The 144179-nt window shown below is 41.8% G+C and overlaps 2 protein-coding genes and 1 pseudogene across 2 annotated transcripts; 2 read left to right on the top strand and 1 right to left on the bottom strand.

The window, feature by feature from the left end:
• The first annotated feature begins 8743 nt into the window (after positions 1 to 8743).
• Positions 8744 to 79919, top strand: TMEM8B (transmembrane protein 8B). The gene is made up of 13 exons (XM_020977117.2): positions 8744 to 9525; positions 32396 to 32585; positions 40344 to 40551; positions 46956 to 47089; positions 50684 to 50949; positions 51577 to 51902; positions 62922 to 63015; positions 63210 to 63333; positions 68720 to 68862; positions 69392 to 69570; positions 72064 to 72210; positions 73949 to 74065; positions 78599 to 79919. The coding sequence occupies exons 1-13, from the start codon at positions 9057 to 9059 to the stop codon at positions 78932 to 78934; spliced, it is 2733 nt and encodes a 910-aa protein (XP_020832776.1). The 5' UTR covers positions 8744 to 9056; the 3' UTR covers positions 78935 to 79919.
• A 3200-nt stretch (positions 79920 to 83119) lies between these two features.
• Positions 83120 to 87943, bottom strand: GGT6 (gamma-glutamyltransferase 6). The gene is made up of 4 exons (XM_020977086.2): positions 87491 to 87943; positions 86591 to 86823; positions 86358 to 86471; positions 83120 to 85214 (listed from the first exon to the last, which is right to left on the bottom strand). Exons 1-4 carry the CDS (start codon positions 87691 to 87693, stop codon positions 84100 to 84102), a joined length of 1665 nt encoding a protein of 554 aa, XP_020832745.1. The 5' UTR covers positions 87694 to 87943; the 3' UTR covers positions 83120 to 84099.
• Positions 87944 to 97306: 9363 nt separating this feature from the next.
• Positions 97307 to 97600, top strand: LOC110201426 (large ribosomal subunit protein eL37-like; annotated as a pseudogene).
• The last annotated feature ends 46579 nt before the right edge of the window (positions 97601 to 144179 follow it).

Genomic DNA, 144179 nt, shown 5'->3' on the forward strand with positions numbered 1-144179 from the left:
GAGTATCCAAGGATAAAGGCATTGCCCTAAGAGAGAAGGCTTAACAGTCATGAAAGGTAAGCTTTTCTTTGGGGGAAGGAAATGGTCTATTTAGGTGTTTGGAGGTTCATGTTATAGGGGAAGGATCAGGGTAATGAGAAGCTGAGCTATGGAAATGGGAAGGAAATAAAGGATGTGGGAGGGAATGTTTACTCTTTGGGGGAATTGCATTTATGTAGCTTTGTTGTATCATGTACTATAAACATAAAATTAAGACTAGCTGGATATAAAAGAAAATAAAAAGTTTAGAGTCTGGTCTAGCCTAGCAATCATTTGAGTCAAGGTGGCCTAGTGGACTGAAGGCAGGCCTTGGAATTAGGAAAAACCTTGGTTCAAATCCTGCTTCTGACACCTACTGGCTGTGTGATCATCAGTAAATTACTTAAACTCTCAGTGCCCCAGTGCAAGGTTGTGGCTTGCTCACGCAATCTGAAGATGAATTGCTCATCTACGTCGGCAAAGAAAGGTCTTACAACAATGAGATCACAGGTCTGGACACATACACATACACACACAAAAGAACCATATAAATGGAAAGAAGTGAAAGAAAAATAACAACAGAGGTAAAAAAAATCATAACATTATAATATTAAATGTGAATGGGATAACATCCTCTTTTAGACGGACTAGATTAAAAGAACAAAATCAAAACCCTATCCCCTGAGAGTGACACACTTAAAACCAAGAGATATAAGCATAACAAAAGTGAAAGAAGTGTTTCTTGGAGATATACAAAGAGGGGATACTTATAGGCTTGAAATATATTGACAGAATCCATAAATACAAGTCGGGGGAACCTGGGTCATGTTATAATTCTGGCAAGTTAGAGAAATTTTCAAGCAAATCAGAGAAAATGAAGCCCATTTTTGTACCCCCCCATCCCCATCTATAGCAAATACATTTTTGGAGTATATGAGGAATTTCTTCTTATCATAAGAAGTCTATAAAAGGTTTTTCTTCTTATAAGCCTAGTAATGAATCTCTGGGGCAAAAGGTATGGGTATTTTAGTCACTTTATCTGCACAGTTACAAAATGATTTCCAAAATGGTTGTACTGATTCATAGTTCCACCCCCGCCAATGCACCACTGTGTTTGTCTTCCCATAACAACCCATTTCCCCCTCTCCTCCACTCCTGCAAACATTGACTAGTTTTATTTTGATATCTCTGTCAATTTGCAAGGTATGAGGTGAAACCTCAGGGTTTATTTTAGTTTGCATCTCTTATTAGCAATGATTTGGAGAATTCTTCCACATGATTATTGATAGTTCGTAACTCTTCTTTTGAGAACTGTTCATAACCTTGACCACTTAATTATTAGGGAATGGCTTTTGATTCTATCTATCTATGTATCTATTAATTATTTATATATCTTGGATACCAAAACCCTTATCCTAGATATGTTTAATTTTGTTTGTGCAGAAGCTTTCCGTTTCACATAATCAAAATTATTGATTTTATATTTTGTAATTGCCTCTATCTCTTGTTTGGTTAAGAAAACATCTTCTACCCGTGGCTGTGAGAGGCGTGTGATCTGCTTCTGTTTTAATTTTTTTTTATAGTGTGATCTTTAATATTAAGGTCACATATCCATTTAGAATGCGTTGTGGAATAGAGTGTAATGGGCTGGGTCTAAGCCTAATTCTGCCAGACTGCTTTATAGTTTTCCTAGCAGTTTTTAATCAAATAGGGAATTCTTTTTTTTTTTTTATAAATTAGTGAGTTTTAAAAAAATATCAACCAGGGAGTTCTCTCCTAAGTAATTAATGTTTTCCAGTATATTGAACACCCAGACATTGAGTTCCACTTTTTATTATTCTCCCTTGACTAGTCTGTTTCTTTGACCTACTTCTCTATTTTTTAACCATTACCAGAAAGTTTTGATGGCTGCTGCTTTATAATACAGTTTGAGTATTATAAGAGTGCTATTCTCTCTTTGTCTATATCTCTTTTCATTATTTCCCTTGATATTTTAGAACTTTTATTTTTCCAAATGAACATTTTTTTTATCAAGTTCTATAAAGTATCCCTTTGACAATCTAACTGGATTGTATAACATTAGAAGTATACATTAACTTTGGTAATATTGTCATGGCACAGCCCAGTCATGAGCACTGAATATTTCTCCAGCTATTCAAGTTGTTCTTCCTTCCTTCCTTCCTTCTTCCTTCTTTCCTTCCTTCCTTCCTTCCTTCCTTCCTTCCTTCCTTCTCCTCCCTCCCTCCCTCCTCTCCTCTCCTCCCTCCCTCTCCTCCCTCCCTCTCCCTCCCTCCCCTCTTCTTTCTTTCTTTCTTTCTTTCTTTTTTCTTTCTTTTTCTTCTTCTTTCTTCTTTCTTTCTTTCTTTCTTTCTTTCTTTCTTTCTTTCTTTCTTTCTTTCTTTCTTTCTTTCTTTCTTTCTTTCTTTCTTTCTTTCGCAATGGGGTTAAGTGACTTGCCCAAGGTCACACAGATAGTAAGTGTCAAGTGTCTGATGCCAGATTTGAACTCAGGTCCTCCTGACTTCAGGGCCGGTGCTCTATCCAATGCTCCACCTAGCTGCCCCCTGGTTTTTTATTTCTTTAAGGACAACTTTGTAATTGGGTATTTTGGATATGTAATTTTGTGAGTGGCAGTGTGGCACTGTGAATGGAAGGATGGCTTTGGATAGAAACTGGTTTGGGTTCAAGTCCTGCCTCTTGAGCTAGCTGCTTAACCTCTCAGTGCCCCAGGCAACTTTGTAAGACTATATTTTAGAGAAGGTATGATATGTATTGCTAGAGGGAATTGCTATAAGTAGTTCCTTATAGGTCTGGTCCATTTAATTTCATATTTTAGAGAGAAAATATAGCTAACATTGATTTTTTAAAATAGAACTCCCATCACATAGCATGGAACAGTTTCAGAAATTCTGAGTTTGGGGATGAATGGCTCCAAAAGCTATCTTACTTGAATAAGTATAATAAATGTACGAGGGACCAGCCTGGAATTAGCTGCTGTGCCACCTAGTTGCCCTAGTAAAAGATAACAATTAAAAGCTAAGAGTACTAGACAATAAGCATTTTTACTAAGCACCTACTGGGCAGCTAGGTGGTACAGTGGATAGAGTGCCAGCGCCCGAAGTCAGGAAGACTCATCTTCGTGATTTCAAATCTGGCCTCAGACACTTACTAACTGTGTGACCTTGGGCAAGTCACTTAATTCTGTTTGCCCTCGTTTCTTCATCTGTTAAATGAGTTAGAGAAGGAAATGGCCAACCACTTCAGTATCTTTGGTAAGAAAACCCCACATGGGGTCACACATGACCAAAAACAACTGAACAACAACAACAAAGCACCTGCTAAATGCCAGGCACTGTGCCAAATGCTAGAGAGAAAAAGAAAGGCCAAAAACTAGTCCTTGCTCCTAAAGGAGTTCTCAGTCTAATGGAGGAGAAAACATGGAAACAAACATACGAAAACAAGCTATACTCAAGATAAATTGGAGAATATCAATAAAGGGAAGAAGACATTAGTGTTAAGGGGGATCAGGAAAGGCTTCTTATAAAAGATGGAGTTTTAGTTGGGATTTGAAGGAAGCTAGGGGATGGGGATGAGGGAGAGTATTCCAGGCATGGGGTCAGCCAAGGAAAATGCCCAGAATCTGGAGATGGAGTGTGTTGTGGGAGAAAAATCAAGGAGGCCATTGTTACTAGATCTCAGAATACAGGGCTGGGAGTAAAGCGTAAGAAAAACTAGAAAGGTAGGAGGAGCCAGGCTATGAAGGGCTTTGAATGCCAAACAAAAGATTTATTTTTTGATCCTGGAAGTAATAGGGAGCCACTGGAGTTTATTGAATAGGGAGTTGACATGGTTGTATCTGAACATTAGGGGGCATTAATTTGACAGCTGAGTGGAATGTGGAATGGGAGTGAGGAGAGACTTCAGGCAGGGGGGCCAATCAGCAGGCTATTGCAATAGTCTAGGTATACAATGATGAGGGCCTACACGAGGGTGGTATCAGTGTCAGAAGAGAGCAGGGGGTGTATTCAAGCAGTGTTATGAAGATGTAAAATCAACAGGGCCTGGCAACGAATTGGCTATGGGGGGTAAGAGTGAAGAGTTGAGGATGACCCCTAGGTTGTAAGCTTGGATGACTGAGAAGACGTGGTGCCCTTAACAGTAATTAGGAAAGTTCAGAAGGGGGTATTCATTCCAAACAAAATAGCAGCAAAATTAAAGAGGCAGACTGTTGTAGTGCAAAGAACACTGAATTTGGAGTTAGAGGACCTGGGGTCAAAATCTAATGCAGCCATTTCTTGTATGACCTTGATAAATCACTTAACCTTTCTGGGCCTCAGTTTCCTCATCTGTAAAATATTGGATGTTGGACTTGATTGGAGTAGGGGGGCACATGAACTTGGTCAAGAAAGGTGTCAGCAGTAGAATGTCAGAAATGGATGAGGTACATGGATATGAACAAATTTCTAGGTCTGAGCCTCTAGTTAGAAGCCCTTCTAGTCGACTAATTATAGTTGTTTCCTTCACCAGACCTAGGTATTCAGAATGGCTCAGACCTAGACTTCTCTGTGATACATATAAATCAGAGAGGGGTCTGCACTGGGTGTGAAGCTTTACATTCTACTTAGCAGGGTAGCAAAGGAAGCATGGGCTGTACCTTGAGGATGTTGTGGAGCTAAACCTTACAGGCCAAAGGAATGATGCTAATGATCCAAGGAAATGGTCATTTAGTCTTTTGGAGTTCTGGGTGTTTTTTTTTTAAATTACATAATTTTTCAATTAACAAGCATTTACTTCCTCTCTCACTCACTTCCTCCCCTTCCTCCATGGAAATAAACAACAACAAGACCTTTGTAACAAACATGCAGCATGGTCAAACAAAACAAATTCTCAAATTACCAGTGTCCAAAAAAATGAGTGTCTTATTCTGTACCCTGAATCTATTGCCTCTCTGTCAGGAAGGAGGTGAATAGCATGCTTCATTGTCAGTCTTCTGGAATCATAGTTGATCATTGCATTGATCAGAGTTTTTAAGTCTTTAAGGTTTTTTTTTGGTACAATGTTGTTATTATAGTATAAATTTTTCTCCTGGTTCTGCTGACTTCACTCTGCATCAGTTCATACAAATCTTCCCAGGTTTTTGTGAAACCATACCCTTTCTCATTTCTTACAGAATAATAGTGTGCTGGGTGCTTTTAAAATACCAGGTAGTCAATACTTGGCTCCCAACCAGCAACAGTTTTCCTTGGCTTTGTTGTTTATGTAATTTTGTGGTTGGCTGTAGGAGCACTTGAGTGTTGACTCAGTTGGCTTGGAACTCTGTTACAATGAGATTTATATCTTTTATAACCAGGATAGCAGTGAAGGGAATAAGTGTCAGGAAATAATGTGGGGAGAAACAATAGCTTGAATGAAAATGTGATTTGCATGGAGCAATACACAACTCTGAGCAGTGAGAGGGTAATAAGGCCGGATTTTCTTGGTAGGTGGCAAAACACTCGAGGTACTGTGATTGTGCATGGTTTGGTGTTTTGTTTGTAGAGAATATCTATACTTTGATCTTGAAGGTGGAGAAGAAGTTCTGCCCAAAGTATAAAATGAATTGAAGTCCATCTTCAGAAATTATTTGGCTGGGGAGCCCATAGAGTTGGGTTTTGGTGGTGAAACCATACATCAATGGAGTGTCTGGCTTCCAAGATCCAAATACAGGTTTGAGTTTCAGCAACGATTTCTCATAGGTAATATATTTTATATTTGTGTGGTGAAGTAGGTATATGGTTATAAATATGCTTTTCCCTTGTTAGACTGGGATAAGACCATACCTCTCATTATGTTGGAAGCATTAGTAAAAGGCCATTGTAGACCCAAGGTTGATGTTCTATTAGATTTTTACCTCAAGATAACAAAGATTTGATGGTCTTCAGAGGGACCATTAGAAAATATTATTCTTTTGCAGTAGGTTACTGAGGTGGAATGGTTAAGCAAAATCTACTTGTAATATGAAAAGACAAGTAGCACTCTGCAAATCTCAGGAAATATCAAATATCCTTGAAAGGTCACAAAATATATCCGTTTTGGGTTACATTGACCTTATATGGGTCCTTTTGGATACTGCTAAAAGATGATATACTCCAAGATATAATAATTCAATTCAATACAATGCACATATTAAGCAGCTACTGTGTGTTAAACCCTAGGTAAGATATAAGGTTTAAGTAAAACATAGTCCCTGCCCTCCTGGAGCTTATAGCTGGTAAGGTGGATAAGACCCTCATGCAAATAACTATAGTACAAATAAATGGATAAATACATCAGGAAGGTGCCAAGTGAGTTCCAAGTGGGAAGGTTATTACCAAAGGAGGGGGAGGGTGGAGAAGTGAAGCAGAAAAGACTTCTTGGAGGAGGTATCATTTGAATTTGGTTTAAAGGTTGGTAAGAATTTATCGGGGGCAGCTAGGTGGCATAGTGGATAGAGCACTGGCCCTGGAGTCAGGGGGACCTGAGTTCAAATCTGGCTTCAGACACTTGACACTAGCTGTGGGACACTGGGCAAGTCACTTAACCCCATTGCCTAGCCCCCCCTCAAAAGAAAAAAGAATTTATCAAATGGGAAGAGGGTTAAGGAAGAAAAGGGAGAGAGCATTCTAGGCATAGGGAACAGTGTGGGCAAAAACAGAGTCAGGAAAGCATAGGAAGTCTAAGAGAATAGTTCAGCAGTGCTACTTAGAAAGATATCATTCTCCTCTGTCTCCTTTTCTATGAATACTTTGTGTGTGTATGCTTGTATTTTTGTAACATCAAAAAATTTCCTATAGAAAGGAATTTTCTGGTAGACGACATGGGTTTTTTTGGGAGGGGGACTAGGAATTTCCCAAAATAATCAAGTTATATTTTAACCTTTTGCATTTGATATACACCTCTGTTTTCAAGGAGAAATCTCTGCATGTGCATATGTGATTTACTGGGTCTAATAAATGCTATTGTCATGATTGAAAGATCTTTGGGTTTCCACAGCAAAGAGTATTCTGGGAAGCAGAATCCATTTGAATCCTTTTTTTTTTTTTTGCTGGTCTGGGAGACAAATGAGCAGAAATGAATGAGGAACATGATAGACAAGGATGAAGGGAGGTCAGAAGGGCAGAAAAGGAGATGAATGTGTTGAAAATGGGGATATGAGAAAGGAGATGTAATTGGAAAGAATGGCAGGAGAATGAGGAAGTAATACATAAAGGGACAATGGGGGATATGAAGAGTGGAAGTGATGGGAGATATGTTAAGGGGTTATATGATGAGCAGGGAGGAGATAGAATCCTTGATCGAGTAAATAGTGGGGCAAAGATAGAGGGTGATGGAAAGAAAAGGAAGAACATAATTTGGGGAGGATGGGGGAGAAAGGAAGGCATTTTGGGGAGAACAACACATAATTTAGGACATGATGGAAGGATGAGGGATATAATACAGGGAGGAAGGGGAAGAGAAGAATGGAAGTTTTATACCTTTAGTTTACTTGTAACAGCTGGTCCTTAGATGCACTCCTGGAACTTTGGGAAGAGAAAACTTGGGTGATGATCATAAAAGGCAAGCTGGAGGCTGGGTAGTGAAAGGCAAGAGCCCTTAACAAAAAGTCTAGCATTTGGGGTGAGGGAATTAGGGAAAACTCTGGGAATAAGGGAAGATGATTCTAGGAGTAGATCTGGGATCTGGGGAAAGGTTTTTGTTGGAGAGGGGTAGGTCTAAGAGAGGAGAGAAAGGCCCAACTTGTGGGGCCAGCATTAAGGATAGAGGCACTCTAGAGGAGGTATAGGTAGAGAATGGGGGTAGGGAGTTGGGAAAGGGAAGACAGGTCTTTGGAAGTAAGTTGGGAGAGGAGAGGGACTAAAGATTTCCTATAAGATCAGAGGGGTAGGGGTTTATATAGAAGCTTCCAGACCAGTAATTGAGGGATTCATTCCCCTGGCAACTAGAACCCTTACTCCATAGCAACAACAATTCCAATTGTTAGGGGGCTGGTTTCTGAGGGGGTAGCAGGACCTGACAGAATGGGGATGCTGGGAAGTATACGGAAGGGGGTGCTACCAGTAAGGACAATGGTAGAACTGGCAGTGGAGGCCGGAGGCAGGGAGAGGGGTGGAGGCTAGAAGATGAGGTGTTAAGAGTGAGGACATTGAGAGGGGCTGGCAGAAGGCATATAGGAGGATGGGACTGTCAGTGGGGACTTTGAGGAGGCTAACAGAGAGGGTGTTGGAGGTGAGGTCTTGAGGGAGAGGGTCAGTAGAGAGGGTGGGGAAGGGCTAGCAGAGGGCTTGCAATGCTGGAAGAGGAGATCTAGAAATGCGAGCTGCGAGAGGGTAAGGTATGAAGTTAGGTTTTCCTTGAGGCGGGGAATATTTCTTCCCAGAGGGTTGTCATTACAAGGAGGGGAAGCAGTCTCATTGGTAGAGGTAGGGGTCAGATTCCATGGAACGCCCCTGGAACGTCCTTCCAGTGTGGGGGAGGCAAAGAGGGGCGGGCAAGGAGATGAGGTTCTGTCTCAGGAGCCGGAGGGCAGTACCTGTATGGGGCCAATGGGGCCAGTCAAACTGACCCTGAGTATGACCAATGGGATCGGACAAGGGGGTGGGTTTTATCCTACAAGGCCTATAGAGCCAGTGGAAGGCGGGGCGTCAGAATGACGTTGAGTGGAGGGCCGCTGCTTGGCCTGGTCTTGCAGCTCAGAGCCGCCCCCGCCCCCGCCGCCGCCCCTGGCGCGGCCCAGGGACCCCAGGCCCTGGAAGCCGCAGCCAAACGCGAGGGGGCCGCCACCTCCTTTCCATCCCCCCACCTCCCACCTCCTCATCCAGGGAGCCCAGTACCAGGCTCTAGACTCCTGTGCTTACCCACTCATTTCAGGACCCTCACCCCCGCCCCCCTCCCATTCCAGGACTACCTCTTTCTCCTCCCATCACTGGAGTCCCCTTTCCTCCGCCCCTTTCACTTCGCCTCATCTCCCCTCACATCCTGGAAACACGCCTAAATCCTTGCTCCATCTCATCTTTCTCATTATGGAGCAGAACAGCGGCCTTTTCCCACTTCAGCACCAAGAACAGCCCCTCTTCCTGCCTTTTTCTCATCAGCTCTCCCAGTCGCAGCCCCTCTACTTGTCTCTCTCCCAGCAGGACTCCCTTCCCCTTTCCCAGCCTCTCTCTCAGCCCCAGCCCCTTTCTCAGCCCCAGCCTCTTTCCTTGCCTATTCCCCAGCCTCTGTCGCTACCTTTGAACCAGCCCCTGTTTCTCTCTCAGCCTCTTTCACAGCCTTTGCCCCTCTCTCAGTCTTTGTCTGTTTCCAAGCCCTTATCCCTTTCCAAACCTCTACCCCTCTCCCAATTTCTGTCCCTTCCCCTCTCCCAGGCGCTGCCTCTCTCCCAGCCTCTGTCCCCGTCCCTCTCCCAGCCTTGGCTCTGGTCTGGGCTCCAACTGCCACCTTCACTGTTCTTGCTGCTGCTGCTGCTCTTTGTGCTGTGCCCAGGGGCTGGTGAGTGCAGAAGCAGAGAGACATTGGAGGCTAGAAGGGGGTTTGTCCTGGAAGAAGCAAAGCAAGGAGAAAGGGGAGGGAAGGAAGAGTGAGAGAGGAAGGGGAGGGATGAAGGAGGGAATGAGCTGGGTATGAAATGGGGAAATCAGATTGGGAAAGAGATATTGAAAAGACAGGAAACTCCTGGGGGCAGAGGGCTGTAAAAGTGGGGGCTACAGGGTGAGGGATGTGGGAGACAGTGCGAGGGGCAAAGGCTTTCTGTATATTGTGTTTTCCCCCATCCGTCATTCCTGTTGCTTGTTTTCTCAAATAGGAGTTATCATCACTGGGGATAGGGGTGAGAGGAGAAGATGCCATTAAGTAGTTACTCGATTTTGCCATTAAAGTCTGATGAGGGAAGCCATAGCCTTTGTCCTTGGGAAGCCTCCAGTCTGATGCTTGAGACAGGAAACACATAACATAGGTTTAAGAGAGTACCTTCCAAGAAACATGTTTTAAATGTAAAGAGACACAGGACAAATCCTATTATAATTGACTTTGAGGGAATGTTCAAATTCTTTATCTGTACTGTATCTTTTCTTTATAAAATAATATTGCTCAAAGTAAGTTGAATGTTTCAGATAATTGCAAAAAAATTTAGTATTTCCATCAGCTGAATGCATTTCTAATTTCCTTTAGAATCAGAAGATTTTGAAGTTGGAAGGAACCTTACAGATAATCTAGTTTAACACCCTTAATTTAGAGATCAGCTTGCTGAAGTCCTAGGTAGATTAAATGACTTGACTGAACACAAGTGAATTAGTGGAAGGGCTGGAACAAGAACACAGGTCTTCCAATTCCTAGTGCAGTGGTCTTTTATAAGTACACCATATTGTCTCCAACAGCGGTTCTCTGTCTGAGACACAGACTAAGGCAAAAGCAGTGAAAAGGGCCAATTTCTAACCATTAGACCACCAGGAATCATGTGCACACCATGTCTCTGCATGAGATGCTCCTTTGGAAAAAACATCCCTCTTGTGCCTTCTGCTTGTGCTCTGGGTCCAATCAGGTTGCAGTATAAGACTTATATGGAAGGTGACTGGACATGGTGAGGCAGGATAGGGTCTGGAGCTACAAGTCCCAGGTAAGAGATAAGAGATCTTATACTGTACTTGCTGGTACTGCTTCGATAGCTATCATAACCCTTCTCTGTTGGTGGGATATACTTAAAGAGTATCGAGAAATATTCAGGGAATTGGGGTAAGAAGTCTTCGTCAGGGAAGCCAGAAGAAATGCAAAAAATATACAATTCTACCCTTGTGACTCATCTAAAAGACAGGAAAGAACAATGGACCCAGAGAAAGACTCCTAGGACATGTTTGTTCTAGCACTATGGCTGTGGGAAAGAATAATAATAATACACTACTTTGAGGGAAAAAATATTGTAAACCTTGAAGTGTATATAAATGAGTTATTATTTTTGGAAATGAGAGTTACTATTTTTTGTCCTTAAAATTATAAAAGTGCACTTTCTTTTCTCCATTTATTTTCATTCATATTTTTACTATTATGATAAGTAGTGAAAAAATTCCACATCATTGAACTGAAGCATTGGAGGCCTTCCTGGGGGTGCCTGGGGTTACCTCAGCTGCTGCATTTACTCCAGCTTGGATTTATACATTAAGGTATAGGAAAGATGGATATAATTGGGGGAGGGGGAAAGAGTTTCACACACTAGTCTTATAGGATCAGAGGATTTAGAGCTTGAACAGATGTTAGGGTCCAATCCTTTCATTTTACAAAGATGGAAACTGAGGCTTAGAGGTTAAGTGACTTATCAAAGGTCAAACAGAATAAATAGAATTCAAACCCAGACTCTCTACACCCCTTCAAACTTCTATTGATGTTCAAGGACTTTAATTGGCAATAAATGCTCTATGGCAACACGTCACCTTTTCTCTCTCTTATTTTTCTTTTTTTGAAAACTCAAAAATTAATTTCATTCCTATACCAAATTTATCGAGCCACTGATTGAAGTATGATTAGAAGTACAGCATATTGTTTGAGGACAGGGAAGAATGTATTTAACCAGAAACTTGTTCACTTGATCAAGAGAATGTTAAATTAGAATAATAGGGGAGAGAGAAAAATGCCATATGAGGCTGTTAAATCAGAAACCTGGAGGATAGAAAAATAGTAATTGTGGAAGAAATGCACAATAATTTACAAGATAGCCAGAAATGGTGTTTGTAGTGCTACTCATGGACTCAGATGTCTATATAGAAAATAGTATGATTAGAAACAAAGGCAAAGCATAGCAGTAGATCATTTCATTGAGGATAAAAGGAGAGGGCTGCAAGTAGTGTTGTTGTTGAAATATACAACAGACTTCCAGACCAGATGAAGGATATGGATCATACCTTTACAAAATAGATCACAAAAACTGGTACAGAGGCAAGGTATGGAAGTGATGGAGAATTTCAAGTTTCCCAGTCTCTTTTGGGAGTTTTATTCAAATAGAAGTGGAGCATTTGATAAATTCTTTAATGATTTGCCAACAATTGATTTATCAGAAAGTAGAAGAAGTAACAAAGGATACTGCTTCTTTGGGCCTTATTCTGATTTGTGGAATTTGGTGACTTGAATCAGAAATCTGCTATTTTGTACCTGTGTGGCACTTAACATTTCTGAGTCTGTTTCCTCCTCTGTAAAACAAGGGAGTTGGTTTAGATGATTCAAGGTCCTTCCAGTGTTGCATCCTAGGATCCTATAATTTTCTTGTCTTATTTCTCCTCCTCCTCCTCCTCCTCCTCCTCCTCCTCCTCCTCCTCTCCTCCTCTCCTCCTTCTTCTTCTTCTTCTTCTTCTTCTTCTTCTTCTTCTTCTTCTTCTTCTTCTTCTTCTTCTTCTTCTTCTTCTTCTTCCTCTTCCTCCTCCTCCTCCTCTTCCAGCTGCTGTATCTGTAACAGTAAAATGTAAGCTTTTGGGGGACAAAGGCTATTTTACCTTCAACTTTGTATTCCTGTTGCCTAGAACAGTGCCTGTCACATAGTATCTGCTTAACAAAAGCTTGTCCAATTGAATTGAACTTTTAGTTAACTCCTTTGGATCATAAGTTCCAAAGGATTGGCTTAGAGTTATTACGGATCTTAGGAGTCGTCCAGTCTGACCCTTTTATTTTGCAATTGATAAAACTGAAGCCAGAGATGTGAACTGATTTGCTCAAGGTCACATAGGTCATAAAGTAGTAAAGCCAGGATTTGAATACAAATTTTCTGACTCCAAAACCATAGCTCTTTCCAGTATACCATACTTCCTGCAGCTTCTATTACTAAGTAGGAAATTCAGCTTTTTTTTTTCAGTATCTGTTATGACCAGATTCCACCCCCCCCCCCATTCTGCTTCTTTCCATCTCTGGATTATCTGACAATGGACTTAATGCATAGACAAAGCCCATCTTGGTCAGGGGCCCTGGCTGCTTTGATTGACTTCTAACCCTTGAATTTGTTTTTCCAGTGATGACACCCCTGTAGGATTCCTGTACAAAAACTTGCCTTCAAAGGAAGCAGTGATCATTAGGTTCTACTATATTTTCATGAAAAAGTTATGCCATATTAACCCACTTTGCTTTTTTGATAGAGTGATTGCATTGACATTTGAAGGAAAAGCTATAGAAATAGCATAGCTGTGTTTCAGTGAAACTATTGGCAAAGATACTTTTGAAAACAAGATGGAGAAATGTGGGTTGGATAATAATACAGTTAGGTGGATCTATCAATGATTGAATAGCCAGTTATACCCAATGAATGTTGATTAATAGATTGATGTCATTCGTGAAGGAGGTTTCTTTTGTGTGACTCAGAGATGTGACCTTGGCCTTATTCTCTTCAACATGTTTCTCAAAGACTTGAAGTGAGGACATGTAGAAGATATGCTTATCCAATTTGTGGATGGAATGAACCTGGGAGGGATAGCTATTACATTGTGGATGACAGAATCAGAATCCAAAACTATCTTGATAGATTAGAATAATTGATAAAGTCTAGCAAGATATTATTTAATAGGTGTAGGAGATTCATCAAGAGATTTCCTTGCTTAACCTGACGTATATACAGTGAGATGAGCTGTTTCAACTTTTGATTGTACCTTCCTATGGAGAGGTGCCTCTAGAAGAGGTCGGTCTCAGTGATTACAGATAAATTGGTTGGCTTGGCCTTTTGTGGAATAGATCATCATGGGAGGAGGCACTCCCTTTAACTGACTTATAAAAGAGAGTCTTTTAAGATGTTTTTTCTTTTAAAAATTACTTATGCTCTTTTTAAAGTATTGCCATCAGTTCTCCATGATACTCCCTCTATCTCCTTCTTGTATAAATCTTGCTGATTACAAAGTATAGTTGAGCAATATAAGTTAACATTTGCCTGTGCTTGACAATATATGCCTTATTCCACACCAATAGTATGCCATCTCTTGGATGAGAAGTGGGAGATATTCTTCACCATCATGTTTGGCTACTGTACTGATCACTGTTCTAAAGCTGCCTAAAAAGGGAATCTTTGAAGACTCTAGCCTCTTTTCTCCCTTTGGTCTTTCTCCCTTCTTTTTGGAAGACAGACCAGAGTGCAGCAAAGCTAAGAATGGACCTGTGTCCTGGGCATGGGGAACTTTCCCCCTTTAGTCAATAATGTCTGCCTTAGGCAGAGACACATGGCAGTTGCAGGTACTCTCATGCCCATATAACCCAAGAGTTGGACCCCATATTCCTTGACCCACTCTTAGAGAGTCAGTTGCATAACTTCTCAGCCTGAGAGAGCAGCTGTAAATAAGGGTGGGAATTCCTGAAACCTAGCCTCCTGGATAGAGGAGGGGAGAGAGTTGTTAGGCAGTGTGATCATGGAATTCACTCTTTTGGTGAGAGATGAGAGATTTCCTGGAACTCTTGAGAAGTTGCCTGCTAGCTACCCAAAGTTCAAGTAATAGGGCACCTAACCTTATATTGAGAGAGTGTGAATTCTTTGATAGTTTTAGCCTCTTGGAGAAAAAGAACCTACCCATGACCCTCAATCTTGGAGGAACAGGAGAGGTATCTATGCCATGATATGGGAAAGCAAAAGACCTGATTTGGAGTTATTTGAAGGGTGAAAGTCTGATGGGTAAAGAGACAGTCTCTTTAGCAATCCATAAATTTGTTTCCTCATGGGGGGAGTCTAAGTTTCTTTGGGTAGCACCACAAATCTTTGTGCTTCTATTGTTCTTAGACTGAAAACAGAACTCACCTGCCTAGGCACTTCAGGTATATTTTTCTTCTTGGGGAAGTCCATGCCGCAGGGTAGAATTTTAAGTCTCCATAGAGTTCTCATATGAAGCAGGGACTTCCTGAAATGTTAGGGGCTTGCCTCCTTAGTAAGTCCAAATATGCTTCCTTTCTGAAGAAAGTGCAGACCATAGGAAGTTGCTGTTAGTTGGGAAGGTTTTAGGACCATGAAGAAGGGTGAAATTCACTGGAAGAGAGAATAGCATTGATTGTTCATGAGTTATGTCAGTCTTTTATGTGGTTTTGAATTTTTAGTGTTGTAGAATAAAGGCTGTCTTGTGTTTTTACCCTGAATGCTTGTATAGAATCTGGAAAGCCTCTTATCCACATTTATGTAGATCTAGTCTCAAAGTACATTTGGGTTGCATTTTAACAATTGTACATAATGTATTTTTTTCCAATTACATGTAAAGACAGTTTTCAATATTTTTTTTATAAGATTTTGAGTTCCAAATTTTTCTTCTTCCCTCTCTCCTCTCCCTCCTCCCCAGGAGGGCAAGCAATATGATATAGGTTATACATGTACAGTCACGTTAAACGTATTTCCACATTAGTCATGTTGTGAAAGAAGAAACAGAACAAAACAGAAAAACCATGAAAAAAAAACAAAAAAACCCCAAATAAAGTAAAAATAGCATGTTTTGATCTGCATCCAGACTCCATAGTTCTTTCTCTGGATGTGGATAGCTTTCTCCATCATAAATTTTTTAGAATTGTCTTGTATACATTGTATACAGTGCTGAGAAGAGTTATGTCTATCATAGTTGATCATCACACAATGTTGCTCTTACTGTATACAATGTTTTTCTGGTTCTTCTTACATCATTCAGTGTCAGTTTATGTAAGTCTTTCCAGGTTTCTCTGAAATCCACTTGCTCATCTTTTTTCTTCTTTTTTTTTTTTGGCAATTGCGGTTAAGTGACTTGCTCAGGGTCACACAGCTGATAAGTGTCAAGTGCTTGGTCTGAGGCCACATTTGAACTCAGGTCCTCCTGACTTCAGGGCTGGTACTCTATCCACTGTGCCACCTAGCTGCCCCTCATCATTTCTCATAGCACAATATTCCATTACATTCATATACCACAACTTGGTCAGCCATTCCCCAACTGATGGGCATTTCCTCAATGTCCAGTTCTTTGCCATCACAAAAAGAGTTGCTATAAATATTTTTGTACCTATGGATCCTTTTCCCTTTTTATGGTTTCTTTGGGATATAGACCTAATAGTGGTATTGCTGAGTCAAAGGGTATGGACAGTTTGATTGCTTTTTTGGCATAGTTCATTTGGGTTACATTCTGAGATTTGCTAGAGGTAACTCTAGGTTAGGAGGGTAATGTAAGCCAACATTTTTGATATTGAGGATTGCCTTTGAGATTGAATCCAATCTATGTAAACCAGATTTTGGGGTGCTGGGCCATGGGTTACAGAGAGAATAAGGCACTTGGATTTAATGTTGGGCAAATAGATTTTTATAAATCCACTGCCCAGGTAAAGGATATAAGATGACTAGTTCAATAGCCATTCATGTAAAAAAGATGAGGATTTTAGTTGATTAAAAGCTCAGTAGGAGTTAATGTCATGCTATGACAGGTAGCAAAATTTTCCCATTATTGAAGGTCTACAAAGGCTGGATAACTCCTTGTTGGCAATGTTATAGAAGGGATTACTCTTCAGGTATAGGTTAGATTATATGGGCTCTGAGGTCCCTTCCAACACTGAAATTTTATGATTTTTGCAACATGTCTGATTCTGATTTATCCTATGTATGGCATGACATGGAAGTCAAAACAACTGATGAACTTTTAGGCTGTATAGATGGAAGTATAGTGTTCAGAACAAGGGAGATGACGGTTCTGCTGTTGTCTGTCTTGGTCAGATCAAACCTGGAAGAGCATGTACTGTTCTGGCAACTGAATTTTAAGAATGTGACATGCATTCTGAGTTAGCTCCATCTTGTCCCTAGATTGGAAGGCATGAACCCAGAAGAATAATGACAAATTGGACGATGCTTGGAAGAGAGCTGCCAGAAGGGGACTCAAGACTGTGTTTGACTAGGAATGGTTGCGAGAATTAGGAATGGTTAGCCTGGGGAACTTATGACTTAGGGAGAATGTAGTGTCCTTAACCTGGATATTATAGGCCATATACATGCACTTATATGCCTCTGTGTGCATATGTGACATGTGATTATAAATTAGGAGAAGGAATCTCATTTTAGTGGCATTGATACTGATGAGAATTTTTATAACACATGAAGACAAGTATGCTCATTTTAGTAATCTAATTAGAGTAATGGAATATGTCATGCAAAACGAAGGTCATGTATGTGAAAATAAGCTTTGTAATGACTTCAGTGTCATAATGAAATTTCCTATTAGATAATTCAGACCACAAGAAGTAGCAGGTATAAATGAATAGAACACCAGACTTGACCTGAAGGAGACTTGGGTTCAAATCCCAGCCCTCCCCCTCCACTTACTATCTATGTGATCATATTTGAATCACTTTGCTTCCTGTGCCTCAGGCAACTGTCCAAGTCATGGAAGTTGTAGAAGGGTTGCAACTTGGCTATGGAATCCCTTTGTGGATGAAATCACATGTCCTTGACATTTTGACCCAACACAAGCCATGTGAACATATTTCTTACTGTGACTTGAGTGTTGCAGTGAAATTTACCTTGGGTAATGAAGTCATCTGCATGAGTTTACATGTCTTTATGACATTTAAAATCTTTTCATTATCTTGCTCTTCTTACAATCATAGTATTTAACTGGGATTCTGTGGACCATTTGCATATATTTTTGTGGGCTTTGGTGCACATGTAATTGACATGGCTAAAAAGTAATAAGATAAATTTCATAAGCCAAATGAGGAAATTAGATATTTTTACTCCAAGGTCATCCTTTCCACATTTATGATTCTGGCCTTTGCTTTGTGATGAGTGGGATTCACCCTGGCTCTTGAAGGCCATTATGTGAGTGCATTCATTATCATGGCTTGACGGTTGTAAGAGATGCTTCAGGCTCTGTATAATAAACACATTTTTTATTGGGAATTTAGAAATGTTTTCATTACTGCGATCTGGGTGTTAAAATAGTGCTTATTTATAAAATAAATGTTACCAAAGCCTTTTGTTTTTATTTCACCATCATTTCTGGTTACATCTCTTTCCCTTTGTCTTCCAACATGGAACTCTCCCTTGTATCAAATAAAAAAGGTTAAGCAAAAAACCCAAGTGGTGTAGTGATCATGTCTGAAAATGTAAGCAACATTCTGCCCTTGTGGTCCATTGTTTCTCTGTGGAAAGAAGGGAGGGGTCATGCTGTTATCTATTCCTTTTAGTGATCCTTTCATTTCATTGTAACATTGTGTGCATCCTGTGCAGCTCTTTATCTCAGGCTGTTTATCAGTTTACACAGACCTCCTCATTTTCCTTTAAATTCATCGTACTTGTTTTTTCTTACTACCACACAATAATCTATCCTGTTCACATACCACAAACCATCCACCAAACAGTGGGCACTCATATTATATTCAGTTAATTTGTGACCACATAAGTGCTACTATGGATATTTTAGTATGTATGGGGTCATCTGTACTGTTTTTGTTTGCCCTGAAGGGCATTCCTAGTAGTGTTATTTCTGATAGAATCCAACCTGAAGATCACATACCACATCCATGTCTTTCTATGTATGGTATGTGTATATACAAGGTCAAACTTACAGAGTAACTAAATTGCATTTAATAAATTGGTGATGCTGTTGAAAATAATTGGCTGTTATACACGCTTTAACATTTGCAAAGCACTTTAACTCATTTGAACCTCACAAGAAACCTGCAAATTTATTATTCTCATTTTATAGACAAGGAAACTGAGGCTCAGTGCAATTAAGTGGCTTGCCAATGGTGACACAAGTAATAAGCACAGAGGGGAAATTTGAATACATACCTTCCTGACTCCAATTCTAGCACTCTATCATTTGTACCACATCATTCTCATTGCCTTATTGTCATATAATACATATTCATGGCATTAGTATTATGATGGGGTCTACAAGGAAATTTGTTGCTATTTGTTTTGGTAACGTGACTTACCCTGCACGTTGTTGGTTCTGTACAGAGAACTCAGCTCTTATCCTTATTGTGGTGGTACAATGGAACTTATTCAGGATAAGGCAGTCTTTATATGAATGCATTCATTATTATCTTGGTATTATAATAAGAACATCTGGCTATAACACAGACTGTGGGGTATGAGAGCTTTTCTTTCAATGACCTTGGTGTTATTGGGTTTACCTCTGATAAGGGAGGATGTGTGTATAAGATATCTATAGAAAGAGAGCATGGTACACTGGAAAGAGTATTCAACCAGAGTCAGAAGATGGATCTACTAGTTTATTAGCTGTTTGACCATTGACACGACCCTCAATTTCTCTGAGCCCTATCTGTAAATTCAGAATGCTAATGCTTGTACTATCACAGAGTTGTCATGTGGCTCAGATGAGATAAAGCCTATAAAGTGCTTTGTAAACCATACAGACTATATAAATATGTGATTTACACTATTGTAGTTTCCCTGGTGTTGTGATGGCATTTATCATGTAAGCCATACCAGTGGGAAGGATTCTGTTCCATTATTTAGTAGGTAGAGTACGACCAGGGTAGAGCATAGTAGTACTCTCAACCCTCTCATTCTAAACATCATTCCACTCCTAATGAAGACCATTTTTTAAAATTGTCTCATGTTGATCTTGCAGCTATCATTTCATGGGAAAATGATGAGAAACAGTAAACCCTTCATCTTGCAGGGGTCCTGGGGATAGCGGACCTTTGCAAGTTACAGAAGTTAGTGCTACTGAGAATTTAGTAGATACAGAATGAAAGTGAAGTGTCAAGACTTGGGGTGGCAGTGAGGAAGAGTGGGCAGTGGTGTCCCCTATTTTTCTCTTCCCAGGTCTAGGCTGTATGATACGTGGATGAGAAGCAAGGTTGTGCTAAGCCAGCTGGACCCTGTTGTGAGATTCAGTGTGAGCATTTACGCCTCAAAAATCAGCAAATGCTACATTTCAGGGCTTGATTTATTATTTTGTTGATTGTTGAGACTCAAGAAAATGATGGAGAAAATATTAAACTTTAACATGTACTGATATTGGTATATGTTTTCCAGCACACCCTTGATACCACATAGGTTTTAATACTGGCCTCACTTTACTGACCCTTTCTTTCTTGTGTAAAACATGCAGCTTGTAATCACGCTTTCAGTACAATGTACACATTACTATTGCTGGTCTCTACAGCAACAGTAACAGAAATAGTAGCAGTAGCTTCCTACCATATATACAAGTAGTACACTGGAGGGACCTTGTGCTAGATACTTCTTACAATGTAAGAAAGGCTGATCCTTTTCACTGTCAGGCTTTCAAGGCCAGACTGCATCTCTGCCTCAAGCTCTTTAATGAAAGGGAACTCAGCAAAGTTGGTTAACTCTGCCTTTCCTGCCTTAACCCCACCCTCATCTCCGAAGCTGGAAAGGACCTCTGGGAATTCTGGGATACCCCTCTACAGAGAGTAAGTATTTGGTCTTCTGTCTCACTCCATTTCTTACCCATACCCAGTCTTTGCTTTCAAAGCTGACTGTTCATCCAAGCAGAAGCAGCCCTATGGGGCTCAATGTCTTGGAGTAGATGAGGGGGCAGTGAGGGAAACATCAGGAGAAGGGGAGAGTGATGGAGAATCTCACGGAGCAGTTGGATTTCCAATGTTTACAACTGTATTGGGGGCTGTCCTAGGAATAGAATGAAAGAAGAAAAGGATAGAAAGAAGTGGAGGAAGGAAGGACGAGGGCAATAGTGTGTATTAGTCTCTTCCTCAGCTATGGATAGACTGACTACTCGTGTTTATTGACTGTTAAATTTCCCCACTTTCCTAGGGTTCTCTTTAACTAAATATGTGAGTTTCTCCCAAAGAGTGTTTTTTTTTAAACACAGTAATTTATCTAATTAATTTTCAGTAAATACTTATTTTTTTTTCTTTCAGAGATAATGAATGAATGAATGAATGAAAAAGCACTAGTTAAATGCTTACTATGTGCCAAGCATTTTGTGCTAATTGCTAGGGAAACAAATAGAAAAAGTGAGATAGGCCCTGCTTCCAACCAACTAACGCTCTAATTGGAAGGGACAACACACAAAAGAGAGTTCAGTTGTAGGGCAGATGGGAAGTCTTAAGGGTGCAGAAATGGGTCAGATGGCAAAGCATAAGGATCCTTGGGTTACCTCAGTAGGTCAGATGATGATGCTTGTTCAGAACTTAGAGGTAGGACATATGATTAAGACCTGGAAGATGTTAGTAGGAAATGGTAGGGTAGAGGATAACCCTTGGTGGACCTTCATCTCATGGCAAATGACTCCCATTTCATCACACTATTGTGAACAGTTAAGCAGCAAGGTGGATTCTGGGGGCTGAGGAGGGGCAAATGGAGGTAATAAGCTTTAACTTCAATAATACAGACTGTGAACGTGGGTTTGTATGTGCTTTCTGGGTGTCCAAGGGGGTGTCCAAGGTTTCACTATAAAATAATGGGACTGATTTCACCTCCAAACAAAATGAATCTCATTACTTTATTCTGTTACTCTGTAGATTTGTTATTAGGAATTTGACTTTATAATGTGATGGTACTAGCTGCATATTTGAGCACTTGTGTGGAGCTTATCTTACCTTTTCTTTAGCTAGAGAATCAGTCAGGCAACTTCTACCCAGGCCCATTCTCATAGGATAACTTCTGGGTCTCTGGCATGTCACTATCTTATCCTTTCATCTGCAGACCCCTGGGGAATGGACTACCTCTTCCTTTTCTTTACTGCTGCCATCCCTTCTGTCGCACTCACTCTTCAGCCCCTTGGATCCACTGATAAACAAGAAGCAGCCTCCATTTTCCTCCCAATTTCTCCCATTTCCTCCCGGCCTTGAGTAAACCCTTGGATTTTGCTAAGGATTTTTTACTAACAGTAACAACATGGATAACAGATACAGCCTAAATGCTGCACGGATACATGGATGATATATTAAAAGACCCAAAGGAAGGCTTTCTGTTCATGGGGTAGATGGCCATCCCTGGAGTATCTATGAAAGGACATGGATATAGATGATAAGAATGTACCGGGGAGAGAGTTCACAGATACCAATGAAATTCATTGTAGGTCCTCAAAGTATCCAAGGGATACAGTGAAGCAAATAGAGGATTTAAAAAAAGCCCAAGGAAAGTTACAAAGTGATAGGAATTCTTAACAGCTTTATGATACATGCTTCCAACACAGTTGCAAACCTTGGAAACCCAACTGCTTTGTGGGATTCCCTATTACTCTCCCCTTTCCCTGCTCCCTCCCTGCCTACTAATATGTTCCATGACATTGCTTGGATAAATGATCAGGTATGAGGGATAATAACACTAGCAACAAACATTTATATAGTGCTTACATTGTGACTAGCACTGTGCTAAGCACTTTATGGGTGTCTGATTTGATCCTCACAACAACCTTGGAAGGTAGGTGCTATTATTACCTCCATTTTACAGATGAGGAAAGGCCCACGGTCCCATAGTTTGTAGTGTTTAGCTAGTATCTGAGGCTGGACTTGAACTTGGGTCTTTCTGACCCTAGGTCCAGCACTCCATCCACTGTACTACTTAGCTGGGTAATAGATATGAAGAGGAATAAGTACTTACTCTCTGGAGATGGGGAATCCAGAGCTCCCCTTATAACAGCCACTAGTGGTCCTGTCCAGCTTCAAGGTTGGGGGAGGTGGAGGTGGAAGAGGTAGAGAAATGGGGTTAGGCCTGATACTTCTTAGATCTACCTTCCTGTCTTTGGAGATCACTGATGAGCCAAGCCCAGTAGCTCTAGTTGTCTTTTGTTTCCGACACCAGTGCTCCTGGATTCCTCCTTTCCCTCAAAGAGAACTCCCTTTCCACTGGCAACTCAAAGTCAACACTCTGAAACTAATCTCATCCTCTTTTCCCTTAAATCTGTTCTCTTCCCAACTTCCTTAGTTTTTTTTTTTATGACAGCAGTAAGTCAGCAAGTATTTGTTATAGGCCTGCTACCTGCCAGGCATTGTGCTAAGTGTTAGGGATACAAAGAGAGGCAAAAACACAAGTCCCTGCCTTCAAAGAGCTCGCAGATCCTGTTATCCATTGGCCCATCCAGACTGAAAAACATCAGCGTCATCATCTCTGACTCTAGGTGGAACAATACATACTGCTCTTGGCCTGGAGTCAGAAAGCTGTGTGACCTTGGGTAAGTCACTTTACCTCTACATGCCTCAGTTTCCCCAATTGTAAAGTATAGTATCTACCCCTTAGGGTGGTTGTGAGGAGCAAATGAGATAATATTGTAGAGCATTTAGCACAGTACTTGGCACATAATAGACACTTAATACATGGTTATTTGCTTCCTTTCTCCTCCACATCTAGTCTGTTAAGTCCTTTTGTTTCTGCTTCCATCCCATCTCTTGCGTCCATCCCCTCCTCTTCATTAACCTCTTCACTAACTTCATCCCTATTTGAAATTATAACCACATCTAGCCTGGGCTATCATTATAGCTCCCCTGCCTTCAGGGTCTTCCCTCTTTAATCTATCCATCACACAAGAAGCAATCTTACCAACGCACATGTCTGACCGTGTACAAATATCTTTTGTGGCTCCCCATTCATAGCTTATAAGATAAATCACAGATCCCTTAGTATGTATTTTGTTCTCTACTTCTCAGGGACCAATCTACATTTCCAGACTTAGTTCATATTTTTAAATCTTAAGATGAATAAATCTGAGGGGATTAAGAAGACCCTCCCCTCCCCCATGAACTCTCCATTTCAGCCAAAGTGGGCTACGGACAATTCCTTCATCTTTTCCAGCCATCTTTTGCCTCTATTCATCCACTCAATTGTCACCCGGGTCTGAAATTCACTCCTCTCTACCTTTGGAAATCTTTCTGTTCCTTTGAGGTCCAGCGCAAGCACCACCTCGTCCATGAAACCTTTCTTGACCCTATCTCTACCTCAAATCAAAGAGAATTTTTTCTTTCCAAAGTCTTCCTAGAGCACTTTGAGTTTCTGGTGCCCACATGGCATCCTATCTAGTTTTTTTTTTTTTACTTATTAGTAGACATGTTGTATGCCCCCTAATGGACTGCAAGATCCCAAAGAGCAAGGAACATGTATCCCTAATGTCTAATACAATGCTCCTACATAGGTAGGCCCTTAATGTTGAATTGAATTGAAAGGCTCAACAAAGGCAAAAAACAGCTGCTGATTATCGTCTTCTATATATCTCCTAAGGAGAATTAAGTCTGGTTTTCCTGAAAACCATTTAGAAGTGGATTACAACAGATACTGCCTTTTCGTTTACCATTTGCTTAGACCACTTAATTTGGTCCAAGGAATTTTCTTCCTTAGATTTTGGAATCCCTGTTTAACTTCATCCCTATCTCCTCTGACTAGAATACTACCATGGCAGCAAGGTCATCCTCTTGACCCCCACTTGACAGGAACATTTTCAGGGTCCCTCCCCCTGCAGAAATATTACCCTAGACAATCTTTGACACCATTGCTGAGAAGGTGCTGACCTGCATTGATAGAGGGAGTTGCCTCAAAGGAAGTTCCCTACAGCAATGAAATTCCAGGCCTTAGCTAAAACAAACAAACAGAACAACCTGCCCTCTTCCCCTCTACCCCTAATCATTAGACTTTCCAAGTGGGAGGATTTTCCCATGTTCTCTCTTTGTTCTGCTGTAAGAGTTTTGGGGCATCTAGTGGCACAGTAGATAGAGTGCCAGGCCTGGAGTCAGGAAGACCTGAGTTCAAATCCAGCCTCAGACACTTACTAGCTGTGTGACCCTGGGCAAGTCACTTAACCCTCTTTGCCTCAGTTTTTTAATCTATAAAATGACTTGGAGAAGGAAATGGAAAACCACTCCAGTATCTTTGCCAAGAAAACCCCAAATGGGGTCGGGAAGAGATGGACATGACTGAACAACAACTAGAGAACGAAAAGACTTCTGTGGCAGGGAGGCACGTGTTACATGTTACAGATCACTTCATGACTTTTCTTTCCTGGTCTTTGCTCTTTGGGTGCCTAGTTTAAAAGTTCTTAGTTAATGGGCTTAGGGGAGAGTGAACCTGATCATCCTTAGATGAAATAAGCCTTGGATTGGTTGAGCTATTAAGTGATAGTGTGTGAAGATTTTGAACTTCACTTCAAGGAGTGATGGTGTGCAGAGTATCATGGGGGGCACAGCAGGGGATGCCAATGATGTGGAAGAGGTGATTCCAGTATTCATTAAACAATTATAGGAGCATAGATTTAGCACTGGAAGGGACCTTTAAAATCATCTAATCCAGGTCCCTCCTTCTACAGATGAAGAAACTGAGGCACAGAGAGAGGAAATGACTTGTATAAGGTTACATGAATAGTAAATAGCAGAGCTGGGATTTGAAGGTGCTCTGAATCCAAATCCAGTGCTCATATCTGTAGTATTGGTAAGCGATTCTGGGAAGGATAATGCCAAAGCAATCCAACAACCAACAAGCATTTATTAAGCTCCTACTATGTGACAGGCACTGCCTTAAGCACTGCTCAGATGATGACAAATTAAAAGTCTTTGCTGTCAAGAAAGTTACATTTTAATTGGGGACACTACATATACCTATATAAGAATAGGGTTCAAAATAAATCACCCTACTACTGTAAATAAATGAAAACATTTTATGTCCTGAAATATCCATCAAGTGAGAATATATCTCAGTAGTTGGGGTAGCTAGGTGGAATAGTGGATAAACTACTGGGCTTGGAGTTAGGAAGACCAGAGTTCAAATCTGGCTTCAGATACTTACACTTAACTTCTGTTTCCCTCAGTTTCTTCATCTGTAAAATGAAGATAAAAATAGCATCTACCTTACAGGGTTGTTTGTGAGGATCAAATGAAATAATAATTATAACACACTTAGCACAGTGCCTGGCATGTAATAAACACTATTTAAATGTTAGCTATTATTAATGTTGTTGTTGTGGTGGTGGTTTACTAGATATGAACAAAGAATGTGAAGGAAGTCCATTCAGATTGACTGAGGGGATGTAGTAGTAGGCACATTCTGGAGATCAGATTCATAAGTATGAGTAGGAGTTAGGATAGACATCCTAGGATGTGTGCTCCATCAAAATTGTACAGAATGTCTAAAAAAATGAATGTAAGGTAGTTTGGAGAGGGAGGATACTAATAGTTGGGGAAGGGGATCAGGAAAGGTGACATGTAGAAAGGAAGGAACACTTGAGTAGAGTCTTGAAGGAAAAACAAAGGAAAATTAAAAAAAATGTTTTGAAGGAAACCAGGGATTCCGAGAGATAAGGAGGGACTACATACTAAGGATGGGAGACAGCCAGTACAAAGGCGTGGAGATGGGAAATGGAGGATTGTGAATGTAGAACAGCAAGTAGTCTACTATGGCTAGACCATACAGTACACATAGGAAGGCTGGAAGGACAAGAAGAGGCTAGTTTGTGAAGAGTTTTAATTGCCAGAGTACTTTATATGTGATCCTAGAGGTAACAGGGAGACATCAGAGTTTACTGAGTATAGTAAAGGGTTTGGGATGATATGGTAATATTTGTATTTAAGGGGAAAATCTCTTTGGCAGCTTTGTGGAGGATGAATTGGAGTGGGGAGAGACATGATGTAGAAAGAACAATTAGGAGGCTATTGCAGTAGTCCAGGTGAGAAGTGAAGAGGGACAAACTGGAGCATGTCCAGAAGAGAGCAACCAGGATAATAAAGAGACTATGCATGCCATGTTATAATTGTTTAAAGGAAATGAGGTTGTTTAACTTGGAGAATAGAAGACTCGGCTAGGGAAGGGACACACATGATAACAGTCTTCAAATATTTGAAGGTCTGTCTAATAGAAGATGAGTCAGTGCTGTTTGGCTCCAGTGGGCAAAATCAGGTATAATGGGTAGAAGTCATAGGGAGGCAGATTCTGGGTGAAGCAGTATAAAAATAGAGGTCTTCAGTGGAAGCTAAGTATGATAACTTGTCAGGGAGTTGTCAGTCAGGCGTGGGCTGGACTAGATGGCTCCTAAGATCCCTGTGAGGCAGCATGATGTAATAGATGCCATGATGTGCTTAGAGTCAGGAAGGCTTGGGTTCAAATCCCACCTCTGACACTTAACTATCTGTAAGACCATGGGCTATTTATTTAACTTCTATGAGGCTCATTCTTTATTGGTAAAATAGGAATAATGACTATGGTATCTGCCTCACAAGGCTCTTATGAAGCTCAAATGGGATAATATAAGTAAAGTGCTTTGCAATCCTTGACATACTATATAAATGCTATCATCATCAACATCATCATCGTCACCATCATCATTACCACCATCATCATGGTCATCATTACCACTGTCATCACCATCACCATCATCATTACAATTATCACTACATCATCACCACCACCATCACCACCATTACAACTCTCAGATTCTCAGATGCCCCAGGAAAGGAAAAATGTCATCACAGCACACAGTTCTCCTTGGCTGTCTTCCATTGGATAGTATATTGGGAAAGGCAGATGGAAATGTGTCCACACCAGGGTAGTGCCCTAGGGATTGCCAAGTAATACAGCCATGTCCTTCCTAGAAGAGGATAGGTTTAGTTGTTTGTTTTTAGGCAATTGGAGTTAAGTGACTTGCCCAGGGTCACACAGCTAGTAGTTGTCAAGTGTTTCATTTGAGGCTGGATTTGAACTCAGGTCCTCCTGATTTCAGGGCTGGTGCTCTATCCACTGGGCCACCTAGTTGCCCCTGAGGATAGGTTTACTTGGATTTGAATCCTGAGTCCACAAATAACCATATCTGTCAAAAAGCTCTGCAATAGCATTTGGCCTGATTAATACCCACAGGCTGCTGTCACTGCTCTTCTCCCTCTGTCAAGTTAATGATGGCTAGGCAATGCAGCCCTCCTCTGGCTAATAGCTCTGTTTCTTTCCAAGCCATGCTGCTGACTCGAGCTCCTCTTCCATTCTGTCATTAATATAGTTTCTGGTTCTGACATAAGTTTCCTCATTCTCCTTTTCTACTTTTATAACACCCACATACTCACGCACTAGGGAAAATTTGAGCTCTGTCTTCCCATCTCTGGTCTTTCCTGGGTACTTGAATTAAAAGTGTCTTAGTTTTCTACATCCATAACACACATGTCCCTTTGAATCTCCGTTTTTCCCCCCTTCCTCCCAGCTTTCACAGTGGGGACTACTGGCTCTTTGCCAAGTAAATCTTCCTTTCTTTCCTGTTGGTCATGCCCATCTCCTCTTATCTCTCTTGGAAGGTCAGGCTCACTTGCTCTCTGCATGAAAGACAGTCTGGTGCTTCTGCTCAATTACTAATTGTCAGATCTCCTGGGAGAGAAGATATAATATATCAAGGGATATCATGTCGAGGTCTTTTTCCATAGCATTCACCTTAATTGCTTGGCACCGTTTGACTGCCAAATCTCTTAATACCATAGTGATGAAAGACTGACTCGTCTCAGGTTATAGTGCATAGTTTGGTCCAGAAATATTTCTGGTTAAATTTGATCCTTGGGAAGACCTCATATAGGCTGCTATTTTAAAGTTCTCCCAGGAGGCACTTCTTTTTGGTAAGAGGTCTGACATTTCTTTTGTTGAAATGCCCTGACATGTGGGCATGGGGAGAACTGCAGAGAATGGAGGGTCTCTAGGATGCTCTAGTATTTGGGACTTCTTAGAAAAGACATTTTCTATTTAATTTCTATTAAATAATTCCTGAGGGTTTTTCTGCTGCTCTGTTGCCTGTCAAAGGAATATAAGAAGATATGGGCATATTTGTTGTTGTTGTTGAGTCAGTTTTTAGCTGTGTCTGACTCTTTGTGACCCCATTTGAGGTTTTCTTGGCAGAGATACTGAAATGGTTTGCCATTTCCTTCTCCAAGTCATTTTATGGATGAGGAAACTGAGGCAAACAGGGTGAAGTGACTTGCCCAGGGTCACACAGCTGTCACACACACACACACACACACACACACACACACACACACACACACACACACAGAGTGTCTGAGGCCAGCTTCCAACTCAGGAAAATGAGTCTTCCTGACTGCAGGCCTGGCCTATCCACTGTGCCACCTAGCTGCCCATCGGACATATTACCACCTCCTTATTCAGAAATATCCTTTGTCTTGATTTTCCTCCCATTCTTCTTGCAGCTAAGCTCAGTTTTAGCCCAAGCTCCCTCTGTAGCTCTGCTTCTCACATTACCTCATCCTTTTCTTCCCTTTGCAAGATTCTCTCCCTCAGAGCCATGATGAACCCTTGACACTCCATCTCCCATCTCTGTCCCTTTGTTAAGGCTGCACCCTATGCTTGCACTCCCTTCTCATCTCCTTGTTTTAGAATTCTTCATTTACTTCAAAGCTCAGCTCAAATGCCACTGTTTATAAGAAACCTTTCCAGATCCCCTAGCTGCTAGTGCATTCCTCTCCCATCCTTTATATATTTTGTGTGTATTTATATATGTACATGCCTTGAGGATAGGGATGGTTTCATTTTTATCTGTATCCTGAGTGCCCACCATAGTGCCTGGCACATATAGCAAGTGCTTATCATGTACCTGTTGCTTGGTTCATGAATTGAGGTTCTGATAGTCCTCAGTCTGGGTATATCTTGTCTGTTTCTCCAAAGCTACCCTTCTGGGCTCTTCTTACTTGAGCCCTTGGACCTTCCTCCTCCTGCTTCTCTGCTTTCACCAACACAGTGCCTGCTGTTGCCTGAGGTTTTGTATTTCACGAGTTATCCTTGGGGCTTATCCAGGGCTGGTTCTGGTTGTTGTCACTGAGTAGTCCCCATCATCCTTAATATCCTCAGCCTCAGTTGGTTAACTGGGCTTCTAATCTCCGTGACCTTTTTTGTTAAATTTCTCCTAAGACTTCCCGTCTGGAGTTCCCTGGTATTTGGGAGTCTCCTCCATCTTGGAGCTGCTCCCATAAAACTTCCCTAATTGTGTCTTTAAATACCCAGAGTCCCAGTTGCTTGCCTCTCTCTACACTAGTTATAGTTTCAGCATGTTTTCTGGGTCTCCATGGGCAGTGCAATCATCTGTTGCTATCAATCAATCAAACAATAAACAATCAGGCTCTTACTAGATGCCAGACACTTTACTGGAGGCTTGGAATGCAAATACAAAAGCAAGACAATCTCTGCTCAATCACCTGGGGAAAGCAACATGTACATAAACAAGTAAACACATAGCATATGCAAAGTCATTTCAATAATTAGCAGCTGGGGGTATCCGGACAGGCTACATATTAGGAGGTGGCATTTGAGTTTCATTTTGAAGGAAGCTAGGGATTCTAGCAGGCTAGAATGAGAAGGGAGTGCGTTCTGGGCATGGGGACAATCTGTGTAAACTCACAGAGTTGGGAAATGAACTATTTTGTATGAGTGCAGCAAGTGGGTCAGGTTGGTTTGGGGGGACTGTAGAGTGTCAAAAGGGGAATAATATGTAATAAACTTGGAAAGGTAGGCTGAAGCCAGAATGGCTTTAAATGCTAAACATGAGTCTGTATTTTCTATTTTTTCCTTAGAGGCATTAGGGGACCACTTGAACTTTTTGAGCAGGGGAATGACAAGGTCAGATCTGTGTTTTGGGAATATCCCTTTGGCAAGCTGTGTAGAGGGTAGATTGGAACAAGAAGAGAGCCTTGAGGCAGGGAGACCAATTAATTAAAAGGCTATTGTGATAGTCAAGCCATATAGATAGATGATGAGTACTATGAGGGGGCAGCTAGGTGGCGCAGTGGATAGAGCACCGGCCCTGAATTCAGGACGACCTGAGTTCAAATCTGGCCTCAGACACATAACACTTGTGTGATCTTGGGCAAGTCACTTAACCCCATTGCCTAGCCAAAAAAAAGAAAAAAAAGAAAAAAAAGATGATGAGTACTATGGTGATGGCCATTTGGGTGGAGAAAAAGGGATGGATTTGAGAGATGTGGAGGCAAAATCCATAAGACTTGGTAACTGGTTGGATATGGTGAGGTAGAGTGAAGTGTCACTATGATCTCCTGGAGCTCTAATTGTCTCTTAGGGGCCACAAGGATTGACTTGCCTCCTGTCCTGTTATCACTACCTATTGCATCTGGCCAGGGTTCTTCTCTCCTCTGATTTCTGGCAGGTTGGGGCTACAGGTTCCTAACTTCTCCCATCCTCTTCCTGAATAATCTCAGAATTCTTTTTGAGGTTTTCTAAGTTTTTATTACTCATAACGACAGGGAGTTGGACAGGAGGTAAAAATAACAGACATGAGGAAAGTTACAAAGTTACAAGATCTTAAAAGCTATTGTTTATAGAGCCCTTGCGAAGTACTTTAAGTACATTTTCTAATTTGATTGTCACAACAACCCTGTGAGGTAAATACTGTATGTGGGGTCTTCACGTTACCAATGAGGAAATTAAGACTCACTGAGGTTGCTAAATGAGGCTTCAAGGTCATAAAGCTAGCAGGTGTCCGAGTTGGGTGGGATTTAGGTCTCTCCTGATTTCAAGTCCAGTACTCTTGCCTCTATGTCATTTTTGACCATTAGAACTCTTTCTTCCTCTTTCTTTCCCTCCCTCTCTCTCTCCCCTCCCCCTCTGTCCCCCCTCTCCTGCTCTTCCTCACTCTCTCCCTGCATCCTTCCTCTTACTTTCTCTCCCATTCTCCCCCTTCTCCATTTCTTTTTTCCTTCCTCCCTCTCTCTCTTCCCTCTCACTTTCTCTCCCTCACTCCCCTCTCTCTCCTCTCTTTCCCTCCTCTCTCTCTCCCTCCACCTCCCTCCCCCTCTCTCCTGCTCTTCCTTCTTCTCTCCCTCTCTTCTTCCTTCCTCTCACTTTCTCTCCCTTTCTCCTTCTCTTTTTCCCTCCCTCTCTCTTTTTCTCTCCCTCCCTCCCCTCCCTCTCACTTTCTCCCCCTCTCTCCCCCTTCTCCCTCTCTCCTTTCCTCCCTTCCTTCTGCTCTTCCTCCCTTCTCACCCCTCCCCTTTTCCCCAGGTGGCCTTTTGGGATTATTGTTAGAGCCTCTGGAGGGTACAGCTTCTACTAGCATATGACTGAGATGGGGTGAAGGTCTGTTTTGGTTTCTGTGTGGGGATTTGGGAAATAACTGTTATGGCACCTTCTAGTCCTTGACCTTGTCCTTTGTCCTCTTGTTAAGAGGTTCACTGTGGTTACTTCTGAGATATTGGGGTAACTATGAAATTTTTAGGGCTCACAACCTATTTCCAGAGAGCTGATTTAGGTCACTGTGGAGGATTTAGGGGATCATTGTGTGGAGACTTGGGAGTCAGAGTTTCCCCCAACTTTCATTTCTCTCTCTCTTTCTTGGGGGTGGGGGAAGCCTATTGAAAGTCACCATAGTGGGCTTGGGTGTTTATCATTTGAGATGTTACACATTCTTTCAATCTCTCTCTCTCTCTCTCTCTCTCTCTCTCTCTCTCTCTCTCTCTTTCTGTCTCCCTACCCCTTAACCTCCCCCAGGGGGCCTCTTCCTGACTGATTACTCCACCTGCTCACCCCGAAAGCTGAGTCCTTTCCGCTCCTTTGCCAGCACTGAGCTCTTCCACTTCCATGTCCCTGAGGACACGGTCCTGGCTGTCTGGAACCTCATCATCTTCAAGGAGCAGGGGGGCACCTTTGGGGACCATTGCCCTGACCAAAGTGTGACTGTGTGAGTAAACTTGGTCTTCAGCTTTTGACTCTCAACCACTCTTTGATAGTGTGACCTCTCATTCTTATCTCCTACCCCCTGACATTTGGATCCCCAAGCTTACAATCTAGTTCCCTACTCTATTACCTGAATTCTCATACCCCACTGCCAGCCCATAGACACTAACAGCCTGGTCTCTCACCCAAACTCTTAAGAGCCTAATTTTCCATTCCAAGCACTCTCCCTTGACCAAATGATTTCCCAGCCCTGATGTCCTGATCTCGCATCCCTGATATACTAACCACCCCCCCCCCCATTCTGGGACTCTAATCCTCTTTTATAAAATGAGACCTAACGCTCTCATACGTCAGGACCCAGGTCCTCTGTCCTACCCAAGGTCCTATAGCAATAGATGTCAGGCAAAAGAGACCTCAAGAATTTGGGGTTAGGGTTACATCTCTTGGTCCATAGAGCTATCTGCTCTAAGGAGTTCCCCTTGCCTTCTCACTTAAAGAACTCTTGGGGGTAAGAAAGCCAAATAATTATTAGTCATTATTGTTGTTATTAATATTGTTATATAATAATTAATATTTATGCTTTTAAAAGTACTTTACATCCATTATCTCATTTGATTATCACAACAACTCATAATTTATATGGTATGAATATTATTATCTTTTTTGTATGTATTAAGAGACTGAAGCTCAGGGAGGTAAGGTGTCTTCCTCAAGATCATATAGTAAATAAATGGTAAAGCCAGGACATGAATCTAGGTCTTCTTGACTCTCGGCTCTTTCCAATGCACTTATACTCCTCTGGAGGCAACATCCCTTTAAGATCTGCATATGTTGCCCTTGCTAGGGTTGGGTATGTACAGAAGATGGGGGAGCTACATTTTTTAAAGCTGTGCTTAATGGGGAGACTCTATTACTACAAACTTGCTCTCCTTGGAGAATTTCCTCTTGTCTGTTCCAAATGAAGGTGGAACTTGAGGCGAAGTGATATCTTTTTGTCCTCTTTAGGGCTCTCTGCCTACTCAAATGTGTCTTTTTGCCAGCTGACTTGGAGGACTTCTTTGAGGAAGTCAAAGTATGTTACCTGCCTTGTTGCTAGTACCTCTGTCTTGTTGATCCTGAGCTGGTCTGTTGACATGCCTTTGTTTTCTTCTCATGATCTGCCTATTTTACCTGTTTTGGCTAGAAACTTGGCCCTGTTTCATTCCAGACTTGCCCTACCTCCTCCAACTTGGCTGAGTACCTCCTGGCTTCAGCCTCCAACTGTATTTCAGCTTGAAAAATTATCTTCCTTTGTCTTACAGATACCAGCTGTTGCTCACACCTGTACCCTGTCATAAGCTCTTAGCTGTATTGCTGCATATCAGTCACTACCATTTGCTTATTGACTCGTGTGCTGAGCCTCTTCTGGTGATTGTTCCCAGGGATTGCGTTCAGCCAAATGGACTCATTCTGGGAAGTGTGTGTGTTTTTGTGTGTATGTATGTGTGTACGTGTATGTATATGTATATATATATGTATGTATCTATATATATGTATGTGTGTGTGTGTGTGTGTGTGTGTGTGTGTGTGTACGTGTGTATATCTATCTATGTATCTATCTGCCAACCATTTAGAGCTGTGGAATTAAAAGTCCACGGCTATCATTCAACTGCTAAAAGAGAAGGAAATGCAACACTTCAGGGATGGCACTTCCAGCTATCTGAGGAGAACCAGGTTAGCTCTAGGCCCCCATTCCAGGCAGAACACATTTAATTCCTCACACTCACGATTTGGTGCTCCGTAAGTTGAACTAGAGTGCAGAAGTGGTACTTTGGAAGCACTAGAAAGCTCCTTGACCTCAGTCCTCTTACCTGAGTCTCCAAAGATCACATGAAGGTATGATATTCTGACTGGATGTTCCAGCCCTTGGGCTATTCCCAAGTGTTTGAGAACAACCAGCATCATACAATAGAAAGAATCTTGGATTTGAAGTCAGTGGACCTGGGCTTGAATCTTGGCCCAACTACTTGCTACCCATGTGAAGATGTGTTGCTTAATTGTCCAGGGCCCCGTTCATAAAATGAGAGGGTTGGACAAGATAAGCCTCCTACACAGTTCTTTTGAGGACTTCATTATCAAGATGCAGCTGGTATTTGAAGACCTGGCAATGAAGGAGGCTGAGCATTTAGAGGATCATAATTTTACAGCTAGAAGAGACCTTACGGGCCATCTAGTCTAATCCCCAAATTTTATGGATGAGAAGACTGAGGTTTTAAGAGGTTGTATAATTTGCTTAGAGTTATTTGCATTTTGTCAGAGGTAAGATATTATGACTTCAAGTTGAACCCTTTATTCTCTATGCCTTGTTATGATTTAATCATAGGCTATGCAAGTTCCTTCAGACCTGTGGCTCAAGACTTGGACTGGAATAATGAGGACCAGTTCCTGGAAGGCACTAGTGAGCCAATCTGGGATGAATATACTTGGGGGGAAGTGGCCATAATTCTGCCTCTCTAGATCCACCAGAGCTTCTGCATCAAGGTCTGGCTGGGCTTTCAACTTGGAGCCTTCCACTGAAAGACAACATCCTGACCAACCCCCCATTAGCCTACCTTAAGATTCCCAAGTAAAGGCAAAAGAATGGAGAATTCCACACCTGGCTTTCTTCAGATGAAAAAGATAAGCTGTTCTATGATGTTGAATTTGTGCCTCCATTGTGAGTTAATGGGCTAAGTACCCAATCACCATGAAGGAGAAAACCCTCCACTTTGTGCTGTGGAGTACCAGCCAGCCTTCCCTAGGGGGCTGTTAGAGAAAACCTGAATCTCTGATTCTCTCTCCACCCCATCTTCTCTTGTTCCTTTGGGCTTTTGGGTAACTCTGTTGACCACCACTTCATGAAGAGCATTCCATCCCTGTCTAAGACCAATTCTGTGGTCCCCTTAGGGTTGTCCCCTTGGTTTCTGACCCAGTGATTTTTTGAGAACTAGGCTCTGTGCATGAATACTGATAAACACAGAAAGGGCAGATTACCTTGGATATAGCCCAATCTATCCTTCCTGGTAAGTCTGTTGGCTAAAAACAATATGACCTGGTCATCATCTGGGATAAATAAGCTAATGTTCACTTCTGGGTATTGTTACCAGTATTGCTTGATATACACCAGGGCTGGAGACAGCTCTACTCTATATGGGAGAATCAGCCCACATGGTCTAGGCATTTGGTATGGTATAATGGAAAAACTGGTAGGCTTGGAGCCATGAGAAAATCCCACTTCTGACATTTCTTAGCTGTATGACCTTAGAGAAATCATTTTTATCTCTCTGAGCTTGAGCTTTCTCATAGTAAAATGGGGCATATAATACTTGCATACTTACATTGCAAGGTTGTTGTGAAGGTTAAGTGAGATAATGTATATGACATGTTTCATAAACCTTTCAGTGCTATATGCATGCCACAGCTATTATTAGTAGTCTGCTGTGAATTTGAGGACATGCGCAAATGGAGTCTTTTTTGCCCTATGCCACTGAGTCAATGCTTGGCACTGAAATTCTGGTAGGAAAAATTTATTTCCTTTCTGAAACAGACCAGTCTGGGAATTAATTAAGGTTAATCCTCAATGAGCTTAGATTCATCTCTCCAGCTACCTCCTGCACCAGAACCACAGGTCTTCTTGAAAAAGAAGAATGACTCTAATGCTGATGGGGCTCTCAACCAGATCATTATCTTGTTTGGTATTCTTTCTGTCACACCCATGCAGTTAAAGACCAGCTCTGAGGACTAAGATTTATACTAAATCGAATTGTGATGGGGGAGGGGGAGGCATACAATTTGGTCTAACAGAGGGGAAAATCTGAAGATTCCGTATTCTGAGTGAGCAATATGAGCACACCATAATGTCATTCAGATTACGCAATGTGCTGGTGGTCTTTCAGTGATTCATAAAGGACATCTTCCAAGACCTGCTAGCCTAGTGTGTGATCATCTGCTTGGATGACATTCTTATTTGGATCGGAAATGGCCTTACCTTCTTTTTAACTAAGACTGTCCCATTCCCCCTGTCTAGGCTTTGACTTGTGATAATCTGACTAATTGAATGACTGAAGCCCTGTAATTACCATCTGTCATCATATCTATACTCCAGTCTTACTCTTCAGGCCATATTACCGAGTGGTAATCACTAGCACACCCCAGCATTTCCTGTCCCATCTTCCCCATCAAACAACTCCCATGGATCCCTACCTTCACCATTTTGACTCATTCTATATAACTTGTCATCCTCAGTCCAACCCAGGTATTCTTATTGCACCGGCCTTAGGAATGAAATGGGGTGGGTGGGGTTTCTTCTGGAGTCTCTTGGTGTGCTACAGATCTGCTTGCATGTCTGTTTTGGCTGTGCTCAGGTCTTTCCACCCTCATTCCTCCCTAATCTAATGCACGTACATGGAGAACTTTTAACTGACAGTTGTTAGAGATTCTCACAGTTGAAAGGTGTCATGATGGTGGTATAAAATGTTAGGCTTGAAGCTAGGAGAACATCCCGCTCCTGACATTTCTTAGCTGTATGGCCTTAGAGAAATCATTTTAAATTCTCTGAGCCTGAGCTTCCTCATATGTAAAAAGGGGCTGATAATACCTGCTTACGTGAGAGGCCATCTAGCTCAACTCATACCTGAGAAAGAATCTCTTCTATAATACCCCCACAAGCGTTCATCCTGCTTTCACTTGGAGGCATCCAGTAATGGGGAATGCACCCCTCCCAGGCAACCCATTCTATTTTTGGACAGTTTTTAAGGTCAAGGTAAGAAAATTGAATTGCTCTGGTGTCTACGGCTGCCCCCAATACTGTCCTTCCTTGTTTCCTTTTCTCTCGGCCCCCCAGCTTCTCTCCCTCCTGGGCTAGTATAGTGATTGCCACGAGATTGTAGATTTAGAGCTGGAAGGGACTAGAAGTTATCTAGTCCAATCCCCCCCCCTTTTTTTGACAGATGAAGAAACTGAGGCCCAGAGAAATTAAACAAACTTGCCCAGGGGCAGGTGGGTAAGAACTCAGAGCTAGGATTTGAACCTCGGTTCTCTGCCTCTAAATCTGGTGCTTTTTCCACTGACCCTATGTACATCTAGGTTCAATCAACCATGGGAAGTGGGACACAATGAGCCTTTCTTTAGAGTAATTGAAGTGGGGAAACTCTGTTGGCCAATCCCAGAGCAACTCCAAATAATTTAAAAGGTGATTTTGTCAAGAAAATAAGGCCATTTAAAGTACAAAGAGTTACCTGTGAGTCACTTGTATTCCCTCCATGGGGGGATAAGAATCCCTTGGATGACCTTGTACCACTCTTCGCCTCAAAGGCAGAGGTCTAGCCAAGGAAAAGCTTTACTGAGTATTTGTTTCTGAATTGGTCTGGAAGCTAAACAAAGAGCCTCTCCTTCTAGCCTGAGATAGATTTGGGTTGGCAGCACATCCAGATCAAGTGGGGCCCTCAGTCCCTCCAAGAACATACTTCCTCGTCTTAAAAACCATTCCCTCTCTGCCTGGGTTACTGTCCTTCTGATTAGCAGCTGCCCTTGGTTTCTGTGGGTTCTGCCCTAGTCTCTTTACATGGCTCCAAAGAGTCTTGTCCTGGGCTTCAACATATCCTCCACTGACCTTGCAGATATCTCCTTTGTCCTAGTCTATCCATTCATCCATTCATTGGAGGACTTCACTCTTTTCTTTCCTGCCTGGCACTCCTGCAAGCTGCTCCCCTCTTCTCCTTCTGTTCTGATTGGTGGAGGCCTCAGTCACCTGCCTTATCTGGGCCCAGGATCCACTCACCTCTCCTCAGCAAATGGCCTGCCTACATCACCCTCTTCCCCAATGCTTTTTTGTTCCTGAACCATAATCAAACCAACTCTTTCAGTGTTCCTTGAAAGGGTGTGTCAATCCACTCTGGCTATCCTTGTGATTTAGGACTAAGGATTGTATGGGTGATTTCATCAAAGAAACTCCCTCTATCAAAATGTAAGTAATACCATCTCTTCAACTCTCTTAGAGCATTGAGAGGTTAACTCGCTTGCCTAGGGTCACAGAGCCAGTCTATGTTAGAATGGGACTTGAACTCAGGCCTTCCTGGCTCTGAGGCTAACTTTCTATCCATTTTCTGCCCAATAATTTTCCAAACCAAAATTTTCCTTCTTGGCTACCACTCCCTTTCATATGATTTCTCCCTCTATCAGAAGGTAAGCTGCCTGAGGACAGAGGCTGTCTTTATTGTTGCATTTATGTCTTCAGGGCTTAGCATAGTGCTTGTCAAAAATAAGTGCTTAAAAAATGTTGTTTTATTCATTCATTGATTCAACAATCATTTATTAAATACATGACATGTGCCAAGTACTGTACTAGGTTCTGGGTATATGAAGACAAAAAACAAAACAAAACAAAACAAACCCAAAACAGTTCCTGCCTTTAAGGAGCCCACATTTGACTGGGGGAAGATCATTATGGCTCTGGGTCCCTGGGAGTCCTACTCTTGTCTGGGCCCCTTTCTTACTGTCCTGTTTGATTTGACTGAAGCATGGTCACCAGCTGGTTGTTAAAGCTGGTCCTACCCTTTGGTGAAGCTTGGCTTCACCTCATCTTCTAAGCCAGTAGCCCTCCTCTGACACTACCTTTGTGATATTGAACAAATCACTTAAACTTTTTGGGCTTCAGTTTCCTCATCTGTAAAATAAGGGGTTTGAACTAGATGTCTTCCGAGGCCCCTTCCCGCTTTAAAACTATGATCTTATGATTTTGGCTCAGCCTATCCAGTGGCCGTTTTGCCTCAGCTGTGGGCACCACAGTGTTACCTGGTATCTTTCTTCATTACTACTGCTCTTTAGCAGTCAGAAGCAGACTCTCTGTCTCTTCTTGTTTGAAAGCTTATCCACCCCCGCTAGACCACCCACAGGGTTCCTGCTTCCTGTCTGCAGAGTGCTGCCAGCTCCCAGCTCATTGCAGAGCTGAAATGACTGAACTGAATGAATGATCCCTCCTGAGTCAGGTTTCCAGCTCCACTCACTTTCCTAGCATCACACTGATGACTCATTGCCTAGGGATCCTCAGGGGAGGGGCCTTCCTGAGGTTCCTTCATTATACTCATATGATACAAGACGTTTTGAAAGTTGAAAAGCATATAATAATTCCTAGCAAGGGTTAGGGGTATAGTCAGATTCCTCATTCTTGACTTTTCACTGCACATCTTAACTCTGGACCCCTGATAGCCTGATCCTTTGACCTCAGACCCTGACAGTGGACAGACAGCCTTATCCCATCCTCAGATCCCTTGATTTCTGACCAGCTTCCCAATCCTTGATTTTGAGGGGTATGTGGTCCATGTGAAGTCTACTAATGGTGGTTGTTGACTTGGGTTGACTCTTTGTCACCCCATCTGGGATTTTCTTGGCAAAGATGCTGGAGTGGTTTGCCATTTCCTTTTCCAGCTCATTTTGCAGATAAGGAAACTGACTCACTTGCATGTCATGGCGTCACCTTCCCGATGTCATGGCGTCACTTTCCCGATGTCATGGCATCACCTTCCCGATGTCAGCAAAGAAGGACAAACAACAGCAACATCTGATGGTGGTGGTCGGGTGTGCAGTGGACAGGTGGAGCTTGTTCTCTTTGTGACTTGCATATTATCTCTTTCCCTTTTTAATTTTTTTTACCCCACTTCCTGTTTGTTCACCCATTTCCTGCCTTCTCCATCTCATTTTCTTCCCCCATTTTCTGTCCTGGTCTTTCATTTCATGTCTTTCCCAGGTATTTCCGCTCAGGGGCACCTCCTGTAATAAACCCTCTGAATACGCACTTTCCACCGGACACAGTGGTGCCAGGGGTCTTCTCATTGACTCTCAGTTGGACGTTGCCCAACCGAACCTCAGGAATCTTCAATGTCAGCAGCCCCTTGCCTGGGGACTGGTTCCTGGCTGCTCACCTTCCCCAGGCCCACGGACGGATCTCTGTCAAGGTGGGTCAGGCCCTTTCTCCATGCTACTTCTTGGTTGAGTGCTGTGTCAGAAAACCAGTCCTAGTTCCATTATCTAGACACCCTCATCCCAATAGTGGTTGGATTCTGGAAGAAACAAGTCAGAAGTCAAGCCTGGAGAAGTCAACTAGGGTTGAAAGGATTAGGCAGGTAACTTAGGTCTAAGTCAGTGGGATCCAGAGTCCCCAGTGCCTCCTTAGCTGTCTGGTCTGTGGTCCAAAATACTGAACTGGGTGACCTATAGGGAATTTGAACATTTTGGCACTGATAAGATCTATCATTTTTGTTGTACTTATTATTATTTATGTTTGTTGTTATTAATAAAATAACATCAAGGTAAAATAATGACAGTAATAACCTGTAATGTTTTACAAAGCACTTCAGATATATGATCACATTTAGTCCTCATAAGATAGGTAGGACAAGTATGACCCCCATTTTGTAAATGAAGCAACCAAGGCTAAGAGAAGTTAGGGGTCCTTGCTTAAGGTTATTAACTAATAGATAGAAAAGAGTTCATCGGTGGTACCCACGCCAAACCCAATCCCAATGCATTTTAGGAAGAGGAGGGGAGATAATGTCTGTCTTGACAAGCTGATCACTTTAAGGAGCAAGAAGGGTCATGGCCACCACGCTCTGACACACTTACAAAAGATCATGCTAAAGCACACACTGTGTGTAGTGAGCTCTTTTCCATGACTATCCTAAGCTCTAGTGCCTGAGCCAGCCTTCTGACAGTTTGGTTTTGTTTTTCTTTTGGTTCTTCATCTTTTCAATTTGATTCAATTCAGTCCAATCCAAGCCAGTAAACATTTATGAAACATCTACTATGTATAAATTTGAGGCAGTGTGGCATAGTGGGTGGAGATCTAGACTTGAAGTCAGGAAGACCTAAGCTTATAAATAGCTTTTGATAATTAATAGCTGTGTGACCCTGGGTAGGTCACTTATTCCCTCTGTAAGGATGATTCAGGAAATTCTCTAAGACAGCTCTCAGGCATAGATAGGTGTGCATGGGAGGGTGTCTTGTGTTTTTGGAGGGATTTGCCCAGTTGATGAAATCATAGATTCTTTGCTTATTCCTTTGGCCATTCTGCACAATGTACCAACGTTTCAGTGACGAAAAATGACCCAGTCCCTGTCCTCAAGGGATTTACAATCCACTAGGGGAGTATGTACATAAATAGCTATGACACCTGAGAGAAATGATTATTTCTCTATTGTATTTAATAACTGATTATCAAATTAGGACCAAGGTCTTTTCCCTTTTCTACTTCCTCAAGACTTAATCAACGACAATAAAGAAATTCTTTTGTCAGATGGGTGCTATGGAACTTGAGAAGTTGTTTTGACCATGATTTAAGTGCTCAGGGTCACTCACATACCCCAAGACCCTCACTGGGATAGTTCCACCTCTCATTATAATATTTATTCTCTCATTCCTTTAAAAAAATTTTTTTTTAGGCAATTGGGGTTAAGTGACTTGCCCAGGGTCACACTGCTAGCAAGTCTCATTTCTTGTTAACCATTCAGGGCTGATTGCCACCCTCAGGAACACTCACCCTTCTAAGGGCATATAAGCATTGAGGAGGTTCCATGAGGGATCTTTGGCATTCAAGAGTGTCACTGACCCTTTTATTAATAAAATGCTAGCATTGTTAATAAAATAAAACTATGCTTCTTGAACTTTTAAAATATCACATATACACATATGACTAAAGGTATAGGAGAGGTCAGAGTGACCTGAGAAATTGAAGGAGGAAGGTATCATTTTTAGCTGGGAGAATCTAGAAATCTGGCTTTATAGAAGTGATGCCTAAAGTGGACCTTGAAGGAAAAGGACTTCAAAAGGTAGGGATGTAGGGCAAACTGTTCTTGGCATGGGTGGTATCATATGCAAATATTCAACAATGAGAGGAGGATGAAGTGAAAGAGAGAGTAGGGTAATTTGTTTGGGTTGTAGAGTGCATGCGGGGACTACTGTAAAATAAGGGGGGAAAGGTAATTTGTAGCTAGATTGTGGAGGACCTTGAATGACAATCTAAAGAATATGTATTTTTATTTGATAAGCCATGAAGCTTAACAAACCATGAAAGTTTTCAATTGAGGGAGTGATGTTATTAGATTCACTCATTTCTATAGGGATTCAAATAGAGGTCAACCCTGAGAAGTAGGTGCTATTATTATCCCCATTTTGTGTAGTGGAGGGAACTGAGTAAACAGGATTATGTAGCTAGTGAGTGTCAGATGCTGGATATGAACTCAGGTCTTTCTGGGTGCTGGCATCTTTCTATTGTGCCATCTAGCTTGAGGAGAAGGAAGGTATCTTGGTCTATCTCCTGACTACTTACTCACTTTTGGCCACCTATTTGACATCTCTCTTCTGGCTGTCCCTCTGTTTTGGCATTTTCCTCCAGGATACTCCTGGTTTTGACCAAAAAACAGTGTCTTCCATTTCATGTGTCTCTGTTGTGTTGTTTCATTCCCCTCTCCAGGCACTGAGAACAACCATCAATCTCTGAGCACCAAGAGGCACCCATCCTGCCACCTAGTGGTGGGATGGGACTAATTCTGGCTTTTTAAGTCAACCTCCAAGTCACACTTCAGAAAGTGAAAAACAACCTTCCAGGACATCTTTGTATCCTGAATCTCTTTTGTACAACAGGAGGAAGAATAGAACAAAAGAGGGCCAGTAATTCATGGGGAACATGATGGAGAAGTATAAAGAAGCAACAACAGGATCCTTAGATGTGTTTATACAAATATTCAAAGTACCAGTAGCAAATAGTTGAATGTTAAGATCGATATTTACGAAAAGAGGCAAAATTGACCTGATAGGTATCACCAAGACTTGATGAGATGTGACTTATAACTCAATTTTGGCTCTGGATGGATACACCTTATTAAAAAAAAGAACAGAATAGATAAGCCAATTCTTTTCTCCTCCTCCTCCTTTTCTTCTTCCTCCTCCTCCTCCTCCTCCTCCTTCTTCTTCTTCTTCTTCTTCTTCTTCTTCTTCTTCTTCTTTTCTCATTCTTCTCCTCATCTTCCTCCTCTTTCTTCTGTTTCTCCTTCTTCTTCTCCTTCTTCTTCTTTTTCTTCTTCTTTGAACCAGACATTTCATCTCCTGCCTCTATAATTCCTCCATGTCTGAAAGGTACTCCTTCTCATCTCAATCTCTTCCTTTGAGGCTCAGCTGAGGTGTTGCTTCCTCATCAAAGCTTTCCTTGACATACCTAGTTGCTTAGAAGTTGGCAGCTGGTATGGTACTCCATGAAGGCTTTACCATGGAATTTAAGCCCAAACATCTACATTGCAAGATGTTACATGTTTCTTTATATTCTAGCAGATGTAAAACCACCAGACAGTCTGACAGGTTAACAATAGCATTTCTGGTTGACGTCAGTGCCAGGATAAGAAACTGTCTTGGTATAGATGCAGTATTTGGAGTTAAAGCAGTGTGTGTGTGTGTGTGTGTGTGTGTGTGTGTGTGTGTGTGTGTGAGAGAGAGAGAGAGAGAGAGAGAGAGAGAGAGAGAGAGAGAGAGCTGAGGGAAAATTATATTTTTCATTGATTTAACATAACCATTTGCAGAGTGAGAAGTTAGATTTGTCACTGTAGGTTCTTGAATCAGCTCAATGTGAATAGGTCTATCAAGGTCTATGGAATTTGTTCAAATAGGGCCATTAAGAAAATCAACAAGAGTAAAGAGGAGGGGGCACTTGGTCTCCTCAGGGAGACTCTTTATTCACTTATTCCATAAATATTGGAGTGCCTAAGTATAAGATACTATATGGGATGATATAAAGGTCATTTAGGTTGTATCTGACTCTTCTTGATCCCATTTGGGCTTTTTTCTTGGCAGAGATACTGGAATAGCTTGCCATTTCCTTCTCCAACTCATTTTATAGATGAGGAACTGAGCACAACTATTAATTGTCTGAAGCTGGATTTGAACTCAGGAAGATGAGTCTTCATGATTTCAAGCCCAGTGCTCTATCCACTGCACCACCTAGCTGCCCTGTATGTTGTTTGTTGTTGTTCAGACTTGCCTGGGGTCACATAGCTAGTAATTGTTTGAGGCCAGATTTGAACTCAGGTCCTCCTGACTCTAGGCCTGGTGCTCTATCTATTGCACCACCTAGCTGCCCTGATATAAATGTCTATTGCTATAAAGATATTCCTTGACTCAAGGAACTTGCAAAGCAATTGACATTATAACCTATGTGTGAATGATCAAGTATTAAGTGGGATGTAATAAGCATCGTCTGAATCCTACAAATCAAGAGCTATAAGAATTTAAAGGAAAGAGAGGTTACTTCAGGGTGGGTTGATTGTGAAAGACTTCATTGAGGATGTGGTAGTTAAGCTGAGTGTTGAAAGGATGCATGGGATTTAAACTGGTAGAAATTGTTGGGCAGGACATTCTAGGCAAGGGGAACAGCATGAGCTAAGGTGTGGAAGAAGGGAATCTTGAGTTGAGTTTGGGAAACAATGAAGAATACTGTTTGTCTAGGTGTAGAGTCCAAATAATGGTAGACAGGGCTGGAAAAATGATTTGGGATCAATTGTGAAACGTTCAAATGTTAGACCAGACTTTAATTTTGTAGTCAATGGGGAGTCATTGAAGGTTTCTGAGTAGTGGAGTGCCACAAGCAAAGTGGGGCTTGGAATCATTAATCTGGCTATGCTGTTCAGTACGAATTGGAGAGGGGAGAGGATGGAGGCAGGAATACGGAATATTTGACTGTTTCAATAATGCCAGTTTTAGGTAATAAGGAACTGAGCTAAAACAGTGGTAGTGGAAACAGAAAGGAAGGAGAGATTGCAAAGGAAGATATGTAGAAAGAAGGCATGGGAATAATCAAAGATGACACCATGGTTTTAATCTAGGTGACTGGGAGAACGGTGGTGCCATTAACCAAAGTTTAGAAAGACACACACAGGACATTGGCCATTCTAAACCTCCTGGTGGTAGGCCACCAAAAGATTATACCATCTCCCATGGAGTTGCCAAAGTAATCTCCTTAATGCATAGATGTGACTCACTCTCCCCTGTCTAAAAGCCTTTGGTGACTTCCCATTAGCTCTAGGATAAACTACAAACTCTTTAGTGGTACACTTAAGAATTTTCATAATTTGGCTCCAACCTACTTTTCTAGCAATGTTTCACTTTACAAACACCCTAGCCAAAATGGATGTCTTTGAAGGTGACATCTCATCTCCTACTTTTCTGCAGTCATACAAGCTGTCCTTCATGCCTGGAATGAATTCCTACATCATCTTAGCCTCTTGGCTTCCTTATCTTCCTTTGAGGTTCTACTTAGGTGGCATTTTCTCTGTGAAGGTCTCCCTTCTGTGAGTGACTTTGGATGCCACTTTCCCCCTGCTATTAGTACTCTTTCTCTTCCCACATTACTTTATATTTACTTCTCTGTATGCATGTTATATTTCTCTATTTAACATGTAAGCTTTTTGAGGAAAGGGACCATTTCATTTTTGTTTTTGTTTACTCAGCACCTAGTGTAGTACCTTATAAACAGTAGATGTTTAATAAATGTTTATTGAATTGAACTGAACCACATGAAAACCAGGGCCCATTTGGCCTAGTGGGGTTTGGGGTATTTCCTAGTATTAAAGTTATAATTGTTATAGTATCTGGACTGAGTATTTGGTAACTTCCAGGAGTTGTCTCCATTCCTCAAAGATAGACTTATTGATCAGATGCTTCCTGTCCCAATATGTCTAACTTCTCTTTTTTGATGGTCAGTTAGTAAATGAGGGTCTCAACTTGCTGGAACAATGAGCCCAAACCAATACAATAAATGAGGAGTTCAGGCTCAATGTGTGTTGATCATAACCAAGAGAAGAGAGGACTATAGGTGAGCTCTGTCTCTGATTGGAAATGGGACTGGATAGATTCTGGGAACGCTAGGAGGCCCTCACATGGTACCAGTGCCTGTTCTCCCTTTATCTCTCATGGTTTCAATGATATATTTTAGTACATTCTCCCTCTCCCTCTCCCTCCACCCCAAGGATTTCATCAGAACTAGTGTCAGAACTTGTCCCTTCTGTCTCCTTCCCTGGGGTCTCCATGGTGAATGTTAGCATCTCATAAGATAGTAGAATGTTAAAGCCAAAAGGAACCGTAGAAATCATCTAGCCCAACCTCTTCACTTTGCAGGTGGGAAAACCAAGGTCCAGTAGGGAAATGACTTTACTTAGGTCAACCAGCTGGTTAGTGACAGAGCCAGGACTTAAAACCAAGGTCTCCCGATTCCTAGTCTAAAGACCTTTCCCCCATCTTGTGCTACCTCCCAGTTCCCACTGTAACCCCCTCAGGGTCTCTGTGACATGAATATCAGTTCCTTCTTTGTTTACACCAGGGTCTCCATGATGAGTGCCAGTACCTCCTTCAGCCACAGTTGATTGTCCGTCGATTGCTTGATGTTGCTGTCCTGGTTCCTGGTCGTCCCTCAGAGCAAACTCTTTCCTCTCATAACCGTTCGGCCCTGTTCAAGTGAGTCTGATGTGCCCTGGCCTTTCATTGCCTTCCCAATTGCCCACCAAGTCATGATTCTCTCATGCCTCTTTCCCAACTGTTACCAAACTCTTGGTAGATTATACCAAAGAGACTACCCTCCCTCTTTCCCCCCTCCCTCCCTCATTTTCTCTCCCTCTCTCTCCTTTCCTCCTCTCCTCTCAATCTCTTTCCCTTTTTCCCTCTCTTCCTCCTTTTTCTCCCTCCCCCTCTCCTTTCTTCTCCCCCTTTCCTCTCTCCCCCTCTCAATCTCTCTTTCATTCCTTCCCTTCCTCCTCCTCTTTCCCCTTCCCCTTCTCAATTCCTTTTTCAGTTTCTCTGTCCCTCCATCCCTCTCTCTTTCTCTTTCCCCTTCTCCCTCCTTCCTTTCCCCTCCCTTTCTTACTTCCCCTTCCTTCCTCTCCTCCCCTGTCAATCCCCTTTTCCCTCCTTCCCTTCCTCCCCCTCTTTTTCCTTCCTTCTCCCTCTCTCCCTCCTTCTCCTCTCTTTCCCCCTCCTCCTCTCGATCTCTCAGTCTCTCTCTCTCCCTCCTTCCCTCCCCTACCTCCCTCTCTCTTCCTCCTGCCAACAAATACACACAGATTTCTCCTTAATAAAAGCTGACATTTTAATAAAAACTGCTTGTATATGCATTGAAGTAGAAATTACAAGTATTTTTTATCCCTGTTTTACAGATCAAGAAACTGAGACTTAGGCTAAATGGCTTGTCCATTGTCACATAGCTACCAGACAAAATTGAAACTCAGATTTTTCTTGTCTCCAAGTTTAGCACTCTTGCCACTGAACCAGTGGAATGCTAGGAAATGTTTAACAATTGGCTCCCCAAAAGAAAAAAAAAGTATGTATGATTCACTTTTAAGTTTAATCTGTATTATTAGCATTTTTCCATCACCTTCTTAAGTCTAGACAATCAACCAAACACTACGTCAAGCCCTGATTTGTGGCCAGTTTCTGGGGTGAAAATGCTGTCACTGAAAATTTAACAATCAGCTCTTAAGAGCCTCTACAAGCACATTACTGACTATACCGTTCCACTTTCTTAAAAAACAGAGAAGGAAGTGTGTGTGTGAGTGTGTGTGTGTGTGTGTGTGTGTGTGTGTGTGTGTGTGTGTGTAGTATACTAGGTTATACTGTACACTCCTTTGGAAAAATGTTAGCTCAGAAACAAGTATGTTAATAAACCATATAGCTTCTTGTACGAAGAATTTTTATTCCAATAAAAATCCCAATAACCATTCACACACACATAAAGCAGTCACAAAGAAGGCAATAGAATATAATTCTATACTTTTAGAGTGTCCTTCTGGAATTTGGGGGTGTATGGTTTAGCTCCAAAGTCTTCCACCAGCCTTGATATCATAGCAACTTTCTAAGAAAGCTGAGCAAAGCCAATTCCTGAAAGTTGGAAGACTTCTAGCTTACAAAAAAAGCTTCCTGAGAAAAACATTTCAGGAGATGGAAAGTCCCCAGCCCCAGGGTCCCAGGTTCTACAAAGGGAAAACCCCTCTCCTCTTGTTTTTTTTTTTTTAATATCCTTTATTTCTCCCACAAGCTTCTTTTCTGGGGTATTTCGCCTCTACTATAAGTCATCTCTCTCCCCTCCACCCTCTACCACTTGGAGCCTGTGCCATTTTGTGATATCACCACAGGGTAAGGGGGAGGAAGAGAAGAAAGGGGACCAAAAGGACTTCAGGATCATTATTTCATTTAGGGGGTGGAATAGATAAAGCCTCCTCTTTTTCTTTCTTCCATTTGTTTGTACCATTATATATCTACTTTTTTTAGGCTAGGCAATGGGGTTAAGTGATTTGTCTGGGGTCACACAGCTAGTAAGTATCAAGTGTCTGAGGCCAGATTTGAACTCAGGTCCTCCTCACTCCAAGGCTGATGGTCTATCCACTGTGACACCTAGCTGCCCCTCTACTTTTCTTTAGTGGCTATCTCACCTCTCTATTGTCTTTTTTGTTGTTCCCTAACTCTTTCTTGGAGGATTGAGGGGATGAGAGGGGTAGTAGGTGAGCTGAGATCATGTGGGTTGCATTTCTTCAACATATTTCATACTTCCTTCAGCCATGTCTGTGGTCAACCAGATGGGGGTTGGAGATCAGTAGAGATTCAGAGAAAGCCTTCCTTGTCTTTGTGGGTTCATTTCTCTGAGTCTCTCTGTTCTTAAATACTGCCATAAAATTTGATTACACTGCATTTTATTTAATATGCACTCCTACTGAGTATCTAGAATGCAACAAGATATTAACTAGTTTGCCTCATGGTTGTAACAGATACCTACCAAGCAGGTTGTCACCCTTGCTTCATCTTAACCTAAGTGCTCATCAAGAGATGGTCTTTTTGTTTTTCTCTCTAACTCCTGCTGTCCATGTAGCAGAACCCTCCAATTAGGAAGGGAAGATACTACCACCTGAAGTCAGTTCTATGTGTTCTTTTTTCCTGGGCCTCTGTCACCCTCTATTCCTGGCCCTCCAGCCCATGTGGGCTGCCCATAATATGCTCAGGGAGAGATCGGAAGCTTCTCTCTCTCCTTGGCCCCGTTAGTGTTGAATGACTCTCCACTCGCTAGTGCCAGGCCAAGGCACATTAGGAAGACTGACAGTCCCCATGAAGTGGCATTAGAGGTGGTTTTTGTTGCCCACTACTCGTTTTGCCTCAGTTACTAGTCCTCTTTGACACATCCCCTCCCATCCCCAGTTGTAGGGATGAGTAAGGGCTTACTACTTCATCCCAAAGTACAAATCTTTCAGCGCTGAGCCTGAGTACATGGCTATTTCTATGGTGTCAGAGTGTGTACGCCCAGATTCATTGTCTATTGTTACAGCAGGGCAAACTGAATGAAACCAGATAGCTATGAGTAAGCACAGGCTTATGAACTGTTGTGCTGACCTGCACTGTTCTTGAATCAGCAGATATGTCTCCCTAGGTGGATTCTCATTCTATCCCAGGTCTGGAGCTTGGGGTGTATAGCCTCCCTTGTGTGTTGAGGTTAACTTTTCAGCACCTTGTTGCCAATGAGAAGCTTATCTCCCTGTATCCTGCCAGTGACAAGCTTCCCTCCTTCTTTCTTCTTCAAAAAGCCCTGGGCACCCTGGGATCCATTTACTGAATTTCTGTTACAGAGTACTAACTCCATCCCTTGGTTTCATTGGCAAAACATAACTGACAGGTCCTGAACCTAATGACTGACCTGTGCTCCTTGCTTATGTATTGTTACTGCCTCCTACTCCCTTAAGCAGTTTAGATCACTTTTAGGAATATTATCTTTTGAATCAGCTCCTTAGGATTTTATGACAAAAAAAATTTTAAGTGTCTTTAACATGGACATAGTTCCTACCAAGAGAAGTGTTACTTTCATTATGTTGTCCACTGGACATGGGCCAGTTTTCTTTCCTTTGACATCTAGTTCTTTCCCAAGCTTCCTCATATGCCCCATTCATCCCCCATATCGCACCTCACTGACATCTCTCCTCACCACTATAATCTTCAGTATCTCTCCTTTCATCTTTGTCTCTTAGAATTCCTCACTCCCATTGTCACCCCTTATCCTTGTATCCCCCCCTCCAGGGTCTTTGTCCCCAGTTTCACCTCCAGGGTCTCTGTCCAGCTGAAGTGTGTGGGATCTCGTGGGGGCTCTGGCTGCCCTCTGATGATGCATCTGCGTCCCAAGGCTCCTCCCCTGCACAACTCAACCTCTGTGGCCTGTGGGGAATTGACACCATGTGGGCTGGAGCTGGCCCTGCCTCCTTGGGGGGACTGGGTTTATGTACGTGTGGAGGCACCAAGGGGTCTCCCTGGAACCCTTCGATTCCAGCTGTGTGTGCAGCTACAAGGTCAGCACAAGGGCCCCTGGGTTTCTGTACTTTTCCTTGGGGACCCCCTCATAGGGACATCCTGTGTCCTACTCTTGTACCATCCAATTTCAACTTTCCATGTAGCTATAAAGAAACCCAGCAGGACTCTACCTGAGATCCCTTGTTGGAAACAACCAGGATATCCCCAATTATAACCCCTCATCTTTCCAGAACCATAGCATTACAGCTATGCATGTAGCTGTAAAGTCAGCCACAATACCCTAGGTCCCTTTCTGGGATCCTACCCCAGAATACTTTACCTTTCCTCCATGTATTATAGGACAATATGATTCCTGCTGTGATCTTACCTCACTCTTACCCTCTTTGAACTTTCTCATAGTGATACCTCCACTTCATCTCAGTCTGGGTCAAGACCCTAAGGATATTATTTGAAGGTCATAGAGGCTATGGATAAGCCATGAGCTCCCCCTATAGAATACCCCCAGCTCAATGTGCCTGGAACCCTGGTCCCTTAGAAGGCTATCCTGGGTGGGGATGGAGGGAGGTCTTGTTTAATAGCTGTTGGGGATTTGGCTAAGGTGGGAAATTTGGGGTCTGAATTGTGATACTGATGGGACTGTCAATGAGCTATAAGCTTCTTCCCAGAGTGCCCCCAACATGGCCTGTCTCGAGCCCTGGTACCTGGAGCAGCCATGAACATGCCCCAGTCTCTGGGTACTCAGCTGCCCCCTCAGGAGATACCACCCTTGGGAGCCCCTGAAGAGGGGTCTGAGAGCACATCTCCCCCTGACCACTGCTGGCCAGTGCGTCCAACACTGCGGAATGAGCTGGATACCTTCTCTGTCCACTTCTACATCTTCTTCGGCCCCAGTGTGGCCCTTCCACCAGGACGTCCAGCTGTGTTTGCCTTGAAGCTCCTGCCTGTGCTGGACAGTGGAGGGGTCCTGACGCTGGAGTTACAGCTCAATGTGGTATGGATGGGGCAGGGAATGGGGCTTAGGGGAGGGACGAGGGGGACAGAGGAGGAGAAGCTGACAATATTCTCAGCTTGAAACTTCAGGTACTTATAGCCTTCAAAATGCTTTCCTACATATCTTCCACCCAGCCCAGAAATCAGTGTTAGAAGGGACCCTAGATTTCAGGCAATTCAACTTCCTGCTTGGTATAGGAATTCCCCAAACAGCATCTTTGATAGGCAGTCAATCGAGTATCTGCTTGAATATTTTCAGTTATGGGATTATCCATTCCACTGTACTCTTACGTAGCTCTGAGGCTAGAGATATTTTCACCCTCATCTAACTGAGGACTTCCAGAGGAGAGCCTATGTCCTCCTTACCCACAGATTAGGAGTTCCCTGAGAACAGGGATCCTATTTTCCCCCATCAGACCCAGGATTCCCCAAGATCAGAGACTTTGTATCTACTTTTAGACTGGGTCAAAATCTACATGCCATACTTGGATTAGGGTGTCAACTGACCATGGGGGCTGTCAGGGTGATGATTTTATCATAGGATTTAGAACTGGAAAATTTTTTTTGACATCATCTATTACAAAGGTTCTTAACCTGTAGTCTGTGAATTTTTTTTTTAATACTTTGGTAGCTGTATTTCAATGTAATTGGCTTCCTTTGTAATCCTACATATTTTATGAATTTAAAAATATAGTTCTAAAAATTAAAATATTGTTCTGAGAAAGAGGTCCATAGGCTTCCCCAGATTGCCAAAGGGATCCATGACACTATAGTTTAAGAAACCCTTATCTAGCCCATCTCTTCATTTTATAGATGAGGAAACTGAGGCACATGAAAGTAAAGTTACTTGTCTTAGCTGTAAACATCACCCCTAGAAACCTCTTCATTGCAAAAGGGTCAACTTCAACCTAAGTTTTGCTTGTTGTGCAGTTGTTAAAAGGACAAGATAAATTCCTTCCTATGGACATTGAAGAAATAGTAGTCTAGCCTGCGGACCCCTTTGTCATCCTCAGTGCTGTCACCAGCTAACTAGAAAAGGCGTAATTTTTTCCTTTGAAGAAAAGTGCTTAATGCCAGCTTTTACCTCAAGTCTTTCCCTCCACACAGGATCCTTTCCTTCCCTCCGCCCTTTTCACTTTATTACCAGGAGAGCGAGTCAAGAGTAGTGGCTATTTGCAGATTAAGGGAACCATCAGTTAAGTTTCATTTTCATGATAATCTCACCAGTCCCATTTCCATCTAACATAAACACCCATGAGCACCTGCTGCTCTATCCGTTACCAGCTTAGGTTTTTAAGAGAATAATTCAGCATCTTCTAGGAACCATTGTTCATTGACCAACTTATTTGACTTCTGATGCTGTTTTCTGGTTTCCTTCAGTCTTAGAGGGTTGTCTGTGCCATCTTCCCATTGCTATAACGTTAGCCTGTCCCCTAGCTTCTCTTACATTTCAAATTCATGGGACCTCTCTGTTCCACTCTTCTTTTTCCTGCAGTGCACCTCATTATACTCGAGAGTTCTTTAGAGCGTTCTTTTGTCCTTGCCATGGGTTCATTAAGTAGGTTTCTTGACTTTCCTCTGACTTTCGCAGCTAGCTACCTTTTAAAAAAGTTTAATTTTTTTTTCTAAAATGAAGATCTGCTTTCTTTGTCTCCCACCTCCCATTTCTCCACCCCATTGAGAAAGCAAGAAAAACAAAATCTCCTGTTAGAAACATATAAGTAAGCAAAACAAATTCTGAAATGGCCATGTTGAAAAAATGTCTCAATTCTGAGCCAATCACTTCTCTATCAGGTGGTGGGTGGTTGGTTCGTCCTGAGTCCTCTAGACTTGTCTTTTGCTGATCAGAGTTCATAAGACTTTGAAAGTTGATTATCTTTTATAATATTGTTGTTATTGTAGAAATTGTTCCTGGAAATACTTTCCATTCCCTTATATGTTATGTAATACCTAATCTTTTAAATAGCCATTGGTGGGGAAATGTGATGCAGAGGGAACTCTATTTACTTTTTTCCTTACATCTTTTCTAGTCCCATTTCCCCTAAAGGACAAGGTCCAGGTTACTTTTGTGCCACTATACAGAGATTCCACTAGGTGGAGGCATTCCTCTTTGACAGTCAGCCTTGGGATGTGTTACTGTTCTATGCTGGCTTATAAAATTTAGAAGTGGATGAAGATAATCTGGTCAAATCTGCCCACTTTACAGATGAGGCCCTAAAGAGAGGTTAAGTAACTTTCCCAAAATCACACCGATAGCTAAGAGGCAAGTTTAGCTTCAAATCCAGGTTCTCTTGTTCCAAATAATCCAGTTCTCCTTATATTACAAATGCTGGCTACATTTACACCTTGCTTCACATACATTTTCTCTACTATTAAAACATCTCTTCTGGGCATCCTGTTACTCTAGGTGACCTATCACCTGTTATTATAGAGGCAATCTGTTGGAGGTGGGTCCCCAAAGTTACATAGCAACCTCATATTGGAGAAAGAACATGTCAATTCTTGGGATGGACCCAGTATTTTAAGCTGATTTTACTGACAACAAGCTTCAGGATTGAGTGCCTGTCTTCTCATCAGCCTTGGAAATTTTGTGGAAGAGGTGAAGTTTCCCAGTCTCCCTGAATAATGGGTGGGGTGGGCAGTTGTGGCTTGAGTGTGGAAGAAGGGAGAAATTTTTCAGGAAAGGGTGACCCCCTGTGTGGAGGTCTGCATTTGGATAATAGGAACAGTGGTGGTAGTAAGGATCCTCAAAAGCTCTGGTTATATAGGATTTTCCAGGAAAGTGAGGTAGAGGTGGAAGCAAGTTGTTCTAGGAGTGGGGATGGAACAGGAATAGCTCTTAAGGGAATGATTAGAGGAGACTGGAAGAAATGTCCCTTTTTTTTCAAGAGTCTTGAGAGTGGAGAGAAAAGCCTCAGTGAGGCGGAGTTTCTGTTGCTTGGGGTTTTAGGAATCTGGGAGTCGGGGAAAGGTAGGAGAGGGGGAGAATCAGTGGTGGCATCACAGGGTAAGTTCCTAGGGAAGTTATAGTGGCCTTGGGGGAAAAAAAATCTTTCCTCAGTCCAACTATAGATCTAGAAAGTAGTTCTGGTCTGTTTGGTTTTCCTTACTTGCCCCCTTATACAAACAGCTATGGGGGTGCAGTGGATAGGGTGTTGGATTTGTGACCCTAGGCAAGTTACTTACCTCTCAGCTACATTTCTTCAACTGTAAAATAGGGATAATAATAGCACCTACCTTACAGAGTTATTATGAAGATTAAATGAGATAATTTTTTTAAAATGTTTTACAGACCTTAAAAGTGCTGTAAAAATGCTAGCAGGATGTTCAGCAGGCCCTTTGCTTCTCTAGAGTCATCAATTAGAATAATAGCTAGCATTTATGTATTGCTTTAAGGCTTACAGAGTGTTTTACTCGTTTGATCCTTGTAACAATCCTAGGAGGTAGGTGTTATTATTATCCCCATTTTACAGAGGAGGAAACTGAGGTCCAGAGAAATTAAGTGAGGAAGTAAGTTAAGTTGCCCAGGGTCACAAGTGAATAAGAATATGAGGCAGGATATGAATTCAGGCCTTTCTGATTCCAAACCCAGTGCTTGTCCATTCTGCCTAGAGTCATTCAATTCTTGGCAAGTCAAGGTATCACCCTCATGAGGTCTTCGGTCCTCTTCCAGAATGAGGGGTCAACAACAACAACAACAACGATGACACCTATCTCCTGATGTAGGCTCTTTAACTTACGAAAGTTCTGAGTCACCTTACGTCAATTCCCCCATTCCTTTGGGAATCTCTTCCCAAGAGGAATTAGGAGGAGCTCCAAGATGCCCAATTCTGAAAAGTGACATGAGACCATTTCTGGTTAATAGCCACTCATCACCACATTTCTCCTATTGATTTAGTCGTTGGATGTCACTGGGTCATTGGTGTCACTGGGGTCCAGCAGGCTCACAATCCCTCCCAGGTCAGAGTTTCATGCACAGGCTGGGCTTGCTATAGTCCTCATTCTGACAGCATCTTCTCCTTTCTAATTTCTCTTTCTCAGCTTCCATGATAAAACATTTCTGTCTTACATATTGATTTTCTCCTACATAACCAATGATTCTTCTGCACCAGCTCACTAACTTCCAAGCAGTCAAAACAATTGCTCACCACCCAATTGACCAATAAATATTTATTAAACACCTGGGCTGGTGTTTATGTGCCAAACACTGTGCTAAGTGGTGGGGATGCAAAAAGAAGCAAAAGACAGCCCCTGCCCTCAAGGAGTTCACAATCTGATGGGGGGGGGCAAGCAAACAAATACGTACAAAAAAGTTATATACGGAATAAATAGGAAACAATTAAGAGAGGGGAGATACTAGAATTGAGAGATTGGGAAAGGCTTCCTATAGAAGATGAAATTTTAGATGGGCCTTAAAGGAAGCTGGAGAAACCAGGAGGTGGAAAGAAAGAGGGAGAGGGTTCTAAGCTCCTTCCTTCACTACGTCCATGCTGGTTTCCAACCTCTAAAACAAAAATGAGCATTGAGGTAACTTCCTGATCCTCTTAAACACACCCAGGAAGTATCTGGCAACTCTGTGTCCCCACAACCCACACAACCTTAGGTGCGTATCTGTCCCTCCTTTGCCTTTTAGCCTCATAGCACCCTCAACTCTGATACCTTTCAATCAGGGGTTCTTAACCTGGGTTCTGTAAAGATAACTGTATTTCAGTGTAGTTGATTTTCTTTGTAATCCTATGTATTTTACTTTCTACATCTAAAAACATTTTTTTTCTGAGAGTTTATTGGCTTCCCCAGATTGCCACTGGGGTTCCATGACACAGAAAAAGTTAAGAACCTTTCTTTGCCATAGAAGATGGGAGCAGAGATGGTTGATGGAGTTTCCTCTGGGTCCCTATACTATCAGAGTCATTCACCAGCCCCAGTCCACCTCCCCGTCAAATGTAATAGGGACTGAATCATTCTTGGATTGAGTGTCCCTTTTGGACCCAATTCTTCATTACTTTCATGGTCTGCCCAATGAATATCTGATTCAAACATCTTCTCCCAAGGGACTTGGTAACTTCAGGTCAGTATTAACAGATATTTCCATTACTGTTTCCCATTTAATAATCATTTAATAGTCAAGGGCTTTTGTAAGATTAACTTAAATAATTTACAGATCTACCTTCCCTTTCCTGGTCTCATCATGTCCTCCCTCCATTCCCCCTCATTAATGAACTGTTTTCTTCCATACCTGATATCCTGAGGAGAGAGAGTAAAACACTACTGCTATACCCAGGTTCCTAGAACCTATTTAGGTTTATTCAGACACTGCTTAAGAAATCTCATGTTTTTCCCTGAATCTTCTCCTATGAGATGAAGCTAGTCATGTGATATTATAGCAAAGTGAAAAGACATTTACTTAAAATAGAATGTAAGAAATATAACAAGATATAAGAATGAAGTGGTAGATAAATGAATGAATGAAAAAAAACCCCCATGTCTAGCACTATATTTAACACTGAGAATACAAATAGAAAAGGTGAGAAAATCCTCACTCTCATAGAGCTTACATTTTTATTGGGAGAGACAACACTTAAAAAGTCCAGCTTCAGGGCTGATGGCAATGGCGATGCTAATGGGTGGTAAGACCAAGGGGTCTTTGGGTTGTAACAGTAGATCAGACAACAGCACCCCAATGCCTGGGATCTACAGAGTAGTAGCAGGGTAGATGATAAGGCCCCACCGGAAGGAAAAAAGTTGGTAACATCTCATCCAAGTGGTATGAACAGTCATACCACGTCCTGGATGGAGTTTGGGTAGCCTAGGGCTAGTGAAGGGGGTGAAGGGAAGTTAAAGAGAGAAGGTGGTCTAGGTGTCGGATCTTCCTGCCCCTCCTGCCTCTCAGTATTTATCATTACCCATATTCTGCATAGACCTGTGGGGGACATAGTTTCTAATGCTAAAATAAAACTCCCATGAACTAAAACAGAAGAAACCCCAGGTCCAAAAAGGGGAACCTGGAATGAGCCAGAGTCTGATCACAGTTTACAAAAATTATAACTGCATTTATTGCCTGAGAAGAAGCTTGCAAGCTGGAGCAGTGAGACAACATTCCTAGCTGTTCAAAGGGGAGTGGGAAAAGGATGAGGTATTTATACGTATTTGAGGGTATTCAGTGCTAAGTGGAGGGTTAAGGGAAAAGTACAATAGACTGCGTTGTCAGGAGAGTAGGGTCCAGGGAGAAGACTTGTGCAAACAAAACAAATCAGAAAGCAGAATGTTTGCTGATCTTTAGATAAATTGGGAAACAAGATGTCTGCTGCTCTCTTGGAGGTGGTCAAGACTGCTTTCAGCGGTTGCATACATCTCCAAGTTCAACTAATATTTACTTGCAGTGGGTCACTGGAATGTCAAGTAACCCTGGACTTTAGAAGTCCTCTTGATTGGCTAGTTGTGCTATGCCATTGTCTGGCTCCCCTGTGAAAAAGGGAAGCTCTCGCATATTTAATCAGCTAGTATGGGCATTACAGAGCTCATATCCACACCAAAGAGAAATGTCCCCCTTGTAAGTTGAAGAGTGGTTGGGGGTGAGGGTGGGGTAGAAGGAGCTATTGAGTCAAGTAGGAGACATAACTACTTTTAAAACATCTATTTTCCAAACTACAAACTCCCCAACTTTTAGAGAATTTAGTTCACAAAGAATTTAGTTCCTCACTTATCAGTTCAGTACCATAGCTGGTACACTGGAAAAAAAAAGTTTTGTGAGTCCATTCTTTCAGCACTACCCATGCTGCACACAAAGCACCTCACTGTACAACAGCTACCTAGGGTTGGGTGTGATTTTCCCAGAGATCAAAACCCAGGCTCTGCAGGTCTAAAAGACATTGCATCTCAGCACTGGATCCACAAAGCATTGAACTCCAGCCACTGTGGCTTCTCATGACAGGAGTTGTAGTTAGGAGGAAGTCAATAGTCTTTGCTTCCCAAGTGGAAGAGGAAAACTTGTCTTATTAATAGCAGTAGGAATTAGACATAACTGTGGAGCAGCTTTCTGCCTTTGTGCTTACTTTCTCTTTCCTCTCTTCTAGAGCCTTACTCAAATAATCTCATATCCTGACTCTCTTGTAAGAGTTTTTTTCCTTTTTTAAAAAATTTAGTAGTATTTTATTTTTCCCAATTGCATGTGAAGACAATTTTTGACACTTTTTATTTAATAGTTATTTTTTCCAAGAACATGTAAAGGCAATTTTCAATGTTCATTTTTTGAAAGATTTTGAGTTCCAAAATTTTGTCCCTCCCTCCTTCCCCTCCACCTCCTCAAGATGGCAAGCAATCTGATATAGGTTATACATGTACAATCCTGTAAAACACATTTCCACATTAGTCATGTTGTGAAACAAGAAATGGAACAAAAGGAAAAAGTGATGAAAGAAGTGAAAATGGTATGCTTCCATTTGCATTCAGACTCCATGAGTTCTTTCTCTGGATGTAGGTGGTCTTTTGGAATTGTCTTGGATCATTGTATTGCTGAGAAGAGCTAGGCCAATCATAGTTGATCATTGCGCAATGTTACTGTTATGTACAGTGTTCTGGTTCTGCTCACTTTGCTCAGCATCAGTTCACATAAGCTTTCCAGGTTTTTCTGAAATCTTCCTGCTCATCATTTCTTATAGCACAATAGCATTTCATTACATTCATATACCACAACTTGTTTAGCCATTCCCCAGTTGATAGGCATCCCCTCAATTTCCAGTTCCTTGACACCACAAAAAGAGGTGCTATAATTATTTTTGTACATGTAGGTTCTTTCCCCCTTTTTATGATCTCTTTGGGATACAGACCAAGTAGTGGTATTGCTGGATTGAAGGGTATGCATAGTTTGATTCTTGCAAGAGTTTTTGCTCAGCCTCCCATCAGACATCCTTATCCAACACCAGTTGGTGCTGGAGGGGGCATCATTATCTGCTGTGCTTGGCACAGATTTATGGGGAATATAATTCTCAAGGAGAAATGTACTCCTAGCATGTATGATAGTGGTTGGGGGTAGAAGGTATTTGGCTGAGGAAGAGAGTTAATTTCTCTCTTCTCTCTCCCTCTCTCTTTAACCTAACCCTCTTTCTTCCCCTCTCTACCTCCTTGCCTCTCTTCTCCTTTTCCCTTCTCTTTTCTACCCCTCCCCCTTCCACCCTACAGTGGGTGGTGCCCATTCTTTACTAGTTTTTCCCTACTCCATTGGTGTGACCTTCCTCTTAGTCAAAGACTTTACCCCACCCTTCTTGGGGACTGGTTCTTTTGGAGAGGCTTATTCCTGCTCACTTACCAAACCTCCTCCCACTAGAAAACTGTTAAGTCATACTAAGTCCAGGACACACAGATTCACTCATTCTATTCTGATTTTGAGGAGCTTTAATAACATATATCAATATTATCTCTTTTCTCTCTAGCTTTGAGCTCCCTGATGGTAGTCCCAGAGATTAGACAGAGAATCTATTTTTCTGGTAAATATATATATATATCTCAGTATAAAATCTCCTCCTGCATGTATTACCATTTATCACTCCCACACCCTCTCAGTGGCATTCAGTCTTCTAGTCAAACAAACAAACTGTGAGAAACTTTTTTTTAAAATGGCAAATCCCAGAGCAAAACAAATTCTTTTTAAAATTATCTTTTTTTTCCAATTACATGTAAAAACAATTTTTAAATATATATTTTTAAAAATTTTGAGTTCCAAAAACCAAACTCTTAAAGGAAACAAGGATGAGGGAAGCAGACTCAACTTTCCATAGAGAATAGGAGGGTAGAGGGGTAAGGCAGAATATGGGAGTGTAGAATTCACCAGGGTCTGTCTCCAGAGCTCAATGGGTACAGCCCTCCATTTTATTATATTTTACTTTTGTTAAGCTCAGATCACCAGTTATGATATAGGGATGAAAGTATTTTCCTTTCCTCATTCCCATGGAATCATAATTGATGACGTTAGGGCAATGCCTGGTGTCACTGCCTTTGCATATCTCCCCTTGGGGACCAGTGGAGAACTTCCACATGGAAGGGGCTGCCTCATGTTCTCCCCTTAGCACATTTGCTCACTTCTCTTCTCTGTCAAGATTTCAGCCTTACCATTTCCTTCTGGTCAAAAGGACAGACATCCACATGTCAGTTAATCCTTGGCCATCCTCCAAGAAGGTACTGCATAAGATTAATCATTTATAATCAACAGTTTCCTGAAGCTCATATTTTCTGGATCAAGGGCATGTAATGTCAACATAGAAGAGTAGTCTTTTTCCTTTTCTTTTACTGTTTCACGTATAATAAACTTTCTTAGCCCAACTGCAGATATAGGAAGTAGTCTGGGTGGCTCCCCTCTTTCTTACTGACTTGTAAGAAAGCTCAAAGTCCATTTGATTTACCTAAGTATGTTTTATATTAGTGACAACAGAGGAACAGATAGAGAATAATTTGGTTCTGAGTTCCCCTGCTTCCAACTCTACCCCTGAGGCTGACATCTAGGTTGCACAAGGGCTTGGGTAAAGAATAGGCGGGGCTGGACAGCTGCAATACAACTAGATTCTACATCACAGGAAGTGCTAGCCCTCATTCCTGCATCTCGAGGTCTTGGTGCACTAGCTAACTTTCCCACTGAATTGGAAAATTTGCTTCTCCTTGAAGACACCAATATTAAGACTGACTATAAGTCCTGCTACAAAGTTGGGACAGTGCGGGCAACTCTAGCCTCTTAAGATCAGAAGGTCATGCCCACCTTCCAAGTTACCAGAGGGAATCAACCCTGAGCCCTGCAAAAAGCCTCAGCTTGGGCAAAAAGACATTTACTGATGTATTGACAGCCTTAGTTTCTGTGCTCCATGCCCTTTTGACCTGTCCTGGGCTCGGAACTCTACCCAGCTCTGCCTATCCCTGGCCAGATTGTCATGTCCTTCGTAGATGATACGTGATTTATACTTTTAAAACAGCAATGACTCTTGCCTGCCCTGGTCCAGTCCTAGCCGCCCCTCTGGTTCTTTTGCCTGCTTCATCCTTCTCCCCTAGTAATGATCTATACTGGCTGTCCATACCTGGCCCTGGCACCATCTGCTGCTAGCAACTCACATCCCCCAAGTCTTCCCAAAATGAGACAGGGATAAGCCATTGGAAAAAGTCCAAAGATACCAAGTAGTTCTGAGTCTTAGAAGGCTAATGTTCTTAAATCTGAGGTGGATTGCCAGATTCCATGCCTAGCTTGCTTTCCTTCCTTCCTGCCTTTTGCTTGGCCTCTTAATCCTTTCATTTAAATTCAAATGGATATTGGCCCAGATCACTCTCAGGTTCTTTTTGGCTCTGTAATTTCTTTTCATCTTCTTAGTGAACCCAGTTCAACATTTTTAATTCCTAGGATTGATGTGCCTACATCCTTCTACCCCTTGGTGAGGAAGGCTCCTTCCTATTTCCTACTATCGCCTTTCTCCCCTTACACATGATATACCACCTATTCATTCTGTTACCACAAATTACAAATAGAGACTGTGGCTCATGATGGCAAATGGTAGGTCAATGGGTACGCAGAAGACTGAAGGGAAAATCATCTACATTTCATCTTAGCCTAAATTCAGTGTCTATATTTCAGGGGCGTTGTTTCACAAAAGGAAGCCATCCTAGGTATAGGGAAGCTTATATAGTCACTTGTGAATAATAAAGGCAGGAGTTTGGGACAAAAGATTGAGGGGGCTTACTTTTGTGAGAACGGGGCAATGTATCAGGTACTACATATGTATTCCTAGTTAGAGGTTTATGGGAACCTGGGAAGCATTCTGAGGAGTAGGGGGACAAGGCAATTAGGGGAAAAGTCCCCCAGTTGGGGATGGAAGGTCCTTTATAGGCTTGGTGTGTGTATGTATGGGAGGGTATGGAGGGCAGTTTTTGAAGATGTTTTTTAGCAGTCTGGAAGATCAGGTTGTGAGGCAGGTGAGGGTGAAAATGCTTTATACTTTTGTCTCCCCTCCTTCTCCCCTTACTGCCCTTCTCCCACCTCCTTATTCAGAGTTCACTGCGCCAGGAAAATGCCACCGTGTTTGGATGCCTGACTCATGAGGTGCCTCTGAGCTCAGGTGACTCTTCTGTGACCTGCTCCACAGGTGAGAATGACAGAATCTGGTTAGGGAGCAATGTAACTGGAGGGAAGGAGATGATGGGATAGTGGGATAAGGGAAGAAGAGGATGAGAGAGAGTGAAGATGTCAGGGTAATGATATTGGGAGGCAGGGAGGAGGGAGATAGATCCTTTCTTCCTCCCACCCCCTCACCCCCAATGACCACTGTCTTTTGCTCAGAGTCCCTGGCTGGCTTCATTCTGTCTGTCAGTGCTGCCTCTAAAATCTCCAGGCTTCGGATCCCTTTTCCCCAAACAGGAACCTGGTACCTGACTCTCCGGTCACTGTGTGGAGCAGGCCCATGGTAAGAGCAGGGGATGTGGTGAGGACTCATTGGGGGCCTTCAGTGGGGAAAGTCACAGTGAAAGAGGGTGGTCATGGTGGGGAAAACACTAGAACAACAGGTTGGGGGAGCTATGGTGAGAAGGGATCCTTCCCTGGGTAACCACACACATACCTTTCCCGGGTTTGAGCTCCCTTCTATCTTCAGGGCTGGCACCATATGCTTTTTCAACTGGGCTTCTTCCCCTCCCAAGGCTATTAAAGAAGAGGGAGGCTTTCATTGGCTCCTTCCCCTCCTTTCCCAAAGTAAGTGCAGGGGCCTTCGAAGACTGAGTGTTTTACTGTTGGAAACTATGGAGCAACACGGTGCTGGGAGTGGGAGGTATAATGGAGCGAGGTGTGATCTCCCTTAGTTCCTCTCCATGCTTTCCCTTATATATCTTTCTCATTTTTGTTGTGAGAGTCTGTCTTGCCTGCCTCTATCCCTTTTTTATTTCTGGGGCTAGTGCTCCTGGATTCAGCCAGGCGTTAGCGCCCCCCCCCCCATCTGCACCTTCTTTCTCACTATTGGGAGAAACAGTGGTGGAAATGGGCACAGTGGGACAAGGCATTGAAGCGAGACGTTTCCAGTTTCACAGTAAACAGCAGATGGCTTGTCTCCATCTCAACGTTTCCCTGCTTCACCTAGGAAAGTTATCTTGGGTCATTCCCTGAAGATAACTCCCTGCTGCCTTAAAAATAAAGTCATGCCAATGTTTATTTTTAAACTTGCTTTTGCAAGGCAGCAGGGAAAAGTTTTTAACACCTTCAAGAGAGGGCATCTGTGACTGCGTAGGAGAGTCCTGAGCATGCTCAATACAGACCTCCCCCATGCTGAGCTCCTGGAATCACCACCACACCCATGTCTGTGGCTTGGAGTCAAAACTCTCTATGGGGTTCAAAAGGACTGGTTGTTAGGACAATAAATCTCTAGCCACTCAATCTCTTTAATAACCTGCAATATAAAGGTGACCTTTTATTGTCATTGCCCAAAGAAGGCCCAATTTTATGAAGGGCTCAGTTAATTACAAGGCTTTATTTCTGAACTCTTTTGAGCCAGCCCTGGCTAATCTAAGTGGCAATTTCCTATAAAGAAAGCTCATAGTTATTTTTCTGCGTCTTCTCATCTCCTGCCTTGATGCTCCTCCCCACCCCAAACCCAATCCTGCACTGAGATACTGAGTGTCCCCAAAGACATTTTCTTACACTTAAGGGACAAGGAGCGTGTGGTCTCCTGACAAGCTGACTTAAGTGGAGTTACCATCATCAGAGGGAAGAGTTCTCTGTGGGAGTGCGGGGTGGGTTTTATATCCTGCACTTTAAAAGGTGCCCTGGTCTCAGAGGTGCAGCTGACTTTTTGCTGACTTTTTCTTAGCTAAAGAATCAGTAAGGGGAGAGCCCAAGGGATTAAACTGGAATATTGGACTGCTGTGATTTCATTGGTATTGAAAATTCCTAGTGAGAAAACTCCCTCTACCAGTACAGGTAGATTAGCTCCTGTTATTCAATCTATAGATTCAGAGAATTGTCTGGGACACTCAGAGATGTAACTTGGCAAGAATCCTACAGCTGGTCTGTACCAGAAGTGGCACATGAAGCCCGCTCTTCCTTACTCCTAGGACAGCTCTTCATCCACTTTCTCTTTCTCAAACAGGGATGTAGGTCTATAGTTATAAACAGCAAACCTGGAAACAGACACATAGTACAAAGGAAAGAGCACTGGCTTTGGAGTCCAAAGATGTGGGTTCAAATCCTGCCTGTGTTGTTTACTACCTGTATGACTTTGGGCAAATCACTTTAATCTCTCCATAAAATGGAGGGCTTGGACTAGATGGCCCTTAAAAGTTACTTCCATCTCTTGATATATGGTTCTACCACCTGCCTCTTCTTTGGGATCAGCTGCTCCTCTACTTTCGTCTTCAGTTGTACTAGGGGCCAAATATTCTATCATTTTTCAGATCCAAATGAATGTTGAGTTTCACAGTTAGACCAGCTTTCTGATCCACTTGGAGGACTCTATCTAGATGTTCCAGGTAGAGTTCTACATCTGGACTATATCTGTAAATAACAGCTGTGTCATCTCTGTATGGCAAGGAGTTCCATCCCAGATCAACCATTATTGACCAACCACTGGAAGAGTTCTTCCCAACCCAAGACAACAAATTAAATTCATACATCCCTAAGTGGATGACAAGACTGCCTTCAACCTGGCTTCTGGGCTTATCCCCACTTGTCGGTATTCCTTTCCAAAATCTATAGGAGAGATTTCCTCAGAATCTCCCAATATTTCTCTCAGTGATCAGTTTTTTAAAGCGTGATGTTTAAGTATCAGATTTTACAACAGTATTAATTTTTTCTCTGATCAACTTAGGGAATCTATAGGCCCTATCCTTGCTTGCTAACCACAACTGATGAATCCCAAGGGCATCTGGCTGGGGAAATGACTCCCAACTCTAGCTTCTCAATCTCTTTTCCTCTTATGTTTATTATGCATTGCGATGCATCTTGATGAAGGTTCATAGCTGCTAGGATAGGGTGGTTCGTTGACCCCTTTTTTCCCCATAGAGGATTAAATCTGTTTTCCTTGGGTTTTCTTAAAAGCAAGAATGATAGCAGTAACTTTTTTTGGAAGCAGGTTCGATCAACTAACCACTTTTCTTTATCTGCAGGCTCTACCTACCCAGCCTGCTGAATTTGGTCCAGGGCATTTTATTCCTTAAACTTTGAAATCATGTTGGGCCCCATCCCCTCCTGCTCTTGCCAAGGATGTTATCAAGACAGAAATTTCTTCTTCTTGACAAGAAGGTAACAGTAGAACACCAGTAATGGTGTCTTCACCTTCGAGGCTATTGTCTACACAGTTTATAGGGTATTCTTGAGTGTTGATTAGAACTGGATCTTCCCTTTGAAGGTAGGGCTTTAGAATATTAACATCAACTCTCCTCCAAACTCCTTCATCTGCTGGCTTGAGAGGGATAAAAGGTCCAACTCTTTCTTAGTGTAGTTCTTTGGATTAGATGCTTTCTCTTTCGCAGTGTGAGACTTCTCTCAAGGCAGTGTGGTAGTGAAAAAAGAATACAGGACTTGGAGCTGATGGTTCAAATACAGATTCTGAAAAGTACTAGCCATATGACATTGTGAAAGTCACTGAACCTTTTAGCTTCAGTTTTCTCTTCTGTGAAATGGAGACTGTAATACTTGAAGTATTTACCACAAGGGGTTGTTTTATGAAAAGTGCTTAGCAAACTTTCAAGGGCTATACAAAAATTGAGTTGCTATTATTTTTATTCTTATTATCCTGTTTCTTGCTTTACTACAAGTCACTTTCCAGCAGTGAAAGATTATTGTACCTGGGCTAGAACATACTTCTTTCCATGTACCAGTGCTTTCCAGTGCCTGAGCAGGTATGTGTACCATAGGTGCTGGATGCTAGGAAGCATAGTTGTACAGTTGGCTTATTGCTTACCTCACTACCTGTGCTTTTTGAGGGGACACCTGGGGCCTCATGACAGTATTAAACCCCAGGAGATAATTCTTGGTCCAAGGGCAGTTCTTATGCTTCTGAACTTGACCCACCTACACTTGAAATCCATTCTCAACACTTTTCCACCCAGGTTCCTATGCTATCCCCCTTGTGGAAAAGGACCCAGTTTTCTACTTCTTTCCTTAGTTGTCTGCTTCTTTCCTTTCCTTACTGTCCCAATGTCCTTACTGAACCCAATGCTCTCCTTAAGGTTTCTTACTATTTCTCCCTCTCCCTTAATCCCCTTTCACAAGGACAAAAAGACAGATAAGAATTTAAAATAGCAAACAAAAAGGAAGAGGTATGAAGATAGTCAATTTCTTAAAGTTTATAGGAATAGGTGGTCCTGTTTATCAGTGAAATGGAAGTGATGGTTTGAAGTCTGAAGCCCTCTTCCCTGATCCAACTCTTGTGTTTTGCCTCTGGAGTCAGCCTCACCTAAATCCTGTTTAAGTTGGTGCTAGCCCAAGTTAATCAAGCTCTTTGCCTAAGGATTGGAGCGGATGCTTGCTCTCTGGTAGGATTCTCACCTCTTCCTGGAGGTCTCTTTGGCTTGGCCCCTGGTGGAGAAGGCTCTTTTCTATTTGGCCCTAAATCTTCCTCTCCCGGGCTTCATGCCATCTAGTCCAATTAGTCACCTCCTTCCCCCTTCCTGGAAGACTCTTTGGCTACAGGCCCTTGGAATTCCTACCTTTACTCTAAGCCATTTCTCTTAATTCATTGTCAATTCAATAAAGATTTGTCAAGATGCCCCTGAGGGCTATCACCTAGACACTGAGCTAGGTGATGGGGATACAAAGAGAAAAACCTAGATGGTCTCTGCCATCAGGGAGGTTTACCTTCTACTACGTTCCCTGTCCTGTTCAGTTTTCTTGAAGCACGTTCACCAGCTGGTTGCTAAGGCTGGTTCTCCCTCTGGCTTCTCCAGCTATGATCCTCGGCTCACATCTGGGCTGGCTTTTCCGGCAGCCTTGTCTTCTCCACTGTGGGTCTGGCCCCATCATGTCTAGAGCTCATTGCATGACTTCAGCTGGCTCGAGCATCCAGAAGCTAATTGCCATCTCTTCCCTCTTCAAGGCCCATGTCTCTTGCTGTGCCTCCCACTAAGTTCCCGTTTCCTGTTTAAAGAACATCATTAATTCTTATTTAATTTGCAGAGCAGAGAAAGGGTCAGAGGTGCCCTTTGGGTGGGTCAGTTGGATACCTGGGAGTGCTAAGGATGATAGCTATCTAGTCCAGGGAGGTCATGGCCAGTGCGTCCATTGTGCTACTCAGTTTCAGTGTAATGGTCATGTTTATGGTTGGGTGTGCCCAGGGTGATGGTCACACACTGTGTGTCCAGTGTGTTAGTCACAGAACCACAGCATCAGAATATCATGGAGTTGGAAGGGAACTCCAAGGTCACCTAGTCAAAATTGTGTCCACACAAGAATCTCCCGTTACGAGACATTCAAAACATAGCCATCTGGCATTTCTTTGGAGACCTCCAGTGAGGGGAAACCCACTCTCTCCTGAGGCAGCCCATTCCCCTCTTGGTTAGATGTAATTGTTAGGACTCTTTTCCTTGAGTCAAATCTAAATTTTCCCCTTTGCTACTTCTACTCCATTGCTCCTAATTCTGACCCTGGGGTCAAGAAGAACCATTTAGTTCCTTTTCTCCTTGATAGCCCTTGGGGGACGATAGAGGTGATCAGTACTATGGTTCGTGTATATAGGGTGTCAGTCTGGCATACCCAGGGTGAGGGTCAGTGTGCCCAGAGTGATGGCCAGACATCCAGACAGTGTGAGTCAGGGTGTCTAGGGCAAGGATGAGAGGTGCCTAGCATGATTATCAGTATGTCTGCAGGTTTGAACGCTGTAAGAATGTCACTGCAGAGGTCCGTCTCCGGACCTTCCTGTCCCCATGCATTGATGACTGTGGCCCGTATGGTCAGTGCAAACTTCTGAGGACACATAACTACCTATATGCGGCTTGTGAGTGCAAGGCTGGTAAGTGAGGAAGATGGGGAAAGGGCATGGGATGGAAGGCTGGGAGGTCTGGAAAGCCAAGGGTAGGAACCAGAAACCTTGGGTTCAGACAGCAGGAACTGAGGCAGGGGTGGGAAGAGGGAGATTTAGTAGGAGGGAATATATGGACAAGGCTGCTGGGAGGGAGGGAAGACTAGCATTCTGAACAGGAGGAGGAAATGAAAGGTCAGAGATGGGGGCATCAGAAAAGAAGGCAGGGTATGAAAGGAGGAATAGGATTTAGAGCTGACAGAACCTTAGAGATTACCTAATCCAGCTCCATTTTTCAGAGAAGGAAACTGAGGTACAAAAAGGTCAAGGGACCAAGGGGCGGTACCTGAGAAAAGGCAAGCAGGGATAGGATCTCTTTTCTCAAACTCTAGATCGAGAGCATGGGGGGTTAAGAAATTGATAGGGGAGAAGGAGTTCGTAAAGAACAGAGCCCCTGAGCTCCTGTTTCTTACTGACTGTCCCTGCACTGAGTGCTGAGCATGCCCCTGCTCCCTTCTAGGCTGGCGTGGCTGGGGCTGTACGGACAGTGCAGATGCTCTCACTTATGGATTCCAGCTTCTGTCCACACTGCTGCTCTGCCTGAGTAATCTCATGTTTTTGCCACCTGTGGTTGTGGCTGTCCGAAGTCGATATGTGCTAGAGGCTGCGGTCTACACCTTCACCATGTTCTTCTCCACGGTAAGTGGTGTTTGGGAGTGTCTTGGTCTATACTTTCACCACGGTCTTCTCCGTAGTGCTTGGTGTTTGTATGTGTATGTGTGTATGTACACACACACACACATGCATGTGCACACACATACCTATATGTGTGTTCATACATACACACACATATACATGTGTACACATGGTTATTCCATTGCTGGCTTCAAACTGGGCTGGAGGTTGTAACTGAGATCCTCCTCCTCTTCTATGGTCAGAACATAGCTGTTGTTTACTTTTGAATTTACTCCCATGCAGTCTAGAGTTCACAATCACTCCTCACCCTGGAATGCCACCCTTAGACTCAGGTCTCCTCCTCAGTCTGTCCTGGATCTGTGACCCAGAGTTGAGTAATGAACAACAGATATGCCAACTGAAGCCTATTCCTATTCTCTGCACAAGTCTAGGTCCCTCCGTGATGGATTTGGGACCTCTTCTTGCCTTGGCACATAGCCCCTCCCTGCTCTGAAATGCTCTGGATGGCCATTTCTGGGTAGACCCCATCCTCAGTGGTCTGCAGACCTTTTTATTTGTCTCCTTATACTAACCTGGGCTGGAAAAATTATTTCCTGTGATTCTTTCTTGGATTTCCCAATCTAGAAAAACACAAGTTTGATGTATTTTCTAGATTTGTTTGTAGGAGTTGTGGGGTAGAGTTCCTCTGTGCTTTTTCCTTCTACTCTGCCACCTTCCACTATTTGTTTTCTGCCCCCTGTTAGATACACCCTAAGTGGGGGGAGTGGTGTCAGAAGACATGTTCAGGGACACTACCTTCACTGACAGTAAGAGAAGAGAATGTAGTCTGGGAACTATATAGGCCAGGGGGGCCTTGACTTTGATTCTTAAAAATTCAAAATGAATTATTAAAGGGTTGAATAGTGAATATCCAGAAGAGGAAGCAGTGATCACCAAGAGCCAGCATGGCTTCATCAAGAATAAATCAAGTCAGAATAACTTTATTCCCTTTTTTTTGACTAGGATATTAAAATGGTAGCTCAGGATAATTCCATAGATAGCATTTGCCTAGATTTTAGCAAAACATTTGCTAAAGTCTCTCATGTTATTCATGTGGAAAAGATGGAGAATTATGGGCTGGACTATAAGATGGATTAGAAAATGGATAAACTAAATAGATTAGAGACTGGTTGAACCACTTGACCCAAAGAATACAGTTATCCCTTCCACACATGGTTTTGATATATGATGGCTTGACATAAGAAATTAAATGTGGAATTTTGGGGAGTTTTGCTGAAGCTACAGATGACATGCAAAGGCCAGCAGACAACACAGAAAAAGTTTAGAAACTCAGAAATGCACAAAACGTATGTATAAAATTGTATAATATCAACCCAAATTTTATGATAAGGTACTATGAACACCCCATAAAAGAACAAGAAAAAATTCAGACTTTTTCTTTGGTATGAAGGGAAAGCCAAAAAATTTTATGCGGATTTTTCAGATTGTGGAAGTGCTAACCCATCCCACCCCCCATGTGGAAAGGATAATTGTAGTCATTGATAGTTCAATATCAACTGAGAAAGAAGTCTTCAGTGGAGCGCTTGAGGAATTTTTTCTTGGCCCCATTTTGTTTAACATTATTATTATTATTATTATTATTTAAATCAATGACTTGGATAAGGATATATTGTAGATGTTCTCTTTATCAAATCTGTAGGCGATGCAAAACAAGGAAGGATAGCTAAGGCATTGGGTAATAGAGTCAGTATTCAAAAAGATCTAGACAGACTGGAACACTGGGATGAATCTATTAAGATTTAAAAAGGATAAATGTAAAATCTTTCACTTGGATTTCAGAACCAATCTTCCCAAACATTAGAAGGGAGGAAGCATGACTAGATAGTGGTCCATCTGAAAAAGATCAGGAAGAGAGTAGGGTGGGGGGCAGTGTTATGAGATTCTAAGTCCAATACAAGTGAACAGTCTGATGCAGCAGCTAAGGGAGCTAATGAAATCTTTAGTTGCATTGAGAGGTGTTATGTCCAGAAAAGAGGTTACAGTTTCTTAATGTACCCTGCCTTGGACAGATCACATCTGCTCTACTGTAGTCGCTTCTGAGTGTCACATTTGAGGAAGGAAACTGATGAATGGGAGAGCATAAGACCTGTGACCTCTATAGGTTTACCTCTATAGGCCTCACAGGCCTATCATGCCTGTGATCTAGGATGATCTAGGATTTTACTAGTGTCAAATGCACTGGCACATGCCTCTTGTAACATTAATGAGTACAGCTCACACCAGATTAAAATGTAATTGAGAAATATTTAACAAAATATTAAACAAAATAAATAAAAATACAATTAAACTTAGATAATGTTATTATAAGCATCATCTGCAAGGATCCTCATTGGATTATTTAGTGACCCCCCATTTCTCTTTGAATTTGACACTATTGATCTAGGGCCTAAGCCTAACGTTTGATCCTATCAGTGACTTCTGACCTCTGCCCCCCAGTTCTACCATGCATGTGACCAGCCAGGCATCGTGGTTTTCTGCATCATGGACTATGATGTTCTTCAGTTCTGTGATTTCCTGGGCTCCCTCATGTCTGTGTGGGTCACAGTCATTGCCATGGCTCGTCTGCAGCCTGTGGTCAAGCAGGTAAGTCTAATAGTAATTCCAGGGAGGAGGGAGTGAACCCCGAGGTGAGGATTAATACTAACCTATCCTATACAATTTACTTCTTTTTTTAAGGCAATTGAGAGTGGGTGGGGGTTAAGTGACTTGCCCAGGGTCACACAGCTAGTAAGTGTATGAGGTCAGATTTGAACTAAGGTCCTTCTGACTTCAGGGCTAATACTTTACCCACCACACCACCTAGTTGCCCCCTCCGAAATCTATTTATCATCTACAAATGGTCGATTTCTGGGTGAGGATGCCCAAGATGCAGACATTATACTGAAGGCCAGGTCACTACAGCGTGAGCAAGCTCGCAGAATTCAAACAGGTTAAAACCTGTTCTCTGCAAAGTGAGGATGCTCTGAAGCCCAGAAGCTAGACAGATGGAGAGGTCGAGGCAGAGTAAAGACTTTGAGGGCACAGGCTTTATACAGCCTGTAGCTCATTGTAGTGAGAGGTCACTCAGGGCTCTGACTTTTTACAGATAGTGATTTATTGCTGTGAGTATGTTTGGGAGACAGCCCACCTTACCCCATGGGCTAAGTCAGCTGCCCACACATCTTTCCTTGTGTGGCATTTAAAAAATTTGAGAGACATAATTTCTGGGGAGTCATTTTGTTAATTTTTAATTAATTTTTAATTTTTAAAATTTTTAATTAAAGGATGGTCACTTGGCTGCCTCTCTCTTAGACCAAAGACAATCATGGTGAGCTGGCTCACAACTTATATGCCCTTTGGAAGAGGAGTGTTCCTGAGGGTGGTGATTAACTCTGATTGGTTAACAATTAGTGAGAGGTGGACTTTACAAAGAGAAATGAGCTCACTCCAGTGAGGGGCTGAGAGTGACATCATGTTACTCTTGGATAGAGACTATCCCTATGCTCAGATCACTCCACACCTTGGGCAATCCAGGCAAAGAATCTCCATCCCCTACCCAAGCCTGAGCTAGTTGGGTGGAGTAGCAGTACCCAGAATGAGGAGAATGTTAACCCTATCTTCCATCGACCCAGTCTCCGGGAGATTGGACAAGGAGATAGGACTGGGGAAAAAAGGCTTGGGCCTCCCCAATTTTAATAATTGGCTATTAATATGAGAGAGAAATAATTATTTCTCTCACATCTCTCAGTGCTTTGCTCTCTTTTCTCCCCTTTCTCTTAGCTTAAAAGTGCCATCCTCAACTGGGCAGCTAGGTGGTTGTGGTAGATAAAACAGTGGACCTGGAGTTAGGAAGACCTGGAGTGCAAATCCAGCCTTAGACACTTACTAGCTGTGTGATTCTGAACAGGTCAATTCACCTTTGTTTGTCTCAGTTTTCTCATTGGTGAAATGGGGATAATAACAGTACCTATTGCCCAGACTTGTTATGAGAATAAAATGAGATAATATCTGTAGGGTGCTTAGTACACATTAAAACACTATATAAATGCTAGTTATTGTTATCGTTATTGTTATTACCTCTATGTTGCTCCTTAATTATAACCCTCACTCTCTTCAGTCTCTCCTCTCTCTCTCTCTCCATCCCAAAACTCTGGCCCTGACCTCGGTACTTTCTTTCTTCCTCTGCCCTTATTCCTATCCCCATTTACCCCTCTGCTCCTAGGATTTTCAGCCCACGCCCTCAGCAGCCATCCAACCCTACTTTCAGTGTCTGTTTCTCCCCAGGCTCTTGGCCCTTTGACTCTGACTCTATCTTCTTATCTTCATCCCTTCTTCCTCTCAGGTTCTCTACTTGCTTGGGGCCATGCTACTGTCTATGGCTCTGCAGCTTGACCGGCATGGCCTCTGGAACCTTCTTGGACCCAGTCTCTTTGCCCTTGGAATCCTGGCTACGGCATGGGTAAGAAGGCCATAGGGGAAAGGTGATCTTGGCCTGGTGAGGGTCAGCCACATCATAAGTAAGGGAAGGCAGGGTGGGGGTGGGGGAGAGCGTTCTGGTTATGCCACGGGTGAGGGGAGGGTGGTCCAGGGTGGCTCCTGGATAAGGGGACCCTTCTATAATAATCCTTCCCCTTTTAGGTAATGCAGTATTACCACAGATGTGGGGTTATAGATTTTATTCTTTTTTGGAATCCTTTCTAGATGGGATCTTATGTGCATGTCCTCACCCTACACCTGTACTTCTACCCTAAACCCACATTCTTGTCTTCATTCCATGTCTGCATCCTCGTCCCTCCCCAATTCCACTTTTCCATCCCATAACCTTATCTGTGTCCTTTCCTCAAATCTTCCCCATATCTTCATTCATGGTCCCAACCTCTCTCCATATCTTGGCTTTGTGTCCATGTCAACATACCAGGTTCCAAAGTCCTATTGCCTGTGCATCCTTGGGCTCTGTAACCCCACAGATCTGTTACTGTGGCTCGGAGATACTCATTTAAGGGTCAGGGACAACTGTGTAAAGCCCTAGAGTTGGGAAATGGAATGTCAAGTTCAGGGAGCAGCTATTTGGCTATTTGATTTGGATGGAATGTAGAGTATGTGAAGTGGAATAAAATGAAATACATATGGAAAGATAAGTTGAGGCCAAACTATAGAGGTCTCTTACTGTTATCCTAGAGGAAATACAGACAATATAATATACATAAATACAACTATATATAATATTTGTTATAGAACTGACAAGACTTGACAACCCTACTGATGGAAGAAACTATAGATCTATAGATCTATTGAAGTATGGAGTAAGAAAAACCAAACTTAATCAGAACCTTGAGCATAAGTGGATTATATTCACTGATAAAAAGAAATAGAGTTAGAGAATGAATTAGAAAACATAGGAAATAATATGTTGCCTACAGGAAACACACCTAAAACATGGGGACACATTAAAGAGTGAGAGGCCAGGATAAAATTTATTTTGCTTTAAATGCATCCTCCAAAGCAGAAATTGTCATTGTGAATTTGGATAAAGGAGAAGTTGTAATAGATAGTACCAACAGAGATGGAAAGGAGAACTATATTATTTACAGGCTCCATAGAAAATGAAGCCTACCTCAGAGGGCCATGAGAACACACTATTTTTTGGTTTTGTTTTAAATAAATTTTATTTTGCAATTAGCAAAAATCTGCCTTCTCTCTCTCTTCCTCCCAAAGGAATATACTTTGTAAGCATTGAAGCATTAGTTAAACCTGAATTATGAATATGATTATTAGGTCAAGTTTTAAAGCAGGGTACATCAAGTGATTTCTGCTTGCTGTGCCCATTATCTTGAACTAATCAGACTGATGGAATCCTCACCCTGCTTGTCTTGACCTAAAAGATCTATCTTCTCTTTCCTGTCCCAACTCACTCCCTGGTCCTCAGACCCTTGACTTGCTCTTGATTCCTTCACTGATCCCTACTACCCCCTTGGCCTCTGTACTGAATCCCTGGGCTTTTGGCTTACACCTGACTAATCAATCATTGCATCTTAACTCCAACTTTCCCTGTAAAGTCACTTTAATCTTGATTTGGTTGAAGCTCCAATGAATCTTCCTTAATTTAGCCATAACTGTTATTAAGAACCATAATAACAGCAACCTACATTTCTGTTATTGGTTTTTTTTCCAACAACCCCAGGTGATATTTCACACACAAGGAAACTCAGATTCATTGTTCAAGTGGTTTGCCTAAAGTTGTATGGTCTTTACACCAGAAATAGGTGCCCTGGCCAACAAGTTTGGGGAGAGGGAACCTTCATAGACTCATCCTCCATGAAAGTCGTAGTTCTTTACTGCCTTGTCAGAAGGTAGAGAGGAAAGAAGGAAAGGGTGTGGGCTTCTTGCAGTTGCATTAGTGGGAAAGTCTTTGGGGGTTACTTTTAGGGGGACATCTCGAGTATTTTACTTCCCATTCGTGTCTCCTCTGGGTCTCATATAGCAATTCCTCATATTCTCTTTGGATTCCTCAATTTTTCAGCTCATGCCATTTTATGTCCCTCATTGCTTGTTCTCCAGGGTTGTCATGTTTTCCCGCAGGCTAGACATTGCCTTAAAGCAAACTGGTGACCCAGTTCACTTAAACCCAGCTCCTTCTCCTTCAGATGGAGGTCCGCAGGAAAGAGTGGAATTGCAGGGTTTGCTTCTGTTGGTGGGGTCAGAATTGTCTGCAGTTTGTGTCCTAGTAAGATGATTGCAACTGATTTTCAGCAGCAGACTACTCAAGAGGCAGCTCCAGATTCGAGGGACCTTTCAGAAAGTTTTCCTTTTTCATATGTGAAGTCAAAACAGTCCCGTGTAGATCAAGAGATGCAGAGCAATCCAACCCTTTCTACATATGGTTTCACTGTACCTCATTTGTCCAGGTCAACTTTTCTGGTCTTGGGACTCAGATTGAGTTCTTCTCTATCTTTTGGGAAGGTGGAATCTCACCACTGCCACCCCAAGTGATGAAACAGGGAGCCTCCCAGGCAGCCCAAAGGTAGCGGCTCCTCTAGCCATTTACCTTAGGTAACGTTTTTGCTGCCTCTGCAATGGAATCCAACAGGAGGAAGATTTCTCTTCCAAATGTCACCCCCTTGGGATCAGGATTTATCTCTGGTATTTTTCCTCTTTTGCCATTAAGATTCTACCAAGAGGCCATCACATTGGCTCAGAAGAGCCGATCTCGATTCCAGTATCTGAGAATCCCAGGCACCTGGTTCTGCCACTTACAATCTCTGTGACCTTTAATTAGTTTCCCTGCATCTCAGTTTCCTCATTTGAAAATTGAGCAGAATGTACTAGATAACTCAACAGATTATCAATTCCAGATAAACATTATGGTCTTAAACTATATACAGTGGATGTATAATACAGCCTCGTGTTAGATTGCCACAGGTTCAAAAATATTCCTTCTTCACCATCTTCCCCCTCATTCCATATCAGCCTTTCAGTCTCGACACTTCTGTGTTCCACTCCTCTCAGACTGTGCCTAACATCTGTGATCTCTCATGACCCCAGCTTCCCTCAGACTCTCCTCTACCCCAGTCTCCCTTCATCCACTCTTCACCCTCTGTTCTCCCTTTCTCTAGAACAGTGGATCTTAACCTAGAGTCCATGAAATTGGTTTTTTGTTTGTTTGTTTTTTACTTTCCCCCTCCACTTGATAGTATTTTCTTTTTTCCAATTACATGTAAAGACAGTTTTCAACATTTACTTTTATAAGATTTTGAGTTCCAAATTTTTTTTCTCCCTCTCTCCTTTCCCTTCCCCCTCTCCAAGATGGCAAACAATCTGATATAGGTTATACATGTACAATCATATTAAACATATTTCCACATTAGTCATGTTGTGACACGAACTTGTTTTTTTAAAAAATATTTTGATTACTATATTTCAATATAATTTTTTGTTGTCATGTCCAACTCTTCATGACCTCATTTAGGGTTTTCTTGGCAGAGAAATTGGAGTAGTTTGCCATTTCCTTCTGCAGCTCATTTTACAGATGAGGAAACTGAGGCAAATAGGGTTAAGTGACTTGCCCAAGATCACATAGCTAATATGTGTCTGAAGCCAGCTTTGAACTCAGGCAGATGAGTCTTCCTGACTTCAGGCTTGGTGCTGTACCCACTGAGCCACCTTGCTGCCTGTCCATATAACTGTTTTCCCCTATAATCCTCTGTATTTTATTTTATGCTTTTAAAGACGTTGTTTTCAGAAGAAGTTCATAGACTTCACTAGCTTCTACTAAAAGGTCCATGACCTCAGAAAGTTTAAGAATCCCTACAGGTTGCAGTGTTCATGTAGAAACTGTTCTTTTAGCCTTGATCTTCACACCTTCATATATGGGAGGCCATGTACAGTGTTCTCTGCAGACCCTGCTACCCACATCCTGGTCCACCACAACCTCCTTAGAGCATCAAAGATTTAGAAGGACCTTGGGGTCATCAAGTCCAACCCCCTTCTTTTAAGGATGAGGAAACCGAGACACAGAGACATCCAGTGACTTGCCCAGGGTCACACAGCTAGTATAATGTTTGAGGCAGGATTTGAATGGAGGTCTTCCTGACTCCCAAGTTTGGTACTGGATCCACTGTATCACCTCACTTCCTCTGTCCTATTTGCCAGTTCTCCACGGATATCCTCTCCTAAGACTACACAGGAGACACTTCCACTCTTGTCCCAATGACCCTACCCTCATTCCCCAGATTATTGCTTCTGTCTTCCCCAAACTATATGTAATCTAGATTTTGCCACACCTTCTCTGGTCTCTCTCCCCTGACCCCCTGCTCCTTGCTCATCTCCTCTGACTCTGCATGGTATCCCCCACTGGGGCCCTGCCCTAGATGCCTTGGCCCTGGAGCCCTTGGCTATACTCAATCATTGCCACTCCCATCCCATGCCCCTCCACCTCCCCACCCCTCCCACTTCTTGCTCTTATGATTCCTGACTCCAGACTCTCTTCCCCCAGACGGTGCGTAGTGTCCGCCGCAGACACTGCTACCCACCCACATGGCGTCGCTGGTTGTTCTACTTATGCCCGGGCAGCCTCATTGCCGGCAGTGCAGTTCTCCTCTATGCCTTTGTGGAGACGCGGGACAATTACTTCTACATCCACAGCATCTGGCACATGCTCATTGCAGGCAGCGTGGGCTTCCTGCTACCCCCAAGAGCCAAATCTGATGGCAAAGTGCCACCCTTGTCCAGGCCCCGGGGATGCGGTTACCAGCTCTGCATCAACGAGCAGGAGGAGCTGGGCTTGGTGGGTCCAGGGGGCACTTCCATCAACAGCATTTGTGCCAGCTGACACCTGTCCCCAGGCATAAAATCCTCCCTGGGGACATTGAATTCACCCTGGTACACACAGCCTGTCTCTGGGGACCTGGAGCCCTTCTTGAGAATATGGACCTCATCAACATGGGGACACAGTGCTCTCCTTTGGGACATGGAGTTTGTCCTTGGGACATAGAACTCACCTTGGGAGCACCCATTCCTCCCTGTGGATATGGAGCCTATAGACCCCAGAAATATTGACTTTTCCAACAACTGTGGCCATCTATTGCTTCCAGCAGGATTCCTCACCCAGTTGCACAGTGTGTCACCCTTTGTCTTTGAGTGGATATAAAATATGGATGGAGTGGAGGGAGACTTGAAGTGGGGTGGAGTGGGTTAAAACTCGGGTGGCTCCCCTGGAGCGGGCTGTGGTGTATTTCCAATGAAATATGTGCCAGCTCTTCCTTTAGCCATACTTTTTTTGGAGAAGCAGAGGTTGGGGGTCAGAAAACAGAATGTGGGTTAAGGATCAGAGGTCAGGTGGCATCTTCTTTGCTTCCCTGGTCCTGCTGAATATTCCTATGGCTAAAAAAGGCCACCCTGAATGCTAAGCATCACGTGAGGAAGACAAAACAAATGAAGCTCCTTCTTACCCCCATTATACTCGATAAACAGGTAACCATATGCGCTTCTGGATACTAGATCTCAGACAGGCATAATGGAGCTGGTGGGGACCAATGCAATGGGCACAGAAATGGTAGAATAGGGATAGGTGGGTGCCCTTAGTTAGGAAAAATTTACAAAATCCCAGAGGGTGTGGAGGTGGAGAGACATGGAACTTATAACTTAAACTCCAGGCCTTGGAATGAGGGAGAATACCTCTAGGATTTGAGAGAGAGGCAGGTTTTGGACAAGTAAGCTGATGCAGCAGGGTGTGGCGAATAGGTAGCTAGCCTCTGGGTCAGGAAGACCTGGGTTAGAGATATGCTTCTGGCACATAATGGTTGTGTGACTTTGGGCAAGTCACTTAATCTGTCAGTGGTCTCTGTCCATTTTCTAAGATTATTAGTTGTTAGAGTAAGTGCCCATCTACAGTGGTAGAGAGAATTTCTTCACTGAGATCTCCTTACACCAATGAAATCAGAGGTCCACTGCAAACAGCAAGGACTACACGTAACTAGTACATTATGCCTGAGACATGGTCAAGGCTGAAAACCTGAATAGGTTTAAGGAAGGTTTTGATAAACCCCTTGATGTCACATCCCTAATGGGGCAGTCAGAGGTATTTGGAGATGCTGCTTGTCTGGGAGGTGACATCAAGGAGAATGTCTGATTCCCAAGATTCCACCGTATTTCTCCAGAGACAAAATCCCAAATGGGGACCACAGGGTTGACCCAGGAGGGGATTGAATTGTGACTGCTATTTTTTGAGGACTCTTTGCTCAGCAGTGACCCTGTGCATCACATAAGAGCATATTCTTTCCAGGGGACTGGACTGCACATCTACCCACTGGCACAACCCTTGAGATTTTCATCTTTGGCATTAACTACCAGATTATCCTTTTCTTGTACAATCTAGGAAAATCTCACCTACCCTTATCCTCAAACGCCACTACAGGGAGTTACCACCAGGGGGCTCTTGGGTTCTAAAACAGCCCTTTTCCCTAGGATCATGGGAAGCAATCTTGTGTTACAGATGAAGTGACTTTCCCAAGGTCACCTGGGAAATAAGTGGCAGAGCCAAGATTTGAACCTTCTGCCTTCATAGCCAATATTCTTCATATTGAACCTAACTGCCTCCTCAAGATATGCACAAAACCCATCTGAATTTTTAAAAAGTCATTACTGCCAGAAAAAATAGGAATCACCATGATAAAATGAAAATGGGGGAAATGTAGGTGTAGAACGTCAAATTAGAGGATATCAAACCCCCAGATGCATGGTTCTTACTGATGGTTACATGTTTGGATTGCTCCGACCCATCCTTAGTCTAAATCTAGTTCTCATTGGATTTCCCCAGGGACCTCTCATGTCCCTTTTTTGGGATAGAAGGGTTATCCTTGCCTCCCCTTCTCTTCAGGAAGGAGGAACTTCCCCAGTGTCCCCAGGCCCCACCTGACTGATAGGTAGTAAGTTGAGGTGTCAATCATCCCTGGTTTGCATAGGAAGCTAGTGGACCTGATGAATATCACCAAATCTCAGAGTTTCAGAGTTGGAAAGTATCCGAGCAGCCATCTGCTCCAACTTGCCCAAGAATTCCCCAACAAGTCCAGCCTCACCTTTTGGGACTGCACAAATTGTTTATCTAAACTGTGATGGTTAAAGAGCTAGAGAGACATAATTTCTGGATAATTAATTAATCACAGCTAGTGAATAATTAATAAAAAGATGGTCATTTGGCTATCTCTGGTAAACTAAAGACCCCTCCTGGAGGGGTCTTGACACTTATATACCCTTGGAAGAATGGGTGCTCCTGACAGGGCACAAACAACTCTGAGTGGTTAACAAGGAGAGAATAAATATTATAATAAGAGGTGGACCTATTCTGATGAGGGACTGGGGGCCTGACTTTGATTATGTCACTCTTATATCTACCCAGGCTACCCCTAGCCTGGGCAATCTAGAAAAAGGGATCTACCTCCACCCAAACCTGTCTCAATAGAACACAATGGCCCCAAATTTACTAGACTAGAATATCTTTACCTTTTGATCAGATTGTGGATCTGAACAAGATTGTGAAGAATGTTAAATCCAGTGTCATTATCAGCCCTATTTTTCAGAGGCTGATTTGACTTAGTAGAGAATGAGGGAATAGGAAGGAAAAAATTCCTGGATCTCCCCAACAGTAATGGGTTATTAATATAAGATAGAAATAATCATTTCTCTCAAATCCAGATCTGACTTTTTGAAACTTTCATCCATTGCTTCTCATTCTGCTGCCTGTGGCCAAGCAGACCAAGTCTAATCACTTTTCCATGTCCTCTTGTGTCAGAGTGGAAGCTTAGCATGCCTCTTGGAAAGTCCCCTTAACTCCAAGGAATTTTCTGGAATATACTGATGTGTACTCCTCAGGCACATCTAGATCCAAGTGTGCACACAGACACATTCCAGACACTCAACTGCATGTTCGAAGACATATTCAGACACAGGTATAAACATGCCCCCATATAGAAGGCACACTTAGGGGTGTATGAACACGCGTAGATCTAGCCATAGGTGTATAGACATGTTGAGACTTATACACGTTCACATACTCCCTGGACACACTCAGACAGGTTCTTAGGGTCATACAGTGGTAAACCTGGAGTTTAAAGGACACTTAGACTAAGCCCTTCATTGTAAAGATAAAGAAACTGAGACCTAGGGAGACTGAGTGGCTTGCCCACATTACAAAGAGTCTAAGGTGACTGTAGGACAGATGATTAAATGTAAGGGCAGGTCCAGGGAACTGTATCTAGGCTCCTTCTTGTGAGTTTCAGCAGGGCACAGGGAAAATGTGGGGTCCCAAAATTTAAGTGTGAGCAAGCTGGTATCCAGGAAATGGGAAAAACTTTATTTTAAACTTTAACTCAGCCTCAACTCCAGTGACTTATTAGGCCCCAGGTCAGGATAGCTGCCACGCCCATGCCTTTTCGGCTTGCTGGTTCCCCATTTCAAGTCTCAATAGACCTTTTTTTTCTGCTTTAGTTCAGCTGAGGTGACATTGGGATTATTTTCAAAAGGGACTTTTACCAAAACCCTCCGAAACAAATAGAAGGGAGCAAAGGCTAGAAATAGGCACCTGAAAGAGTTTAAGATTTCATGGATTTCTTCTCCAAGGTCAAGTCACAGATGGCATTGACTGGTCTAGCTTAGAAATCATAGCTCTAGCTCCTTTTCCTCACCCCAATCCTGTCTGGGAAATCTCTCCCAAACACTCCCTTTTTAGTTTTTTGGAATTACCACCTCCCACTCTCTCTTGGCCTTCTTCCCAGCAAGGCAAGGACTGGAGTGAGAATTCCAGTCATATTCATCTGATCAGGAAGGTAGTAGGTTAATGGACCACCCCCAGATGGATGCTTTACACTGATGTCTCTAAGGATGTCTAAGTATATCAAGATCCTGGAATTATCCGAATGTAGGCAACCCTAAATATGAGCCACACTTCTCCCCCCAGCTCCCATGAGATTTCTTTGAAAGGAAAAAATATGAATAAGTATACAGTGAAAAATAACATCAATCATAGGCCAAACCAAGGGTTTTTATAAAGCCAGATTTGAGGGACAAAAGTACAACGCATATTTAGACCAATATGGTAGATGGCAGACATCTGTGATCACTCAATAATGCTTTTCTTTCTTCCCTGGAGGAGAAAGTGAGGCTGGTGACTTTGCACAGCTTTCCCTCATCTAAATCCAATTAACCTGCGTGTCATGGCATCACCTCCATGATGTCACGGTCCTCTTTGAGAACGAAGAACAAACAACAGCCCTGTCCATAGTAAAGAGACTTTTTTTTTTTAGAATTTGAATATATTAGAACTGAAGGATATATTTAGACATCATCTAGTTAAAACCTCTTATTCGGCAGGTGAGGGCACTGAGACCTAGATATGGGAAGTGACTTGCCTGAAGCCACAGAGCAAGGTAGAACAGAACCACCCCCACCTTCCTTTCTTCCTGTTTCTGCCCAAATCTGCCATCTGTCCCAAGCTCTCTCATCTAATCTGGGCCCCTGCATCCCACTGGCATAGGGAAGGGAAGAAAATAAGCATGCCATCTAATTATAGTACCTACTACATGCCAGGAACTGTGCCAAGCACTTTATAAATATCTCATTTAATCCTATGAGGTAGGTGCTCTTATCCCCATTTGTCTAAGGCTAGATTTGAACTCAAGTCTTCTTGACTCCAGGCTGAAGCTCTATGCACAGTGCCACGCTAGCTGCCTTCTGTGACGTCTCACAGGTATGTATTCCTTAACAGAACAGGCCAGCCAGTGCCACAAATGCTTCCCAGGTTCATGCCTAGGGATTTCAATATAGCCACCCACACATGGAGGAGAAGGAAGAGTTCCCTCACATTCTCTGGAGGTCAGACCTTGACAGCGGCCCCACGCATCTCGGACTTTCTGGGTTATAGCTTTCACAATCCATTCTGAGATCTGGAGTTACCCCCACTCCCCAGAAGAACTTGTGAGGCAGGGCATGACTACCTCCAGGCTAATGCCCACGTGAAGGGTAGCTGCTGACTGGGACACCTGTGGCCCTGACATGGTCAGCGTGGGTGGTCACTAGGAGCAGGGCCTCAGGGTTGGGAGCTCCTGTTTTAGGAGGGGTCTTCCTGCAGCTACGAGGGGCCCCATTGGACCCAAGCTGAATCTGCAGCAGGGGCTGAGTGATAGCATTGGGCAGGGGCTGTTGAAGAGCCAGGTAGCTGAGCAGGGTCTTAGCTATGGCCAGGGGTGCAGAGGACCCTCCGGAAGCCGCCAGTGCTAGCACATCATCCTCAGGACCGCAGCACAGCAGGGCAGGGCAGGCCCAGCTGGCAATTTGGGAACCTCCCACGAAGTCACTCAGGAGGATACCTGTAGAGGGTGATAGCCACCCAGAGCCAAAGGTGCTGTTGAGGGAGGAGGCAAGGAGGAGCACAGAGCCCTCACTGTCCATGGCTGCCAGGATGCTGCCTACAGGGGCTGCAGGAGTGACCCTGGAGTATGCATCCTGGGCAGCTGCCAGGAACCCGGGGCAGGGGTCGGAGGTCAGCCCCCCTGCCTTCAGGGGATTCCTCAGTACCTTTAGCAGTAGCTCACCAGCTGTGGGACTTGGGGTGGTAAACAGCAGGCCTTGGGGCAATGCAAGCCGCAGGGCTGGCTCCAGAGTGGGCATGATGCCCTGCAGGGGCTCTTCTAGGAACAAGTCGTCTGCCAGGGGGTGAAGCAGAGCACTCAGAAACTGATCATCGGTCTCAGGGGCCTGGGCAGCCCTCCGGAGTACAGCAGCCAGGCCCAGGTTGGTTACATGGGTGCCCTGGCCCAGCACAGTCCCATTGGGGTGGCACAGTAGTGGGCAGAGGCCTGTGGCCTGGCCGGCTGCATCCCGTTCAGCCAGTGCCTCTGCCAGGGCTTGGTCTATGGAGAATCCCTCTTGGGCCAGGGCAATGGTAGCAGCCAGCAGCTGGGACCAGGGCAGATGGCCTAGGTTTCGATGCAGAAGGTGGAGGGCAGGCAGAGCCCCCGGCATCCCCAGGCCAGGGGCTAGATCCTGGGCTGGAGCTGGCATCAGGGCCATTGTTTGATTGGACGAACTATTATGGAAGAGGGCCCAGAACACAGCACCTGGGAAGCAAGGGAGAAGATTTGTGCCTGTCCTGGGGGCTGGAAAGATGGGGTAGAAGATTTCAAGTCTCTTTGACACAAACTGACTTGGGGGTAGGTTGTATCTACCTAGTGGAAGAGGGAGGCTTGGGTTGGGGGGGAAGGTCACACTGACCCAGTGCATCCTAATTGGTGGGGGAGGAGACTGAGGTGGTCCAGACATATCACAACACAGTCTGGAGGGGGAGGAGGGTCACACTAAGCCAGTGCATCCTAATTGGGGAGGGGTCAAACTGACATGGTCCAGAGAGATGACAGTAACACAATCTGGAGGGGTTGGTCAGAGGGTCAAACTGACTTCATCTTGATGTAATGAGAGTAATGCTGCCTTGGTCCAGGGGCATGGAAGGGGCCACACTGATCTAGACAGCAGACCTCGGTTTGAGTCCTGGCTACTCACTTCCTACTTGTGTGAGCAAGGACAAATCGCTTCACCTCTTTTGGCCCTGGTTTTTTCATCTATAAAATGGCAGGGGTGATCCTAAGGTGTCTTCCAGTCCTGACAAGTCTGTGATTGCAATCTTGGGCATATGGAGAAGTGGTGTTTGAGTTAACTTGGAAGCAGAGGAGTTGGGGGCTCAGGCTGACCTGATTTAGGAGAGGTGATCAAGGGGTAACATTCACTGTGTCTATGGGAAGTGGGGGTTTTGTGTCCTAGAATCACAGAGTTGGAAGGAATTTCAGAGGTCATGTAGGATCATAGGTTCTAGAGCTAGAAGGGGCCTCAGAGACTATGCAGTCCAGGCCCCTTATTTGACAAATGGGGATACTGAAGCCTGGAGACATTAAGTGACTTGTTTAGGGTCACACAGTTACTTGATGTCAGAAGTGGGATTTCAACCCAGGTCTTCTTGACCTCAAGTCCAGCTTTCTCTCCCTTGTTCCATATCGCCTCTCAAATCTACTTATTCCTTACCTGAAACAATTCCCCAATATAAAATCTCTTGATCACTTTTGCTTAAATACTTCTGGGAAATAGGGGTGGGTCACACTGACATCATCCTGAAGAATTAGGGGTATGTTCTGATCTAGAAGATGTGGAGAATGGAGGGGGACGTAGGGTGTCATTGTGTCAGTTCTGAGAGATTTGGAAGCCATACTAACCTAATCCTGTTTCATGGGGATGCACTAATGCCAGGCAGAGGGCAGTACCCACACCTGCATCCACCACATTCCCTCCAGCCAGCAGCAGATCTCTCCCTAGGATGGAACATGTGTCTGGGACAGGGAAGGAAGACAGGTTAATGGGGGACCAGAGAGTATTTCATCCACACCCACACCTATGCCCCTGCTTTTCTTCCCATCTCTCCTCTCTTCTCTCCTCCCATCCCACTGACCTGACTCACTGATGACCACTCCATGAGGATATATTCCAGGACTGTGGTGATGTCCAGATGTGTGATGATCAAGGCTCTGGATCTTAGGAGCTGCCATTTCCTGGTCCTGGTTGGAAGCCCCCCTAGGCCGAAGCTGTCTGGCAGCTAAGTAGAAACTTAGTCCAAGCAGCAGGAGGGCTGAGAGTATCCCCGCCCAGGCCTTAGTCCTGCTTTGCCAGTTTTGTGCAGGATTTCTGTGGATACAAAGAGTGGGTAGGTGGAGAACCTGTCAAGGAAGCTAAGCTTGTTAGGCAAGTTCTTTCTGGGGAAAATCTTACTAAGTGAGTGATTGTAGTTGGAGAGGAATACTAATTTGGAGTAAGAGGTCTGGGATCCCTGTGACCAAGTTTGCTGCCTCAGTGGCCAGTAGTGGACTCCTGAGGGCGGCAGTCTAGGGTTGCAGATATGCTTCGAATCTCACACCTTTGGACTAAACCTCATTGGAGCAAAACTTCACACATATGTTCCTTTTTGCCTCAATTTCCTCACCTGCAAAATGGGCATAACAATAATCCTTGCTCTGCCTACCTAGCAGAGTCATTGTCAAGAAAGTACTTAGTAAACTTAAAAGCTGTATAGAAATGCGTTGTTATTATTATTATTCAAGTGGTTGCTAGGTAAGCTCAGGTCCATACAGGTGAGCAGTAGTCATAAGACCAGGCTCAGAGGAAAGGGAACTTCAGGAGACCAACTGGACTACTGACCCTGTAAAAAATAGGATAATGCAGGGACATCCCTCCCAGGGACTTTCACTTGCTTTCTTTTCACCTCTTAGCACACAGAGTAGGTACAGGGAAAGATCAACCTCCCCTTAGGACTCACTGACCTCTGCCCCTGGGCCTCGTGCTCCCCTCAACTCACACTTGTAGAGCCCTTTGGTGACCTGAGTCTAGAAATAGCACGGTCTTCATTTCATCCTCCTCCTCTTCCTCTTCCTGAGATCCAGACTCCGTTTCATCCTCCTCCTCCTCCTCTTCTTCAGATTCAGACTCCTGGAGAAGTAGCTTCTGATACTTCACAGATCCCAGACAACCAGCCTGAGAGTCGACCCTGGTCTGCTCCATTTCTCAGAAAACTCACCTGCGGGTGAGTGAGCCACCTAAGCCAAAGGCTGCAGAAGAAGAACAGGGCTCTGTGGGCACTATGAATGTGGGGATAGTTCCTGTGTCAATGCTGGGAAGGTCAGGACAGAGGAAGGGGTGGAGTTAGGGTTCCCACACCTGTTCAAACTTGACCTGTGAGAAGGAGCAGGTCTATCTGGTGGAATCAGGATTTCTGGTGCCAGACTCTAGAGGGTGGGTGAGCAAGGTCTGAGGTGTCTCTGGGTGAGAGACAGGATCTTTGCTGCAGAGGGAACTAGAGCCCTGCTTACCCTGCTTCCCATGTTGAGAGGGTTAGAAGCTTCTACCTGCCCCATCTCTTCACTGATTCTTCATGAGTCTTTTGGTCCCTTACGCACTCTAGTGGCGATGGCTAGTATTGCTCAAGCTCCCTCCTGGAGCAGGGAACTGGGAGTTCAGAGTTTCCTTGGTTATACCCTTTTGGGAGTCCATGGCCTGTCCCCTTCATTACCAAGCTTGTGAATGAGGGAAAAGGAGGAGGAGGTGAGAGGACAGGTGTGCATGTCTCCCTGATACAATGCATTTTTCCTGAGGGCAGAGAATGTTTCATTTTTGTCAGTGAGGAGATGGAGTGATAAAGTGAAGGAATAGTGATCAGGAATAATAACAGCATTTCCGTCAGAGGGTTGTTGTGAACCTTAAAAAGCGCTGTTTTAAAAGCAAAGCGCAAGCTATTATTTGTATCCTCAGTGCCCAGCACATAGTAGGAGCTTAAGAAATTTTTTTTTTGCCAGAACTTGCATCCTGACTATTGTTTCAGGAAATATTCTCTCTGTAGTTTTAGGACATATTGGTGATAATAGGATCTATATGGTATGAAACATTGCAAGAATTTCTGATATCTTCAATTCCTGTAATTCTTGGGATAAGCTACATTACATGAAGCCTTGTACAAGGGGCAGGTAGGTGGCTGGATAGAGCACCAGGCCTGGAGTCAGGAAGACTTGAATTCAAATCCAGCCTCAGACACTTACTAGCTGCGTGACCCTGGGCAAATCACTTAACCCTGTTTGCCTCAGTTTCCTCATCTGTAAAATGAACTGGAGAAAGAATCAAATCTGGCCTCAGACACTTACTAGCTATGAGTCCCTGGGTAAGTCACTTAACTCTTCCTCAGTTTCCTCATCTGTAAAATGAGCTAGAGAAGGAAATGTAAAACCACTCCATTGTCTTTGACAGGAAAATCCCAAATGGGTTCATGAAGAGTCAGACACAACTGAAAAGACAGAACAACAAATTCCTTGTATATCTGGTGAATTTAGGAGCATCATCTGAGGTGTTTTGGAAGTACATACCATCATTTTGTGATTTGAGGACACATAATACACATAAACGTTGTATTTCTTGTGAGACATATCTTCCCTCCCCCACAACATTCTATGATTTATGTAACAGATGGGGGAAGAGATGAACTCCAAAAGTCCTTCTCAAAAGTCTGTGATAACCCTTGCCTTCCCAAACTACGGTAGAATTGTCTCTGTCTCTTTTTTACTCACGCAGAATCCTAGACCTGTGCTCTGTTCAGATAATTTCCCTCTGCTCAGTTTCAGGTCCTATAACTAATAGTATATCTGCTAGAAAGAAGTCTTTCTAGGTTCCTTGGAGAAAAATTAGTCCCTGGGGAAGGCAAGGAGGCAATAAGGCTCCTCAGAGAGGCAGTGGGCTACAATGTTAGCAACCACTAGCTAGATATGGAGTTGGAGAATGATGATGATGCTAGTATTTACCCAGCACTTTCAGCTTGATATACAGAAATTATCTCATTTGGTCCTTGAAACAACCCTGGGAGGTAGGTGCTATTATTACCCCCAATTTACAGATGAGGAAACTGAAGCAGAGAATGATAAGGTGTCTTTCCCTGGGTCGCATAGCTAGCATGAGGGTTCATATTACCTGTTACTTACTACGTCTGCGAACTTAGGCAAATCACTTAACTTCTCAAGGGTCTCATTTTCCCCATCTGTAAAATAAGGGGATTGGACTAAATAAATGACTTCTAAGGCCATTCTTGCTCTAAATCTATAATCCTAGGAAACCAAGTTAAAATCCTTTTTTTTGGTTATTATTTCTTCTAGTTCTTCATCTTAACCTTATGCTTTTCTAGAAGTATTTAGCCAAGTCTTTGGGTGTCAAAAGCTTGAATAAGACAGTGGCATGGAGGGTTAACTTCTCACAGACCTGTGAGGGAAGACCACAGGCCTGAGAGGGAAGAGAGAGGCAAAGTCTGGGCCCTGCCTTTGAACCAAAAAAAAAAAAGTACACGAATTTGAAGCTGCTTTTTTTAGACCTACTGGTCTTTGAATCTTCTTCCTAAATAAAGTGGAGTTCTTCAGTAATCATTGAAAATGGTCTCTTTATCTGGATCCTGAGGGTGAGAACAACTTCTGGGAAAATCCAGTCCAGTGTGGTCCAATACAGTCTAATCCAATTTAATCCAGGTCAAAGCAACAAGCCTTTATTAAGTGTCCATGACTGTGTTAGGCAGAAGGGGCACAAAAAAGGGAAAAAAATTAAAAAATAAAAAAATCCTTGTCCTCAAAGCTCATTCCAGGGCAGGGATGAGAGATACTGAAAAGCCTTTTTGACCATTCTGGGGAACAGGTTGATGGGTTAAATGAGATGGAAGGAAAAAGAAAAGCAATGACTAAAATGCAGAGCACATTTGATAATATTAAGAGAGTTTTCTTCTTATTTTGCTCTGAATGCTGCATGCCTTTTGTTAATGCTGATGGTCCTACTTAATAATCAAAGTTTAAAAATGTCTAGGAGTAGATAAAGCATTTATTATGATCTTGCTGTATGCTAGGTGCTGTACTGGGAATACAAATACAAGATAATAGAGAGGCCATAAAGAGTAGTTGAAAAGGGATAGGGTTGAGGGGTACTTGCTGGTCTGGAGGTGGGTGGGAAGTGCTGGGAAGGTGTGATGCTTGGCTGTGTGAGGGGAAGAGGGTAGATACTTATTAGCTCTGTGACCCTGGGTAAGTTACTTAACCTCTGTCTGCCTCAGTTTTCTCATCTGTAAAATGGAGATAATAGCACCTATCTCATAGGGTATTAGATGATATTTATTAAGATAAATTATATGATATTTATAAAGTGCTTCTGGCACATTGTAGGTAATAAGCATTAATAAATACTTATTTCCTTCCTTCCAAGGTCCTGGTGGAGGGAGATGGAGCTGATAGCTGAGAGACAGCTAGAATGATTTGGAGATGGCCAGGATAGGGACTGGACCTGTGATTGATTTCATTGGCATAGTGGAAATTCCTTCTATAAATGCAGGCTGGCATCTTCTCTACAACTTTGAGGGCTGCTTACAGCACTGAAACATTAAGTGTCTGGCACAGCCAATATTTGTAAGGAGCAGGACTGGCACCCAGGTCATCCTGGTTTTGAGGCCAGCTCTCTACACATCACACTATATTGATTCCTTTAAGAGTTTGAATGAAAGACAGTTTTTTAAAAAGATGTAGTCTGGGTTAAGTGACTTGCCCAGGGTTACATGGCTAGTAAGTATCAAGTGTTTAAGGCCAGATTTGAACTCAGGTCTTCTTGACTCGAGGGCAGGTGATCTGTATACTTTGTCACTTAGCTTCCCCGAAGTGGTTTTTTTTTTCTTTTCCTATAATGGTTTTGCAGCAGGATGTTAATGGATAGGCATTGGACTTGGAGTCAGGAAGTCCTGGGTTCAAATCCAACCTTAGATACTAGCTGGGTGAACCTGGGCAAATCACTTAACCTCTTTGTACCTTAGTTTCCTCTTCTGTAAAATGAGAGTTTGGACTCAATGGCTTCTAAGATCCCGTTCAGCTCTAAATCTGTGGTCTTGTGATGCTATCATTAAATGCCAATCCCTGTGGTAGTTATGCAGGTTCATCGTTGCTCTTAGAGAGCTTCAGCCTGCTGCCACCTGGTGGCCTATCTTAGGTATTGTTCTGAGACAACACTCAAATTTTAGGCATTAACATTTAAAGCTACAAGAAAGCGGGTTTTGAAATCAGCTTGCTCAGCTTCTCATTTTACAGGTACAGGTTTCCCCGGTCCTTGTTCTGGGTTTGTTTTTCCTTATCAAAATGGCCCTCTGTTGTGGAATGGGGTCTCAGGATAAGGTGTGAAATTCTTCAAAATTGGCTCTTTCACAAGGCTTAAATCCCCCTCGTTTTGAACTCTAATCCAACTGATGCTGAGGTCTTTATTCTATCATTGAGATGTTTTCTTGATAAGGTAAGACCCTTGCTGATGACTCATGGTTGGAAATTGGTGATTCAGGGGTTCACAGACCAGACAGAGTTCCTCTGCTGCCATCCTTGGGTTCCACTTTCCACCTCTCCTAGGGGACCGATCACATACTGTAGATCTCTCTCCAGGGACACAGTTCAAGGCTGTGAATCACTCCCTTCTTCTCTGTCCACCATGTTCTCACTTGTCTAGTCTCCCGATTTTGGAATCCTTGGGTTGCCTTTTAAAAGTTGAACCAACAAAAACAAACAAACAAAAAGTTGAACCAAGGGTATAGCTCAGGTGAATGAATTAGTTGTAATCATTAATCATCCTCAATCTGTATTAACATGAGAACACAGAAAATTCACACCTTACCAAAATGACCAAAGACCTCTTAGTGGGTTAGCAGATCAAAGGTACAAGGGAAATTTATTCCTTATCAAGGAATTGGCTTGGTCTACTGGTGTACTTGGTCTATTGAATTCCACACCTTGTTCTGGAGATCTCATCAGTACCAGAACCAAGAGTTTATTAAGCACGCACCATGTGCTAGACATTGTGCTCTGCCTTGGACTGCAGATCCAAGGGATGAAACAATCCTTATTCTCAAGAAGCTTACATTCTATTGAGAGAGACAATGGGGCAACAAGAACCCAGGATGGTTCCTGGACATTCTCACCATATGTAGATGAGGAACCTGAAGCCAAGATAAGGGAAATGACTTACTTAAAGTCACATGGCTAATTGGAGGTAGAACCTGGATGAGAACACAGGTCTTCTGACTCTTGGGGGAGTTCCTTTCCACTACATAAAAAGTTTTTTAATTGATTCTTTTTTTAAAAATATAAATGCCCTTTCTCACTAATTCTCATCCCCTTGTAACAAATAATTAATTTCAAGCAAAACAAATCAACGCGTTGGAAATATCTAAAAATGAGATAACGCATGTTTGCAAACCTCAAAGTGCTGTATAAATGCAGGTTATCATGACTGTTATTTTTGTCCATTCTACCCCTCTAGTCCACCACCTTTCTCTGGAGAGGCAAGAGGCTTGCTTCATTATCAGTGTGTTAGGAGAAAAGGATGAGAATAAGTATTTACATAGGACCCATTATGTGCCAGGCACTGCACAAAGTGCATTACAGATATTATCTCATTTGATCTGCACAATAATTCTGTGATGTAGGCACTGTTATTATCTGCGTTTTATGGCTAAGGAAATTGAGGCAAACAGGGTTAAGTGACTTTCCCAAGGTCACATAGCTGGTAAGTGTCTGAGGCCAAATTTGAACTCAATTCTTCCTGACTCCAAGCCCAACATTCGATCCACTATGCCACCTAGATGCCCCGATGAATGTTAAATTTATGATTTTCTTTCCATAATTTTCCCATTTACGAATGAAATAATAGCATTTGTTGAGTACCTACTGCTGTTCCCAATACCTCGTAACCGCATGTGGGGTTTTCTTGGCATAGATACTGGAGTGGTTTGCCATTTCCTTCTCCAGCTCATTTTACAGATAAGGCAACTGAGGTAAATGGGGTTAAGTGACTTGCCCAGGGTCATACAGCTAGTACGTGTCTGAGGCTAGATTTGAACTCAGGAAGATGAGTCTTCTGGACTCTAGGCCTGGCACTTTAACCACTGCACTACCTAGCTGCCCCTGCACCTCCTGTATATAAGGCATTGCCCTAAGTGTAGAGATACAAAATAAGGCTGACACAGAAGCTTAACATCTGGAATCATAATACCCTACAGGTGGAGAGGACCTCAGAGGTCAGCTAGTCTAACCCTTGTCCGAATCATAATCCTTTCTACATAATTCCTGAAAAATCCAGCCCTTCCCTGAACACCACCAGAGAACCTGCTTTGGGGAAGGGAGAGGGAGAAGCCCATTCAGATTTCGGACAGTTTCAGTTCTACTGAATTGTAACCTGCCTTCTTAAAAACTTCTAATTTTGCACTGTAGGCTTAAAATGATTCCGATCCTTTTTTTCACAAGATGGCCCTTCAAATTCCTCTTAAGTCTTTCTTTTTTCTTTTTTCAAAAATTTTTAGGCAATTGGGGTTAAGTGACTTGCCCAGGGTCACACACAACTAGTGTCAAGTGTTTGGGCTGAGGCCAGATTTGAACTCAGGTGTTCCTGACTTCAGGGCTGGTGCTCTATCCACTGCGAAATCTAGGTACCCCCCTCTTAAGTCTTTTCTACAATATATATTCCCAGCTCCTTTAATTGAGCCCTGTGTATTATGGTTTTGAGTCCCTTAGGAACCTGGTCATCTTCCTTTGGATTCATCCCCATTGGTTACCTTCCTCCCTAAAAGGTGGCATTCATCTGGACAGGGTATCATTAGATCATAGCTCTTGAGCTGTAAGGAACCTCAGAGACCATTCTGTCTAGTCCCTTCATTTTATAGATAAAGAAGTTGAGGTCCAGCAAAGTTAAATGATTTTGAACAGGTAGTAAGTGTCAGAGGCAGGATCTGAACCCAGACCCTCTGCCTTCAAAGCCCCTGCTGCTTCCATTATATCCTATTACCTTCCTAAAGTACTTCAGATTTGGTTGGAGGTGGGGGTGGGGAAATTTGTGGTGGTGGTGGGGAATGGGAAAATAATAGGACCATTGCCTCCTTTTCCTTAGGCACTATACTTCTATTAACACAGCCTAAATTTGCATTAGTTCTTTTTGGCTGCCACATAACACTTGGCCCATATTGAATTTATGAGTCATCTAAACCCTCATAACTAGCTGTTTAGCCTCATCTATTTCATTTTCAAAAGTTAAAATGTTTTAAAACTATAATCTTAATGATCCAGAAAGATAGATAAGCAAATAAACCTAAAAAAAGAAGGTCTGCTCCCTCATTTCACACTTATGCAGTAGCTTTTTTTTCAGTCCAGATATAGAACTTTATATTAATTACTATTACACTAAAAAATTTTACCTTGTTAAATTTGGCAAACAGTTCCAGCCCATCAAGATCATTTGGGGGTCTTGATTTTGTCATCTGACATATTTGTATCATTTACAAATTTGATAAACACATTTCTACCTTAATTAAGAAATATTATTGGTGACAACGTTGAACAGAGCGGGACCAACAGTAAAGCCCTTTAGCATACCACTGGAGACCTCCCTCTCTAGACTTGTTGGAGAGATAACTTTTTATCTCCTATATGATGAAAGCTTGCTCTTGAATATGCCACTGTAGTGTGATAAAGGCAATGTACATAGTAGATAATGAGTTGGTCTTGGAAGCAGGGAGACAGATTCAAACCCTGTGTCTCATAATTACTTGTAAAATTGTTGTTGATTAGAGAAATGCAAATTCAAACAACCTTGAGATATTATTTTACACTTATTAGATTGCATAAAATGATTGAAGGGGAAAAGGACAAATGTTGGAGGGGTCGTAGAAAAATTGGGGCACTAATTCATTGTTGGTGGAATTGTGAACTGATCCCATCATTTTGAAGAGCAATCTGGAATTATGTCCAAAGAGTTATTAAACTGCCTATACCCTTTCACTCAGCAAAACCATTACTAGATCTGTTTCCAAGATGATTAGGGGAAAAAGGAAAAGAACCTATATGTTCTAAAATGTTTATAGCAGCTTTTTTTTTTGTAGCAAAGAACTGGAAATTGCAGGGATGACCATCAATTGGGGAATGGCTGAACAAGTTGTGGTATATAATTTTGATGGAATACTACTGTACTGTAAGAAATGATGAACTAGAAAAACATGGAAAGACTTGCACAAAATAACGAAGAGAGAAATGAGCAGAACGAAGAGAATACTGTATATAGTAATAGCAATATTGTTTTAAGAATGACTTTGAGCAAATAAGTAATTTTGACTATGATAAATGCCCAAATTAACTATAAAGGACATATGAAGAAGGGTGCTGTCTGCATCCAGAGTGGTTTGCCATTTTCTTCTCTAGCTCATTTTACAGATGAGAAAACTAAGGTAAACAGGGTTAAGTGACTTGCCTACAACCACACAGCTAATAAGTGTCTGAGGACAGATTTGAACTCAGAAAGATGAGTCTTCCTGACTCCAGGCCTGGCATTCTATCCACTGAGCCACCTTGCTGCCCCAATTTTAACCCTAGGCAATATATCAGATTGTACCCCATCTTGGGGAGGAAGGTGGAGAGGGAGAGGAAGAAAAATTTAAAACTCGAAAGCTTATGGAAGTGATTGTTGATAATTCAAAATAAATTAATTAAAAAAAAACACCTTAGGCAAGTCATTTAACCTCTATGTGTATCCTGCTACTCTTTAGGACTTTTACTAAGACAAAGATGGGTTGAGATCTTCAATCTTGGCCTCAATTTCCCACATATCTGTCTAAACCAAAGGAATCATCTTCTCCCCAACATCATCTCTCACTCCTCCCTTGCTTATTTCTGCTAAAGCCTTGAATCTATTGCCTCGTGCTAGTTTCCTCAAGTTACTAGGGCAGTAAAACTCTCTCTCACCTTCCAATCCTTAGCCCAAAGCAACCATTAATTATCTGCTTCTTGAGAATGAGCAGGAAGACTTCAAGTGAGGTGTTTCTTACCACTCCACCTCCTGACCCCAAACATACACTTAAGATTTTGCTGTTTCCCCTTGAGGTTGGATTTAAAGAATGCCAAGGAATAGGCCAAAGGACTCCTGGGCCTTTATCTCAGCAGCTTTTTCAGCAAGGGATGTAAAAGCAGGGTACAGCAGAAAAGCAACATATTATAGAGGAATAGTCAGCAGAGACCTAGCTTCAAATCCTGATCCTAAGGCATGCTACTTATGTGGCCATTTGGAAAAATAAACTTAAATTCCTGCAGGATGTGTATATACATACATACATACACACACACACACACACACACACACACACACACACACACACACACACATATATATATATGGGTCTGGGTATATGTTGTTCATATAGGTGATGTGTGTCTATATGACTTTGATTTGCAGGGAGAGGAATAGGTATTTCTAGACTCTATTGTTATTACCAAGTCACAAAGAGCTGCCTCAGTACCCCTTAGTAAGGAGTCTTCCCTCTTGTCTTCTTTCTGTTGATTATCTCCTATTTATCCTGTATAAATCTTGTTTGGACATTACCGTTTGTAGCTGTGTGGCTCAGTGGATAGAGCACTGAGCCTGGAGTCAGGAAGACCTGAGTTCAAAAATCCAACATGTACTAGCTGTGTGACCCTGGGCAAGTGACTTAACCTCTATTTTCCTTAATCTACTGGAGAAAGAAATGGAAAGCCACTCCAGTATCCTTGCCAAGAAAACTCCATGGCTCTTTGGTCCTGGCGGCCGGCAGAAGATGACAAAGGGGACATCTTTGTTTGGTAAGTGCTAGAATAAGACACACACTTTGTATCGTCATTGTGGCTCTAAGGCATGCCATCTTCAGAAGTCAACATGTGGTAAATGTGGGTATCGTGCTAAACACAAAAGAAAGTATAATTGGAGCATAAAGGCTAAGTGACATAACGCCCCTGGTACAGGTCAAATGAGGCACCTAAAAATTGTCTATCTCCAATTCAGGAATGGATTCTGTGAAGAAACAACACCTAAATCCAAGAGAGCAGCTGTTATAGTACCTAGTTCATCCTGATGATTCAACTGTTACAATAAATGTTTTGAATCAAAACAAAACAAAACAATAAAAGAAAAAGAAAACTCCATGCACAGTATGATTCATGGGGTCATGAAAAGTTGGACATGACTGAATGATTGGACAACAAACCTGTAAGAAGTCAAGTGAAGCATGACATCTATGGCTGCAACTATGTTTTAATTTTCATTCACTGAGTCCTTGGCAACTTGTAGCATGATCAGCATTCAACCCAACTTGGTGTAGTGGAAAAAACCTGGCTTCTTGTTCTAGGTCTCCAAATAGCTTTCTACATAGCACTGAACAAGTCACTTGTCTAAGATCTCTCTGGCCTTTGATTCCCTCATCCATAAAAGGAAGTGACTCTTGTAGAAATTGTTAAGTTTCTGTTTAGCTCTAATATTTTATTCTATTGCGATGAAGGCTTAGTGCACGTGTAGATTTCTTGGGATGGTGTCTCTCCCCACAGAGAGGCTGGGAACCTACTTCTGGGAGAGTATGGATGATGTCCAAAGGAAGTTCTTTGAAGAGACATTGGAGTATGCATAGGCATTCTTTAACTGGTAGGCTGACTTGTGGTGTACAGGAGGCTCTTTGATGGTGGAGACATTCAAAATGACCCATCAGCATTTGCTTAGGCCCCTTTGGGCCCTTTTCTCTGCTCTATTTGGCAACTCTGTCTCATGACATATGGTGAGAGACCCTGCAATAGGGGGAGAGGCCTTGTGGTTCGCTCTCCTCTGGAACCATGTGGTCTGAGAAACAGGTCTCTGTCCTTAGCCTCTACATTTTTTTTTGTTCTAGGTGAAGAAGGTAGAGCCACCATGACCTTGTGGGTTTCAAATTCTAGAGTATGAGTTTGTAGACAGTACAATAGCAATGCTCGTAGGAGCAAGGAGTGATTTCTGAGAATGACAATTTAGACACAAGCCAGCAGAAGTTGAGATAAGGGTGCATGAAGTAGTCATGCTGCAAATTGATATGAACTTGGAGGGAACAATGCTACGTAGGAATTGAGTTAAGTTTTGAGCATCCTTTCTTCAAAGACCAAGATGGTGTAGAGGAATTGCCATTCCCAAGATATTGGAGGTAGGGATAACAGAATGCTCAAACTTTGTTCTTGCTGTATCTTTGAAGTAAATATCTCTTTGTAAAAGCTAATTGGTATTAAGTGGTTAAATGGAACCAAGGCATTAGTCATTGGCTACTAACAAAGTGTGTGTGTGTGTGTGTGTGTGTACAATTGATAGGAGCTCAAGGTGATGACAATAGAGAATAATAAACACATATCCCCTCAGGGTGGTCCTCTAGAACCTTGAGGAGCAAAAGTAGCTTGTCTGGCTTTGGAAGAGTGAGCCAGAGCACACCCACACTTCACTATGATGATCTTGGAAAGTGGTTCCCAATCTTTTGGGGTGTGAGAACCCTTTTTTAATATTAAAAAAATTTTTTTAGTGTTGTTACTCCTTCCCTCCATCTCCATGATAGTAGTTGCCTTATTAGTATTCATGAACTGGGAAAATAAAGGTTGAGAAAAAGTTAGTATGGATTCAGCAACAATTTTAAATGAATTTATATTTTATTAATTAAGATGTATTTATATACACCTAAAGTGATAATGCGAAGCATATTTATTCAATTCACAGAAGGGCTGTTTATTATATTGAGTCACACTGAATAGTTTGTTGGCGCTAAATAAAGATCTAAATGGTGATGCTTGATATGCATGTGGCTATGTCACCTTCCCCCTCATCCCAGGGGCATTCAGCCTATAAGTTGGGAACCACTGAACTAATGCTTCATGATCCATTATCACAAGAGCCTACTGGGGCCATTTGACTGCCTCTGGGTGATATTTTAATTTTCTCCAGTGGGGCTGTACCTCTTGAAATGACCTCTCTCTTTTCAAAAGGTAAGTCTGTAGGAATTACCCTTGGGAAGAGGTGTTAAAAGTTAGTCCTTGATGATTCTTTCCTTTGAAAGCTCTTGATTTCTGTCATTGTGAAAAGAACACTAGAGATAGAGTCTGGAGAGTTGCATGCAACACCCCTATGACCATGGGCCAGTCATAATCTCTCTCTATAAAAGCAAATTGTCCTTATTTGTGAACTGTGCAATACAACAAACATTTGTTAAGCACCTGTCACCTTCTTAGGGACTGCGAATCCTAAAATACTCAGCATATCTGCAGTACTCATTTTCAATTCTTTGGAGACTGTAGTATTCTCTGATTCATAGCCATAAAACAACAACATTAGATGTTGAAAAGGTGGGCTTTTGTTTCAGAGAGAAGTTTGGGGTCATTAAAAGAAGTTTAGAAAATCCCCAAAGCAATCCATCCCACTTTTCTCCTCTCATTTAATTCCCAGCCCAACTTATTGTTCGTTTGTAGTGTCTGTCTAATTATAGTATGTGTACTAATGGGTGAACTCTCCACATTTTCTACCTAAATGTGTGTTATCATCTGGATGATAGGCATTCTTCATCAATTTAGTGTTTCCTGTGTGGATGTTTAGGCCAAACTTCCCTGAACGGATGTCATGGATGTCATCCATGAGATTTGGAAATAAACAGAGAGAAGTAATGGAGAAGGAAATAAGTTTAAAAAAAGCTTGGTGAGAGAACCAACTAAGTAAATTCATACTTAGGGCACATAAAGAAAAAAACTGAAAAGAGGGCAGCAAACAGGTGAAAGATAGAGAAGATCTGCAAAGATACTTTTTTTTTTAGTGTGAATGTATTTGATGTTTTAATTAGTTATATTAAATCAGTCTCAGAATTGCAATGTCTGGTATCCAGTTGTATGTGTCATTTCTTTCTTAATATTTAAACATATAACTAATATAGATAGTGTCCCAAATATCTTTTTAAAAATTGATTAATTTATTTTTTGTTTTCAGCAATCACTTCCATAAGCCTTTGATTTTTTTCCTTTTTTTTTTTTTGGCAATTGGGGTTAAGTGACTTGCCCAGGGTCACACAGCTAGTAAGTGTCAAGCATTTGGTCTGAGGCCGTATTTGAACTCAGGTCCTCCTGACTTCAGGACCGGCACTCCATCGCCTGCGCCACCTAGCTGTCCCTAAGCCTTTGATTTTTAAATTTTCTCCCCCTCTCTCCCCACCTCCCTCCCCAAGACAGCATACAATCTGATACAGGCTCTACATATATGTTTATATTAAACATATTTTCACATTAGTTGTGTTGTAAAAAGAATTAGAACCAATAGGAGGAACCACAAGAAAGAAGAAACGAAACAAGACAGAAGCAAAAAAAAAAAAAGAGCAAATAGTATGCTTTGATCTGCATTCAAACTCCATAGTTCTTTTTCTAGATGTGGATAGCATTTTACATCATGAGACTTTTGGAGATGTCTTAGATCCTTGCATTGCTGAGAAAAGCTAAGTCTATCAAAGTTAGTCATCACACAACATGGCTATTACTGTGTACAATGTTCTCCTGGTTCTGCTCACTTCACTCAGCATCCGTCCATACGAGTCCTTCCAGGTTTTTCTGAAGTCCGCCTGCTCATCATTTGCAAAAATTCATATAATAAACTTATTGCACAGTGAAGGGTAATGGAGCCACCACAAATGAACTCTTACTTCACAGTCCTAGTTATTCTTACAGGGGAGGTATAGAAATGGACCAGCAGAGAAAAAAAATGGAAAAAGCAGTTGCACTAGACAAGAGACCACATAGGTTATCTGTTCAAGAGATGATGATGGTGGCTTTGAGGAATTTATGTTCAAAGTATCTGAAGGAGGGCAGGACATCAACTGTATGGGGGAAAATCTCATGTCTCATTCATCCAAAAAAGGAGAATGTCAATATTTACAGTTCTAATTTCCCATCTCTATAAAAATTTTCTGAGAATAATCTACACATACATTAAAGGCACCATTGATGAATATATTATAAGGGGAAAGATTTTTGCAAGATGTATTTCATAGAAGAACACATTTTTAACATCACATAATTGATTGATGTTGAGAATGTAAGATTCTACTGTTCATTGTCTACAAAAAAAAGGTGTTAGATTGGTCAACAAGCATTTAGTGCTTACTATATATCAGGCTGTCTTGTAAGCAAGGGGGTACAAAGAAAGGCAAAAACACAGTCTCTGCCCTAGGAACTCACATTCTAATGGAGGAGACATTATGAAAATAACTCTGCATGCAAGATATAAACAGTGCAAATGGTGGGTCATCTCAGAAGGAAATCACTAGCAGTAGGGGATGGGCAGGCTGCCTCCTGCAGAAGGTAGGATTTGAACTGAGTCTTGAAAGAAACCAGGGAAGTAAGGAGGTGGAGGTGACGGAGAAATGGATTGTTGCGTGTAAAGAACAGTAAAGAAGGCTATTGTTGCTGGGTCAGAGAGTACATGGAGGGCACTAAAGTGTATGACTAGACAGTTAGGAAGAGGCCAAGTTTTGAAGGACTTTAAATATCAAGCAAAGAACTTTATATCTGATTCTGGAGGTAAAAGGAACCATTGGAGTTTATTGAGTGTGTGTGTGTGTGTGTGTGTGTGTGTGTAAAAATTTACGATCTGTGCTTTAGGGAATCACTTTGACAGCTAAATATGAAGGATAGATTGAAATGGGGAGAGATTAGAGGCAGGGAGGCCAGTTAGAAGATAGTAGCCCAGGGGTGGAGCCAAGATGGCAGAATGAAAGCAGTGACTTGCTTGAGCTCTCCCCAAACCCCTCCAAATACTCATAAAAAATGGCTCTAAACAAATTCTGAAGCAGCAGAACCACAAAAAAGACAGAGTGAAACAGATTTCCAGCCCAAGACAACCTGGATGATTGATCAGAAAGGTGTATCGGGCCGGGCTGGGAGCGCAGTGCAGTGTGGCCGGCGTGCAGGCCACAGCAAACCTGGAGCAGGCCTCAGAGGACTGAATCATGGGCAGCTGTGGAGGTTTCCAGACTCCTCAATCCACCAATGCCAAAGACAACTTAGGTCAGTGGGAAAAGTCTGTTTCTGTTGATGCTGAGAAAGGAAGGCAGGGTTTCAGCTCCATTCCCCAAGAGCGTGGCCCTGTGGGGCAGGCAGCTGCTTCCCAAGCTTCCGGCCCACAGACTGAGGGCAAATCCAGTGGCTGATCAGAGAAGGATCACAGGGATCTCTTTGCCAGTACTGAGGCAGGAATCTCTTGCTTTGCCCGTGTTTGGATCTGGGCCACAGTTCTGGGCGATGGTGCTGGGGTGAGGAGGAGCACTGGCTTGGTGGAGCTTGTAGTGTCTGTGGAGAGAAACCTCTCCTCAGAGTTACTTGTAGTCACAGGCACCTTGCCCCTTATCATACCACCTGGGAAGAACTGAAAATTTACAGGTCCCTACAAGTATCTCTGAAAACAGCTGTACAAACCCCCCAAAGCTTGGGACAGTACATTCTCCACATTGGAAGCAGATTTGTACCTTAACAAAGAGTTTAAAACTCAAGTAATTGGCCGGGATCATGAGCAAGCAGCGCAAAAAGAGTCAGACTATATTATCTTACTTTGGTGAAAAAGAAGATCAAAATATACAACCAGAAGAAGACAACAAAGTCAAAGCTCCTACATCCAAAGCCTCCAAGAAAAATATGAATCAGTCCCAGGCCTTGGAAGAGCTCAAAAGGGATTTGAGAAGCAAGTAAGGGAAGTAGAGGAAAAACTGAGAGTGATGCAAGAAAATCACGAAAAACAAGTCAACAGCTTGCTAAAGGAGACCCCTCCCCAAAAAATACCTTAAAAAATAGCCTAACCCAAATGGCAAAAGAGGTCCAAAAAGCCAATGAGGAGAAGAATGCCCTAAAAAGCAAAATTGGCCAAATGGAAAAGGAAGTCCAAAATTACTGAAGAAAATACTTCCTTAAAAATTAGAATAGAGCAATTGGAAGATAGTGACTTTATGAGAAATCGACACAGTAACAAATCCAAAAGAATGAAAAATTAGAAAACAATGTGAAATATCTCATTGGAAAAACAACTGACCTGGAAAATAGATCCAGGAGAGAGAATTTAAAAATTATTGGACTATCTGAAAGCCATGATCAAAAAAAGAGCCTAGACATCATCTTTCAAGAAATTATCAAGGAAAACTGCCCTGATATAGTAGAACCAGAGGGCAAAATAGAAATTGAAAGAATCCACAGATCTCCTCCTGAAAGAGATCCCCAAAGGAAAACTCCTAGGAATATTATAGCCAAATTCCAGAGTTCCCAGGTCAAGGAGAAAATATTACAAGCTGCCAGAAGGAAACAGTTCAAGTACTGTGGAAACACAATCAGGATAACACAAGATTTAGCAGCTTCTACATTAAAGGACTGCAGGGCATGGAATATAATATTCCAGAGGGCAAAGGAGATAGGATTACAACCAAGAATCACCTACCCAGCAAAACTGAGTATAATCCTTCAGGGAAAAAATGGTCATTCAGTGAAATAGAGGACTTTCAAGCATTCTTGATGAAAAGACCAGAGCTGAATAGAAAATTTGACTTTCAAATACAGGACTCAAGTGGAACATGAAGAGGTAAACAGGAAAGAGAAATCATAAGAGACTTATTAAGATTGAACTGTTTACATTCCTGCATGGAAAGATGATATTTATAACTCATGAGACCTTTGTCAGTATTAGGGTAGTTGGAGGAAAAAATTATATGTATGTATATATAGATAGATAGATAGAGGGCACAGGGTGAGTTGAAGATTAAGGGGTCATATCTGGAGAATAAAATTAAGGGATGAGAGAGGATTATATTGGAGAAGAAGAAAGGGAGAGGTAGAATGGGGTAAATTATCTCACACAAAAAAAAACAGAAAAGAAAAGTCTCTTACAGTGGAGGGGAAACGGGGGAAGGTGAGAGGGAATGAGTGAATCTTATTCTCATAGGATTTGGCTTAAGGAGGGAATAACATACACATTCAATTGGGTATGGAAATCTGTCTTACCCTACAGGAAAATAGGGGAGAAGGGGACAAGAGAGCAGGGGATGATAGAGAGGAGGGCAGATTGGGAAAGGGGTAATCAGAAGTAAATACTTCTGAGGAGGACAGGGTCAAAAGAAAGAATAGAATAAATGGGAGGGCAGGATAGGATTAAGGGAAATAGAGTTAGTTTTTCACAACATGTCTACTATGGAAGTGTTTTGCATAACTGCACATGTACAACCTATATTGAGTTGCTTGCCTTTTCAATGAGGGTGGGTGGGGAGGGAGGAAGAGAGAAAATTTGAAACCTAAAGTTTTAAAAACATTTAAAAAATGTTTTCACATGCTACTGGGAAATAAGAAATATAGGAAATGGGGTACAGAAGTCTATCCTGCCCTACAGGAAAGAAGGGAAGGGATAAGAGAAGGGGAGAGAGATAGAAGAGAGGACAGTAGGGGAAGGGATATTCAGAATGCGTGACATCTTGGGGTGGGGGGAGAGGGAGATGGGGTGAAAATTTGGAACTCAAAAACTTGTGAAAGTGAATGTTGAAAACTAAAAATAAATAAATTTATATTAAAAAATTAAAAAAAGAAAAGAAAAAAAAAAGAAGACAATAGCCCAGGTAAGAGATGATGAGAACTACACCAATATGGCAGCTGTATGAGTGGAGAAAGGGGAAGATGGAGCATATAGGAGAGATGTTGTGAAGATAGACTAAGCAAAAGGCTTGGCAAGTGAGTATGAGGGAGGAATTGAGGATAACACAGCTTTGAAGCCTGGCTTATTGGGAAGTACCCTCAACATTAACCGAGAAGTTTGGAAGAGAGGAGTTTGGTAGCAGTAAGAAGATAATGAGTTCCATTTGGACGTGTTAAATTTGAGACAATTGGTAACTCCAGACTGGAGCGCAGGAGAGAGGTTAGGGCAATGTATTTAGATCTAGGAATCATCCTCATAGAGTTGAAAATTGAATCCATGGGAGCTGTTGAGATCACCAAGTGAGATACTATAGAGGTAGAAGAGAAGAGGGCCTAGGTAGAGCCTTGAGGGACACTAGCAGTTAGCGGGGATAGCCAGAATTAAGGTCCAGCAAAGGTGATCTGAGGAATGATTGATCATGTAGGAGAATCAGAAGAGAGCAATGTCACAAAAATCTTGAGACAGGAGGGTATTATGGAGAAGAGGGTGATTCACAATGTCAGAAGCCACATGGCTATTACTGTGTACAGTGTTCTGGGTCTGCTCACTTTAGTCAGCATCTGTCCATACGAGTCTTTCCAGGTTTTTCTGAAGTCCGCCTGCTGATCATTTGCAAAGATTCATATAACAAACTCATTGAGATAAAGAATTATGAAGATTGAGAAAAAGTCCTTACATATGGCACTTCGGATAAAAATGCAGTCTTTAAAGACCTCCTCCATCAAGGTTTCTCCCATGTCAGGATTATAGAAGATTCCTTGGAAGAGATACCAGTAAAAACACCTTTGTTTAATGATCATTGCTATCTTAGGGTAAGGACATAAAATAGGGGGACATATTGTGTGAGTTCTGTCATTGTCATGTAGGAGCAAAAGGTGAAGAGGGGTTCTGAATACATGGTAAAATTCTCCAGATATTCCTATTTGTAGGTGACATTATGCTGGTTGTATAAAACTCTGGAATAATGCAGAGCCTCTTTGATGAGATCCCAAACTGGGAACGTTGTTGTTCAGTTGCATCCAATTCTCTTTGGCTCTATTTTCCTGGCAGTGATAATAGAGTGGTTTGCCATTTTCTCCTCTAGCTCATTTCACAGATGAGGAAACTGAGGAAAACAGGGTTAAATGACTTGTCCAGGGTCATACAACTAGTAAGTATCTGAAGCCGGATTTGAACTCATGAAGATGAGTCTTTCTGAGTCCAAGCCCAGTGCTCTATCTATTGCACCACCTAGCTGCCCCAAGCTGGGAATATGAAGATGCAAAATGACATATTCTATGTCTTCCATCACAATATAATTAGGGGAATAAGATATAGGCCAAGAATTATGGTATACTGTGGAACATGATTGGGGCAAGGGAGAAGTTTGGATATGTGTTTTGAGAAATCTGGAGAGATGGAATTCAGCTGACAGATGTGAAGGAAAGAAGGCTAAGTAGAGAAGGCTTGCTGTAGGTGATAGCACCCAACCTGGGCTTTGTTAATGAACAGTTTTTCGGCAGATGGAGATGTGGAGGGGAATGTTTTCCATCCTATGGGAGAATAGGGCCCTCTGTGTTTAACCTAAAACTTCTTTGTAATTTTTGATTTCATTTAAATACCCAAGGTAGAGGGATTGTTATTGACTCAGATGGCCAAATCTGCTTTTTTTTTTTTTTAACCTACTGTCAAGATGATCAAACTGGATTATGTGTGTAGATAAGATTTCTGTTGCCCATGGTCAAGGACAGTCTTTTGTGTTAGGACAATTATCAGACACTAGGTGGTGCTGTTGATTTAACTAAGCGTTAGGTAAGCTCATTTCCAGTGTCATGAAATCGCTTACAGCAGGAAAAGGTATCTTAGAGATTATCCACTCATGCAATCACGGAATGGAAGAATTAGAAGGTACCCCCACATCTACCTCATCCAAAACATACCTCAACAGCATCACACCCAACAAATGGCCAGTTTTGGCCCAAAGATCTTCAGTGATGGGGAGTACACTGCTTCCACAGACAGTCCTTTCCATTTTTCAGGAAAAATTGGAAGGAAGTTTTCCTTTAAATTTAAAGCTTAAATTTTCCTTGGGGAAAAAAGATAACTCTTTGCAACTTGCCTCCATTGCTTCTCATCCTGCCTTCTGAGACCAAGCAAAACAAGTCACTTTTCCATGTGTTAGCCCTTAACATACTTGAACGCAGTGTCATGTCCCCTACAGTTTTCTCTAGGCTAGATGCCCTCGTTCCTTCAACCCACATAGCACAAAATCTAGTCTGATTAGCATCGTGACCAACCACAATTCTAGATGAGATAACTTGATGAAACATGCTCCCTGATAGAGAGCTGATGAACCCAGAAGGGAGGGTGAGACAAATTTTTTGGTCATGGCCAATGGAGGACTTTGTTTTGCTTTACTATATACATGCTTGTAACAGGTTTTTTCCCCCTTTTACACTTGATTCCTCATAGAGGGAAGGAGTGAGAGAAGGGGAGAAAAGGCAGATTCTCATCGGGATAAAAATAATTGAAAAAACCCAAAATGAGTGGGTTGGATTCAATTGTCTCTAAGATTACTTCTAGTAATAAATCTATGCTCTTTTAACTCTGTGACGTGTTTGAGTTTCTAAGGTTGAATAGATACCTAGTTAAAGAGTGAAGAGCATCAGTTCATAGAAGAAAGGATACCCTTGCTAAGCTAAGACTCAGAACAGTTACTTAATAACAATCATGATGATAGCAATAAATAGAATTTATATAACAAAAATAAGGCATTTATATAGTGCTTTAAGGTTTGCAAAGTACTTTACAAATATTATCTCATTTATTCCTTACAATGACCCTGGACGGCAGGTGCTATTATTTCCCCTACTTTACAGATGAGGAAACAGAAGCTTAGAGAAAGTGCTTGACTTGCCTGGAGTCACACAGCTAGTAACTATCTGAGGTTAAATTTGAACTCAGGCCTTCCTGACTGCAGGTCCAATGTTTCAGCCATTGTGCCACCTAGCTGCCAAAGAGTTTGATTTCCAGCCTTTTCTATCATTCCTTTTGTAAGGGGAAAGGGTGGTGGTGGTGGGATAAGCATCTCTCTCTATAGCACTTATTATGTATCAGATGTGCTAAGCACTTTACAAATATTATCTCACTTGTTCCTCACAGCAGCCCTCCGAGGCAGGTGCTATTATATCTCTATTTTATAATAGAGGTAGTTGAAGCAAACAAAGGTTAAGTGACTTACCCAGGGTTATACAACTAGTAAGTGTCCGAGGTCAAATTTGAACTCAGGTCTTCTTGACTCCAGACCTAGCATTTTGAGCCACCTGTTCTCTGTCCACCTACTTTAAATTCTAAAGATCACACATTGATTTTTTTAAAAGTTGCATGGTGAATTTATTATATATTTAAAAAGAAATGCAAGCTGTACACAATAGAGTTTATTTTCACATATAATCCTCCTTACGTTCTACCATGCTTGTAGAAATGCTCGTTTAAACTGGTGTTTGTTAAGTTCAGAATAAAACAAATTAAAAAGATAAATTGACTGTGTGAAACTAGATGATTTCTAATGTCCCTTCCAGTTCTGATAAGCTCTGAAAGTGGAGTGCCTTGCCCAGTGTTACAAGGTCTTTCCCCTACTCTCTCTCTCTCTCTCTCTCTCTTTTTTTTGGTTTGCTGATATTTTCTATAAGAGAGAAAACCAAAAAAGCAAAAGCAAAAACAGACAAACAAGCAAACAAACCCACAACTATCTCAATGTGTCACTAGGCCATATTGATTTTTAAGTGTAAGGCAATTTAAAATAAATGCTATTTTGACTCATTTTGGGAGAATTCTTTGATCTCCCCTATGATAAGTGGATGAACCCTGTGTATTAAAAAAAGGGCTTGGGCAGTTAGGGCAGTGGATAGAGCACTGCCCTGGAGTCAGGAGGACCTGAGTTCAAATCCAGCCTCAGACCAAACACTTGACACTAGCTGTGTGACCCTGGACAAGTCACTTAACCCCAACTGCATAAAAAAAAAAAGAGGGCTAGCCCAGCAACAACCATCTACAACCCAACATTTTCTCATCCCTGCCATTAGGATCACCTAGGTCAATTCACTTAACTCACCAGGTCTCATTTCCCCCATATGTTAAATGAGAAGCATAATTCATTTCCCCCTAGCTTTGTAGCAATATTATCTTCAAAAAAGAACTATGTCAAAGCACTGAGGTCAACAAATGTACCCTTGATTCTTCCTAGGCCCACTTCAAGTCTTGCTATCTGTAGTCGGGGTCTCTGTAGTTGAGTTTTCATTGTAGCTGTTACTGCTGCTGCTGCTGAGAGCTTCCTCTCAGGATATATGGCACCTTTTAAAGGGAAAATGGAAATTGCAAAGGTAGTTAGCCTGAATGTGTCACAAAATGTAGGTCTTCCTTGCAATTTCTATTGTTGTAAACATTGGAAGCACCATACTCTGTCCTTGATGTGCCATCTTGGTTGTTACCACTTCCCTAGAGTGGAGAGCAGTGGTACTCAAGTTAACTGGCACTTTGAACCCTATTCCTGAGGCTGCTCTTTGCATGCTGGGTAATTATGGACAAGAAAAGTACTTATGATCAAGACTGGAGTTCTAACTGCCAAAGACTTTAGAGAGTGTAATTAGCTGTCTTTCTCTCTTGTTGGTAAATGGACAATCCTTCCTGACCTGCTGTAATAAATACTGCCTTTCCTTTCTCCCCAGTTCCCTTCAATCAGAGGGCCTGAATGAAGATAAAGATTAGAGGGTTACAGACAGAGTCTTCTGTGATCCCCAGTTCTGATTCTCTGTTTTATCATCATTTTGATCCTAGGACAAGTTTCTGTAGCTCTGTTTGGCTTAGTTATACTCTCTGCAGAATGGGGACATGAGCTTGGAATATTTCACAGCACCGTTGGAAGTAACAAAGCTGGCTCTTTTTCTTTAGTAACTTCTTTAGTAACTTCAGGACCAATAACAGAGAGGCAGATTTTATTTACGTAAGAGAAAAAACTTCCTCCCAAAGCTGCTTCATGAAGTAATGACTTCATACCCCACTTTCCATTTCCGAATCAAAATGTTTTGTCTTTACTTATTTGTCAGCATATTTATGCCCCCCCCCCAAGCTCCTTGAGTGCAGGGACTGCATTCATTTGTCCCTTTGTGGGCCTAGGGCTTGGCACATAGTAGGCACTTAATAAGACTTGTTGAATGGAATAGGATGGGGGGGCAGCTAGGTGGTGCAGTGGATAGAGCACTGGCCCTGAAGTCAGGAGGACCTGAGCTCAAATCCGGCCTCAGACCAAACACTTGACACTTACTAGCTGTGTGACCCTGGATAAGTCACTCAACCCCAGTTGCCTAAAAAAAAAAAGAATTGAATAGGATCATTGATTTGGAGCTAGAAGGGAAAGGAGAGTTTTGAATTCCTTTAGAATTCCTTTAGAATTAAATAAGATCTTAGAGGTCATCTAGTCCAACTCACTCATTTTTACAGATAAAGAAACTGAGACCCAATCAGGTTAAGTGACTTGCCTAAGGTCACACAGTGGCTGAATCAGGATTTGGACCCAGGTCATTTGATAACAAATTCAACCCTTTCACCCATGATCATATCATGAATGAGATCATTTATCACCATCACATATATGATATAGGTGTATATACACAAATGAATATATACATATACATTCATATATATATATATGAATATATACATATACATTCATATATATATATATATACACATACACATCTCTCTCTCTCTCTAGCATTAAATGGAGGCACCATGCTCTGTCCTTGATATACCATCAATTGTTACTACTTCCCCAGAGTAGAGAGTAACAGGATGTGGTGCTGAAATTAATTAGCTCTTTGAACCCTATTTCTTTTTCTTTTTCTTTTTTTTTTGTTGTTTCTGTGACACCATCTATCTATCTCCCCTTTTCCTTTTGCCTTTGATCTTCCCGCAAATCAGGGTCTTTTCAAACGAGTCCCATCTTTTTTTTTATTTTAATTTTTTAATTTTTTCCATATGCTTTTGAGTTGAAAATTTTTCACCCTTTTCCTCCCCCCACCCTCCCCAAGATGGTGCACAATCTGATATAGGCTTTACATTTACATACCCATTAAACATATTTTCACATTAGTGGAGTTGTAAGTAAAAATTAAAACCAATAGGAGGAACCATCAGAAAGATGAAATAAAACTCAACAGAAGGTAAAAATAAGTGATAGTGATTCGACTTCCATAGTTCTTTCTTTGGGTGTGGACAGCATTTTCCATCCCGAGGCCTCTGGAGATGTCTTAGATCCTCATAATGCTGAGAAGGGCTCAGTTTAACAATCTTAGTCATTGTATAACGTGGCTGTTATTGTGTACAAAGACCTCTTGGTTCTGCTTACTTCACTCAGCATCAGACCATATAAGTCTTTCCAGGTTTTTCTGAAGTCAGCCTGTTCATCATTTCTTATAGCACAATAGTATTCCATTACATTCATATACCACAACTTGCTCAGCCATTCCCCAACTGATGGGCATCCTCTCAATTTCCAATTCTTTGCCACCACAAAAAGAGCTGCTATGAATATTTTTGTATATGTGGGTCCTTTTCCCATTTGTTTGATCTCTTTGGAATACAGCCCTAGAAGTGCTATTGCTGGATCAAAGGGTATGCACATTTTTGTAGCCTGAACCCTATTTCTTAGGCTGGTCTTTGCATGTGTGTGTGTGTGTATGTGTGTACAATATAAATGTGTATTGCATATACATATGACAAAAAATCTAATAATTGTATATAATAAAATAATAAAAATATTTATCTATATATATATACTTACAATATATACATATAATGAAAATGTTTATTTATACACACCCATATGCATATATTTACAAACACACATATATACATATATGTGGATATACATATACACACACACACCTCAGTTCTTTAAGCATAGGCTGGATTCTAGAATGTGGGTGGAGTGGGATATGATGCTCTGTGGTTGGGACTGACTTTGGCATGGTTGGCCTTCATGTATGGATCACTTCTAGGATGGGCAACTCTGGGTGTGGTGGTCTGGAACAGGGGCTCTGTGGTGAGAATTGATAAGTGAGAGGATTTTTTTTTTAAGGGGATGGCACTCCAGAATGGGAAGCTCTGGGTTGGAGGTTGGCTTTAGGGAAGAGGGAATAATGACCAGGGAAGCACTTGGGCTTGGATGGGTGGAAATCTTTGTATTTGTAAGAGGACTCAGAGTACTCTTGGATACTTTGATGTTCTTATCTTCACGCAAGTTAACTGCCTTTTAGAGCTTTAAAGCAGAAAACAAACAAACAAACAAAAAAGAAGGCTCAGATGCTGAACCTGGGGACCTGAGTTTCAGTCATGGCTCTGTTATTTGTTACCTGTGTGACCTTGGGCAAGTCAATTACAGCTCCGAGTCTCAGTTTCCCCATCTGTAAAATGAAGGGGCTAGATAAGGTGTTCCCTAAGCTCCCTTCTAGCTTTAAATTGTTGAATTAGGCTTGGGATGGGGTTTACTAGGGCTCATACCCCAGCAAGTGGAGTTCCTCCTTTAGTAATTTCCCAGCAAGATATGACCTAGTGTCTAGTCAATGCTAAGGTTGGAGTTAGGAAGATCTGGATTCAAAACCTGCCTTTGGGACTTATTGTCTATTTGACCCTGGAAAGGTCACTTAACCTCCATGCTCCTCAAGCTAGTCTCCAGAACTTGTCATCCATAATCTCCATATATATTCCAGGACTTGCCAGAGACATCAAGAAAACTTTCGGCATTGCCACAGCCGTGAGGACTGTACAGTACAGACCAGAGATGAACATTTTTCTATACGAGTTTCTGTTAAGGTAAGAGGATTTAGAGCCTAAGGAACATTAGAGACCTTCTAGTCCAGGGGTTCCCAACCTGGGATACACACATGAGTATTGTGAAGCTCAAATAAAGATAAAGGATGCCTTGTTGTTGTTCAGTCACTTTCAGTTGTGTCCAACTCTCCTTGATCCCATTTTGGGTTTTCTTGGCAGAGATACTGGAGTGGTTTGCCATTTCCTCCTCCAGCTCATTTTACAGATGAGGAAAGTGAAGCAAACATGGTTAAGTGACTTGCAGAGGGATTACAAGTAGTAAGTGTCTGAGGCCAGATTTGAACTCAGGAAGATGGGTCTTCCTGACTTCAGCCCTGGCACACTATCCACTGTGCCACCTGGCAGCCCAGTGGATGTACAATGCTTTGAGAATCTTGAATCTTAAAGCACTATGTAATTTGCAGTTATTATTATTATTATTATTAGTCTCCAGTCAGCAGGCCTCCAGGCTGGTGATGACTTCATTCCCTGAGGCTTCCTGAGCTCTAGCAACATTTATAATTGCTTACAGGGGTGTGCTGGTAATTGTTTAACAAGTCAGTTTGGGTGAAGAGGGGACTGGAGAAATGTATGCATACATACCTTTAAATTTAATCTGAATTATTAACACTTTCTTAAGTCTAGACAATCAACAAAACAATACATAACCTCCCTGATTTGTATTGGCTGATTTGGCTCCAAATTCAGTGCTCTTCCCACTCAGTCAAGTGACTCCCAATATAACTTACCCATTCAACAACTAGACTGACTTCAGACATTGGTTCCTGATTGTACTTTTCATGTTTTCCCCTCTGCATCAGTGTTTCTCAGTCTAAACCTCTCTCCCTCCCTTCCTCCCTCTCTCTCTCTCTCTCTCTCTCTCTCTCTCTCTCTCTCTCTCTCTCTTTTCTCTCTTTGTATGTATGTATACATATATATGTATATACACAACATATATGTATATATATTGACTACACACACATACACAATATCTCTATCTATTCATATCAGACCAATAAAATATTTAAATAATCTACTATGAACACTTTGTCCTCCACATTGTGGTGACTCTTAGTGGTTCAGGAAGTGGGACCTGGAGCTGCACTTAGAGAGGAGGAGGAAAAGGAAGAGTCACTTTTTGAAGTGCGTAAGTTTTGAGAAATGAGGACCTTTGACAGTATGATGCAGATGTAGACTCCTTGTAACACTTGATATGCAACCCTTAAAATACCTGAAGCACTAAATTAGTATAAGCAGTAGACTTGACTTGTGTGCTACCTTTTTTTTTTTTTTGGCTAGGCAATGGGGTTAATTAAGTGAATTGCCCAGGGTCACACAGCTAGTAAGTGTTATGTGTCTGAGGCTGGATTTGAACTCAGGTCCTCCTGAATCCAGGGCTGGTGCTCTATCCACTGTGCCACCTAGCTGCCCCTGTGTGCTACCTTTCTTAAGCATTCAAGAAATCAGGGTGTTGTTTTGTTAATTATCCAAAAAGGAAGTGTAACATCTGAGTTTTCCATTGGTTGGCACTTGACTCAAGCCATAAGATCACTACTATAAATTTCTAACCCACAACTCAAGAGCATCTACCTGGAACAGCAGCAACTCCCCTAGACCACCAATCTTGCTTTTAGCCCAGTCTTCACAGCTGTCATCCAGGGGAGCAACCTTTGTGGAGATGTGACCTGGCATCTGCTTCTACAAATGTCTCCTCAACAACCACAGCTACTGAAGAGCAGAAAAGAAAATTCTCATCACCAAAGTCCTTGCTATTGTCCAATGGCCCAGGGGCAGCTAGATGGCACAGTGGATAGAGCACCACTCTGGAATCAGGAGGACCTGAGTTTAAATCCAGCCTCCTCCATTTGATTTGCAGCTTAAACCTCTGATATGTATTGTCTTCCTTATTAGAATGTGACTTCCTGGAGAGGAGGGATTGTCTTCCACTTCTGTTATTAATCTCCAGCGTTTTGCACCTAGAAAGCACCTAATAAATGCTTTTCTCATTTGTATGTTTATCTCATTTGATGCTCACAGCTCTGTGAGGTAGGTGCTATTATTTCCCCCTTTTTAAAGATGAGGAAACTGAGGCAAAGAGAGATGATTTGCACAGGGTCATGTGGCTAGGTAGGATTTGGGCCCAGGAGTTCCTGACTCCAAGTCCAGGACCCTATCTGTTATACCACGCTGCGCTGGTAGACAGTACTATTTCCTTATCTTTTAGATAAAAACTTTACAAAGAGATGATCATGATCTAACTCAAGCTTCTTCCAAATGCTTTAGGCTATTGGCACTCTCATTAGAGGAGCTCCACAGAGAGATGGGATTACATGAAATTCACTGTGAACAATTCCAGCAGTGTGTAGAGGCAAAGCTGGTGGGAATGTATAAAGAGGGGGGGAAAGATGGTTACCAGTTTCTGGTAGATAATTAGGCTGGCCATATTCTGGTGCCTTTAGGCGTTTGAGTTGTTTACAGAGTGAGATCAGACCCAAGTATTCTCAGGGCCTCAGAAAGGGCACAGCTTCATCCTCTGGGGGCTCTAGAAAATTTCCTTGACCCAGGGCCCTATCTCAATATCACTTTAGCATTATCTGGACCAGGAGTGAGGCAGTCAGAAGAAGTAGAGTGTTTTTACCTTCTCAAGCAGTCTTAAAGGATCATAGGATTTAGAGCTAGAAGGGACTTTAGAGAAGATTTTCATTTTATTTTATTTTATTTTATTTTATTTATTTTCCCTGTGAGAGTGTTTAGTACCTTCCCATGAGGGGGGGTTGGAGAAGGTGGTAGTAGAGTCAATTTTCCATCAGGACAGAGTCAAGTCCACTCAATAAAGTGCTCATTGTGTGCCAGGCAGTATCTAAGTGCTGGGGATATAAATGCTAGCAGAGAGACAGGCGGGGAGTCTACATACTAATGGGGAAGATAACATTAAAAGGGAAGGTACACCTCTTGCCTCTCCCTACCCAGAGGAAGGAGTCTGGAGATTCAGGAGAGGAATGAAGATATAACTATCTTTGGCACTTTCCTTAAAATGGAGGTTTGGGGAGTATTTGACCAATCAGAAGTAGAAACTGCAGGGTGGAGTATACTTCCATTATAAGAAGGCTGGGGTGAGGTGAACTTCCAGGGTGAGGAGGTGATCTGTCTGGAGAGGACTGAGTGTGCTAAGACCCTTCTGAGACAACCCATACTTCATCTCTAAAAAGTCACATGCCTGAGGCTCTGCCCCATCTTCCTGCTGGTGTATTCACTGGCGTCTTTCAAGGCCTCAAACCTAAGATCATGGAAATCATAGATTTTGAGCTGCAAGAGACTTTAGAGGCCTTCTAGTTCGATCTTCCCATTTTATAGAGAAGGAAACTGAGGCCAAGAGAGGTTAAGTGTGCCTCGGGTCACAGAGGTAGTAAATGGCAGAGCCGAATTTGCATTGGGGTTTTCTGACTCTCTAATACAGGCTGATCTAGTAGAATCATAGAATATCAACACTGGGAAGGACTACGGAGCACAGCTAGTCCAACCCTCTTAAGACAGCTCTGATTGTTAGGAAGAATTTCTACTGAGCTGAAATTAGCTTCTGTGAAATTTCCCCCCATTGGTTCTGCCTAGTCTTGCCATCTGGAGTTATAAGAGTAAGACTAATCTCTCTTGATCCTGACAGTCCTCCAAATATTAGAACACAAAACCTAGAAAATGGATACTGTAAGGCACGATGAGATATTGGAAAGATCACAGGTTTAGGAGCCAACAGGTCTGATTCTAGTATAGACCTGGCCACTAAGATACTGTGTAATTTCATCTCACTGGGCCTCATTTCCCTCATTTGTAAAATGAGGGGACTAGATTAGATCTAAGCCAAGTCTAACATTAAGAACTACCCCTAAGCCCAAGAGCCTAGGGCACTGTACCCACTCCACCATTAAGTGACTCCTCTTCTCTGGACCCATTGCACATGATGTGGATTAGGTGTCCACCCTGGTGCCCTGGCAAAGATTTACTTATACTTTAGTTTGTAATTCATATGTAAGGTCTCCCTGAAGGAAGTAGTAGAAAGTACATTCTGAATCAGATATGGGACAGACATTACTTTCTACACACAAAAGAAATGCTAAAACACACAAAGGCTCACAGTGTACATTAACAGAATGAATTAAAATGAGATTCAGTAACTTAACCTATAACTACCATGACAACCTTCAGGAGCTTGATATCTCATTAGAACACAAAGAAGTTTACAGGACTGTTGATTAGGCATTTTATATTTCATAACTGCTCTGCCCTTCCACACTTGTGGTAGATGTCTCCTGGAAAGCAGGGTAAGGGCTTGGGCTCATCCTTTTGGCGGGGGAGTGGTAGGGAGTGGCACTGAGTAGTTGCCAGGATCTCCTCTTCTTTTCTTGTCAAATAGCTCTGACCCGAAGACCCAGGACCTCAAGACGTTTCCAACTACAAGCCTGGACTGGTTCATCTTGAGATTAATACTAAGATCAGGAAAGAGCTAACACGAAAGAGACAGCCTCAAACCCAGAATCAGTCTCACCTAAGCAGGTCTTGGGCTTTAGCTGCCTTGTGTTCAATTGCCAAATATGGGGGGAAGGGTGCCAATTCTTCCCTAGGAGGCATGGAGTTACATGATTGTAGCACAGGGGAGTTCAAATGAAAAGCATTATTCCACACAGAGATAGCTTTAACAAACTTAATTGCTATTCACAAGGGAAGGAGGAAAACGGCTGCTAATAGATACAGCCTTAGTATTGGGCCTCCATGCCCACAGTGGCAACGGGCAGCATGTAGGGGAGGGGTACCCATGCTGCAGTGGAAGGTTGGACTCTACCTTACATACAGTTTTAGATATAAAAGCCGGTATGATACTAACAGGATACTCTTATCTATAGGACCTGTAAAATGAAGGTAGATTCTCTAAATCACCTAATATGGAGAATGGAATACAGGGCAGGGAAGTAGGAATGAAAAATGAAGAAGCAGGGAAATTAACCCTAATAGTATCACTCCAGAAAGAGGATGAAAGGAAAAGCTGAGAATGTACTGGTCAAACTGTGTTTCAGTGGCTCACGGTGCTATTCTCTCCAGGGTCAAAGTAAGAGAGAGCCAGAAGCTGTTTCTCCTTTTTAAAAACTCCTCCGAGTTATCAGTTCCTGGGGTTCAGCTGCCAATGAAAAGATTGCTTTTGTCATTTCAAAGTGCCTTTCAGCATTGAGTCATCCCCAATATTCTCAGGTGCTGAGCTCTTACGCATGATTGGCTGGAATTGGGAAGGACAACCTTATACGTGCCCTGTTCAACCTCCATTACCCAAGAGTCCTATTAGTTCTAACATTTTTTGAAACTGAAACAATGTTAGATTTGGCCCCGTGCTCAGACTCGACAGAGTAGGAGCTGAAAGAGATGATTGCAGCAACTCCAGGAGATCCAGAGGATTAATGTCATGGTAGAGCTCTTCCATACTGGTGTGCAGAAAAGTTTTGTTTAACTTGCCTTTGATGATTCCATTCAATTCAACCAGAATTAACTCAGCAGCCTGCTGCTGGCTAAGGGAGATATAAAAGAAGTCCAGAATTTGATTCTTACCTTCCAGAGCTTACAGTCATTTTCTGCTCTGTTTAAATGTATTGTATTCTAAAAGTTATGTTCTGATAAGCTTGAATAGTAACTGGAAGGTTGCATCAGCAGCAGGCTCAAGGGAGAGCATGGAAGCCTGAGGGAAGCCGTTGTGAAGGGACCTGGCAGGGAAGTGTTTAATGTGTAAATTTCATCATTGTTTTAGAATTAGTAATAAAACATTCTTTGAGCTTCAAAAGCCTTATGAGTTGGTTGGCAGGGAAATAGAAACTCTTCTAGATTTACAATCCAGGGGAAGCCGCATGTTTCTTTTTCTTTCTTTCTGTTTCTCTCTTATTTTATTTTTTAAAAGTTACATGTAAAAATATTTTAACATTATTTTAAAAAGATTTGAGTTCCAAATTCTCTCCCTCCTTCTCTTCCCCCGTTCTTGAGAAGGCAAGTATGTTGATAAAGATTATACACATGATGTCATGCAAAACATTTCCATATTAGCCATATGTTTTAAAAAAACAAGAAAAATAAAGTGAGAAAATTATATTTTAGTTTGCACTCAGAATTGATCAGTTCTCTTTTTGGAGGTGGATAGCATTGTTTTATCACGAGTCCTTGGGAACTGTCTTGGATCATTGTATTGATCAAAGTAGCCGAGTCTTTTACTGTTGATCATCATTACAACATTGCTTTTATTGTGCACAATGATCTCCTGGTTCTTCTCACTTCACGTTGCATCAATTCATATAGGTCTTGCCATGTTTTTCTGAAACCATCCCCCTTTCTCATTTCTTACAGCACAATAGTTCTCCATCACAACCATATCATTCCCCAATTGATGAGCATCCCCTCCATTTCTAATTCCTTACTACCACAAAAAGAGTTTTGTACATGTAGGTTACTTTCCTTTTTCTTTTACCATTTTGGGATACAGACTAAATAGCTCTTTGGGCAGAGTTCCAAATTGTTCCCCAGAATGGTTGGTCCAGTTCACATCTCAGCCAACAATTCATTAGTGTACCTATTTTTTCCTTCACCTCCTCCAGCATTTGTCATTTCTAATAGATGAGAGGTGGTACCTCAGTGCTGTTTTAATTTTCATTTCTCTAATCAATAGTGATTAAGAGCATTTTTTTTCATATGGCTATAGATAAGCTTTTATTTCTTCTTCTAAAGGCTGCCTATTTTTATCCTTTGACCAATTATCAACTGGGGAATACTCTTCTTTTTATAAATTTGACTCGGTTTTATATTCAGTACATATTGAGAAATGAGAAATCAGATGTAAATGTAAAATGTAAAATTTTGTTGTTACTTCATTGTTTATGACACCTTTTTAGCAAAATGTAGTTTCCCTAATTATGTCTTTTAATTAGGTCTATTTTTGCTTTTGCTTTGTCTGAGACCACGATTGTTACCCCGACTTTTTTTTTTTTTTAACTTTGGCTAAAGCATATTAGTTTCTGCTCCAGCCCTTTATTTTAACTCTGTATGTCTTTCTGCTTCAAGTATGTCTCTTGTCTCTTGCAAACAACGTATTGTTGGATTCTGGCTTCTAATCCATTTTGCTATCTGCTTCCATTTTATGGATGAGCTCATCCCATTCCCATTCACAGTTATGATAATTGAGTTATTTCCCACCATCCCATTATCTTCTATTTCTTTCTCTCTGTTTTTATTCTGTTCCTCTTCAAAAGTCTATTTTGCTTCTAACTATTCCCTCCCTTAATCCTCTCCCTCCTTTGTAATCTCCCTTCCCCCCATCAACTTCCCTTCTCATTTCCCTATTGGGTAAATTACATTTCTGTACCTGAATGTGTATATATATTCTTTCTTCTTTGAACCAATTCCGATGAGAGTGAGGTTCGAGCACTGCCTGCCTCCCTCCACCCCGTTTCCCCCTCTATGGTAAAGGCTCTTCCTTGTGTGCCTCTTTTATGTGAGAAAAAATTTCCCTTCTATCTCTACCTTCCTCCTTCTCTCAGTGCATCTCTTTTTCTTCCCCCTTCAATTTTTTTGGAGATTGGTAGAATCCATAATTGACTCACATCCATATGCTCTGTCTATGTAAACTCCTATCAACTACCTTAATAATGATAAAGTTCTCAGGTGTTACATGTATCTTCTTCCATATAGGAATGTAAACAGTTTAACTTTATTGTGTCCCTTATGATTACTCTTTCACATTTACTTTTTTATGCTTCTCTTGAGTCTTCACTTCGAATGTCAAGTTTTCTATTCAGCTCTGGTCTTTTTTAAAATTTTTAATTTAATTTAATTAATCTTTTTTTTAGCAGAAATGCTTGAAGGTCCTCTATTTCATTAAATATCCTTTTGCCCCCTAAAGGATTACTCTTAGTTTTGCTAGGTAGGTGATTCTTGATTGTAATCTTAGCCTTCCAGAGTATCATATTCAAAACACTCTGATCCTTTAACATGACAGCTGCTAAGTCTTGTGTGATCCTGAGTGTAATGCCATGATATTTGAATTGTTTCTTTCTACTTGCTTGAAATATTTTTTCTTTGACTGGGAGCTCTGGAATTTGGCTATAATATTCTTGGGAGTTTTCATTTTGGGATCTCTTTAGGAGGTGAGTTGTGGATTCCTTCAATGTGTATTTTACCCTCTGGATCTAAGATATTGGGGCAGTTTTCCTTGATAATTTTTTGAAATATAATGTCCAGGCTCTTTCTTTGAACACGACTTGCAGATAGTCAAATTATTCTTATCTCTCCTTGATCTATTTTCCAGGTTAGATGTTTTTCTGATGAGATATTTCACATTTTCTTTTATTTTTCATTCTTTTTATTTTGTTTTATTGTTTCTTGATGTCTCATTGAATCATTAGCTTCTACTTACCCAATTCTAATTTTTATTTTTTATATTTTAAAAAATTAATTAAATTTAACATAAATAAATAAATAGATTTTTAGTTTTCAACATTCACTTGCACAAGATTTTGAGTTCCAAATTTTCTTCCCATCTCTTCCTTCCCCCACCCCAAGATGGAATGCATTAGGAATACCCCTTCCCTAATCTGCCCTCCCTTCTATCACCGCCCCCCTCTCCTATCCCCTTCCCCTTCTATTTTCCTATAGGGCAGATAGATTTCTATACCCCATTGCCTATATATCTTATTTCCCAGTTGCACGTAAAAACAATTTTTAAATTTGTTTTTAAAACTTTGGGTTCCAAATTCTCTCCCTTTCCCCCTCCCCACCCACCCTCACTGAGAAGGCAAGCAACTCTGTACAGGTTATACATGTGTAGTCATGTAAAATGCTTCCATAATAGTCATGTTGTGAAAATCTAACTATGTTTCCCTTCATCCTATCCTACCCCCCCATCAATTCTAATTTTTAAGGAATTATTTTCTTCAGTGACATTCAGTGACAAAAAGAGTGCCTATTTTTCCATTTGACCAATTCTGTTTTTTAAGGAGTTCATCTCTTCAATAAATTTTTGTACTTTCTTTTCCATTTGGCCTATTTTGCTTTTTAAGTAGTTCTTTTCTTCAATGAATTTTTGTACTTTTACCATCAGGTCAATTCTGGCTTTTTTTTTTAGTGTCATTTTCTTCAGTATTTTTTGTGTCTTTTTTATCAGGCTATTATTTTTTTTACATAATTTTCTTGCATATTTTCTTTTCCTTAATTTTTCCTCTGACACCCTTAGTTTTTTTTAAAAACTCTTTCAGGAATTCTTGTTGGGCTTTCTTTGAGGATTTTTTGGTATCTATTTTCGCATTGTCGCCTTCTTCTGAGTTTATATCTTGGTCTTCCCTGCCACCATAGTAGCTTTTTATGGTCAAATTCTTTCATTTTGTTGTTGTTGTTTGCTCATTTTTCTAGCCTATTTCTTGATTTTGAACTTTATGTTAAAGTTGGGCTCTGTTCACCTGGGGATGGGGAGGCACTATGTCAAGCTTGAGGGTTTTTGGGTTGCTGTTTTCAGAGCTAGTTCTTAGAGTCTGCAAGTTTAAGTCAGAGGACAATAGGTCTAGAGTGAGTAGGGACCTTAGAGGTCATTTAATCAAATCCTCTCACTTTAAAGGGGAGGAAACTGAGATCTGGAGAGGTTATATGACTTGCCCAAGATCTCAAGGCAGAATTGAGATTTAATCTTAGGGTTTGTAATTCAAAATTCAATGCTCTTCCCATTTGATAAGGTAAGGTGGAGGGCCTTGAATTCTGAGCAAAGATGTTTGAATATTACTCAGTAGGCAAGAGGGAACCAAAGAAGATATTGACAAAGAATTATGACAAGACAAAGAATATGCATAACAAAGATTATTCTGCCATTAATCTGAAGGAAGTATTGGAAGGGGAAAAGCAGACTTAGTAAGACCTGGTAGAAGGCCACTGAAATAGGAGGGCGGCACAAAGACAGAGAGAAGGGAATGCTAGAAATGATGCCTAGGTAGAATTTACAAGACGTGGGTATCTGCTTGGATATGAGAGGTGAAAGAGAAGAAAGAGACAAAGGTAAGAGTCAAAGAGGAGCAGAGGTGAAAGAGTGTTAGAGTTGGAATCTCAGCTCTACCACTCACTACTCGTGTGATGTTAGCTTCAGTTTCCTCCTTTATAAAATGAGGAGGTAGAACTTTGCTGTTGAATTATTTCATCTGTGTTGTGACCCATTTGGGATTTTCTTGGCAGAGATACTGGAGTGGTTTGCCATTTCCTTCTCTAGCTCATTTTACAAATGAGGAAACTGGGGTAAACAGCATTAAGTGACTTGCCCAGGGTCACACAGCCAGTAAGTATCTGAGGCCAGATTTGAACTCAGGTTTCCCAACTTCAGGTCTGGCACTCTATCTATTGCATTATCTAGCTGCCCTAATTATGGATTATAGATCACTTGAAAGTTTGCTAAACACTGATATTCATGTTCTTATTGAATTCTCACAATAACCTTGTGAAACAGGTACTTCAGATACTGTTATCTCCATTTTGCAGATGAGTAAATTGAGGCTCAGAAAAGTTAAGTGACTTTTCTATAGTCACACTGCTGTTATGTTTTGGGGGTGGAATTTGAATTCACATCTCTCCTGCTTTCAGGTCCAAAGCTCATTTCACTATATCATAATGTTTCTTTGGTGAACTCATTCTGAACCTCTCTTGGAGTTAGTATATCTCTTCGGAATCTCTAGTCAATTCATTTTCAAATCATCTTCCAGGCAATTTCTCCAATTGTCAAGGATTTCTCTGAACCACTGCCTGAAATAGTCTGTTCATTCAGTTTCTACAATTAGCTAATGAGAGGATGGTCTTATTTGGCTTTTCTTGAGCAGCTAGAAGGTTCCCACTGAGCTTCCCCTAATGACTTTGCATCCCTATTCTCCCCATTGGCAAAACATTAAGAGAGGTATCCAAAACCTATTATTTAATTTAGTTGAAGTTGAGCTTTTTACTCCTCTGTCTATGGGCCTGTGATTGCTGGTGTCTCTATTTTTTTGTACACTTCCTGGCATCTTTGGCAAAGGAGGGTGGTTTTGTTTCTTTGCTGTCTCCAAAACAGCCAGCTTGAACAGAGCGTGAGAGTACATTGCAGTGAACAAATTAGCACTAGGGGTTGATGGGAACTTGGAAGGAGCCCAGGAGTAGATAACCTCTAACAGCCTCTTCAGCTCCCAGATATTTTGATTCTAAGGCGGTAGGTGGCCACAGCAATGATAAAGAGGCTGGTATTTGTCATAAGCTATAGAGGCAGGTTAGGGGGATTAGGGACAGGCTGAAGAGGGCAAGGAGTTCAGGGTGGAGGCATCCTGAAAGCTGTTGGAAACAGGTAGAGATAGATATTTGGGAATCAGAAAGATGATGCTGAAGCCATAAAATTGGGTAAGCTCATGGAAGAAAAGAGTACAGAGAAGAGTGGGGAGACATGGGGTAAGAACTGGTAACTTAATCTTGGGGAAATGAATATCCATGATGAGGTGGAGGAGGAGGAGGCGGTGGAGGAGTAATGGAAGCAGAGGTCAGGAAGATTAGTAGACAGCCAGGATAGTGCAATGTCCCAAGAGAGGGAAAGAGTATTATGAAGGAGGGAGTGGCCACATTTTTCTAATCTGTGGATTCATCAAGAAAGATCAAGACTGGGGCAGCTAGGTGGCACAGAGCACCGGCCCTGAAGTCAGGAGGACCTGAGTTCAAATCTGGCCTCAGACCAAACACTTGACACCAGCTGTGACCCTGGGCAAGAAGTCACTTATCCCTAATTGCCTAAAAAAAAAAAAAGATGGAGACTGAGAAGAGGGTCCTGGAATTGACAAGGAGGACTTCTTGACCTCAGAAAAAAAATTGCTTTAGCCTAGCAGGGAGTGAGGGGAATTGGACAGAACAGAAACCAGATTACTAGGAATCGATGGAGGGGAAATGGAGGTCTTGATCATGAACACTATATGTAGGAGGGTCACTTTGGTCAGAGAAGGTGTGTTGTTTTTTATTGTGAGAGAATCTTAAGTATATTAAAAGATTTGTGAAGAGGAAGATACTTTAGATCGAGGACTGGAAAGGACCCCAGAGGCCATGTGATCTAAACCCATTTTACAGATGAAGAATCTGAGGCCAAGGGAAAGCAAAGTCCCTGTGAAGTCTGAAGTGTATGGGATGGGATCCCTCAGGAGTCTGCAGTAGATAGGTGCTAGGTACAGTTGGAGGTTAGGTTTAGGGAGGAGAAAGGATGCCTTTCCCTGAAGACCCAGGTGGGACTCACAATTCTTAGTATGTTCACTTAGTAAGAGGAGAGGAAAAAAGTAGAGCGAGCTGGTTCAGTCAAATGAAGTGTGAAAGTGCCTCATTAGGAGCAATTTAGGTGCAGAATAGTGACACTTGAAAGCTGCATTTAATGGTTCAGGAATCTGTGGAGTTCACACAGAACTGTACAAATGTCTAGGCAGGCAAATGGGGGAGTAAGTTGAAATCCACTTCTATGGAATGCAATTTGAGATAAAAACTTCAGCAGCTAATTAGCCTAGAAGGAGTCCATTCGGATGCTGGTGGTCAGCACCAAGTGGAGCTCTCATCCAGATGTGTGGGCTGCTCACATGCAAGTTCACATGGTCAGGCCTCCAGCTTCCCTCCCCCTTCCCTCCATTCAGACACCTGAATGAAAAGGCACCGAATAAACTCAGAACATCTTCTCAGAATCCTTTTATGAGGCTTTTCAGGAAACTTGTATCCTCGTGGAATGGTACAGCGCTAAGTCTACTTACTGTATTCGGAGCCAGATTGCCTGGATGTGTGGCCTCGGGCAAATCACTTAACCTCTCTAGGCCTCAGTTTCTTGGTTTATAAGATGATTCAGCTACAATAGATGACCTTTAAGGCTATAAATCTACGATACTATTGTCTTTTTTATAGGCATATTCTCCTGGCCTGTCCTATGGGATGAGCCATTCAAGGTATCAGAATGTGAGGGGAAAGAAGGGAGAATGGCTTTGAAATTGTGGGCCTTGCTTCTACAATTTCAGAGATTGGGGAAAATGTTTGACAAGTCCTGAGATATTCGGAATTAGTCAATTAGCACTCATTGAACTCACAAGGCCCTGAACCTAGAGTTTTCCCATAAGGCTACTTTAATCAGCAGCATAGCAGCCTGTTTTTTTTTTTTTTTTATCTTGGATTGAATCATCAAAAAGCACAGCCCCATCTCTGAGATCTCTAATGAGGCACCACCCCAATTCTGACCCCCAGCTTTTTATCTGTTATCTCTCATGCCCTCGTATTTGCACCTGCTTTCTCATCTAAATGGGGCCTCCAATTACTCAGCCCTCCTCTTTATTCCCCTCCTCACTTCCCCATTCTAGGAATTAGGATCAACTACTTGACCTTCTAAGAAGCTTGCCCTGCAAAATCTTCAAGCCTGAATCATCTGCATGTTTCATTCTCTCTGCTCCTGTTCTGATTCTTGTGCTTCTGAGTGATGATGGAGGAAGAGTGAGACATAGGTAACCCTGACTCATATCAGAATCATGTGGTCAAACTTCAGGTGGGTTCTTGTTCCAGCCTCACTCAGTTACTAGAGGCCCCTAAGTGGGTACAGTGGATAGTTTCTTCATCTGTAAAATGGGGATAATAATAGTATTTATCTTGAAGGGTTGTTGTGAGGATCGAAAGAGATAATTATCTATAAAGCACTTAGCACAGTGCCTGGCACGTAGTAGGCACTGTATAAGTGCTTATTCCTTTCCTCTTCCTTATGCCCTAAATGTGAGTGTCCCCCAAGGCTCTGATCTGGGCCATCTTCTTTTTTCTCTCTATGTTATTTCTCTTGGGGATTTCATTGGCTCCCGTGGGTTCAACTATTATGTCTACGCAGATGGCTCCCAAATATATTTCCTATACCAATGTCTTGTCTAAATTCTAGTCACGTTTTCAATGACCTGTTGGGTTTCTCCCTCTTGTCTACCCCACAGGTATCTCAAATTCAATTGGCCAAAATGTAACCTATTATATGTATTCCTCTACCAAATTTCCCTATTTCTGTTTAGGGCAACACTATCCTAGATTGGCAACCTTGGAGTCATCCTTGATTCTTTTTCCTGAAAGCTCTGACCCCCACCCCCACCCCATTCAGTCAATTGTGAAGTCTTGTTGATTTTATCTCTACAGCATTTTCTCATATCCATCTTCTTCTCTCCTCTCAAATGTCCACTACCCAAGTTAAGGCCCATATCACCTTTTCCCATAACTATGGAAATAGCCTCCTAACCTTTGGTGGCTCTCTCTTGCCTCTAGGATAAAATAGAAATTTCTAAGTTTGCCATTTAAGTTCTTCACAACCTGGATCCAACTTACTTTTCCAGACATATTTCATACCACTCTCTTTCCCACTTAACCTCTCAGTGCTCTAGGTAACTCTCTAAAACTAATAGTTTTTAAAAATTTTAACTTTTTGTCAATTAACACGCATTAATTTTTCTTCTTCCCACCTCATCTTCCATGAGAAAGAAAAAGAAAAACAAAATTCTAGTAACACATATGCATAGATGATTAAAACAAAATCTCACATTGGCCACATCCAAAAAAGTGTATCTGATTCTGCACCCCTGAGTTCATCATCTTTGTATCAGGATATGTATAATATGTTTCATTATCATAACTCTGGAATCATGGTTGGTCACAGGATTCATTAGATTTTATTAGATTTTGCTCCAGGCCCTTATTTTAAGTCTATATGAATCTTTATATTTTGAGTGTGTTTCCTGTTGAAGTTGAATTGTTGAATGCTATTTTCTTTCTTTCTTCCTTCCTTCTTTTCTTTCTTTCTTTCTTTCTTTTTTCTTTCTTTCTTTCTTTCTTTCTTTCTTTCGGCAATTGGGGTGAAGTGACTTGCCCAGGGTCACACAGCCAGTAAGTGGCAAGTGTTTGGTCTGAGGCTGAATTTGAACTCAAGTCCTCCTGAATTCAGGGCCAGTGCTCTATCCACTGCACCACCTAGCTGCCCCTGAATGCTATTTTCTAATACATTGTGTTATCCTTTCCCATTTTATGAGTGAAATCATCCCTTATGTTCACAGTTGTGATCAATAATTATACATTTCAATTCATTCTATTCTCTAATACTGTTCCTTTTCTTTATTCCTTCCCTTGTCCCCATCTTAATACAGAAGAGAGTGGTGAGAGAGAAGGAATATGTTTAGCACCAATGTGCTAGATTTTATTAGAGCTGCTTTTGCTTTCCCACCCCTCTACTCTTTCCCTGAGTCCAATCACAGGTTCTTCTTTCTTTCTTTTCTTTTAAACTCCATTCTTAGTTAGAATTTGCTTTGTTTAGAAAAAAAATCTATCCCTTCTTCAATCTCTCATGGTTGTTTGCTCATACTTACCTTTTTATGTTTCTCTTGAGTTCTGTATTTATATTTCAAAGTTTCTATGCAGCTCTGGTCTTTCCATTGGGAATACATGGAAGTCCTCTATTTTCCTGAGTAAATTATTCTTGGCTGTATGCTTATATTTTTTACCTTCTAAAATATCATATTCCAATCTCCTCACTTCTTTATGGTAGTGGCTGCTAAATCTTATGTGTTCTTGACTGTGGCTACTCAGTACTTGAATTATTTCTTTCTGACTGCTTGAAATTTTTTTCTTTGACATTGAAGCTGTGAAATTTGGCTACAGTAGTCTTCAAAATTTTCCTTTTGGTCTTTTTTCCCTCAAGAAGTAACCAGTAGATCCTTTCTGTTTTTCATTTTTCCTTCAGGTTTGATGATATCTGGGCAGTTTTCTTTTATGATTACTTAAAATATTATGGCTAGAATTCTTTGGTCACAGTTTTCAGGTTATTTAATGAGCCTTAAATCACCTCTGCTTGGTCTGTTTCCCAAGTCAGTTGTTTTTTTGAACTCAGATCCTCCTGAGTCCAGGGTCAGTGCTCTATCCACCACACCACCTAGTTGCCCCCATTCTTCTCTTTAGCTCTCATTTCATTTCACATTTTAAACTCTTAAAAAACCTTTTGCTTTTTCTTTCCCACTTATTCTAATTGGATCTATGCACAAGCTGTGTTTTTCTTTGAGGTTTACTTGTAGATGTTTTGGAGTGATTATCTTCTTCTGGGTTTATATCTTGGACCTTTCTCTCACTACAATAGCTCTTTATGGTCATATTCTTTTTTTGTTTAGTCATTCTTCCAGCCAACTTCCTGACTTCTGATTTTATGTTATTCTGCTACAGCCCTCACACTGGGCTGAAGGCCTGAACTGAGACCTCTATTGTGTTTCCAGAGGTCAGAGCCACACTCAACTTCCTCCCAGCTCAGTACACAGCCTAGAGTCTGTGACTCTTCCATGTCCTGGGCCACCACCTCTAGGCACACCTCCTCAGTCTCCCTTCTCTCTGAGACCTTGAACTGGGTAGTGAGCAGCTAGCAGTTAGCGCCTGTTCCTGCAAGACGTCATTTTCTTCTGTGTGATCTGGGATTTGGCTCTCTTTCAATCCCTGCTCTAGAATGTTCTGAGCTCCTGGCTAGAACTTATCTTAGAAGCCTGTAGACCTCTGTGTCTCTCCCTAGGCCAACCTGGGCTAGAAAAGTGACTTCCTGTGAGTTTTTATTGGCTTTCTCAGTCACAACTTGGTCTACTGTAGTTTTCAGATCTTTGTGGCAGAATCATGGAGCTCAGTTCTTCTCATTCCTACTGCTTGGTCATGTTGGCTCTTTTCTTTGAACCTATAAGTTATGGAAAAGGTGCTAACCTGCATTGGTAAAAGGACTTTCCTCACCTGGGAGTTCCTTTTCTCAATAAAATCACAAGTTTTTTTCCTGTCCCTCTTCTACTTCCCTTCCCCCTTTATAGACTATATTTTGGACAAACTGAATTACTTTTATGCAAGCTTAGCATTCCTCTGTCCCTCTCCTCTACACTTTTCCACAGGCCATCTCCTTTTCCAGGAATGCATTCCCTTCTCAACTCTGCCTCATAATTGTTAGACTCTTTCAAGGCTCAGCTCAGGTTCCAACTCCTATGTGAAACTTTTAAAAACCCTTCTTCCCCTCCCAGTTATTGATGTTTTCTCTTTTTTTCAAGATTTTTCTATTTACTTGTATGAGTATGTGTTCATGCCCCCCTAGAATGTAAGCTCCTTAAGGGTAGGTACTATTTCATTTTCTTCGTATTTCTAGATCCTCGCCCAGTTCCTTGCATACAGTAGACACTTAGTAAATCATCCGTGTTGAAGGACTTAATAATCTAACTGAGGGAATAAATAATGAAACAATAAATATGCAGGACAATTTTATGTCAGCTTATATTCTGATATGTCAATGTATTCAATTTTTGTCCATCAGTCATTTTTTAATCATGTTTGACTCTTTGTGACCCCATTTGGTGGGGGGAGGTGTCACAGGATTAAGTGACTTTCCCAGGGTCACATTAGCTAGTAAGGATCTGAGCCTGGATTTGAACTTCCAGAGATGTGTTTTCCTGACTCTAGGCCCCACACTCTATCCACTGCACCACCATAATATTTGGGGTTTTCTTGGCAAAGATATTGGAATGATTTGCCATTTCCTTCTCCAGGTAGTTTTATAGATGAGGAAACTGAGGCAAAGGGGGTTAAGTGACTTGCCCAGGGTCAGGCAGCTAGTAAGTGTCTGAGGCCAGATTTGAACTCAGGAAGATGAGTCTTCCTGATTCCAAGCCCAGTGCTTTATACACTGAGCCAGCTATTTGCTCTCGTATTCAATTATATAGTATAAATACCTTGAGAATAGCATACACTGAAATACTAGTTATGTGGTCAGATCATAAACGTGAGAGGCCTAAAAAAAGGAGTGATCAATATGGTCTGGAGTCATAAAATACTACAACATAAAATGATAAGATACAAAAAATTTTATTAAGCAATATAGAATACTGCACTAATAAATGAAGGATATTAGGTGACAAGGGGATCTGCTTTCCCCTCGTCCTTTCACTTTAAATGATTTGGATAGCCGAAGACATTTAAAAATGAAGATGGAGAAGTTTAAACAATTAAAATGACAAAATTTTAAATTAAAGTTGCCTTTTTAAAATTTCTACAGGAAAGGTATGTGAACACAATGATTTCAGACATACTTGAGTTGATACTGTACAGGAATTCTGGACTATTCTAACCATACTTGTACAGTTGACTATTTAATTGTTTACTTTTGAGGTCAAAGACTGCTTTTCTTTATATTCCCAGTCCTTAGGACAGTTCTTGGCATATGATAAAACACTTAATAAATGCTTGTTAACTATTTCACTTTTACTGATATCTTTTGTTTTTGTTTATTTAGTTTTTTTTATTTTTGTTTTTTATTTTTTTAGTTTTAATTTCTGAATATATCCATTCTGCTTTCCCTTCTCAGCAACTTATCGGTTATAACAAAGAATAAGAAAAGAAACAGAAAAACAATTCTGCAAAACTATGTAATACATCAACTAAATCTGATAGTATATACAATATTCTATACCCATAACCCCCCACCTCCACAATGAAGAGAGAGGATGTACATTTTCTTTTCTTGGTGAGGCAATTGGGGTTAAGTGACTTGCCCATGGTCACACAGCTAGTGTCAAGTGTCTGGTCTGAGACCAGATTTGAATTCAGGTCCTCCTTACTCCAGGGCCAGTACTCTATCCACTGTGCCACCTAGCTGCCCCAAAGAGGTATATTTTCTCAACTATTCTTCAGAGCCAAGCTTCTTGTTCATGATAACGAGCAGAATGTTCAAGTTTTATGTTTTGTTCTTTCCATTTATATTTGCAGCTCAGTGGCACAGTAGATAGAATGCTAGACTTGGAGTCAGGAAGACCTGAATTCAAATCCTACCTCAGACTTACTATCTGTATGAGGCTGCACAAATCACTTGACTTTTCTAGGTCTCAGTTTCATCATCTATAAAATTGGAATAATACTAGTACCTACTTCCCAATGTTGCTGATAGGATCAAATGAGATAACACTTAAAGTGCTTTACAAACCTTAAAGCACTATATGGACGTTGCTATCATTGTGCATACTGTTTTTCTGTTTGGTGGAGCTGGTTTTTTGAGCCTCTATCCTGGATTATATGTTTATCTTTATGTTAAACTTTATTTTGCTGGTTTTGGTCCCTGTTCCAGCCTGTTAAGGCCATTATGAATCTTGATTCTATCATGTAGAAAGCTAATTATCTTTCTTGATTAAATTTAATTCAATAAACATTTATTATGTTCCCACTATACGTCAAGGTACTGTGCTAAGTGCTGAGGAGACAGTTCTGACTCTTCCTGTTCTTTTTTGTTTCTTAATTATTTAAAGTATTACACATGAGGTTTCTTTGAATGGTAAATTTTGTCTTTCAGAAGCCATTTTTCCTAAAGCTGCTTTCCTTTCTTTTACAAAGTCCTGGGTATCAGGGCCAGATGAGTCTCACCAGCGAAGAGTGGGGAAAGTAGACTTGAAAAGCAGATTGCTCCTAGCAATCCTTGGGCAAACAAGCATCTTCTGTATAGCTGCCACCTCCCCTCTGCCTTTCTTGTATAGCCTGTTGTTTCTTGACTCAATCTTGGGAAAACACTCGATGTCCTCAGTCTGATCCTCTAAGCACCCTGCACCTGTGTCCTCTTTTCTGTGCTATACACACTGAGACTCACCTCTCTCCTTGTTAACCTTCACTTGGATTTCTTGCCCTTATATAGGTCAAGTATGTATGTATGTATAACATGTATATTATATAGGGACGCACACATAAACACACACAAGCAGATATGTATACATTAGAAATGTAATTTTTGAGGGGAAGACACTAGTAGCTATGAGGATCAGGAAATGCTTTCTTAGAAGACATATAGTCCAAATCCCCTCATTTAACAGATCAGAAAATCTGACTCAGAGAGAAAAAAATGACTTTTCTAAAATTACACAGTTATTGAACAGCAGAGCCGAATTTGAATCTGGGTCCTCCAAATCCAGTGCTCCTTCGTTTATGTCATGCTGGGGGGAGTTACCCTTGACTGGGTGATTCACTTGGTAGAGGATGAGAGCCTGTTGTTGAGGGGAACTACTAACCTTTTGCAGTTGAGTATTGGGTAGCTTGGTTACCCTTATAAAACACAAGATGCTGTAGCTTCCATGCTAAGCAGTAGGCAAGGTGAAAAGTCTCTACTTGAATATTGAAAGATTATTGCCAGTTGAAGGCCATTTGTGATTGAGAGGAAATCTTTAAGATCAGCTTGAGAGAGGAGCTCCCAGAATGCTTAGCAGGACATTCTGCCCCAGACAATCTGACAGATCTGGTGGATGTACTCACTCAGCTGAATGATAGACTGGAACATCAGGGGATGGGGGAGGGTATGGAATTCAAAGCTCAATTGAGATACTGTGTAAGCCCTTTCCAGACCTTTAAGGCTATATTAGCTGTCATTACAGAGTCAACATGGTAGAGAGAATACTGGGTTTGGAGCTGGACAATGTGGGTTTGAAACCCAGTTCTGGCACATGCTAATGTAGTCAAGATGTGGTGAGAGGCAGCCAGAGTGGTGAGTAGAGAGCTGGACCTGGAGTGAGGAGGACCTGGGTTCAAATATTGCCACTGTTATTAGCTGGGTGATCCTAGGCAAGTTATATAACCTCTCTGAGCCTCAGACAACTGTGTGAGACTTATTTACCAAGAGATAGACATGTTGAGATCTGTGTTGGTGCAGGGATCGCAGGATCATAGTCCTGGAGTTGGAAAAGAACATAGAGGTCATCTGGTACGACCCCTTCATTTCCCCAAGATATCACTAGTAAGTATCCCATATTAATGATTTCATATATCCTTGAAGTATTGATATATTAGATGTGAGTATTTTTAACTATGTTAGAACCTAGTTATTTATATTTGTTCCTAAGTATGCAGAGTTTTGTTCCAGCGAGCCCCCCAAATAATTATAGGGGGAGTAAAATGTAATTATCTGGAGAGAAGGCAGGCCAAATACTTCCAGCTAGGGCCTGGGGGTGCCCCCAGTGCCCAGTGAGCACTGCCCCCAAATATCCCAGTATAGTTTGTGGTAGCCTAGTTATATTCCCTCTGTCTCACTGCCAAATTTCTAGTGCCTTTCATTTTTTGACTTTCATATACATATCCTCAAGGAACAAGAAGATGGATGGGGATTTATGCATTTGACTTTACCAGTTTTTAGGATCATAAGATTATAGATTTAGAGCTGAAAGGAACCTTACAAGCCAGTGAATCCAACCTTCTTATTTTACAGATGAAGAAACTGAGGTGGAGAGAGGTTAAGTGATTTGTCCAGGGTCACACAGCTAGTAAGAGTCTAAGGTGAGATTTGAACTCCCATCTTCCTGACTCCACATCCAGTGCCCTATTTATAACAGAGGATTATGGCCCAAGGCTTCCTAACAGCTGTAATCCTAAAAGTGGTAGAGATGTGGCAGCCATTACCCTACCAGTTCAATGTATCTTCCTAGGCACCCTCACAGAGCTCCTAAAGGTGAGCATTTGAGAATAGTTAATCTGGGGCTCTTCTGGATCAGAATTCTAGCAAGGAAGAATTCAGAGCAAGGAAGAAGATAATTCTACTCTGCTCAGTGCTGGTCATATACCCAGGGTATAGCAGTTAGTTATGGGTATCACATTTTAGGAATGAAAGAGCTAGGAACTTAGAGACTACCAAACTTCTGTTTCTTCATCTATAAATTAGGATTTCACTTAACTTAACAAATGTTTGGTAGGTGGCTACTATGTATAAGGCTCATTGTTGGAGGCACAAAAATGAAAAATAATATAGTCCCTACCCTCAAGGACCATATATTCTAATGCGAGGAGAGGAGAACTACCACATGTATATGGATAAGTATAATACAAGGCAGAACAAGAAGGAGACAGAAAAACAAGAGAATATACGGTGCAAAGATGATGTGTTGATAGGAAAAGGAGAAAGAACCAGGAAAGAATGCATCGAAGATGCAAGAAAGAGAAGGGATGGTTGAAGGAGCAAGGCCTGGGAGGAGGCAGGAAGAGATAGGAGGTAAGAAGAGAGGTGATAACTTTCTGCCTACCATTTTCACCTTCATTGTCCTCACCACCTCCTTCTGGCTCTTCCCTCCCACCTTGGACTCTGCCCCTGGAACCACCTTGAACTCTCATGGTGAGCTTTCACATTACCTTGCCTGGAACTAGGCCTCCACCACAATTTTCTGCCATCGTTCCATACCATGCTGCCCATATCCCAGCCATCCTTCTTATCTTCCTCATCCCTCTCCCATCAAGGCTTGAGGAGAAGTAGAAAAGGTCTAGAATAGGTGCTGTGAGGAATATGAGAGGGTTTTGCCAAACAGCTATCTAAAAACTACTTAAGACCAGCATGAATCTACTGGCGCAAAGACTCAAACTTCTCAATGTCTCTTTATAAATTCATTTTTTTGGATTTTTAAACTAAAAATGTCATTGATATATTTCATTTTGAGCCAAAAGATGCCTCCTAACTGATACCCAAAGAAACCTCTTTACAAAATATGTTTTCAGAATAGAGTGTAGGTTGTTAACAGAAAGGAGGGATGCCTCTTTTACTTTAACAGCGCAGCTCTAACACTGACCAGAACAGTTTCTCACTGCTGACTTTATTTATATTATGTTTTGCTGTTTTATTCACTCTGTAGCACTTTATGTAAAACCTTCCTATGTTTCTTTGATTCTTCAGTTTTGGCATCCCTTACAGCATAGTAATAATCTATTACCTTTAAATATCACAATATATTCATGCATTCTCTGGTTAATAGAGTTATTTTGTTTACAGATTTTTATTATCATGAATATTGTTGCTGTGAGCATTTTTGTCAGTGTTGACCCTTCCCTGGCCTAAAGTTCTAGGAGCTGGATCTCTTGGTCAAAGAGTATGAACAATGTAACAACTTTTCTTTCATAACTCCAAAATGCTTTCCAAAATAGTCAAAACCAATTTACAGCTCCTCCCCCCACTAGTTAATTATAGTCCCCCATAATTCCACAAGCCCTCCAACTGTTTTCTTATCATTTAGCATCTGTCTTAGTTTGATGGGTGTGAGAGGGGTACCTGAGGGTAGTTTTAATTTGCATTTTTCTGATTACTAATGATTTGAAACATTTTTAGATAGTAATTGATAGTTTTTTTCTTCTTATGAAAATAGTTCATCTACATTGTCCACTTTTAGTCAATTCCCTATGGATTTTATATACCAGACTTTCATCAAAGATTTTTGATGCAAAGCATTTTTTCCCATTCTGTATCTTTTCTCCTAATTCTAGCTGTCTTGATTTTATTTGTGCAAAAGCTTTTAGATTTTATATAAGATTGCCAATTTTGTCTTTTATGATCTCTTCATTCCCTTGTCTGGTTATGAGCTTTTCTTCTACTCATAATTATGAGAGCTATAACCTTCCATTCTCTTCTAATTTTTTATGGTATGGCTTTTTATATTGAGATCCTTTATCCTTTCCAAATGTATTGTGGCGTAAGAAATAAGTAGCTGCTCTAAACCTATTTTTCATCCAACTGCTTCCCAGATTTCCTGGCAGTTCTTTCAATGTGTATATTTTTAACACAGAAAATACCATGGTCCATGGCTTGTAGGCATTTATTTTATGCAAAGTTAAGTCACACACATAGCAAAGACTGAAATCCTCTGATGGACAGTTACACTCAAAGCGTATAATATAAAAACTTTGTTCAGGGGCCACAAATGCCTGGCTCGGACTTTGTCCAAATGTCATTTCAATCCCTTTATACCAGAAGGACTCTCTTAAATCCTCTGAGTAAAGACAGAAAGTATATTATAACTAGACTTTTATGTACAGCCTACCTAACTCAGTAAGTGGCCAATATTATAGATGTCCTACACTTCCCAGGAATCAGAATTCTTCAGAAATGATGTTTTTGCCTATGGAAGGTTTATATGACCTGTGATGTCCTGGTCTTTCCTAATCTTGAATTTACAGGCTGGAAAAGCAAAAGGGTTTTCATTTAACTGAAGGCTTCTTTTGTGTTCTTGCCAAGCACGGCTATAGGGCTGCTTTAAAAAATAGCTGAATGGGGGCAGCTAGATGGCACAGTGGATAGAGCACCGGCCCTGAAGTCAGGAGGACCTGAGTTCAAATCTGGCCTCAGACCAAACACTTGACACTTACTAGCTGTGTGACCGTGGGCAAGTCACTTAACCCCAGTTGCCTAAAAAAAAAAAGCTGAACATATGTTGATTAGTCCCCAAGAATGTTGGCCTCCTGGGAAATCTCTCAAGGGAATGATAATGCATCTTCTATGGAAGAAGCCCCAGCAACAAATGGCAGATTATCAGAGAAGCAGCAAATAGCAGTTCTGTGAGCAGAGATGAACAACAGCTGTGGAAGTTGGGCAGAGCAGTGGTTGAGGTGCCATCAATTGATGGGAGACGGATATTTTGGGATATGGGAGATGCTCTTGCTTCAATACAACTTTAGAGGCATAAATTATCTAGTTCCCTTTCCCATTGGCATGGAAATCTGTGGGATCTATTATACTCCTTTATTCACGAGAGGCAGAGAATAAGGCTACTATGAAATTTGCTCTTTGTGGTATAGTGGCTAAAGAATAAGTCTTGGACTTAAGAAGACCAGGTTTCAAGTCTTGCTTCTAACACATACTAGTTGTGTTATCAAGTCATTTAACGTCTCAGCAGTTTAGAAAACTCTCTAAGACTATAAGTTTCAGAGAAGTTTAAAGCCCTGCATTGGTAAATGGGGTTTCCTAAGTTGGGAGTTCTCTATACTGGTAAAAACACAGGTTCAGTCTCTGTCCTTTCCACTTTACTATTCTGCTCTAAGGAAAGTCTTGCTATTTGTTTTATAGGCTTGTTGGTAGAGAATTCACTGCTAGAGCAACATAAGCTCCTTAAGGGTAGAGATCATGTTGTATTTATCTTTGTATCCCAAAGTACCTGCTTAGCACAGTGTTTTGCTCCTTTTTTTTTGGTGGGGGTAGGGTTTAGGAAGGGCAACTAGGTGGTACAGTAGGGTACCAAGCCTGAAGTCAGAAAAACTCATCTTCCTGAGTTCAAATCTGGCCTCAGACACCTACTAGCTAGGTGACCCTGGGCAACTCACTTAAACCTGTTTGCCTCAGTTTCCTCTTCTGTAAGTGAGCTAGAGAAGAAAGAAATGGCAAACTACTCTAGTATCTCAGCCAAGAAAACCCTAAGTGGGGCCACGAAGAGTTGGACATGACTGAAAAACCATTGAACAACAACAAAAATGGGGGTGGGAGGTAGGAAAGTAGGGGGAGATGGAGGAGAAGCCTGATATTTCATCAGCGTAGTAAATTATCGGTGAGAGCCATTATACTGATGCAGATTGACAATTTGTAACTTTTAACTTTAGGCAATTCATTGGGGACCTGACTGGTCAAATAACTTGGCCATGAACACACAACTAACATATGTCAGAAGTGGCATTTGAACTCAGATCCCTCTGATTCCATGGCCTGCCCATCATACCATGTTGCCTCTCTGCCCTGCTCTCAGTAAGCTCTTAGTAAAGGTTTGTTGTTGAGTGGAATTATCTTCCCTGTCATTACAGTTGGCTGCTCCCTTCATGTCAAATGCTTCTTAAACATTCTTCTTGTTGAGTTGTTTCAGTTGTGTCTGACTCCTTGCGACCCCTCATGAGGTTTTCTTGGCAAAGACACTAGAATGTTTTGCCATTTACTTTGGGTCACTTTACAGATGAGAGAACTGAGGCAGACAGGGTTAAGTGACTTTCTCAGGGTCACACAGTTAGTATCTGAGGTCACATTTGCACTCAGGTCCTCTTTGACTCCATGGTAGGTGTTCTATCCACTGCACCACCTCTAAAATAGAGTATTGTAACATATTTCAGGTTACTTTTTTAGAGTACTGGACCTGACATCAGAAGACCTGTGTATGAGTCCTAGATGAAGGACCTTGAACAAGCCACCTTTCATCACTGAGTCTCAGTTTCCCCGTTCATTAGATGAGAAGGTTGAATTGAATGACCTCTAATTCCCCTACCAACTCTAACATTCTACGGTTCTGTGATTCTAGGTATGACAGTTATGATGCCTTCCCTTTCCCAGCAAAGCAACACAATGTATTGGCAGCCCAATGTAGGGGATGGGGGAGACTCAAGGGCACTTTACTCAGTTTTTTTTTGGTGGCACAGGCTGCCTTTTCAGATGCCAAATTTGGGATTCTGTAGGCATCCAGCCCCATTGTAGCCAATTTTTAATGAGCATATGCAAGCTCTCTTTATTATCAAGATACGCCTATATAACTCCCATTATAATTAAGCTCTGAGAGGAGCTGTATAAGTTAAGTATCAGTTGCACAAAGATTCTTTTTTTCCCTTTGGTATAAAACACGATCTTATTGGAACTTAAGCTACTCTCATAACATGTTGTCCTTTCCACTTAGGAGTGAACTAGCTCTCATTCCTGCATAAGGTGAATAGAAGGGAACCCAATTAGATTTCAGCAGTTGGCTGGGGAATGGGAGGAGAATATATTGCTTTCAGCTATTAATTTGATTTCTGCTGATGGGATGAATGAGGTATCCCTCACCGTCAGATGCAAAAGTAGAAGGTTAGGTAGGAGATAGAAATAATAGGTAAAATCCAAACCCTCTGAAAGGAAAAGAATCCCGGCTTCGCTGTTGACAAGCTGGGTAACTTTAGGCAAAGCAGTTGACATCTCTGGCCTCAGTTTCCTCAGCTGTGAAACAAAGGATCAGATCTGAGAATAGTTAGCTACAATAAGAATCATACTGACTCTGTTATCAGAGGACCTGAATTTGAATCCTGTTTATACCATGACTACTACCTGTATAACCTTGAGGAAGTCACAACCTCCCTGAAACTCATTTTACTTATCTATAAAATGCAGGGGTTAGGCTGTGAATGGCCTCTGGGGTCCCTTGTTGTTCTAGATGCTTAATCCTGTAATACATATCTGAGGGGAGAGTGTCCTTGGTATATAATGACTCGGTTGCTTAATGACAGATTATGGCAGCTAAAAAAGCCAACATAATCTTTGGTTGCTTTAAGAGAGGCATAATATGTGATGAAACACAATTGTGCTATAGGATAGTATGAGCAGGATGGTTTCAGAAAAATCTGGGGAAACTTACATGAACTGATGCAGAACAAAGTGAGTAGAACCAGGAGAACACCGTACACAGTAACAGTAGTATTGTGAATGAGCATCTGTGAATGACGTAGCTATTTTGATCAATACAATGATCCAAGACAATTCTGAAAGACTTATGATGAAAAATTCTATTCATATCCAGAGAAAGAACTAATGGAATCTGAATGCAGATTGATTTACTTTTCTTGGTTTTTATTTTGCAACATGGCTAATATGGAAATGTGTTTTGCCTGATTTCACATATATAATCGGTATCCCATTTCTTGCCTTCACAATGGGTGGGGGAGGCCTGGGAGGGAGAGAATTTGGAACTCAAAATTTGAAAAAATGTTAAAAACTGAGAGAGAGAGAGAGAGAGAGAGAGAGAGAGAGAGAGAGAGAGAGAGAGAGAGAGAGGATCTCCAGGAATAAGGAGGTGATAATCCTGATATCCTTTGTGCTGATGATTTTGTCTGGGTCTGACTCAGAACCTTAGTAATTTAGGTTTGAAATTGGAACAACGTGAGACACTCCATTTAATAGGTAACAAAAGGAGATTTACTTAGCCATAGCAAGAGGAGGATATTCAACTAGGATAGCCATTGAGATTTTAAGCTGCTTTAGCTGAAGCTCCCATTGGGCTCTATTGACCAAGTATCCTAGAGCCCTGTCCACCTCCTTGCCCTCTTTAGTATTTAGGCAATGAGGAAATGACATCAATAGCCTTAGCCCTTTCTTATCCCCTGAATCAACCATGTCTATAGGAATGTCTCAATACCACATATACATACACATATACATGCATACACACACACACACACACACATATACACATACACACACACACATTCCCCCAATTACATGTAAAAACAATTTTTAACATTTTAAAAAGTTTTGAGTTCCAAATTCTATCCTTCTCTCCCAACCCTCCTCTCTGATGTGGTAAACAAGCTGATATAGGTTATACATGTGCAATCATGTAAAACATTTCAGTATTAGTCATTTTGTGTTATAAAACTGAAAAGAAAGAAAGAAAGTGAAAAATAGTATGCTTTGGTTTGTATTCAGATGCCAATATTTCTTTCTCTGGAAGTGGATAGCACTTTTCATCATGAGTCCTTTGGAATTGTCTTAGATCATTGTGTTACTAAGAATAGCTAAATCATTCACAGTCGTTCATTGTATAATATTGCTGTTACTATGTATGATGTTCTCCTGGTTCTGCTTACTTCATACTGCATTAATTCATGTAAGTCTTTCCAAGTTTTTCTGATGTCAGCCTGCTAATAATTTCTTATAGCACAATAATGTTCCACTACAATCATATACCACAACTTATTCAGCCATTCCCCAAATGATGAGCATCCCCTCAATTCCCAATTCTTAGCCACTACAAAAAGAGCTGCTACAAATATTTTGTATAAATAGATTCTTTCCCTCTTTTTTATTTCTTTGGGATACAGACCTAAAAGTATTATTGCTGGATCAAAGAATAGACATAGTTTATAGCCCTTTGGGCATAGTTCCAAATTGTTCTCCAGAATGGTTGGATCAGTTCACAACTCCACCAGCAGTGCGTTAGTGTCCCAGTTTTTCTACAACTCCTCCAACATTTATTATTTTCCTGTTTTTGGTCATATTAGCCAATCTGATGGGTGTGAGGTGGAGCCTCAGAGTTGTTTTAATGTGCATTTCTGTAATCAATTTTTATTTAGGATGTTTTTTCATATGACTATAGATAGCTTTGATTTCTTCATCTGAAAACTACCTGTTCACATCCTTTGACCATTTATCAATTGGGGAATGACTTGTATTCTTGGTTTTTTTTTTTTAGGCAATTGGGGTTAAGCCGCTTGCCCAGGGTCACACAGCTAGTAAGTGCCAAGTGTTTGGTCTGAGGCCGAATTTGAACTCAGGTCATCCTGACTTCAGGGCCAGTGCTCTATCCACTGTGCCACCTAGCTGCCCCTTTGTATTCTTGTTTTGACCAAGTTCTCTATGCATTTGAGAAATGAAGCCTTCATCAGAGATACTTGCTGTAAACATTTCCCCCTGGTTTTCTGCTTTCCTTCTAATTTTGGTGCATTTGGTTTTGTTTGTGCAAAATTTTTAAAATGTGTGTGATCAAACTCATCCATTTTATAGTGCTTTCTACATCACATTTGGTCCTAAATTCTTCCCTTATCCAAAGATGTGAGGAAAATTATTCCTTGCTCTTTTTAATTTGCTTGTGGAATCACCCTTTATATCTAAATCATGTACCCATTTTGACCTTATGTTAGTATACGGTGTGAGATGTTGGTCTTTACCAAGTTTCCACCATACTATTTTCCAGTTTTCCAATCAGTTTTTGTCAAATAGTGAGTTTTTGTACCAAAAGCTTGAATCTTTGGGTTTATCAAATACTAAATATGTACAACGCATTGTGTACCTAACCTATTCCACCGACCCACCATTCTATTTCTTAGTTAGTACCAGATTGTTTCTCAGCACCTTTTAAGGAATAATTAACTTAGCCTGCATAGGATAAGGGGTGAGGGTATTGTTCCAGCAACACCTGGTCAGATCATATTGGGAGTATTATGTTTAATTCTGGTCACCATATTTTAAGTCATTAATAAATTATAATGTGTTCAGAGAAGGGCAAACAGAAGAGTGAAGGTGGCTGAGTCCATACTGTGTGAGGATTAACTGAAGGAACTGGAAATGTTTGCCTCCTTAGGAGAAGAGAAGACTTTGGGGTGGAGAGGGAGAGGGAAGAATGACATGATAATGCCTTTGAAGTACTAGAAGGATTTTTCTGTTAAAGAGGGATTAAATTTGCTCCGTTTGGTCCCAGAGGGCAGAACTAAGAATGATGGATAGAAGTCTCAAGTAGGTAAATTTCAGCTCACGGTGAATAAAAACTTCCTTAAAATGTGAATTATCTAAAAGTAGAAGGAGTACCTTGGGGAGTTATCTCCCCATTCACTGGAGATCTTCAAAAGCTAAGACCACTCATCAGAGGGATTATAATGGCAATTTTTGTTCAGGCATGAGTTGGAGCTGATGGCCATGGAAGGCCCTTTCAACTTTGATTCTGAGAAGGTTTAGACAGTTCAGGGAGATGATGAAGGCGAAGAGTCTTTCTTGATCCTACCAGTCAATGCTGGACATTTCATGGCACTTAGTTTTTATCTTCCTTATTCTCAAATCATGTATTATTTTGCCTTGTAGTTACTTGTGTATGTGTTATGTTCCCCATAAGCTTCAGGAGGGAAATGGTTATGGTTTTTCTAAAAAAAATTTTTTTGTGTACCTAGTGCCTAAAACGGTTCTATGCCATGCCATAGATGCTTAAAAATGCGTGTAGCATTTATGTTGAATTGAATCTTTAAAATTATGAACTATTAACAAAATAATCAGAGAAGTACATATATAAAATATTATATAAACTTCTGAGCATGTAAGAAAGTAAAACAAAATGAATTTCCAAACACCAAATAAGCAAAAAATCCTTTCCATGTCTTTCTGAAATTTTGACACCTTCGGATTTTCTCTCTTTATGGCACTGTGATGTGGCATATAGAGAGCTGGCCTTGGAACTAGGAAGACCTGAGTTCAAGTCCTATCTCTGACATATTGGCTGTGTGACCCTGAGCGGGCTATTTTTTTTAAAGTGCTCTAGACAACTATAAAACTATAAGGTAAGGAGAAGATGCCAACCTCAACCGTTAGAAGGTGTATTTCCTCATTCTGGACTTTCAAAAGGTCATAGATTTAGAGCTGGAAGAGACTTTGGAAGTCATCAAGCTTACCCTTCTTAATTTGCATTTGAGGAAACTGGGCCCAGAGGTTCAGTGACTTGGCCATGGTTACAAGGCAGTAGTAGGTATGGGATCCGACCAAAATCCTCAGACTCCAGATCCATTGGTTTTCACAGGTCTAGCCC

This window comes from Phascolarctos cinereus, unplaced genomic scaffold (genome assembly GCF_003287225.1).
Source record: "Phascolarctos cinereus isolate Bilbo 61053 unplaced genomic scaffold, phaCin_HiC Scaffold_4;HRSCAF=312, whole genome shotgun sequence".
In the NCBI taxonomy this organism is placed as follows: domain Eukaryota; kingdom Metazoa; phylum Chordata; class Mammalia; order Diprotodontia; family Phascolarctidae; genus Phascolarctos; species Phascolarctos cinereus.

Excerpts from the sequence above, each read along its gene's own strand:
- TMEM8B (XM_020977117.2), top strand. The coding sequence starts at position 9,057 with ATGGAGCAGAACAGCGGCCTTTTCCCACTTCAGCACCAAGAACAGCCC. Across the intron at positions 9,526-32,395 it reads TGTGCTGTGCCCAGGGGCTG|GGGGCCTCTTCCTGACTGAT; the intron begins GTGAGTGCAGAA and ends AACCTCCCCCAG. Across the intron at positions 72,211-73,948 it reads TGCAGCCTGTGGTCAAGCAG|GTTCTCTACTTGCTTGGGGC; the intron begins GTAAGTCTAATA and ends TCTTCCTCTCAG.
- GGT6 (XM_020977086.2), bottom strand. The coding sequence starts at position 87,693 with ATGGAGCAGACCAGGGTCGACTCTCAGGCTGGTTGTCTGGGATCTGTG. Across the intron at positions 86,472-86,590 it reads AGTGGTCATCAGTGAGTCAG|ACACATGTTCCATCCTAGGG; the intron begins GTCAGTGGGATG and ends TCCCTGTCCCAG. Across the intron at positions 85,215-86,357 it reads TCCCCATGAAACAGGATTAG|GTGCTGTGTTCTGGGCCCTC; the intron begins GTTAGTATGGCT and ends CTTGCTTCCCAG.